General features: G+C 37.6%; 5 protein-coding genes across 8 annotated transcripts; 3 read left to right on the top strand and 2 right to left on the bottom strand.

The window, feature by feature from the left end:
• Window positions 1-52,393: 52,393 nt before the first annotated feature.
• umodl1 (uromodulin-like 1) lies at window positions 52,394-77,375 on the bottom strand. The gene is made up of 19 exons (XM_084400015.1): window positions 75,402-77,375; window positions 72,550-72,816; window positions 69,755-69,997; window positions 69,405-69,590; window positions 69,208-69,311; window positions 68,867-69,050; window positions 67,248-67,388; window positions 66,903-66,974; window positions 66,658-66,783; window positions 65,819-66,082; window positions 65,510-65,622; window positions 64,304-64,517; window positions 64,023-64,160; window positions 62,566-63,023; window positions 59,485-59,618; window positions 58,779-59,018; window positions 56,149-56,308; window positions 55,717-55,801; window positions 52,394-55,600 (listed from the first exon to the last, which is right to left on the bottom strand). The coding sequence occupies exons 2-19, from the start codon at window positions 72,623-72,625 to the stop codon at window positions 55,413-55,415; spliced, it is 3,126 nt and encodes a 1,041-aa protein (XP_084256141.1). The 5' UTR covers window positions 72,626-72,816; window positions 75,402-77,375; the 3' UTR covers window positions 52,394-55,412.
• Window positions 74,833-83,200, top strand: zbtb21 (zinc finger and BTB domain containing 21). Its single transcript, XM_084400612.1, has 2 exons — window positions 74,833-74,949; window positions 77,557-83,200. The coding sequence occupies exon 2, from the start codon at window positions 77,562-77,564 to the stop codon at window positions 80,637-80,639; it is 3,078 nt and encodes a 1,025-aa protein (XP_084256738.1). The 5' UTR covers window positions 74,833-74,949; window positions 77,557-77,561; the 3' UTR covers window positions 80,640-83,200.
• Window positions 83,201-83,338: 138 nt separating this feature from the next.
• On the bottom strand, window positions 83,339-85,257 carry atg101 (autophagy related 101). Of its 3 annotated transcripts, none has more exons than XM_084400616.1 (3): window positions 85,172-85,257; window positions 84,663-84,933; window positions 83,339-83,949 (listed from the first exon to the last, which is right to left on the bottom strand). In XM_084400616.1, the coding sequence occupies exons 2-3, from the start codon at window positions 84,912-84,914 to the stop codon at window positions 83,545-83,547; spliced, it is 657 nt and encodes a 218-aa protein (XP_084256742.1). In that variant the 5' UTR covers window positions 84,915-84,933; window positions 85,172-85,257; the 3' UTR covers window positions 83,339-83,544. The 3 variants fall into 3 exon arrangements, with proteins under 3 accessions (XP_084256742.1, XP_084256744.1, XP_084256743.1); XM_084400618.1 differs by having other exon boundaries at window positions 84,663-84,920; window positions 85,172-85,252; XM_084400617.1 differs by lacking the exon at window positions 85,172-85,257 and having other exon boundaries at window positions 84,663-85,158.
• A 4-nt stretch (window positions 85,258-85,261) lies between these two features.
• On the top strand, window positions 85,262-89,634 carry rad51c (RAD51 paralog C). 2 transcript variants are annotated; one of them, XM_084400615.1, is made up of 10 exons: window positions 85,262-85,533; window positions 86,147-86,297; window positions 86,400-86,643; window positions 86,761-86,918; window positions 87,101-87,234; window positions 87,328-87,459; window positions 88,478-88,544; window positions 88,629-88,689; window positions 89,270-89,330; window positions 89,445-89,634. In XM_084400615.1, exons 2-10 carry the CDS (start codon window positions 86,180-86,182, stop codon window positions 89,535-89,537), a joined length of 1,068 nt encoding a protein of 355 aa, XP_084256741.1. In that variant the 5' UTR covers window positions 85,262-85,533; window positions 86,147-86,179; the 3' UTR covers window positions 89,538-89,634. The 2 variants fall into 2 exon arrangements, with proteins under 2 accessions (XP_084256741.1, XP_084256740.1); XM_084400614.1 differs by lacking the exon at window positions 85,262-85,533 and adding an exon at window positions 85,925-86,004.
• A 3,443-nt stretch (window positions 89,635-93,077) lies between these two features.
• Window positions 93,078-141,079, top strand: ppm1e (protein phosphatase, Mg2+/Mn2+ dependent, 1E). Its single transcript, XM_084400613.1, has 7 exons — window positions 93,078-93,376; window positions 127,133-127,254; window positions 130,839-131,038; window positions 133,188-133,376; window positions 133,468-133,611; window positions 134,598-134,691; window positions 135,748-141,079. Exons 1-7 carry the CDS (start codon window positions 93,195-93,197, stop codon window positions 136,689-136,691), a joined length of 1,875 nt encoding a protein of 624 aa, XP_084256739.1. The 5' UTR covers window positions 93,078-93,194; the 3' UTR covers window positions 136,692-141,079.
• Window positions 141,080-144,179: the final 3,100 nt, after the last annotated feature.

The raw sequence follows: 144,179 nt of genomic DNA, 5'->3' as shown, positions 1-144,179 counted from the left end.
GGGGAACGGAATCCGACGGCAAAAAAACAGCTGTCGGAATCCGTTCCCCCACTCCCATTATGAGAGGTGTTGATGTAATGACTTAAAAAATGCTGATTCTATTTTGTGTGTGGATGGAGCTTAACTTGCATCAGTTTAAAGAACATATTTTTTGCCTTTTATTATGATAGGAAAGTATAGTATCAAGAAAGTTCGACGACCCGGGACTTGAACTCGGGTCGCCCCAAAGCTAAAAAAAAATATTGTTAGGGGACTGACCACTAGGCCATAGAGGCTTGAACAATGCTACAATTTAATAAATATTAGAACCTTATTGTGTAAGAAACATAGGGGGAACGGAATCCGACGGCAAAAAAACAGCTGTCGGAATCCGTTCCCCCACTCCCATTATGAGAGGTGTTGATGTAATGGCTTAAAAAATGCTGATTCTATTTTGTGTGTGGATGGAGCTTAACTTGCATCAGTTTAAAGAATATATTTTTTGCCTTTTATTATGATAGGAAAGTATAGTATCAAGAAAGTTCGACGACCCTGGACTTGAACTCGGGTTGCCCCAAAGTTAAAAAAAAATATTGTCAGGGGAGTGACCACTAGGCTATTGAGGCTAGAAAACTGCTACAATTTAATAAATATTAGAACCTTATTGTGTAAGAAACATAGGGGGAACGGAATCCGACGGCAAAAAAACAGCTGTCGGAATCCGTTCCCCCACTCCCATTATGAGAGGTGTTGATGTAATGACTTAAAAAATGCTGATTCTATTTTGTGTATGGATGGAGCTTAACTTGCATCAGTTTAAAGAATATATTTTTTGCCTTTTATTATGATAGGAAAGTATAGTATCAAGAAAGTTCGACGACCCTGGACTTGAACTCTGGTCGCCCCAAAGCTAAAAAAAAATATTGTCTGGGGACTGACCACTAGGCTATTGAGGCTAGAACAATGCTACAATTTAATAAATATTAGAACCTTATTGTGTAAGAAACATAGGGGGAACGGAATCCGACGGAAAAAAAACAGCTGTCGGAATCCGTTCCCCCACTCCCATTATGAGAGGTGTTGATGTAATGGCTTAAAAAAATGCTGATTCTATTTTGTGTGTGGATGGAGCTTAACTTGCAACAGTTTAAAGAATATATTTTTTTCCTTATATTATGATAGGAAAGTATAGTATCAAGAAAGTACGACGACCCTGGACTTGAACTCGGGTTGCCCCAAATCTAAAAAAAAATATTGTCTGGGGACTGACCACTAGGCTATTGAGGCTAGAACAATGCTACAATTTAATAAATATTAGAACCTTATTGTGTAAGAAACATAGGGGGAACGGAATCCGACGGCAAAAAAACAGCTGTCGGAATCCGTTCCCCCACTCCCATTATGAGAGGTGTTGATGTAATGGCTTAAAAAATGCTGATTCTATTTTGTGTGTGGATGGAGCTTAACTTGCAACAGTTTAAAGAATATATTTTTTGCCTTTTATTATGATAGGAAAGTATAGTATCAAGAAAGTTCGATGACCCGGGACTTGAACTCGGGTCGCCCCAAAGCTAAAAAAAATATTGTTAGGGGACTGACCACTAGGCTATTGAGGCTAGCAAAAAGCTGCAATTTAATAAATATTAGAACCTTATTGTGTAAGAAACATAGGGGGAACGGAATCCGACGGCAAAAAAACAGCTGTCGGAATCCGTTCCCCCACTCCCATTATGAGAGGTGTTGATGTAATGGCTTAAAAAATGCTGATTCTATTTTGTGTGTGGATGGAGCTTAACTTGCATCAGTTTAAAGAATATATTTTTTGCCTTTTATTATGATAGGAAAGTATAGTATCAAGAAAGTTCGACGACCCGGGACTTGAACTCGGGTCGCCCCAAAGCTAAAAAAAAATATTGTTAGGGGACTGACCACTAGGCTATTGAAGCTAGCAAAATGTTGCAATTTAATAAATATTAGAACCTTATTGTGTAAGAAACATAGGGGGAACGGAATCCGACGGCAAAAAAACAGCTGTCGGAATCCGTTCCCCCACTCCCATTATGAGAGGGGTTGATGTAATGACTTAAAAAATGCTGATTCTATTTTGTGTGTGGATGGAGCTTAACTTGCAACAGTTTAAAGAATATATTTTTTGCCTTTTATTATGATAGGAAAGTATAGTATCAAGAAAGTTCGATGACCCGGGACTTGAACTCGGGTCGCCCCAAAGCTAAAAAAAAATATTGTTAGGGGACTGACTACTAGGCTATTGAGGCTAGAAAAAAGCTAAAATTTAATAAATATTAGAACCTTATTGTGTAAGAAACATAGGGGGAACGGAATCCGACGGCAAAAAAACAGCTGTCGGAATCCGTTCCCCCACTCCCATTATGAGAGGTGTTGATGTAATGACTTAAAAAATGCTGATTCTATTTTGTGTGTGGATGGAGCTTAACTTGCAACAGTTTAAAGAATATATTTTTTGCCTTTTATTATGATAGGAAAGTATAGTATCAAGAAAGTTCGATGACCCGGGACTTGAACTCGGGTCGCCCCAAAGCTAAAAAAAAATATTGTTAGGGGACTGACCACTAGGCTATTGAGGCTAGAAAAAAGCTACAATTTAATAAATATTAGAACCTTATTGTGTAAGAAACATAGGGGGAACGGAATCCGACGGCAAAAAAACAGCTGTCGGAATCCGTTCCCCCACTCCCATTATGAGAGGTGTTGATGTAATGACTTAAAAAATGCTGATTCTATTTTGTGTGTGGATGGAGCTTAACTTGCATCAGTTTAAAGAATATATTTTTTGCCTTTTATTATGATAGGAAAGTATAGTATCAAGAAAGTTCGACGACCCGGGACTTGAACTCGGGTCGCCCCAAAGCTAAAAAAAAATATTGTTAGGGGACTGACCACTAGGCTATTGAGGCTAGCAAAATGCTGTAATTTAATAAATATTAGAACCTTATTGTGTAAGAAACATAGGGGGAACGGAATCCGACGGCAAAAAAACAGCTGTCGGAATCCGTTCCCCCACTCCCATTATGAGAGGTGTTGATGTAATGACTTAAAAAATGCTGATTCTATTTTGTGTGTGGATGGAGCTTAACTTGCAACAGTTTAAAGAATATATTTTTTGCCTTTTATTATGATAGGAAAGTATAGTATCAAGAAAGTTCGATGACCCGGGACTTGAACTCGGGTCGCCCCAAAGCTAAAAAAAAATATTGTTAGGGGACTGACCACTAGGCTATTGAGGCTAGAAAAAAGCTACAATTTAATAAATATTAGAACCTTATTGTGTAAGAAACATAGGGGGAACGGAATCCGACGGCAAAAAAACAGCTGTCGGAATCCGTTCCCCCACTCCCATTATGAGAGGTGTTGATGTAATGACTTAAAAAATGCTGATTCTATTTTGTGTGTGGATGGAGCTTAACTTGCATCAGTTTAAAGAATATATTTTTTGCCTTTTATTATGATAGGAAAGTATAGTATCAAGAAAGTTCGACGACCCGGGACTTGAACTCGGGTCGCCCCAAAGCTAAAAAAAAATATTGTTAGGGGACTGACCACTAGGCTATTGAGGCTAGCAAAATGCTGTAATTTAATAAATATTAGAACCTTATTGTGTAAGAAACATAGGGGGAACGGAATCCGACGGCAAAAAAACAGCTGTCGGAATCCGTTCCCCCACTCCCATTATGAGAGGTGTTGATGTAATGACTTAAAAAAAGCTGATTCTATTTTTGTGAGTGTATGGAGCTTAAACAGCATCAATTTGATAAATATAAGAACCTCAGTGTGTCAGAAATATGGGGGGAACAGAATCCGACGGCAAAAAGAAAAACAGTTGTCAGAATCCGTTCCCCCACTCCCATTATGAGAGGTGTTGATGTAATGACTTAAAAAATGCTGATTCTATTTTGTGTGTGGATGGAGCTTAACTTGCATCAGTTTAAAGAATATATTTTTTGCCTTTTATTATGATAGGAAAGTATAGTATCAAGAAAGTTCGACGACCCTGGACTTGAACTCGGGTTGCCCCAAAGCTAAAAAAAAATATTGTTAGGGGACTGACCACTAGGCTATTGAGGCTAGCAAAATGCTGTAATTTAATAAATATTAGAACCTTATTGTGTAAGAAACATAGGGGGAACGGAATCCGACGGCAAAAAAACAGCTGTCGGAATCCGTTCCCCCACTCCCATTATGAGAGGTGTTGATGTAATGACTTAAAAAAAGCTGATTCTATTTTTGTGAGTGTATGGAGCTTAAACAGCATCAATTTGATAAATATAAGAACCTCAGTGTGTCAGAAATATGGGGGGAACAGAATCCGACAGCAAAAAGAAAAACAGTTGTCAGAATCCGTTCCCCCACTCCCATTATGAGAGGTGTTGATGTAATGACTTAAAAAATGCTGATTCTATTTTGTGTGTGGATGGAGCTTAACTTGCAACAGTTTAAAGAATATATTTTTTGCCTTTTATTATGATAGGAAAGTATAGTATCAAGAAAGTTCGATGACCCGGGACTTGAACTCGGGTCGCCCCAAAGCTAAAAAAAATATTGTTAGGGGACTGACCACTAGGCTATTGAGGCTAGCAAAAAGCTACAATTTAATAAATATTAGAACCTTATTGTGTAAGAAACATAGGGGGAACGGAATCCGACGGCAAAAAAACAGCTGTCGGAATCCGTTCCCCCACTCCCATTATGAGAGGTGTTGATGTAATGACTTAAAAAATGCTGATTCTATTTTGTGTGTGGATGGAGCTTAACTTGCATCAGTTTAAAGAATATATTTTTTGCCTTTTATTATGATAGGAAAGTATAGTATCAAGAAAGTTCGACGACCCTGGACTTGAACTCGGGTTGCCCCAAAGCTAAAAAAAAATATTGTCTGGGGACTGACCACTAGGCTATTGAGGCTAGAACAATGCTACAATTTAATAAATATTAGAACCTTATTGTGTAAGAAACATAGGGGGAACGGAATCCGACGGCAAAAAAACAGCTGTCGGAATCCGTTCCCCCACTCCCATTATGAGAGGTGTTGATGTAATGACTTAAAAAATGCTGATTCTATTTTGTGTGTGGATGGAGCTTAACTTGCATCAGTTTAAAGAATATATTTTTTGCCTTTTATTATGATAGGAAAGTATAGTATCAAGAAAGTTCGACGACCCGGGACTTGAACTCGGGTCGCCCCAAAGCTAAAAAAAAACATTGTTAGGGGACTGACCACTAGGCTATTGAGGCTAGAACAATGCTACAATTTAATAAATATTAGAACCTTATTGTGTAAGAAACATAGGGGGAACGGAATCCGACGGCAAAAAAACAGCTGTCGGAATCCGTTCCCCCACTCCCATTATGAGAGGTGTTGATGTAATGGCTTAAAAAATGCTGATTCTATTTTGTGTGTGGATGGAGCTTAACTTGCAACAGTTTAAAGAATATATTTTTTGCCTTATATTATGATAGGAAAGTATAGTATCAAGAAAGTTCGACGACCCTGGACTTGAACTCGGGTTGCCCCAAATCTAAAAAAAAATATTGTCAGGGGACTGACCACTAGGCTATTGAGGCTAGAACAATGCTACAATTTAATAAATATTAGAACCTTATTGTGTAAGAAACATAGGGGGAACGGAATCCGACGGCAAAAAAACAGCTGTCGGAATCCGTTCCCCCACTCCCATTATGAGAGGTGTTGATGTAATGGCTTAAAAAATGCTGATTCTATTTTGTGTGTGGATGGAGCTTAACTTGCAACAGTTTAAAGAATATATTTTTTGCCTTTTATTATGATAGGAAAGTATAGTATCAAGAAAGTTCGATGACCCGGGACTTGAACTCGGGTCGCCCCAAAGCTAAAAAAAATATTGTTAGGGGACTGACCACTAGGCTATTGAGGCTAGCAAAAAGCTACAATTTAATAAATATTAGAACCTTATTGTGTAAGAAACATAGGGGGAACGGAATCCGACGGCAAAAAAACAGCTGTCGGAATCCGTTCCCCCACTCCCATTATGAGAGGTGTTGATGTAATGACTTAAAAAATGCTGATTCTATTTTGTGTGTGGATGGAGCTTAACTTGCATCAGTTTAAAGAATATATTTTTTGCCTTTTATTATGATAGGAAAGTATAGTATCAAGAAAGTTCGACGACCCGGGACTTGAACTCGGGTCGCCCCAAAGCTAAAAAAAAATATTGTTAGGGGACTGACCACTAGGCTATTGAGGCTAGAACAATGCTACAATTTAATAAATATTAGAACCTTATTGTGTAAGAAACATAGGGGGAACGGAATCCGACGGCAAAAAAACAGCTGTCGGAATCCGTTCCCCCACTCCCATTATGAGAGGTGTTGATGTAATGGCTTAAAAAATGCTGATTCTATTTTGTGTGTGGATGGAGCTTAACTTGCAACAGTTTAAAGAATATATTTTTTGCCTTTTATTATGATAGGAAAGTATAGTATCAAGAAAGTTCGATGACCCGGGACTTGAACTCGGGTCGCCCCAAAGCTAAAAAAAAATATTGTTAGGGGACTGACCACTAGGCTATTGAGGATAGAAAAATGCTACAATTTAATAAAAATTAGAACCTTATTGTGTAAGAAACATAGGGGGAACGGAATCCGACGGCAAAAAAACAGCTGTCGGAATCCGTTCCCCCACTCCCATTATGAGAGGTGTTAATGTAATGGCTTAAAAAATGCTGATTCTATTTTGTGTGTGGATGGAGCTTAACTTGCAACAGTTTAAAGAATATATTTTTTGCCTTTTATTATGATAGGAAAGTATAGTATCAAGAAAGTTCGATGACCCGGGACTTGAACTCGGGTCGCCCCAAAGCTAAAAAAAAATATTGTTAGGGGACTGACCACTAGGCTATTGAGGCTAGCAAAAAGCTACAATTTAATAAATATTAGAACCTTATTGTGTGAGAAACATAGGGGGAACGGAATCCGACAGCAAAAAAACAGCTGTCGGAATCCGTTCCCCCACTCCCATTACGAGAGGTGTTGATGTAATGACTTAAAAATGCTGATTCTATTTTGTGTGTGGATGGAGCTTAACTTGCATCAGTTTAAAGAATATATTTTTTGCCTTTTATTATGATAGGAAAGTATAGTATCAAGAAAGTTCGACGACCCGGGACTTGAACTCGGGTCGCCCCAAAGCTAAAAAAAAATATTGTTAGGGGACTGACCACTAGGCTATTGAGGATAGAAAAATGCTACAATTTAATAAATATTAGAACCTTATTGTGTAAGAAACATAGGGGGAACGGAATCCGACGGCAAAAAAACAGCTGTCGGAATCCGTTCCCCCACTCCCATTATGAGAGGTGTTGATGTAATGACTTAAAAAATGCTGATTCTATTTTGTTTGTGGATGGAGCTTAACTTGCATCAGTTTAAAGAATATATTTTTTGCCTTTTATTATGATAGGAAAGTATAGTATCAAGAAAGTTCGACGACCCGGGACTTGAACTCGGGTCGCCCCAAAGCTAAAAAAAAATATTGTTAGGGGACTGACCACTAGGTATTGAGGCTAGAACAATGCTACAATTTAATAAATATTAGAACCTTATTGTGTAAGAAACATAGGGGGAACGGAATCCGACGGCAAAAAAACAGCTGTCGGAATCCGTTCCCCCACTCCCATTATGAGAGGTGTTGATGTAATGGCTTAAAAAATGCTGATTCTATTTTGTGTGTGGATGGAGCTTAACTTGCAACAGTTTAAAGAATATATTTTTTTCCTTATATTATGATAGGAAAGTATAGTATCAAGAAAGTTCGATGACCCAGGACTTGAACTCGGGTCGCCCCAAAGCTAAAAAATAATACTGTCAGGGGACTGACCACTAGGCTATTGAGGCTAGAACAATGCTACAATTTAATAAATATTAGAACCTTATTGTGTAAGAAACATAGGGGGAACGGAATCCGACGGCAAAAAAACAGCTGTCGGAATCCGTTCCCCCACTCCCATTATGAGAGGTGTTGATGGAATGGCTTAAAAAATGCTGATTCTATTTTGTGTGTGGATGGAGCTTAACTTGCAACAGTTTAAAGAATATATTTTTTGCCTTTTATTATGATAGGAAAGTATAGTATCAAGAAAGTTCGATGACCCGGGACTTGAACTCGGGTCGCCCCAAAGCTAAAAAAAATATTGTTAGGGGACTGACCACTAGGCTATTGAGGCTAGCAAAAAGCTACAATTTAATAAATATTAGAACCTTATTGTGTAAGAAACATAGGGGGAACGGAATCCGACGGCAAAAAAACAGCTGTCGGAATCCGTTCCCCCACTCCCATTATGAGAGGTGTTAATGTAATGGCTTAAAAAATGCTGATTCTATTTTGTGTGTGGATGGAGCTTAACTTGCAACAGTTTAAAGAATATATTTTTTGCCTTTTATTATGATAGGAAAGTATAGTATCAAGAAAGTTCGATGACCCGGGACTTGAACTCGGGTCGCCCCAAAGCTAAAAAAAAATATTGTTAGGGGACTGACCACTAGGCTATTGAGGCTAGCAAAAAGCTACAAATTAATAAATATTAGAACCTTATTGTGTGAGAAACATAGGGGGAACGGAATCCGACAGCAAAAAAACAGCTGTCGGAATCCGTTCCCCCACTCCCATTACGAGAGGTGTTGATGTAATGACTTAAAAATGCTGATTCTATTTTGTGTGTGGATGGAGCTTAACTTGCATCAGTTTAAAGAATATATTTTTTGCCTTTTATTATGATAGGAAAGTATAGTATCAAGAAAGTTCGACGACCCGGGACTTGAACTCGGGTCGCCCCAAAGCTAAAAAAAAATATTGTTAGGGGACTGACCACTAGGCTATTGAGGCTAGAAAAATGCTACAATTTAATAAATATTAGAACCTTATTGTGTAAGAAACATAGGGGGAACGGAATCCGACGGCAAAAAAACAGCTGTCGGAATCCGTTCCCCCACTCCCATTATGAGAGGTGTTGATGTAATGACTTAAAAAATGCTGATTCTATTTTGTTTGTGGATGGAGCTTAACTTGCATCAGTTTAAAGAATATATTTTTTGCCTTTTATTATGATAGGAAAGTATAGTATCAAGAAAGTTCGACGACCCGGGACTTGAACTCGGGTCGCCCCAAAGCTAAAAAAAAATATTGTTAGGGGACTGACCACTAGGTATTGAGGCTAGAACAATGCTACAATTTAATAAATATTAGAACCTTATTGTGTAAGAAACATAGGGGGAACGGAATCCGACGGCAAAAAAACAGCTGTCGGAATCCGTTCCCCCACTCCCATTATGAGAGGTGTTGATGTAATGGCTTAAAAAATGCTGATTCTATTTTGTGTGTGGATGGAGCTTAACTTGCAACAGTTTAAAGAATATATTTTTTTCCTTATATTATGATAGGAAAGTATAGTATCAAGAAAGTTCGATGACCCAGGACTTGAACTCGGGTCGCCCCAAAGCTAAAAAATAATACTGTCAGGGGACTGACCACTAGGCTATTGAGGCTAGAACAATGCTACAATTTAATAAATATTAGAACCTTATTGTGTAAGAAACATAGGGGGAACGGAATCCGACGGCAAAAAAACAGCTGTCGGAATCCGTTCCCCCACTCCCATTATGAGAGGTGTTGATGGAATGGCTTAAAAAATGCTGATTCTATTTTGTGTGTGGATGGAGCTTAACTTGCAACAGTTTAAAGAATATATTTTTTGCCTTTTATTATGATAGGAAAGTATAGTATCAAGAAAGTTCGATGACCCGGGACTTGAACTCGGGTCGCCCCAAAGCTAAAAAAAATATTGTTAGGGGACTGACCACTAGGCTATTGAGGCTAGCGAAAAGCTACAATTTAATAAATATTAGAACCTTATTGTGTAAGAAACATAGGGGGAACGGAATCCGACGGCAAAAAAACAGCTGTCGGAATCCGTTCCCCCACTCCCATTATGAGAGGTGTTGATGGAATGGCTTAAAAAATGCTGATTCTATTTTGTGTGTGGATGGAGCTTAACTTGCAACAGTTTAAAGAATATATTTTTTGCCTTTTATTATGATAGGAAAGTATAGTATCAAGAAAGTTCGATGACCCGGGACTTGAACTATTGAGGCTAGCAAAATGCTACAATTTAATAAATATTAGAACCTTATTGTGTAAGAAACATAGGGGGAACGGAATCCGACGGCAAAAAAACAGCTGTCGGAATCCGTTCCCCCACTCCCATTATGAGAGGTGTTGATGTAATGACTTAAAAAATGCTGATTCTATTTTGTGTATGGATGGAGCTTAACTTGCATCAGTTTAAAGAATATATTTTTTGCCTTTTATTATGATAGGAAAGTATAGTATCAAGAAAGTTCGACGACCCTGGACTTGAACTCGGGTTGCCCCAAAGCTAAAAAAAAATATTGTCTGGGGACTGACCACTAGGCTATTGAGGCTAGAACAATGCTACAATTTAATAAATATTAGAACCTTATTGTGTAAGAAACATAGGGGGAACGGAATCCGACGGCAAAAAAACAGCTGTCGGAATCCGTTCCCCCACTCCCATTATGAGAGGTGTTGATGTAATGGCTTAAAAAATGCTGATTCTATTTTGTGTGTGGATGGAGCTTAACTTGCAACAGTTTAAATAATATATTTTTTGCCTTATATTATGATAGGAAAGTATAGTATCAAGAAAGTTCGATGACCCGGGACTTGAACTATTGAGGCTAGAAAAATGCTACAATTTAATAAATATTAGAACCTTATTGTGTAAGAAACATAGGGGGAACGGAATCCGACGGCAAAAAAACAGCTGTCGGAATCCGTTCCCCCACTCCCATTATGAGAGGTGTTGATGTAATGACTTAAAAAATGCTGATTCTATTTTGTGTGTGGATGGAGCTTAACTTGCATCAGTTTAAAGAATATATTTTTTGCCTTTTATTATGATAGGAAAGTATAGTATCAAGAAAGTTCGACGACCCTGGACTTGAACTCGGGTTGCCCCAAAGCTAAAAAAAAAATATTGTCAGGGGAGTGACCACTAGGCTGTTGAGGCTAGAAAATTGCTATAATTTAATAAATATTAGAACCTTATTGTGTAAGAAACATAGGGGGAACGGAATCCGACGGCAAAAAAACAGCTGTCGAAATCCGTTCCCCCACTCCCATTATGAGAGGTGTTGATGTAATGGCTTAAAAAACGCTGATTGTATTTTGTGTGTGGATGGAGCTTAACTTGCATCAGTTTAAAGAATATATTTTTTGCCTTTTATTATGATAGGAAAGTATAGTATCAAGAAAGTTCGATGACCCGGGACTTGAACTCGGGTCGCCCCACAGCTAAAAAAAATAATATTGTCACGGGAGTGACCACTAGGCTATTGAGGCTAGAAAACTGCTACAATTTAATAAATATTAGAACCTTATTGTGTAAGAAACATAGGGGGAACGGAATCTGACGGCAAAAAAACAGCTGTCGAAATCCGTTCCCCCACTCCCATTATGAGAGGTCTTGATGTAATGGCTTAAAAAATGCTGATTCAATTTTGTGTGTGGATGGAGCTTAACTTGCAACAGTTTAAATAATATATTTTTTGCCTTTTATTATGATAGGAAAGTATAGTATCAAGAAAGTTCGATGACCCGGGACTTGAACTCGGGTTGCCCCAAAGCTAAAAAAAAATATTGTCAGGGGACTGACCACTAGGCTATTGAGGCTAGAAAACTGCTACAATTTAATAAATATTAGAACCTTATTGTGTAAGAAACATAGGGGGAACGGAATCTGACGGCAAAAAAACAGCTGTCGAAATCCGTTCCCCCACTCCCATTATGAGAGGTCTTGATGTAATGGCTTAAAAATTGCTGATTCAATTTTGTGTGTGGATGGAGCTTAACTTGCAACAGTTTAAATAATATATTTTTTGCCTTTTATTATGATAGGAAAGTATAGTATCAAGAAAGTTCGATGACCCGGGACTTGAATTCGGGTTGCCCCAAAGCTAAAAAAAAATATTGTCAGGGGACTGACCACTAGGCTAGTGAGGATAGAAAAATGCTATAATTTAATAAATATTAGAACCTTATTGTGTAAGAAACATAAGGGGAACGGAATCCGACGGCAAAAAAACATCTGTCGGAATCCGTTCCCCCACTCCCATTATGAGAGGTGTTGATGTAATTACTTAAAAAATGCTGATTCTATTTTGTGTGTGGATGGAGCTTAACTTGCATCAGTTTAAAGAATATATTTTTTGCCTTTTATTATGATAAGAAAGTATAGTATCAAGAAAGTTCGACGACCCTGGACTTGAACTATTGAGGCTAGAAAAATGCTACAATTTAATAAATATTAGAACCTTATTGTGTAAGAAACATAGGGGGAACGGAATCCGACGGCAAAAAAACAGCTGTCGGAATCCGTTCCCCCACTCCCATTATGAGAGGTGTTGATGTAATGGCTTAAAAAATGCTGATTCAATTTTGTGTGTGGATGGAGCTTAACTTGCAACAGTTTAAAGAATATATTTTTTGCCTTTTATTATGATAGGAAAGTATAGTATCAAGAAAGTTCGATGACCCAGGACTTGAACTCGGGTTGCCCCAAAGCTAAAAAAAAATATTGTCAGGGGACTGACCACTAGGCTAGTGAGGATAGAAAAATGCTACAATTTAATAAATATTAGAACCTTATTGTGTAAGAAACATAGGGGGAACGGAATCCGACGGCAAAAAAACAGCTGTCGGAATCCGTTCCCCCACTCCCATTATGAGAGGTGTTGATGTAATGGCTTAAAAAATGCTGATTCTATTTTGTGTGTGGATGGAGCTTAACTTGCAACAGTTTAAATAATATATTTTTTGCCTTATATTATGATAGGAAAGTATAGTATCAAGAAAGTTCGATGACCCGGGACTTGAACTATTGAGGCTAGAAAAATGCTACAATTTAATAAATATTAGAACCTTATTGTGTAAGAAACATAGGGGGAACGGAATCCGACGGCAAAAAAACAGCTGTCGGAATCCGTTCCCCCACTCCCATTATGAGAGGTGTTGATGTAATGACTTAAAAAATGCTGATTCTATTTTGTTTGTGGATGGAGCTTAACTTGCATCAGTTTAAAGAATATATTTTTTGCCTTTTATTATGATAGGAAAGTATAGTATCAAGAAAGTTCGACGACCCGGGACTTGAACTCGGGTCGCCCCAAAGCTAAAAAAAAATATTGTTAGGGGACTGACCACTAGGCTATTGAGGCTAGAACAATGCTACAATTTAATAAATATTAGAACCTTATTGTGTAAGAAACATAGGGGGAACGGAATCCGACGGCAAAAAAACAGCTGTCGGAATCCGTTCCCCCACTCCCATTATGAGAGGTGTTGATGTAATGACTTAAAAAATGCTGATTCTATTTTGTGTGTGGATGGAGCTTAACTTGCATCAGTTTAAAGAATATATTTTTTGCCTTTTATTATGATAGGAAAGTATAGTATCAAGAAAGTTCGACGACCCTGGACTTGAACTCGGGTTGCCCCAAAGCTAAAAAAAAATATTGTCTGGGGACTGACCACTAGGCTATTAAGGCTAGAACAATGCTACAATTTAATAAATTTTAGAACCTTATTGTGTAAGAAACATAGGGGGAACGGAATCCGACGGCAAAAAAACAGCTGTCGGAATCCGTTCCCCCACTCCCATTATGAGAGGTGTTGATGTAATGGCTTAAAAAATGCTGATTCTATTTTGTGTGTGGATGGAGCTTAACTTGCAACAGTTTAAAGAATATATTTTTTTCCTTATATTATGATAGGAAAGTAAAGTATCAAGAAAGTTCGATGACCCGGGACTTGAACTCGGGTCGCCCCAAAGCTAAAAAATAATACTGTCAGGGGACTGACCACTAGGCTATTGAGGCTAGAACAATGCTACAATTTAATAAATATTAGAACCTTATTGTGTAAGAAACATAGGGGGAACGGAATCCGACGACAAAAAAACAGCTGTCGGAATCCGTTCCCCCACTCCCATTATGAGAGGTGTTGATGTAATGACTTAAAAAATGCTGATTCTATTTTGTGTGTGGATGGAGCTTAACTTGCATCAGTTTAAAGAATATATTTTTTGCCTTTTATTATGATAGGAAAGTATAGTATCAAGAAAGTTCGACGACCCTGGACTTGAACTCGGGTTGCCCCAAAGCTAAAAAAAAAATATTATCAGGGGAGTGACCACTAGGCTATTGAGGCTAGAAAATTGCTATAATTTAATAAATATTAGAACCTTATTGTGTAAGAAACATAGGGGGAACGGAATCCGACGGCAAAAAAACAGCTGTCGGAATCCGTTCCCCCACTCCCATTATGAGAGGTGTTGATGTAATGACTTAAAAAATGCTGATTCTATTTTGTGTGTGGATGGAGCTTAACTTGCAACAGTTTAAAGAATATATTTTTTGCCTTTTATTATGATAGGAAAGTATAGTATCAAGAAAGTTCGACGACCCTGGACTTGAACTCGGGTTGCCCCAAAGTTAAAATAATTATTGTCAGGGTACTGACAACTAGGCTATTGAGACTAGTAACTTCCTTCAATTTGATAAATATTAGAACCTTATTGTGTAAGAAACATAGGGGGAACGGAATCCGACGGCAAAAAAACAGCTGTCGGAATCCGTTCCCCCACTCCCATTATGAGAGGTGTTGATGTAATGACTTAAAAAATGCTGATTCTATTTTGTGTGTGGATGGAGTTTAACTTGCATCTTTTTAAAGAATATATGTTTTGCCTTTTATTATGATAGGAAAGTATAGTATCAAGAAAGTTCGATGACCCGGGACTTGAACTATGAGGCTAGAAAAATGCTACAATTTAATAAATATTAGAACCTTATTGTGTAAGAAACATAGGGGGAACGGAATCCGACGACAAAAAAACAGCTGTCGGAATCCGTTCCCCCACTCCCATTATGAGAGGTGTTGATGTAATGACTTAAAAAATGCTGATTCTATTTTGTGTGTGGATGGAGCTTAACTTGCATCAGTTTAAAGAATATATTTTTTGCCTTTTATTATGATAGGAAAGTATAGTATCAAGAAAGTTCGACGACCCTGGACTTGAACTCGGGTTGCCCCAAAGCTAAAAAAAAAATATTATCAGGGGAGTGACCACTAGGCTATTGAGGCTAGAAAATTGCTATAATTTAATAAATATTAGAACCTTATTGTGTAAGAAACATAGGGGGAACGGAATCCGACGGCAAAAAAACAGCTGTCGAAATCCGTTCCCCCACTCCCATTATGAGAGGTGTTGATGTAATGGCTTAAAAAACGCTGATTGTATTTTGTGTGTGGATGGAGCTTAACTTGCAACAGTTTAAAGAATATATTTTTTGCCTTTTATTATGATAGGAAAGTATAGTATCAAGAAAGTTCGATGACCCGGGACTTGAACTCGGGTCGCCCCAAAGCTAAAAAAAAATATTGTCAGGGGACTGACCACTAGGCTATTGAGGCAAGGTAAAATGTTACAATTTAATAAATATTAGAACCTTATTGTGTAAGAAACATAGGGGGAACGGAATCCGACGGCAAAAAAACAGCTGTCGGAATCCGTTCCCCCACTCCCATTATGAGAGGTGTTGATGTAATGGCTTAAAAAATGCTGATTCTATTTTGTGTGTGGATGGAGCTTAACTTGCAACAGTTTAAATAATATATTTTTTGCCTTATATTATGATAGGAAAGTATAGTATCAAAAAAGTTCGATGACCCGGGACTTGAACTATTGAGGCTAGAAAAATGCTACAATTTAATAAATATTAGAACCTTATTGTGTAAGAAACATAGGGGGAACGGAATCCGACGGCAAAAAAACAGCTGTCGGAATCCGTTCCCCCACTCCCATTATGAGAGGTGTTAATGTAATGACTTAAAAAATGCTGATTCTATTTTGTGTGTGGATGGAGCTTAACTTGCATCAGTTTAAAGAATATATTTTTTGCCTTTTATTATGATAGGAAAGTATAGTATCAAGAAAGTTCGACGACCCTGGCCTTGAACTCGGGTTGCCCCAAAGCTAAAAAAAAAATATTGTCAGGGGAGTGACCACTAGGCTATTGAGGCTAGAAAATTGCTATAATTTAATAAATATTAGAACCTTATTGTGTAAGAAACATAGGGGGAACGGAATCCGACGGCAAAAAAACAGCTGTCGGAATCCGTTCCCCCACTCCCATTATGAGAGGTGTTGATGTAATGGCTTAAAAAATGCTGATTCTATTTTGTGTGTGGATGGAGCTTAACTTGCAACAGTTTAAAGAATATATTTTTTGCCTTATATTATGATAGGAAAGTATAGTATCAAGAAAGTTCGACGACCCGGGACTTGAACTCGGGTTGCCCCAAATCTAAAAAAAAATATTGTCAGGGGACTGACCACTAGGCTATTGAGGCTAGAACAATGCTACAATTTAATAAATATTAGAACCTTATTGTGTAAGAAACATAGGGGGAACGGAATCCGACGGCAAAAAAACAGCTGTCGGAATCCGTTCCCCCACTCCCATTATGAGAGGTGTTGATGTAATGACTTAAACAATGCTGATTCTATTTTGTGTGTGGATGGAGCTTAACTTGCATCAGTTTAAAGAATATATATTTTTTGCCTTTTATTATGATAGGAAAGTATAGTATCAAGAAAGTTCGACGACCCTGGACTTGAACTCGGGTTGCCCCAAAGTTAAAAAAAAATATTGTCAATGGACTGACCACTAGGCTATTGAGGGTAGAAAAATGTTACAATTTAATAAATATTAGAACCTTATTGTGTAAGAAACATAGGGGGAACGGAATCCGACGGCAAAAAAACAGCTGTCGGAATCCGTTCCCCCACTCCCATTATGAGAGGTGTTGATGTAATGACTTAAAAAATGCTGATTCTATTTTGTGTGTGGATGGAGCTTAACTTGCATCAGTTTAAAGAACATATTTTTTGCCTTTTATTATGATAGGAAAGTATAGTATCAAGAAAGTTCGATGACCCGGGACTTGAACTATTGAGGCTAGAAAAATGCTACAATTTAATAAATATTAGAACCTTATTGTGTAAGAAACATAGGGGGAACGGAATCCGACGACAAAAAAACAGCTGTCGGAATCCGTTCCCCCACTCCCATTATGAGAGGTGTTGATGTAATGACTTAAAAAATGCTGATTCTATTTTGTGTGTGGATGGAGCTTAACTTGCAACTGTTTAAAGAATATATTTTTTGCCTTTTATTATGATAGGAAAGTATAGTATCAAGAAAGTTCGACGACCCTGGACTTGAACTCAGGTTGCCCCAAAGTTAAAATAATTATTGTCAGGGTACTGACAACTAGGCTATTGAGACTAGTAACTTCCTTCAATTTGATAAATATTAGAACCTTATTGTTTAAGAAACATAGGGGGAACGGAATCCGACGGCAAAAAAACAGCTGTCGGAATCCGTTCCCCCACTCCCATTATGAGAGGTGTTGATGTAATGACTTAAAATATGCTGATTCTATTTTGTGTGTGGATGGAGTTTAACTTGCATCAGTTTAAAGAATATATGTTTTGCCTTTTATTATGATAGGAAAGTATAGTATCAAGAAAGTTCGATGACCCGGGACTTGAACTCGGGTTGCCCCAAAGTTAAAAAAAAATATTGTCAGGGGACTGACCACTAGGCTATTGAGGGTAGATAAATGTTAAAATTTAATAAATATTAGAACCTTATTGTGTAAGAAACATAGGGGGAACGGAATCCGACGGCAAAAAAACAGCTGTCGGAATCCGTTCCCCCACTCCCATTATGAGAGGTGTTGATGTAATGACTTAAAAAATGCTGATTCTATTTTGTGTGTGGATGGAGCTTAACTTGCATCAGTTTAAAGAATATATTTTTTGCCTTTTATTATGATAGGAAAGTATAGTATCAAGAAAGTTCGACGACCCTGGACTTGAACTCGGGTTGCCCCAAAGCTAAAAAAAAAATATTGTCAGGGGAGTGACCACTAGGCTATTGAGGCTAGAAAATTGCTATAATTTAATAAATATTAGAACCTTATTGTGTAAGAAACATAGGGGGAACGGAATCCGACGGCAAAAAAACAGCTGTCGAAATCCGTTCCCCCACTCCCATTATGAGAGGTGTTGATGTAATGGCTTAAAAAACGCTGATTGTATTTTGTGTGTGGATGGAGCTTAACTTGCAACAGTTTAAAGAATATATTTTTTGCCTTTTATTATGATAGGAAAGTATAGTATCAAGAAAGTTCGATGACCCGGGACTTGAACTCGGGTCGCCCCAAAGCTAAAAAAAAATATTGTCAGGGGACTGACCACTAGGCTATTGAGGCAAGGTAAAATGCTACAATTTAATAAATATTAGAACCTTATTGTGTAAGAAACATAGGGGGAACGGAATCCGACGGCAAAAAAACAGCTGTCGAAATCCGTTCCCCCACTCCCATTATGAGAGGTGTTGATGTAATGGCTTAAAAAATGCTGATTCTATTTTGTGTGTGGATGGAGCTTAACTTGCAACAGTTTAAAGAATATATTTTTTGCCTTTTATTATGATAGGAAAGTATAGTATCAAGAAAGTTCGATGACCCGGGACTTGAACTCGGGTCGCCCCAAAGCTAAAAAAAAATATTGTCAGGGGACTGACCACTAGGCTATTGAGGCAAGGTAAAATGCTACAATTTAATAAATATCAGAACCTTATTGTGTAAGAAACATAGGGGGAACGGAATCCGACGGCAAAAAAACAGCTGTCGGAATCCGTTCCCCCACTCCCATTATGAGAGGTGTTGATGTAATGACTTAAACAATGCTGATTCTATTTTGTGTGTGGATGGAGCTTAACTTGCATCAGTTTAAAGAATATATTTTTTGCCTTTTATTATGATAGGAAAGTATAGTATCAAGAAAGTTCGACGACCCTGGACTTGAACTCGGGTTGCCCCAAAGTTAAAAAAAAATATTATCAGGGGACTGACCACTAGGCTATTGAGGGTAGAAAAATGTTACAATTTAATAAATATTAGAACCTTATTGTGTAAGAAACATAGGGGGAACGGAATCCGACGGCAAAAAAACAGCTGTCGGAATCCGTTCCCCCACTCCCATTATGAGAGGTGTTGATGTAATGACTTAAAAAATGCTGATTCTATTTTGTGTGTGGATGGAGCTTAACTTGCATCAGTTTAAAGAACATATTTTTTGCCTTTTATTATGATAGGAAAGTATAGTATCAAGAAAGTTCGATGACCCGGGACTTGAACTCGGGTTGCCCCAAAGCTAAAAAAAAATATTGTCAGGGGACTGACCACTAGGCTAGTGAGGATAGAAAAATGCTACAATTTAATAAATATTAGAACCTTATTGTGTAAGAAACATAAGGGGAACGGAATCCGACGGCAAAAAAACATCTGTCGGAATCCGTTCCCCCACTCCCATTATGAGAGGTGTTGATGTAATTACTTAAAAAATGCTGATTCTATTTTGTGTGTGGATGGAGCTTAACTTGCATCAGTTTAAAGAATATATTTTTTGTCTTTTATTATGATAAGAAAGTATAGTATCAAGAAAGTTCGACGACCCTGGACTTGAACTATTGAGGCTAGAAAAATGCTACAATTTAATAAATATTAGAACCTTATTGTGTAAGAAACATAGGGGGAACGGAATCCGACGGCAAAAAAACAGCTGTCGGAATCCGTTCCCCCACTCCCATTATGAGAGGTGTTGATGTAATGGCTTAAAAAATGCCTATTCAATTTTGTGTGTGGATGGAGCTTAACTTGCAACAGTTTAAAGAATATATTTTTTGCCTTTTATTATGATAGGAAAGTATAGTATCAAGAAAGTTCGATGACCCGGGACTTGAACTCGGGTCGCCCCAAAGCTAAAAAATAATATTGTCAGGGGACTGACCACTAGGCTATTGAGGCTAGAAAAAAAGCTACAATTTAATAAATATTAGAACCTTATTGTGTAAGAAACATAGGGGGAACGGAATCCGACGGCAAAAAAACAGCTGTCGGAATCCGTTCCCCCACTCCCATTATGAGAGGTGTTGATGTAATGACTTAAAAAATGCTGATTCTATTTTGTGTGTGGATGGAGCTTAACTTGCAACTGTTTAAAGAATATATTTTTTGCCTTTTATTATGATAGGAAAGTATAGTATCAAGAAAGTTCGACGACCCTGGACTTGAACTCGGGTTGCCCCAAAGTTAAAATAATTATTGTCAGGGTACTGACAACTAGGCTATTAAGACTAGTAACTTCCTTCAATTTGATAAATATTAGAACCTTATTGTGTAAGAAACATAGGGGGAACGGAATCCGACGGCAAAAAAACAGCTGTCGGAATCCGTTCCCCCACTCCCATTATGAGAGGTGTTGATGTAATGGCTTAAAAAATGCTGATTCTATTTTGTGTGTGGATGGAGCTTAACTTGCAACAGTTTAAATAATATATTTTTTGCCTTATATTATGATAGGAAAGTATAGTATCAAGAAAGTTCGATGACCCGGGACTTGAACTATTGAGGCTAGAAAAATGCTACAATTTAATAAATATTAGAACCTTATTGTGTAAGAAACATAGGGGGAACGGAATCCGACGGCAAAAAAACAGCTGTCGGAATCCGTTCCCCCACTCCCATTATGAGAGGTGTTGATGTAATGACTTAAAAAATGCTGATTCTATTTTGTGTGTGGATGGAGCTTAACTTGCAACAGTTTAAAGAATATATTTTTTGCCTTTTATTATGATAGGAAAGTATAGTATCAAGAAAGTTCGACGACCCTGGACTTGAACTCGGGTTGCCCCAAAGTTAAAATAATTATTGTCAGGGTACTGACAACTACGCTATTGAAACTAGTAACTTCCTTCAATTTGATAAATATTAGAACCTTATTGTGTAAGAAACATAGGGGGAACGGAATCCGACGGCAAAAAAACAGCTGTCGGAATCCGTTCCCCCACTCCCATTATGAGAGGTGTTGATGTAATGACTTAAAAAATGCTGATTCTATTTTGTGTGTGGATGGAGCTTAACTTGCAACTGTTTAAAGAATATATTTTTTGCCTTTTATTATGATAGGAAAGTATAGTATCAAGAAAGTTCGACGACCCTGGACTTGAACTCGGGTTGCCCCAAAGTTAAAATAATTATTGTCAGGGTACTGACAACTAGGCTATTAAGACTAGTAACTTCCTTCAATTTGATAAATATTAGAACCTTATTGTGTAAGAAACATAGGGGGAACGGAATCCGACGGCAAAAAAACAGCTGTCGGAATCCGTTCCCCCACTCCCATTATGAGAGGTGTTGATGTAATGACTTAAAAAATGCTGATTCTATTTTGTGTGTGGATGGAGTTTAACTTGCATCAGTTTAAAGAATATATTTTTTGCCTTTTATTATGATAGGAAAGTATAGTATCAAGAAAGTTTGATGACCCTGGACTTGAACTCGGGTTGCCCCAAAGTTAAAAAAAAATATTGTCAGGGGACTGACGACTAGGCTATTGAGGGTAGATAAATGTTAAAATTTAATAAATATTAGAACCTTATTGTGTAAGAAACATAGGGGGAACGGAATCCGACGGCAAAAAAACAGCTGTCGGAATCCGTTCCCCCACTCCCATTATGAGAGGTGTTGATGTAATGACTTAAAAAATGCTGATTCTATTTTGTCTGTGGATGGAGCTTAACTTGCATCAGTTTAAAGAATATATTTTTTGCCTTTTATTATGATAGGAAAGTATAGTATCAAGAAAGTTCGACGACCCTGGACTTGAACTCGGGTTGCCCAAAGCTAAAAAAAAATTGTCAGGGTACTGACAACTAGGCTATTGAGACTAGCAACTTCCTTCAATTTGATAAATATTAGAACCTTATTGTGTAAGAAACATAGGGGGAACGGAATCCGACGGCAAATAGTTCAGCTGTCGAAATCCGTTCCCCCACTCCCATTATGAGAGGTGTTGATGTAATGGCTTAAAAAATGCTGATTCTATTTTGTGTGTGGATGGAGCTTAACTTGCAACAGTTTAAATAATATATTTTTTGCCTTATATTATGATAGGAAAGTATAGTATCAAGAAAGTTCGATGACCCGGGACTTGAACTATTGAGGCTAGAAAAATGCTACAATTTAATAAATATTAGAACCTTATTGTGTAAGAAACATAGGGGGAACGGAATCCGACGGCAAAAAAACAGCTGTCGGAATCCGTTCCCCCACTCCCATTATGAGAGGTGTTGATGTAATGACTTAAAAAATGCTGATTCTATTTTGTGTGTGGATGGAGCTTAACTTGCATCAGTTTAAAGAATATATTTTTTGCCTTTTATTATGATAGGAAAGTATAGTATCAAGAAAGTTCGACGACCCGGGACTTGAACTCGGGTCGCCCCAAAGCTAAAAAAAAACATTGTTAGGGGACTGACCACTAGGCTATTGAGGCTAGAACAATGCTACAATTTAATAAATATTAGAACCTTATTGTGTAAGAAACATAGGGGGAACGGAATCCGACGGCAAAAAAACAGCTGTCGGAATCCGTTCCCCCACTCCCATTATGAGAGGTGTTGATGTAATGGCTTAAAAAATGCTGATTCTATTTTGTGTGTGGATGGAGCTTAACTTGCAACAGTTTAAAGAATATATTTTTTGCCTTATATTATGATAGGAAAGTATAGTATCAAGAAAGTTCGACGACCCTGGACTTGAACTCGGGTTGCCCCAAATCTAAAAAAAAATATTGTCAGGGGACTGACCACTAGGCTATTGAGGCTAGAACAATGCTACAATTTAATAAATATTAGAACCTTATTGTGTAAGAAACATAGGGGGAACGGAATCCGACGGCAAAAAAACAGCTGTCGGAATCCGTTCCCCCACTCCCATTATGAGAGGTGTTGATGTAATGGCTTAAAAAATGCTGATTCTATTTTGTGTGTGGATGGAGCTTAACTTGCAACAGTTTAAAGAATATATTTTTTGCCTTTTATTATGATAGGAAAGTATAGTATCAAGAAAGTTCGATGACCCGGGACTTGAACTCGGGTCGCCCCAAAGCTAAAAAAAATATTGTTAGGGGACTGACCACTAGGCTATTGAGGCTAGCAAAAAGCTACAATTTAATAAATATTAGAACCTTATTGTGTAAGAAACATAGGGGGAACGGAATCCGACGGCAAAAAAACAGCTGTCGGAATCCGTTCCCCCACTCCCATTATGAGAGGTGTTGATGTAATGACTTAAAAAATGCTGATTCTATTTTGTGTGTGGATGGAGCTTAACTTGCATCAGTTTAAAGAATATATTTTTTGCCTTTTATTATGATAGGAAAGTATAGTATCAAGAAAGTTCGACGACCCGGGACTTGAACTCGGGTCGCCCCAAAGCTAAAAAAAAATATTGTTAGGGGACTGACCACTAGGCTATTGAGGCTAGAACAATGCTACAATTTAATAAATATTAGAACCTTATTGTGTAAGAAACATAGGGGGAACGGAATCCGACGGCAAAAAAACAGCTGTCGGAATCCGTTCCCCCACTCCCATTATGAGAGGTGTTGATGTAATGGCTTAAAAAATGCTGATTCTATTTTGTGTGTGGATGGAGCTTAACTTGCAACAGTTTAAAGAATATATTTTTTGCCTTTTATTATGATAGGAAAGTATAGTATCAAGAAAGTTCGATGACCCGGGACTTGAACTCGGGTCGCCCCAAAGCTAAAAAAAAATATTGTTAGGGGACTGACCACTAGGCTATTGAGGATAGAAAAATGCTACAATTTAATAAAAATTAGAACCTTATTGTGTAAGAAACATAGGGGGAACGGAATCCGACGGCAAAAAAACAGCTGTCGGAATCCGTTCCCCCACTCCCATTATGAGAGGTGTTAATGTAATGGCTTAAAAAATGCTGATTCTATTTTGTGTGTGGATGGAGCTTAACTTGCAACAGTTTAAAGAATATATTTTTTGCCTTTTATTATGATAGGAAAGTATAGTATCAAGAAAGTTCGATGACCCGGGACTTGAACTCGGGTCGCCCCAAAGCTAAAAAAAAATATTGTTAGGGGACTGACCACTAGGCTATTGAGGCTAGCAAAAAGCTACAATTTAATAAATATTAGAACCTTATTGTGTGAGAAACATAGGGGGAACGGAATCCGACAGCAAAAAAACAGCTGTCGGAATCCGTTCCCCCACTCCCATTACGAGAGGTGTTGATGTAATGACTTAAAAATGCTGATTCTATTTTGTGTGTGGATGGAGCTTAACTTGCATCAGTTTAAAGAATATATTTTTTGCCTTTTATTATGATAGGAAAGTATAGTATCAAGAAAGTTCGACGACCCGGGACTTGAACTCGGGTCGCCCCAAAGCTAAAAAAAAATATTGTTAGGGGACTGACCACTAGGCTATTGAGGATAGAAAAATGCTACAATTTAATAAATATTAGAACCTTATTGTGTAAGAAACATAGGGGGAACGGAATCCGACGGCAAAAAAACAGCTGTCGGAATCCGTTCCCCCACTCCCATTATGAGAGGTGTTGATGTAATGACTTAAAAAATGCTGATTCTATTTTGTTTGTGGATGGAGCTTAACTTGCATCAGTTTAAAGAATATATTTTTTGCCTTTTATTATGATAGGAAAGTATAGTATCAAGAAAGTTCGACGACCCGGGACTTGAACTCGGGTCGCCCCAAAGCTAAAAAAAAATATTGTTAGGGGACTGACCACTAGGTATTGAGGCTAGAACAATGCTACAATTTAATAAATATTAGAACCTTATTGTGTAAGAAACATAGGGGGAACGGAATCCGACGGCAAAAAAACAGCTGTCGGAATCCGTTCCCCCACTCCCATTATGAGAGGTGTTGATGTAATGGCTTAAAAAATGCTGATTCTATTTTGTGTGTGGATGGAGCTTAACTTGCAACAGTTTAAAGAATATATTTTTTTCCTTATATTATGATAGGAAAGTATAGTATCAAGAAAGTTCGATGACCCAGGACTTGAACTCGGGTCGCCCCAAAGCTAAAAAATAATACTGTCAGGGGACTGACCACTAGGCTATTGAGGCTAGAACAATGCTACAATTTAATAAATATTAGAACCTTATTGTGTAAGAAACATAGGGGGAACGGAATCCGACGGCAAAAAAACAGCTGTCGGAATCCGTTCCCCCACTCCCATTATGAGAGGTGTTGATGGAATGGCTTAAAAAATGCTGATTCTATTTTGTGTGTGGATGGAGCTTAACTTGCAACAGTTTAAAGAATATATTTTTTGCCTTTTATTATGATAGGAAAGTATAGTATCAAGAAAGTTCGATGACCCGGGACTTGAACTATTGAGGCTAGCAAAATGCTACAATTTAATAAATATTAGAACCTTATTGTGTAAGAAACATAGGGGGAACGGAATCCGACGGCAAAAAAACAGCTGTCGGAATCCGTTCCCCCACTCCCATTATGAGAGGTGTTGATGTAATGACTTAAAAAATGCTGATTCTATTTTGTGTATGGATGGAGCTTAACTTGCATCAGTTTAAAGAATATATTTTTTGCCTTTTATTATGATAGGAAAGTATAGTATCAAGAAAGTTCGACGACCCTGGACTTGAACTCGGGTTGCCCCAAAGCTAAAAAAAAATATTGTCTGGGGACTGACCACTAGGCTATTGAGGCTAGAACAATGCTACAATTTAATAAATATTAGAACCTTATTGTGTAAGAAACATAGGGGGAACGGAATCCGACGGCAAAAAAACAGCTGTCGGAATCCGTTCCCCCACTCCCATTATGAGAGGTGTTGATGTAATGGCTTAAAAAATGCTGATTCTATTTTGTGTGTGGATGGAGCTTAACTTGCAACAGTTTAAATAATATATTTTTTGCCTTATATTATGATAGGAAAGTATAGTATCAAGAAAGTTCGATGACCCGGGACTTGAACTATTGAGGCTAGAAAAATGCTACAATTTAATAAATATTAGAACCTTATTGTGTAAGAAACATAGGGGGAACGGAATCCGACGGCAAAAAAACAGCTGTCGGAATCCGTTCCCCCACTCCCATTATGAGAGGTGTTGATGTAATGACTTAAAAAATGCTGATTCTATTTTGTGTGTGGATGGAGCTTAACTTGCATCAGTTTAAAGAATATATTTTTTGCCTTTTATTATGATAGGAAAGTATAGTATCAAGAAAGTTCGACGACCCTGGACTTGAACTCGGGTTGCCCCAAAGCTAAAAAAAAAATATTGTCAGGGGAGTGACCACTAGGCTGTTGAGGCTAGAAAATTGCTATAATTTAATAAATATTAGAACCTTATTGTGTAAGAAACATAGGGGGAACGGAATCCGACGGCAAAAAAACAGCTGTCGAAATCCGTTCCCCCACTCCCATTATGAGAGGTGTTGATGTAATGGCTTAAAAAACGCTGATTGTATTTTGTGTGTGGATGGAGCTTAACTTGCATCAGTTTAAAGAATATATTTTTTGCCTTTTATTATGATAGGAAAGTATAGTATCAAGAAAGTTCGATGACCCGGGACTTGAACTCGGGTCGCCCCACAGCTAAAAAAAATAATATTGTCACGGGAGTGACCACTAGGCTATTGAGGCTAGAAAACTGCTACAATTTAATAAATATTAGAACCTTATTGTGTAAGAAACATAGGGGGAACGGAATCTGACGGCAAAAAAACAGCTGTCGAAATCCGTTCCCCCACTCCCATTATGAGAGGTCTTGATGTAATGGCTTAAAAAATGCTGATTCAATTTTGTGTGTGGATGGAGCTTAACTTGCAACAGTTTAAATAATATATTTTTTGCCTTTTATTATGATAGGAAAGTATAGTATCAAGAAAGTTCGATGACCCGGGACTTGAACTCGGGTTGCCCCAAAGCTAAAAAAAAATATTGTCAGGGGACTGACCACTAGGCTATTGAGGCTAGAAAACTGCTACAATTTAATAAATATTAGAACCTTATTGTGTAAGAAACATAGGGGGAACGGAATCTGACGGCAAAAAAACAGCTGTCGAAATCCGTTCCCCCACTCCCATTATGAGAGGTCTTGATGTAATGGCTTAAAAATTGCTGATTCAATTTTGTGTGTGGATGGAGCTTAACTTGCAACAGTTTAAATAATATATTTTTTGCCTTTTATTATGATAGGAAAGTATAGTATCAAGAAAGTTCGATGACCCGGGACTTGAATTCGGGTTGCCCCAAAGCTAAAAAAAAATATTGTCAGGGGACTGACCACTAGGCTAGTGAGGATAGAAAAATGCTATAATTTAATAAATATTAGAACCTTATTGTGTAAGAAACATAAGGGGAACGGAATCCGACGGCAAAAAAACATCTGTCGGAATCCGTTCCCCCACTCCCATTATGAGAGGTGTTGATGTAATTACTTAAAAAATGCTGATTCTATTTTGTGTGTGGATGGAGCTTAACTTGCATCAGTTTAAAGAATATATTTTTTGCCTTTTATTATGATAAGAAAGTATAGTATCAAGAAAGTTCGACGACCCTGGACTTGAACTATTGAGGCTAGAAAAATGCTACAATTTAATAAATATTAGAACCTTATTGTGTAAGAAACATAGGGGGAACGGAATCCGACGGCAAAAAAACAGCTGTCGGAATCCGTTCCCCCACTCCCATTATGAGAGGTGTTGATGTAATGGCTTAAAAAATGCTGATTCAATTTTGTGTGTGGATGGAGCTTAACTTGCAACAGTTTAAAGAATATATTTTTTGCCTTTTATTATGATAGGAAAGTATAGTATCAAGAAAGTTCGATGACCCAGGACTTGAACTCGGGTTGCCCCAAAGCTAAAAAAAAATATTGTCAGGGGACTGACCACTAGGCTAGTGAGGATAGAAAAATGCTACAATTTAATAAATATTAGAACCTTATTGTGTAAGAAACATAGGGGGAACGGAATCCGACGGCAAAAAAACAGCTGTCGGAATCCGTTCCCCCACTCCCATTATGAGAGGTGTTGATGTAATGGCTTAAAAAATGCTGATTCTATTTTGTGTGTGGATGGAGCTTAACTTGCAACAGTTTAAATAATATATTTTTTGCCTTATATTATGATAGGAAAGTATAGTATCAAGAAAGTTCGATGACCCGGGACTTGAACTATTGAGGCTAGAAAAATGCTACAATTTAATAAATATTAGAACCTTATTGTGTAAGAAACATAGGGGGAACGGAATCCGACGGCAAAAAAACAGCTGTCGGAATCCGTTCCCCCACTCCCATTATGAGAGGTGTTGATGTAATGACTTAAAAAATGCTGATTCTATTTTGTTTGTGGATGGAGCTTAACTTGCATCAGTTTAAAGAATATATTTTTTGCCTTTTATTATGATAGGAAAGTATAGTATCAAGAAAGTTCGACGACCCGGGACTTGAACTCGGGTCGCCCCAAAGCTAAAAAAAAATATTGTTAGGGGACTGACCACTAGGCTATTGAGGCTAGAACAATGCTACAATTTAATAAATATTAGAACCTTATTGTGTAAGAAACATAGGGGGAACGGAATCCGACGGCAAAAAAACAGCTGTCGGAATCCGTTCCCCCACTCCCATTATGAGAGGTGTTGATGTAATGACTTAAAAAATGCTGATTCTATTTTGTGTGTGGATGGAGCTTAACTTGCATCAGTTTAAAGAATATATTTTTTGCCTTTTATTATGATAGGAAAGTATAGTATCAAGAAAGTTCGACGACCCTGGACTTGAACTCGGGTTGCCCCAAAGCTAAAAAAAAATATTGTCTGGGGACTGACCACTAGGCTATTAAGGCTAGAACAATGCTACAATTTAATAAATTTTAGAACCTTATTGTGTAAGAAACATAGGGGGAACGGAATCCGACGGCAAAAAAACAGCTGTCGGAATCCGTTCCCCCACTCCCATTATGAGAGGTGTTGATGTAATGGCTTAAAAAATGCTGATTCTATTTTGTGTGTGGATGGAGCTTAACTTGCAACAGTTTAAAGAATATATTTTTTTCCTTATATTATGATAGGAAAGTAAAGTATCAAGAAAGTTCGATGACCCGGGACTTGAACTCGGGTCGCCCCAAAGCTAAAAAATAATACTGTCAGGGGACTGACCACTAGGCTATTGAGGCTAGAACAATGCTACAATTTAATAAATATTAGAACCTTATTGTGTAAGAAACATAGGGGGAACGGAATCCGACGACAAAAAAACAGCTGTCGGAATCCGTTCCCCCACTCCCATTATGAAAGGTGTTGATGTAATGACTTAAAAAATGCTGATTCTATTTTGTGTGTGGATGGAGCTTAACTTGCATCAGTTTAAAGAATATATTTTTTGCCTTTTATTATGATAGGAAAGTATAGTATCAAGAAAGTTCGACGACCCTGGACTTGAACTCGGGTTGCCCCAAAGCTAAAAAAAAAATATTATCAGGGGAGTGACCACTAGGCTATTGAGGCTAGAAAATTGCTATAATTTAATAAATATTAGAACCTTATTGTGTAAGAAACATAGGGGGAACGGAATCCGACGGCAAAAAAACAGCTGTCGGAATCCGTTCCCCCACTCCCATTATGAGAGGTGTTGATGTAATGACTTAAAAAATGCTGATTCTATTTTGTGTGTGGATGGAGCTTAACTTGCAACAGTTTAAAGAATATATTTTTTGCCTTTTATTATGATAGGAAAGTATAGTATCAAGAAAGTTCGACGACCCTGGACTTGAACTCGGGTTGCCCCAAAGTTAAAATAATTATTGTCAGGGTACTGACAACTAGGCTATTGAGACTAGTAACTTCCTTCAATTTGATAAATATTAGAACCTTATTGTGTAAGAAACATAGGGGGAACGGAATCCGACGGCAAAAAAACAGCTGTCGGAATCCGTTCCCCCACTCCCATTATGAGAGGTGTTGATGTAATGACTTAAAAAATGCTGATTCTATTTTGTGTGTGGATGGAGTTTAACTTGCATCTTTTTAAAGAATATATGTTTTGCCTTTTATTATGATAGGAAAGTATAGTATCAAGAAAGTTCGATGACCCGGGACTTGAACTATGAGGCTAGAAAAATGCTACAATTTAATAAATATTAGAACCTTATTGTGTAAGAAACATAGGGGGAACGGAATCCGACGACAAAAAAACAGCTGTCGGAATCCGTTCCCCCACTCCCATTATGAGAGGTGTTGATGTAATGACTTAAAAAATGCTGATTCTATTTTGTGTGTGGATGGAGCTTAACTTGCATCAGTTTAAAGAATATATTTTTTGCCTTTTATTATGATAGGAAAGTATAGTATCAAGAAAGTTCGACGACCCTGGCCTTGAACTCGGGTTGCCCCAAAGCTAAAAAAAAAATATTGTCAGGGGAGTGACCACTAGGCTATTGAGGCTAGAAAATTGCTATAATTTAATAAATATTAGAACCTTATTGTGTAAGAAACATAGGGGGAACGGAATCCGACGGCAAAAAAACAGCTGTCGGAATCCGTTCCCCCACTCCCATTATGAGAGGTGTTGATGTAATGGCTTAAAAAATGCTGATTCTATTTTGTGTGTGGATGGAGCTTAACTTGCAACAGTTTAAAGAATATATTTTTTGCCTTATATTATGATAGGAAAGTATAGTATCAAGAAAGTTCGACGACCCGGGACTTGAACTCGGGTTGCCCCAAATCTAAAAAAAAATATTGTCAGGGGACTGACCACTAGGCTATTGAGGCTAGAACAATGCTACAATTTAATAAATATTAGAACCTTATTGTGTAAGAAACATAGGGGGAACGGAATCCGACGGCAAAAAAACAGCTGTCGGAATCCGTTCCCCCACTCCCATTATGAGAGGTGTTGATGTAATGACTTAAAAATGCTGATTCTATTTTGTGTGTGGATGGAGCTTAACTTGCATCAGTTTAAAGAACATATTTTTTGCCTTTTATTATGATAGGAAAGTATAGTATCAAGAAAGTTCGATGACCCGGGACTTGAACTATTGAGGCTAGAAAAATGCTACAATTTAATAAATATTAGAACCTTATTGTGTAAGAAACATAGGGGGAACGGAATCCGACGACAAAAAAACAGCTGTCGGAATCCGTTCCCCCACTCCCATTATGAGAGGTGTTGATGTAATGACTTAAAAAATGCTGATTCTATTTTGTGTGTGGATGGAGCTTAACTTGCAACTGTTTAAAGAATATATTTTTTGCCTTTTATTATGATAGGAAAGTATAGTATCAAGAAAGTTCGACGACCCTGGACTTGAACTCAGGTTGCCCCAAAGTTAAAATAATTATTGTCAGGGTACTGACAACTAGGCTATTGAGACTAGTAACTTCCTTCAATTTGATAAATATTAGAACCTTATTGTTTAAGAAACATAGGGGGAACGGAATCCGACGGCAAAAAAACAGCTGTCGGAATCCGTTCCCCCACTCCCATTATGAGAGGTGTTGATGTAATGACTTAAAATATGCTGATTCTATTTTGTGTGTGGATGGAGTTTAACTTGCATCAGTTTAAAGAATATATGTTTTGCCTTTTATTATGATAGGAAAGTATAGTATCAAGAAAGTTCGATGACCCTGGACTTGAACTCGGGTTGCCCCAAAGTTAAAAAAAAATATTGTCAGGGGACTGACCACTAGGCTATTGAGGGTAGATAAATGTTAAAATTTAATAAATATTAGAACCTTATTGTGTAAGAAACATAGGGGGAACGGAATCCGACGGCAAAAAAACAGCTGTCGGAATCCGTTCCCCCACTCCCATTATGAGAGGTGTTGATGTAATGACTTAAAAAATGCTGATTCTATTTTGTGTGTGGATGGAGCTTAACTTGCATCAGTTTAAAGAATATATTTTTTGCCTTTTATTATGATAGGAAAGTATAGTATCAAGAAAGTTCGACGACCCTGGACTTGAACTCGGGTTGCCCCAAAGCTAAAAAAAAAATATTGTCAGGGGAGTGACCACTAGGCTATTGAGGCTAGAAAATTGCTATAATTTAATAAATATTAGAACCTTATTGTGTAAGAAACATAGGGGGAACGGAATCCGACGGCAAAAAAACAGCTGTCGAAATCCGTTCCCCCACTCCCATTATGAGAGGTGTTGATGTAATGGCTTAAAAAACGCTGATTGTATTTTGTGTGTGGATGGAGCTTAACTTGCAACAGTTTAAAGAATATATTTTTTGCCTTTTATTATGATAGGAAAGTATAGTATCAAGAAAGTTCGATGACCCGGGACTTGAACTCGGGTCGCCCCAAAGCTAAAAAAAAATATTGTCAGGGGACTGACCACTAGGCTATTGAGGCAAGGTAAAATGCTACAATTTAATAAATATTAGAACCTTATTGTGTAAGAAACATAGGGGGAACGGAATCCGACGGCAAAAAAACAGCTGTCGAAATCCGTTCCCCCACTCCCATTATGAGAGGTGTTGATGTAATGGCTTAAAAAATGCTGATTCTATTTTGTGTGTGGATGGAGCTTAACTTGCAACAGTTTAAAGAATATATTTTTTGCCTTTTATTATGATAGGAAAGTATAGTATCAAGAAAGTTCGATGACCCGGGACTTGAACTCGGGTCGCCCCAAAGCTAAAAAAAAATATTGTCAGGGGACTGACCACTAGGCTATTGAGGCAAGGTAAAATGCTACAATTTAATAAATATCAGAACCTTATTGTGTAAGAAACATAGGGGGAACGGAATCCGACGGCAAAAAAACAGCTGTCGGAATCCGTTCCCCCACTCCCATTATGAGAGGTGTTGATGTAATGACTTAAACAATGCTGATTCTATTTTGTGTGTGGATGGAGCTTAACTTGCATCAGTTTAAAGAATATATTTTTTGCCTTTTATTATGATAGGAAAGTATAGTATCAAGAAAGTTCGACGACCCTGGACTTGAACTCGGGTTGCCCCAAAGTTAAAAAAAAATATTATCAGGGGACTGACCACTAGGCTATTGAGGGTAGAAAAATGTTACAATTTAATAAATATTAGAACCTTATTGTGTAAGAAACATAGGGGGAACGGAATCCGACGGCAAAAAAACAGCTGTCGGAATCCGTTCCCCCACTCCCATTATGAGAGGTGTTGATGTAATGACTTAAAAAATGCTGATTCTATTTTGTGTGTGGATGGAGCTTAACTTGCATCAGTTTAAAGAACATATTTTTTGCCTTTTATTATGATAGGAAAGTATAGTATCAAGAAAGTTCGATGACCCGGGACTTGAACTCGGGTTGCCCCAAAGCTAAAAAAAAATATTGTCAGGGGACTGACCACTAGGCTAGTGAGGATAGAAAAATGCTACAATTTAATAAATATTAGAACCTTATTGTGTAAGAAACATAAGGGGAACGGAATCCGACGGCAAAAAAACATCTGTCGGAATCCGTTCCCCCACTCCCATTATGAGAGGTGTTGATGTAATTACTTAAAAAATGCTGATTCTATTTTGTGTGTGGATGGAGCTTAACTTGCATCAGTTTAAAGAATATATTTTTTGTCTTTTATTATGATAAGAAAGTATAGTATCAAGAAAGTTCGACGACCCTGGACTTGAACTATTGAGGCTAGAAAAATGCTACAATTTAATAAATATTAGAACCTTATTGTGTAAGAAACATAGGGGGAACGGAATCCGACGGCAAAAAAACAGCTGTCGGAATCCGTTCCCCCACTCCCATTATGAGAGGTGTTGATGTAATGGCTTAAAAAATGCCTATTCAATTTTGTGTGTGGATGGAGCTTAACTTGCAACAGTTTAAAGAATATATTTTTTGCCTTTTATTATGATAGGAAAGTATAGTATCAAGAAAGTTCGATGACCCGGGACTTGAACTCGGGTCGCCCCAAAGCTAAAAAATAATATTGTCAGGGGACTGACCACTAGGCTATTGAGGCTAGAAAAAAAGCTACAATTTAATAAATATTAGAACCTTATTGTGTAAGAAACATAGGGGGAACGGAATCCGACGGCAAAAAAACAGCTGTCGGAATCCGTTCCCCCACTCCCATTATGAGAGGTGTTGATGTAATGACTTAAAAAATGCTGATTCTATTTTGTGTGTGGATGGAGCTTAACTTGCAACTGTTTAAAGAATATATTTTTTGCCTTTTATTATGATAGGAAAGTATAGTATCAAGAAAGTTCGACGACCCTGGACTTGAACTCGGGTTGCCCCAAAGTTAAAATAATTATTGTCAGGGTACTGACAACTAGGCTATTAAGACTAGTAACTTCCTTCAATTTGATAAATATTAGAACCTTATTGTGTAAGAAACATAGGGGGAACGGAATCCGACGGCAAAAAAACAGCTGTCGGAATCCGTTCCCCCACTCCCATTATGAGAGGTGTTGATGTAATGGCTTAAAAAATGCTGATTCTATTTTGTGTGTGGATGGAGCTTAACTTGCAACAGTTTAAATAATATATTTTTTGCCTTATATTATGATAGGAAAGTATAGTATCAAGAAAGTTCGATGACCCGGGACTTGAACTATTGAGGCTAGAAAAATGCTACAATTTAATAAATATTAGAACCTTATTGTGTAAGAAACATAGGGGGAACGGAATCCGACGGCAAAAAAACAGCTGTCGGAATCCGTTCCCCCACTCCCATTATGAGAGGTGTTGATGTAATGACTTAAAAAATGCTGATTCTATTTTGTGTGTGGATGGAGCTTAACTTGCAACAGTTTAAAGAATATATTTTTTGCCTTTTATTATGATAGGAAAGTATAGTATCAAGAAAGTTCGACGACCCTGGACTTGAACTCGGGTTGCCCCAAAGTTAAAATAATTATTGTCAGGGTACTGACAACTACGCTATTGAAACTAGTAACTTCCTTCAATTTGATAAATATTAGAACCTTATTGTGTAAGAAACATAGGGGGAACGGAATCCGACGGCAAAAAAACAGCTGTCGGAATCCGTTCCCCCACTCCCATTATGAGAGGTGTTGATGTAATGACTTAAAAAATGCTGATTCTATTTTGTGTGTGGATGGAGCTTAACTTGCAACTGTTTAAAGAATATATTTTTTGCCTTTTATTATGATAGGAAAGTATAGTATCAAGAAAGTTCGACGACCCTGGACTTGAACTCGGGTTGCCCCAAAGTTAAAATAATTATTGTCAGGGTACTGACAACTAGGCTATTAAGACTAGTAACTTCCTTCAATTTGATAAATATTAGAACCTTATTGTGTAAGAAACATAGGGGGAACGGAATCCGACGGCAAAAAAACAGCTGTCGGAATCCGTTCCCCCACTCCCATTATGAGAGGTGTTGATGTAATGACTTAAAAAATGCTGATTCTATTTTGTGTGTGGATGGAGTTTAACTTGCATCAGTTTAAAGAATATATTTTTTGCCTTTTATTATGATAGGAAAGTATAGTATCAAGAAAGTTTGATGACCCTGGACTTGAACTCGGGTTGCCCCAAAGTTAAAAAAAAATATTGTCAGGGGACTGACGACTAGGCTATTGAGGGTAGATAAATGTTAAAATTTAATAAATATTAGAACCTTATTGTGTAAGAAACATAGGGGGAACGGAATCCGACGGCAAAAAAACAGCTGTCGGAATCCGTTCCCCCACTCCCATTATGAGAGGTGTTGATGTAATGACTTAAAAAATGCTGATTCTATTTTGTCTGTGGATGGAGCTTAACTTGCATCAGTTTAAAGAATATATTTTTTGCCTTTTATTATGATAGGAAAGTATAGTATCAAGAAAGTTCGACGACCCTGGACTTGAACTCGGGTTGCCCAAAGCTAAAAAAAAATTGTCAGGGTACTGACAACTAGGCTATTGAGACTAGCAACTTCCTTCAATTTGATAAATATTAGAACCTTATTGTGTAAGAAACATAGGGGGAACGGAATCCGACGGCAAATAGTTCAGCTGTCGAAATCCGTTCCCCCACTCCCATTATGAGAGGTGTTGATGTAATGGCTTAAAAAATGCTGATTCTATTTTGTGTGTGGATGGAGCTTAACTTGCAACAGTTTAAATAATATATTTTTTGCCTTATATTATGATAGGAAAGTATAGTATCAAGAAAGTTCGATGACCCGGGACTTGAACTATTGAGGCTAGAAAAATGCTACAATTTAATAAATATTAGAACCTTATTGTGTAAGAAACATAGGGGGAACGGAATCCGACGGCAAAAAAACAGCTGTCGGAATCCGTTCCCCCACTCCCATTATGAGAGGTGTTGATGTAATGACTTAAAAAATGCTGATTCTATTTTGTGTGTGGATGGAGCTTATCTTGCATCAGTTTAAAGAATATATTTTTTGCCTTTTATTATGATAGGAAAGTATAGTATCAAGAAAGTTCGACGACCCTGGACTTGAACTCAGGTTGCCCCAAAGCTAAAAAAAAAATATTGTCAGGGGAGTGACCACTAGGCTATTGAGGCTAGAAAATTGCTATAATTTAATAAATATTAGAACCTTATTGTGTAAGAAACATAGGGGGAACGGAATCCGACGGCAAAAAAACAGCTGTCGAAATCCGTTCCCCCACTCCCATTATGAGAGGTGTTGATGTAATGGCTTAAAAAACGCTGATTGTATTTTGTGTGTGGATGGAGCTTAACTTGCAACAGTTTAAAGAATATATTTTTTGCCTTTTATTATGATAGGAAAGTATAGTATCAAGAAAGTTCGATGACCCGGGACTTGAACTCGGGTCGCCCCAAAGCTAAAAAAAAATATTGTCAGGGGACTGACCACTAGGCTATTGAGGCAAGGTATAATGCTACAATTTAATAAATATTAGAACCTTATTGTGTAAGAAACATAGGGGGAACGGAATCCGACGGCAAAAAAACAGCTGTCGAAATCCGTTACCCCACTCCCATTATGAGAGGTGTTGATGTAATGGCTTAAAAAATGCTGATTCTATTTTGTGTGTGGATGGAGCTTAACTTGCAACAGTTTAAAGAATATATTTTTTGCCTTTTATTTTAATAGGAAAGTATAGTATCAAGAAAGTTCGATGACCCGGGACTTGAACTCGGGTCGCCCCAAAGCTAAAAAATATTATTGTCAGGGGACTGACCACTAGGCTATTGAGGCTAGAAAAAAAGCTACAATTTAATAAATATTAGAACCTTATTGTGTAAGAAACATAGGGGGAACGGAATCCGACGGCAAAAAAACAGCTGTCGGAATCCGTTCCCCCACTCCCATTATGAGAGGTGTTGATGTAATGGCTTAAAAAATGCTGATTCTATTTTGTGTGTGGATGGAGCTTAACTTTCAACAGTTTAAATAATATATTTTTTGCCTTATATTATGATAGGAAAGTATAGTATCAAGAAAGTTCGATGACCCGGGACTTGAACTATTGAGGCTAGAAAAATGCTACAATTTAATAAATATTAGAACCTTAATGTGTAAGAAACATAGGGGGAACGGAATCCGACGGCAAAAAAACAGCTGTCGGAATCCGTTCCCCCACTCCCATTATGAGAGGTGTTGATGTAATGACTTAAAAAATGCTGATTCTATTTTGTGTGTGGATGGAGTTTAACTTGCATCAGTTTAAAGAATATATGTTTTGCCTTTTATTATGATAGGAAAGTATAGTATCAAGAAAGTTCGATGACCCTGGACTTGAACTCGGGTTGCCCCAAAGTTAAAAAAAAATATTGTCAGGGGACTGACCACTAGGCTATTGAGGGTAGATAAATGTTAAAATTTAATAAATATTAGAACCTTATTGTGTAAGAAACATAGGGGGAACGGAATCCGACGGCAAAAAAACAGCTGTCGGAATCCGTTCCCCCACTCCCATTATGAGAGGTGTTGATGTAATGACTTAAAAAATGCTGATTCTATTTTGTGTGTGGATGGAGCTTAACTTGCATCAGTTTAAAGAATATATTTTTTGCCTTTTATTATGATAGGAAAGTATAGTATCAAGAAAGTTCGACGACCCTGGACTTGAACTCGGGTTGCCCCAAAGCTAAAAAAAAAAAATTGTCAGGGGAGTGACCACTAGGCTATTGAGGCTAGAAAATTGCTATAATTTAATAAATATTAGAACCTTATTGTGTAAGAAACATAGGGGGAACGGAATCCGACGGCAAAAAAACAGCTGTCGAAATCCGTTCCCCCACTCCCATTATGAGAGGTGTTGATGTAATGGCTTAAAAAACGCTGATTGTATTTTGTGTGTGGATGGAGCTTAACTTGCAACAGTTTAAAGAATATATTTTTTGCCTTTTATTATGATAGGAAAGTATAGTATCAAGAAAGTTCGATGACCCGGGACTTGAACTCGGGTCGCCCCAAAGCTAAAAAAAAATATTGTCAGGGGACTGACCACTAGGCTATTGAGGCAAGGTAAAATGCTACAATTTAATAAATATTAGAACCTTATTGTGTAAGAAACATAGGGGGAACGGAATCCGACGGCAAAAAAACAGCTGTCGAAATCCGTTCCCCCACTCCCATTATGAGAGGTGTTGATGTAATGGCTTAAAAAATGCTGATTCTATTTTGTGTGTGGATGGAGCTTAACTTGCAACAGTTTAAAGAATATATTTTTTGCCTTTTATTATGATAGGAAAGTATAGTATCAAGAAAGTTCGATGACCCGGGACTTGAACTCGGGTCGCCCCAAAGCTAAAAAAAAATATTGTCAGGGGACTGACCACTAGGCTATTGAGGCAAGGTAAAATGCTACAATTTAATAAATATTAGAACCTTATTGTGTAAGAAACATAGGGGGAACGGAATCCGACGGCAAAAAAACAGCTGTCGGAATCCGTTCCCCCACTCCCATTATGAGAGGTGTTGATGTAATGACTTAAAAAATGCTGATTCTATTTTGTGTGTGGATGGAGCTTAACTTGCATCAGTTTAAAGAATATATTTTTTGCCTTTTATTATGATAGGAAAGTATAGTATCAAGAAAGTTCGACGACCCTGGACTTGAACTCGGGTTGCCCCAAAGCTAAAAAAAAAATATTGTCAGGGGAGTGACCACTAGGCTATTGAGGCTAGAAAATTGCTATAATTTAATAAATATTAGAACCTTATTGTGTAAGAAACATAGGGGGAACGGAATCCGACGGCAAAAAAACAGCTGTCGGAATCCGTTCCCCCACTCCCATTATGAGAGGTGTTGATGTAATGGCTTAAAAAATGCCTATTCAATTTTGTGTGTGGATGGAGCTTAACTTGCAACAGTTTAAAGAATATATTTTTTGCCTTTTATTATGATAGGAAAGTATAGTATCAAGAAAGTTCGATGACCCGGGACTTGAACTCGGGTCGCCCCAAAGCTAAAAAAAAATATTGTCAGGGGACTGACCACTAGGCTATTGAGGCTAGAAAAAAAGCTGCAATTTAATAAATATTAGAACCTTATTGTGTAAGAAACATAGGGGGAACGGAATCCGACGGCAAAAAAACAGCTGTCGAAATCCGTTCCCCCACTCCCATTATGAGAGGTGTTGATGTAATGACTTAAAAAATGCTGATTCTATTTTGTGTGTGGATGGAGCTTAACTTGCAACTGTTTAAAGAATATATTTTTTGCCTTTTATTATGATAGGAAAGTATAGTATCAAGAAAGTTCGACGACCCTGGACTTGAACTCGGGTTGCCCCAAAGTTAAAATAATTATTGTCAGGGTACTGACAACTAGGCTATTAAGACTAGTAACTTCCTTCAATTTGATAAATATTAGAACCTTATTGTGTAAGAAACATAGGGGGAACGGAATCCGACGGCAAAAAAACAGCTGTCGGAATCCGTTCCCCCACTCCCATTATGAGAGGTGTTGATGTAATGGCTTAAAAAATGCTGATTCTATTTTGTGTGTGGATGGAGCTTAACTTGCAACAGTTTAAATAATATATTTTTTGCCTTATATTATGATAGGAAAGTATAGTATCAAGAAAGTTCGATGACCCGGGACTTGAACTATTGAGGCTAGAAAAATGCTACAATTTAATAAATATTAGAACCTTATTGTGTAAGAAACATAGGGGGAACGGAATCCGACGGCAAAAAAACAGCTGTCGGAATCCGTTCCCCCACTCCCATTATGAGAGGTGTTGATGTAATGACTTAAAAAATGCTGATTCTATTTTGTGTGTGGATGGAGCTTAACTTGCAACAGTTTAAAGAATATATTTTTTGCCTTTTATTATGATAGGAAAGTATAGTATCAAGAAAGTTCGACGACCCTGGACTTGAACTCGGGTTGCCCCAAAGTTAAAATAATTATTGTCAGGGTACTGACAACTACGCTATTGAGACTAGTAACTTCCTTCAATTTGATAAATATTAGAACCTTATTGTGTAAGAAACATAGGGGGAACGGAATCCGACGGCAAAAAAACAGCTGTCGGAATCCGTTCCCCCACTCCCATTATGAGAGGTGTTGATGTAATGACTTAAAAAATGCTGATTCTATTTTGTGTGTGGATGGAGCTTAACTTGCAACTGTTTAAAGAATATATTTTTTGCCTTTTATTATGATAGGAAAGTATAGTATCAAGAAAGTTCGACGACCCTGGACTTGAACTCGGGTTGCCCCAAAGTTAAAATAATTATTGTCAGGGTACTGACAACTAGGCTATTAAGACTAGTAACTTCCTTCAATTTGATAAATATTAGAACCTTATTGTGTAAGAAACATAGGGGGAACGGAATCCGACGGCAAAAAAACAGCTGTCGGAATCCGTTCCCCCACTCCCATTATGAGAGGTGTTGATGTAATGACTTAAAAAATGCTGATTCTATTTTGTGTGTGGATGGAGTTTAACTTGCATCAGTTTAAAGAATATATTTTTTGCCTTTTATTATGATAGGAAAGTATAGTATCAAGAAAGTTTGATGACCCTGGACTTGAACTCGGGTTGCCCCAAAGTTAAAAAAAAATATTGTCAGGGGACTGACGACTAGGCTATTGAGGGTAGATAAATGTTAAAATTTAATAAATATTAGAACCTTATTGTGTAAGAAACATAGGGGGAACGGAATCCGACGGCAAAAAAACAGCTGTCGGAATCCGTTCCCCCACTCCCATTATGAGAGGTGTTGATGTAATGACTTAAAAAATGCTGATTCTATTTTGTCTGTGGATGGAGCTTAACTTGCATCAGTTTAAAGAATATATTTTTTGCCTTTTATTATGATAGGAAAGTATAGTATCAAGAAAGTTCGACGACCCTGGACTTGAACTCGGGTTGCCCCAAAGTTAAAATAATTATTGTCAGGGTACTGACAACTAGGCTATTAAGACTAGTAACTTCCTTCAATTTGATAAATATTAGAACCTTATTGTGTAAGAAACATAGGGGGAACGGAATCCGACGGCAAAAAAACAGCTGTCGGAATCCGTTCCCCCACTCCCATTATGAGAGGTGTTGATGTAATGACTTAAAAAATGCTGATTCTATTTTGTGTGTGGATGGAGTTTAACTTGCATCAGTTTAAAGAATATATTTTTTGCCTTTTATTATGATAGGAAAGTATAGTATCAAGAAAGTTTGATGACCCTGGACTTGAACTCGGGTTGCCCCAAAGTTAAAAAAAAATATTGTCAGGGGACTGACGACTAGGCTATTGAGGGTAGATAAATGTTAAAATTTAATAAATATTAGAACCTTATTGTGTAAGAAACATAGGGGGAACGGAATCCGACGGCAAAAAAACAGCTGTCGGAATCCGTTCCCCCACTCCCATTATGAGAGGTGTTGATGTAATGACTTAAAAAATGCTGATTCTATTTTGTCTGTGGATGGAGCTTAACTTGCATCAGTTTAAAGAATATATTTTTTGCCTTTTATTATGATAGGAAAGTATAGTATCAAGAAAGTTCGACGACCCTGGACTTGAACTCGGGTTGCCCAAAGCTAAAAAAAAATTGTCAGGGTACTGACAACTAGGCTATTGAGACTAGCAACTTCCTTCAATTTGATAAATATTAGAACCTTATTGTGTAAGAAACATAGGGGGAACGGAATCCGACGGCAAATAGTTCAGCTGTCGAAATCCGTTCCCCCACTCCCATTATGAGAGGTGTTGATGTAATGGCTTAAAAAATGCTGATTCTATTTTGTGTGTGGATGGAGCTTAACTTGCAACAGTTTAAATAATATATTTTTTGCCTTATATTATGATAGGAAAGTATAGTATCAAGAAAGTTCGATGACCCGGGACTTGAACTATTGAGGCTAGAAAAATGCTACAATTTAATAAATATTAGAACCTTATTGTGTAAGAAACATAGGGGGAACGGAATCCGACGGCAAAAAAACAGCTGTCGGAATCCGTTCCCCCACTCCCATTATGAGAGGTGTTGATGTAATGACTTAAAAAATGCTGATTCTATTTTGTGTGTGGATGGAGCTTATCTTGCATCAGTTTAAAGAATATATTTTTTGCCTTTTATTATGATAGGAAAGTATAGTATCAAGAAAGTTCGACGACCCTGGACTTGAACTCAGGTTGCCCCAAAGCTAAAAAAAAAATATTGTCAGGGGAGTGACCACTAGGCTATTGAGGCTAGAAAATTGCTATAATTTAATAAATATTAGAACCTTATTGTGTAAGAAACATAGGGGGAACGGAATCCGACGGCAAAAAAACAGCTGTCGAAATCCGTTCCCCCACTCCCATTATGAGAGGTGTTGATGTAATGGCTTAAAAAACGCTGATTGTATTTTGTGTGTGGATGGAGCTTAACTTGCAACAGTTTAAAGAATATATTTTTTGCCTTTTATTATGATAGGAAAGTATAGTATCAAGAAAGTTCGATGACCCGGGACTTGAACTCGGGTCGCCCCAAAGCTAAAAAAAAATATTGTCAGGGGACTGACCACTAGGCTATTGAGGCAAGGTATAATGCTACAATTTAATAAATATTAGAACCTTATTGTGTAAGAAACATAGGGGGAACGGAATCCGACGGCAAAAAAACAGCTGTCGAAATCCGTTCCCCCACTCCCATTATGAGAGGTGTTGATGTAATGGCTTAAAAAACGCTGATTGTATTTTGTGTGTGGATGGAGCTTAACTTGCAACAGTTTAAAGAATATATTTTTTGCCTTTTATTATGATAGGAAAGTATAGTATCAAGAAAGTTCGATGACCCGGGACTTGAACTCGGGTCGCCCCAAAGCTAAAAAAAAATATTGTCAGGGGACTGACCACTAGGCTATTGAGGCAAGGTAAAATGCTACAATTTAATAAATATTAGAACCTTATTGTGTAAGAAACATAGGGGGAACGGAATCCGACGGCAAAAAAACAGCTGTCAAAATCCGTTCCCCCACTCCCATTATGAGAGGTGTTGATGTAATGGCTTAAAAAATGCTGATTCTATTTTGTGTGTGGATGGAGCTTAACTTGCAACAGTTTAAAGAATATATTTTTTGCCTTTTATTATGATAGGAAAGTATAGTATCAAGAAAGTTCGATGACCCGGGACTTGAACTCGGGTCGCCCCAAAGCTAAAAAAAAATATTGTCAGGGGACTGACCACTAGGCTATTGAGGCAAGGTAAAATGCTACAATTTAATAAATATTAGAACCTTATTGTGTAAGAAACATAGGGGGAACGGAATCCGACGGCAAAAAAACAGCTGTCGGAATCCGTTCCCCCACTCCCATTATGAGAGGTGTTGATGTAATGACTTAAAAAATGCTGATTCTATTTTGTGTGTGGATGGAGCTTAACTTGCATCAGTTTAAAGAATATATTTTTTGCCTTTTATTATGATAGGAAAGTATAGTATCAAGAAAGTTCGACGACCCTGGACTTGAACTCGGGTTGCCCCAAAGCTAAAAAAAAAATATTGTCAGGGGAGTGACCACTAGGCTATTGAGGCTAGAAAATTGCTATAATTTAATAAATATTAGAACCTTATTGTGTAAGAAACATAGGGGGAACGGAATCCGACGGCAAAAAAACAGCTGTCGGAATCCGTTCCCCCACTCCCATTATGAGAGGTGTTGATGTAATGGCTTAAAAAATGCCTATTCAATTTTGTGTGTGGATGGAGCTTAACTTGCAACAGTTTAAAGAATATATTTTTTGCCTTTTATTATGATAGGAAAGTATAGTATCAAGAAAGTTCGATGACCCGGGACTTGAACTCGGGTCGCCCCAAAGCTAAAAAAAAATATTGTCAGGGGACTGACCACTAGGCTATTGAGGCTAGAAAAAAAGCTACAATTTAATAAATATTAGAACCTTATTGTGTAAGAAACATAGGGGGAACGGAATCCGACGGCAAAAAAACAGCTGTCGAAATCCGTTCCCCCACTCCCATTATGAGAGGTGTTGATGTAATGACTTAAAAAATGCTGATTCTATTTTGTGTGTGGATGGAGCTTAACTTGCAACTGTTTAAAGAATATATTTTTTGCCTTTTATTATGATAGGAAAGTATAGTATCAAGAAAGTTCGACGACCCTGGACTTGAACTCGGGTTGCCCCAAAGTTAAAATAATTATTGTCAGGGTACTGACAACTAGGCTATTAAGACTAGTAACTTCCTTCAATTTGATAAATATTAGAACCTTATTGTGTAAGAAACATAGGGGGAACGGAATCCGACGGCAAAAAAACAGCTGTCGGAATCCGTTCCCCCACTCCCATTATGAGAGGTGTTGATGTAATGGCTTAAAAAATGCTGATTCTATTTTGTGTGTGGATGGAGCTTAACTTGCAACAGTTTAAATAATATATTTTTTGCCTTATATTATGATAGGAAAGTATAGTATCAAGAAAGTTCGATGACCCGGGACTTGAACTATTGAGGCTAGAAAAATGCTACAATTTAATAAATATTAGAACCTTATTGTGTAAGAAACATAGGGGGAACGGAATCCGACGGCAAAAAAACAGCTGTCGGAATCCGTTCCCCCACTCTCATTATGAGAGGTGTTGATGTAATGACTTAAAAAATGCTGATTCTATTTTGTGTGTGGATGGAGCTTAACTTGCAACAGTTTAAAGAATATATTTTTTGCCTTTTATTATGATAGGAAAGTATAGTATCAAGAAAGTTCGACGACCCTGGACTTGAACTCGGGTTGCCCCAAAGTTAAAATAATTATTGTCAGGGTACTGACAACTACGCTATTGAGACTAGTAACTTCCTTCAATTTGATAAATATTAGAACCTTATTGTGTAAGAAACATAGGGGGAACGGAATCCGACGGCAAAAAAACAGCTGTCGGAATCCGTTCCCCCACTCCCATTATGAGAGGTGTTGATGTAATGACTTAAAAAATGCTGATTCTATTTTGTGTGTGGATGGAGCTTAACTTGCAACTGTTTAAAGAATATATTTTTTGCCTTTTATTATGATAGGAAAGTATAGTATCAAGAAAGTTCGACGACCCTGGACTTGAACTCGGGTTGCCCCAAAGTTAAAATAATTATTGTCAGGGTACTGACAACTAGGCTATTAAGACTAGTAACTTCCTTCAATTTGATAAATATTAGAACCTTATTGTGTAAGAAACATAGGGGGAACGGAATCCGACGGCAAAAAAACAGCTGTCGGAATCCGTTCCCCCACTCCCATTATGAGAGGTGTTGATGTAATGACTTAAAAAATGCTGATTCTATTTTGTGTGTGGATGGAGTTTAACTTGCATCAGTTTAAAGAATATATTTTTTGCCTTTTATTATGATAGGAAAGTATAGTATCAAGAAAGTTCGATGACCCTGGACTTGAACTCGGGTTGCCCCAAAGTTAAAAAAAAATATTGTCAGGGGACTGACGACTAGGCTATTGAGGGTAGATAAATGTTAAAATTTAATAAATATTAGAACCTTATTGTGTAAGAAACATAGGGGGAACGGAATCCGACGGCAAAAAAAACAGCTGTCGGAATCCGTTCCCCCACTCCCATTATGAGAGGTGTTGATGTAATGACTTAAAAAATGCTGATTCTATTTTGTCTGTGGATGGAGCTTAACTTGCATCAGTTTAAAGAATATATTTTTTGCCTTTTATTATGATAGGAAAGTATAGTATCAAGAAAGTTCGACGACCCTGGACTTGAACTCGGGTTGCCCAAAGCTAAAAAAAAATTGTCAGGGTACTGACAACTAGGCTATTGAGACTAGCAACTTCCTTCAATTTGATAAATATTAGAACCTTATTGTGTAAGAAACATAGGGGGAACGGAATCCGACGGCAAATAGTTCAGCTGTCGAAATCCGTTCCCCCACTCCCATTATGAGAGGTGTTGATGTAATGGCTTAAAAAATGCTGATTCTATTTTGTGTGTGGATGGAGCTTAACTTGCAACAGTTTAAATAATATATTTTTTGCCTTATATTATGATAGGAAAGTATAGTATCAAGAAAGTTCGATGACCCGGGACTTGAACTATTGAGGCTAGAAAAATGCTACAATTTAATAAATATTAGAACCTTATTGTGTAAGAAACATAGGGGGAACGGAATCCGACGGCAAAAAAACAGCTGTCGGAATCCGTTCCCCCACTCCCATTATGAGAGGTGTTGATGTAATGACTTAAAAAATGCTGATTCTATTTTGTGTGTGGATGGAGCTTATCTTGCATCAGTTTAAAGAATATATTTTTTGCCTTTTATTATGATAGGAAAGTATAGTATCAAGAAAGTTCGACGACCCTGGACTTGAACTCAGGTTGCCCCAAAGCTAAAAAAAAAATATTGTCAGGGGAGTGACCACTAGGCTATTGAGGCTAGAAAATTGCTATAATTTAATAAATATTAGAACCTTATTGTGTAAGAAACATAGGGGGAACGGAATCCGACGGCAAAAAAACAGCTGTCGAAATCCGTTCCCCCACTCCCATTATGAGAGGTGTTGATGTAATGGCTTAAAAAACGCTGATTGTATTTTGTGTGTGGATGGAGCTTAACTTGCAACAGTTTAAAGAATATATTTTTTGCCTTTTATTATGATAGGAAAGTATAGTATCAAGAAAGTTCGATGACCCGGGACTTGAACTCGGGTCGCCCCAAAGCTAAAAAAAAATATTGTCAGGGGACTGACCACTAGGCTATTGAGGCAAGGTATAATGCTACAATTTAATAAATATTAGAACCTTATTGTGTAAGAAACATAGGGGGAACGGAATCCGACGGCAAAAAAACAGCTGTCGAAATCCGTTACCCCACTCCCATTATGAGAGGTGTTGATGTAATGGCTTAAAAAATGCTGATTCTATTTTGTGTGTGGATGGAGCTTAACTTGCAACAGTTTAAAGAATATATTTTTTGCCTTTTATTTTAATAGGAAAGTATAGTATCAAGAAAGTTCGATGACCCGGGACTTGAACTCGGGTCGCCCCAAAGCTAAAAAATAATATTGTCAGGGGACTGACCACTAGGCTATTGAGGCTAGAAAAAAAGCTACAATTTAATAAATATTAGAACCTTATTGTGTAAGAAACATAGGGGGAACGGAATCCGACGGCAAAAAAACAGCTGTCGGAATCCGTTCCCCCACTCCCATTATGAGAGGTGTTGATGTAATGGCTTAAAAAATGCTGATTCTATTTTGTGTGTGGATGGAGCTTAACTTTCAACAGTTTAAATAATATATTTTTTGCCTTATATTATGATAGGAAAGTATAGTATCAAGAAAGTTCGATGACCCGGGACTTGAACTATTGAGGCTAGAAAAATGCTACAATTTAATAAATATTAGAACCTTAATGTGTAAGAAACATAGGGGGAACGGAATCCGACGGCAAAAAAACAGCTGTCGGAATCCGTTCCCCCACTCCCATTATGAGAGGTGTTGATGTAATGACTTAAAAAATGCTGATTCTATTTTGTGTGTGGATGGAGCTTAACTTGCATCAGTTTAAAGAATATATTTTTTGCCTTTTATTATGATAGGAAAGTATAGTATCAAGAAAGTTCGACGACCCTGGACTTGAACTCGGGTTGCCCCAAAGCTAAAAAAAAAATATTGTCAGGGGAGTGACCACTAGGCTATTGAGGCTAGAAAATTGCTATAATTTAATAAATATTAGAACCTTATTGTGTAAGAAACATAGGGGGAACGGAATCCGACGGCAAAAAAACAGCTGTCGAAATCCGTTCCCCCACTCCCATTATGAGAGGTGTTGATGTAATGGCTTAAAAAACGCTGATTGTATTTTGTGTGTGGATGGAGCTTAACTTGCAACAGTTTAAAGAATATATTTTTTGCCTTTTATTATGATAGGAAAGTATAGTATCAAGAAAGTTCGATGACCCGGGACTTGAACTCGGGTCGCCCCAAAGCTAAAAAAAAATATTGTCAGGGGACTGACCACTAGGCTATTGAGGCAAGGTAAAATGCTACAATTTAATAAATATTAGAACCTTATTGTGTAAGAAACATAGGGGGAACGGAATCCGACGGCAAAAAAACAGCTGTCGAAATCCGTTCCCCCACTCCCATTATGAGAGGTGTTGATGTAATGGCTTAAAAAATGCTGATTCTATTTTGTGTGTGGATGGAGCTTAACTTGCAACAGTTTAAAGAATATATTTTTTGCCTTTTATTATGATAGGAAAGTATAGTATCAAGAAGGTTCGATGACCCGGGACTTGAACTCGGGTCGCCCCAAAGCTAAAAAAAAATATTGTTAGGGGACTGACCACTAGGCTATTGAGGCTAGCGAAATGCTACAATTTAATAAATATTAGAACCTTATTGTGTAAGAAACATAGGGGGAACGGAATCCGACGGCAAAAAAAGAGCTGTCGGAATCCGTTCCCCCACTCCCATTATGAGACGTGTTGATGTAATGACTTAAAAAATGCTGATTAAGCATAATTTAACTTATGCTGATAAGTTAAAAAGAAAGATTAGTTAGTAAGAAAAAGAAAGATCGATTAGTTAGAAAGAAAGAAAGAAAGAAAGATAAGTTAAAAAGAGATTAGAACGAAAGAAAAGTTAGAAAGAAAGAAAGATTAGTTAGAAAGAAAGAAAGAAAGAAAGAAAGAAAGAAAGAAAGAAAGAAAGAAAGAAAGAAAGAAAGAAAGAAAGAAAGAAAAGATTAGGTAGGAAGAAAGAAAGAAAGAAAGAAAGAAAGAAAGAAAGAAAGAAAGAAAGAAAGAAAGAAAGAAAGAAAGAAAGAAAGAAAGAAAGAAAGAAAGAAAGGTGGATTAATTAGTTAAAAAGAAAGAAAGAAAAATAGATTAGTTAGAATGAAAGAAAGAAAGAAAAATAGATTAGTTAGAATGAAAGAAAGAAAGACTGATTAGTTAGAAAGAAAGGTAGATTAGTAAGAGAAAAAGAAAAATTAAATAGAAGGAAAGAAAGATTAGTTAGAAAAAGAAAGAAAGAAAGAAAGAAAGAAAGAAAGAAAGAAAGAAAGAAAGAAAGAAAGAAAGAAAGAAAGAAAGAGAAAGAAAGAAAGAAAGAAAGAAAGAAAGAAAGAAAGAAAGAAAGAAAGAAAGAAAGAAAAAGATTAGGTAGAAAGAAAGAAAGAAAGAAAGAAAGAAAGAAAGAAAGAAAGAAAGAAAGATAGATAGATAGATAGATAGATAGATAGATAGATAGATAGATAGATAGATAGATAGATAGATAGATAGATAGATAGATAGATAGATAGATAGATAGATAGATAGATAGATAGATAGATAGATAGATAGATAGATAGATATAGAATGGTAGTTTAATTGAGTCTAGGGCTTCAGAGAATTTAGATTTGAGATTTTGGTTTGTGCACTAATGGGCTACCGTAGTCTTGGCTCAATTTGAGCAGTCTGCAATGAAAGTCTATGGGATTTTTATGATTTTTAATATTAATTTTTAAGAAAACCGTAAGTCAAACCAGTCTGAAAAGATACAGCACAACAAGTCAGAACAGTATGAAGGTCTGACCCGAGTTTGGAGTATGTAGCTTGAACGGTCTAGGAGGAGTTAGTGTCCCAAAATTTGCGGTCAGAAAAAGAAGAAGAATAATAATAAGTTTAAATAGGATTTCAGTAAGTTGGCTTTCCCAAGCCAACTTAACAATAATGAAGATTATTAGCTTCATATATAACTTTAAAATATTTAGCATGAAATCACATTTTATGTAGATTTGTAATATTGTTTTATTTATAACTGTATTTAAAAAAATTTAATTGGCCCAAACGAGCTATTAACGAGTACAAATACACAATTATACAGCTCCAGGAGGCACGTTGCCACCGAGATGCCTTACTTTACTTTTAGGCTAGATGTAGGCTATAATACGAATTTGTGAGTTGAAGATGTGTGTGACTTACCTCTCTCCGAAATGCACTTACATTACACTCCTGGGCCCGTATTCATAAAGAATCTTAATGCAAAGAGTAGCTCCTAGTGACAAAATTCTAAGAATATTCTTAGAAATGTGGGCGTTTACTCTTAAAATTAAAGAAAAATTCAGAAAGTAATTCAGAAAGCATCTTAACCCTTAAAAGAGGTCTTAAGGTCAAAATTGTTAGGAGCACGGACGAGGACTTTTAAGAGGCTTAAGAGTTTCTTTAGCAGAGGAGAAAATGGCAGAAAGACGAAGAGGGAGAAGAAATGTGTTGCAGACAATGGATGACAGTGAGTTAATAAGACGCTATAGATTAGATCGTGCAGGGATCATGTTTGTGACTGATCTTTTTAGAGACACGCTAATATCTCCGACACAGCGCAGAAATGCCATAGCGCCTGCAATGAAAGTAATCACTACATTACGATATTTGGCAACTGGGAAAATTCCATGTTTGATACATTAAAACCAACATTCAAACCACCGCTTAAATAGACATGCCAGCAATCAGTGTAACTGGAAAGAGTGGAACAATTTTTATCATTCTAAGCTATCAAATACCTTATAGGAAATTAACAGCATGGAAAATAAAAAAGGATTTATATAGGCCTATAATGTGTGTGTGTGTGAGAGAGAACGGTCAAATAGGAAAAATTACGCATGCAATTTCAAAGTGAAGGCTTAGAATAGACCCTATACTTAAAATCACTTTTTTTTCCTTCTTGGACAACCAACCAATCACAGTCTTCAAAAGATTGTGTCATACATAGCAACGGGGTCAACCCCGCCTCCTCACTAAGATGAAAGTTTTTGTATTTTCCTTACTCAGAGTTGCTCTCAGATCGGTCCCGAATCGCTCTTAAGCTAAGACTCCTACATAAAAGTTTTTAAGATAAATTAAGAGTTTTCTGAGAGGATTCTTAGAATCTTTATGAATACGGGCCCAGGGCCCGTATGTATAAAATTTCTAAGAAATGCTCTTAAGAATAGTCTTAAGCTTTGACTTAAGTGTCAGAAAATACTTAGTAAAGAGTAGGACTTTTCTAAGAGTAGGAGACTTTTATAAAGCAGCTAAAAGCAACTTTCAGTAAAGTATAAGACTGGGCCCGTATTCATAAAGAATCTTAATGCAAAGAGTAGCTTCTAGTGACAAAATTCTAAGAAAATTCTTAGAAATGTGGGCGTTTACTCTTAAAATTAAAGAAAAAATCCTAGTAAAGAAAAAAGTAATTCAGAAAGCATCTTAACCCTTAAAAGAGGTCTTAAGGTCAAAATTGTTGGGAGCATGGACGAGGACTTTTAAGAGGCTTAAGAGTTTCTTTAGCAGAGGAGAAAATGGCAGAAAGATGAAGAGGGAGAAGAAATGTGTTAATAAGTTGTGAGTTAGAAATGTGAGTTAATAAGACGCTATAGATTAGATCGTGCAGGGATCATGTTTGTGACTGATCTTATTAGAGACACGCTAACATCTCCGATACAGCACAGAAATGCCATAGGGCCAGAAATGAAAGTAATCACTACATTATGATATTTGGCAACTGGGAAAATTCCATGTTTGATACATTAAAACCAACATTCAAACCACCACTCAAATAGACATGCCAGCAATCAGTGTAATTGTAAAGAGTGGAACATTTTTTATCATTCTAAGCCAATCAAATACCTTATAGGAAATGAACAGCATGGTAAATAAAAAAAAGGATTTATATACACATATATAATGTGTGTGTGTGTGAGAACGATCAAATAGGAAAAATTATGCATGTAATTTCAAAGTGAAGGCTTAGAATAGACCCTATAATTAAAACCACTTTTTTTTTTCCTTCTTGGACAACCAACCAATCACAGTCTTCAAAAGATTGTGTCATACATAGCAACGGGGTCAACCCCGCCTCCTCACTAAGATGAAAGTTTTTGTCTTTTCCTTACTCAGAGTTGCTCTCAGATCGGTCCCGAATCGCTCTTAAGCTAAGACTCCTACATAAAAGTTTTTAAGATAAATTAAGAGTTTTCTGAGAGGATTCTTAGAATCTTTATGAATACGGGCCCAGGGCCCGTATGTATAAAATTTCTAAGAAATGCTCTTAAGAATAGTCTTAAGCTTTGACTTAAGTGTCAGAAAATACTTAGTAAAGAGTAGGACTTTTCTAAGAGTAGGAGACTTTTATAAAGCAGCTAAAAGCAACTTTCAGTAAAGTATAAGACTGATTCTTAAGTGCTGACTGAAGTGGGACTTAAGTGTTGTTAACTAAGGACTACAATGATGTCAACCCAAAATGGCTGCCCTCAACCACTGAATCAGCCAATAGTGAGCCTGCAAGGATGAGGTCACTGCAGCATGACACCAATCATTTAATCTAATTATAATAAAATAATTTAATTAAGACACTGAAGCTTTAATATTTAAATTTATAAAAAAAAAATGCTTTGCAGTGCATTGTGCAAAATTATCACAAATTAGTATTTATGCTGTAGAAACCCTTCTCTATTGATGCGTGTCTCCTCATTTACAGTTGTAGCAATTATGCAAACATGAGTTCCATCAATGGATCCAACAACTCAGGAAAGCCCGAAATACTCAATAAAGTGGCTTTATTTTACTGCGAGATTTGAAGATCAATTGGAAAGTCAAAGAACTGCCATATAGTATTGGCCAAAAGTGAGGCCAAGGAAAATGGACAGACTCACCCTTTATTCAAATAGTATTAAAAATGTGTTAAAGATTTTGTACGCGTATTGTGTAGTTGTGCTTGGAGTCAATTGTTTATTTGTGACAACACAATGAAACATGTCAAACTGTACAGACATCATTTTTAGCCAAGCCAGGCAAACAAATGAACAAGAGAGGACAATGAAATATTAATAACTGACTATGTTGCAGACAATGTATGATTTTTTTTCTTCTCCTGTGAGCTTTTTAGTTTAAAAATAAAATAAAAATGTAGCTGTAGTTTGCCCTTTTTTTATCAATATTATTGATCTGCCTGGATTGACACCATTGTCTGAGAACTGAACTGAGCTGAACGAAGACATCACTGTTTTCTCAGAGCGGCTGTATAATGAACTAAATAGATAACTAATGATCTTTTACAATGGAAATGAATCATCATTGAACTAACTTAAGCTGCACAATGGCACTATTTTCTTCTAGAGCTGCTGTACAGCCCAAACTAACTTTGTTGCATTATTTTCCTGTTATCACTGTAAAGCTGCTTTGAAACAAAAAGTGACTTGACTTGAAATAATTTTGTCAGATAAATATCTTCACTAAGTTTTATTTTCCTTATATTTTGATGGTTTAAGCAAACTTGTAGGGTCATAAAAAAATATATAAAAAAAACTCCGCACATCACTTTTAGCCACTAATGTGTTTGGTGTGGTCAGTGCCACAATAGTGCTATTAAGACCCTGATTACTGTGTGTGAATGATGAGCGCAAGTCATCACCGGGTGTACTGCTGCTTTTTTCCAGTCAGCAACAATGTAATTATTACTTTCCTTTCATTTAATTGCTATAAAATCAACTCCGTCATCATTTACTGTAACTCCAATACATCATATTTTCATTGAAAAGTGCGTGGCCTCCTCCTCTCTGCTGCCATCTTGTTAATCCTAACTAGGTTAGGAGACCTCTTCAGCTCTCTTAAATAATGTAGGAGCTGAGACCTAGTCTTGACACTTAGGAACCTTTATGAATCACACTTATTCTTAAGTCTAGGAATAAAAGTAAAATGACGTCATTCTTAGAATTTTGACAGACTTGAGACTAAAATTGTACTCTGAGTGGCTTTATACATACGGCCCCAGGTCTCTGGAGAATTCACAAACCCCTTCAGCCAACAATCAATGCAAGGAGGTTTTGTTCTCTCCCACAGGGTCCATGCATTCAATCAAAGTCTCGGATAGGCCTACTCGAATATTTTTTTAGGAAATGTTAGAGGGTTAGTTCATCCTAAAGTAAAAATGAATTAATCGTTTACTCAGCCTGGTGTTATTCTAATTGTGTATGTCCTACTTTCTTTTTCTGACCACAAAATGAGAATTAAAAAATAAAAAGTCCCGCTCGCACTCCATATAATGGCAGTGAATCACGGCCAGGATTAAGGTTTAAAAAACAAACAAAAAAACGCAAAAGTATTAAAAAATGGTCCATACGTTACATATTCCAAGAGTTGTAGGGTTATACGATAGGGTTTAGTAAAAAAAATAAAAAAATAAAAAATAATGTAGGCTACTCATATTACATGCACTCCTTAAACCTTTTTTTTTTTTTTTTTTTTTTTTTTTTTTAAGAAATGAACAGTCTGAAACACTAATTTGATAGAACATTTAATAGACAGGTAAAGTATACATTTATTTAAAATATAACTAATAAAACAAGTCACGTTTTCATCTGCCACTCAATGTAGCTACAGCACATGCAGACAACAGACCAAAGCTATCAAATTGCACCGCTAATACAACAGCGTCCTCTAGTGGCATATTTAAGAGAGTGCCATCACTGACAAAGCTGTGTATTTGGTAGTTTGTTTTAAGTTTTATAGTGCTAAAAAAAAAAGTTAAAAAAAAAGAGAAGTTAAATTAAAGTGACTTGTAAATTAGTACAAAAATATAGTTAAATTAAACTCTTATTTTTAATGTTCTATATGCTAAATTATTAGTAATATCCAATTTTACACTGTAAAAACATATTGTTGATTTAACTTAAAAAAGTAAGTAACCTGATTGCCTTAATTTTGAGTTTATTGAAATAAAAAAATGTGAGTTAATACTATGAAGGAGATTAATCAACATAAATTCAAAATATGTTATCTGAACAAAAATGATCTAAGTTGATTTGACAAAAGAAAAAATTTTGAGAAAAATCATGAAAATATTTTTTTTACAGTGCAGTAATATTAGTAGTAATGTGTAATATTTAGTAATAGTCATATTAGTAATATCCAATAATAACATTAAACCTCAGTTTATGGTTACAGAGCAGTTACGTGCTAAAAACATTATAGCTGAAGTTCTCCTGCTGTGGTTTGAAATTAAAGTTGTAGACCCCGATTTTCCTTTTGTGATACACCAATCCTGCGATGGCAGCCAGGGAAAATAGAAACACACCAACGCCAAGTAGAACAAATCCAATAGTCTGCAGAGAATCTGATGTATCAGTTTGGGGAGATGCTTTAAGAAGAAGAAAAAAAAGATTTAGTAGTGATTTTGTCAGCTGAAATGTCCTTATATACAAGGAATAAAGACATTATATGAGCATTCATTTTTATTAGTACTCAAGTATTTACCTTTACGTAATCTGTTTAAGGGTCCAACGGAAGCCTCTGTCGATCCAAATAAGCTGGAAGACCTGTATGCCCTCCCCATACATTCCTAATGAATTGCAAAAAGATTATATATTAAACTTTCTCACATTGCCGTTCTCATGCTGTTCTTTTAATTTATGCCAAAAAGTAAAAAATAAACTAAAAAATAAATAATTTGTAAAATAAATTGTAATACAACCACAGCAATTATTAAATTATTTATCTATTTAGCATAAACTATAGTGGTCCCAATATATTTGGACACTTAGAATACAGAAATGTATAGTAGCCTATAAAATAAAATAATAATTGCAGGTGCCACTTAATTCTTGGTTTGTGAGGCCTAAGTGTCCAAATGCTTGGTAAGGCCACTGTATATGAAAGAATTACATGGAATGTAAGCTCTCAACCCACAGGTCTGCAGGTGTTTTCCAGAATTTCAACACAGATCTGGATCTGGCAGTGCAGGTAGATGACGTCCAGATTCACGAGTGAGAAGATCTGCACTGACAGCAAAGACACAGTGCTGTTTCCGTTCTGAAGAACAGTTGTGTATTTGTTTGCCACTGCACATCTGAGGAGTAGTGAGAGATGTGTGAACACTGGCATTACACAGCGTGTTTCTAATAATAGAACAGTTAAATGTTGACAGTTGAGCACCTGTGATTATATACAGACCCTTTCCAAAAAATTTGAATATCATGGAAAAGTTTATTTATTTCCATAATTCCATTCAAAATGTTAAACTTCCATAGATTATAGATTCAGGGCCCACACCTTAAACGATTTCAAGTATTTAGTTGTTTATTTGTACATAATTTGGGCTTCCAGCTCACAAAATTTGAATATTACATGAAATCACACAGTGATACCATGGTCATTGAACCAGGTTTTGGTTATTTTGGCAGTGTGGCCAGGTGCAAATCCTGCTGGAAAATGAAGGAAGCATGAAGTGCTCTGAAAATGTCCTGGTAGACGGCTGCGTTGACTCTGGATTTAATAAAGCACAGTGGACCGAAGTCCTCTTTTCTGATGAGAGCAAATTTTGCATCTCATTTGGAAACCAAGGTCCCAGAGTCTGGAGGAAGAATGGAGAGGCACACAATCCAAGATGCTTGAAGTCCAGTGTGATAGACATTTTCAGAGCACTTCATGCTGACTTCATTTTCCAGCAGGATTTGCACCTGCCCACACTGCCAAAATAACCAAAACCTGGTTCAATGACCATGGTGTCACTGTGTAATTACTGTGTGATTTCATGTAATATTCAAATTTTTTGAAATCCTGTTTTCATGGGTTTTATGAGCTGGAAGCCCAAATTATGTACAAATAAACAACTAAATACTTGAAATCGTTTAAGGTGTGGGCCCTGAATCTATAATCTATGGAAGTTTAACGTTTTGAATGGAATTATGGAAATAAATAAACTTTTCCATGACATTCTAATTTTTTGGAAAGGGTCTGTATATCATGGTAAAACCTAATTTTTAAGATACACTATGAAACTTTTTTGTTCAAAATTAACAAAATTTAAATTATGAGTCAATACATCATCAAGCCTTCTTCCCAAACGCATTTTTCATCATTTCACTATGGAAAGCCGATTATAAGTGTTTATATTTTAGGGTACGTTTACTTACAATGATGTAGCCTACTAAAACCAGTTATTCCTTTCCATTTTTTGTGCACAAAATTAGTGTTTTTGTAGTTGACACGGAGACGATACACGGTATCGTGTAAATGAGTGGCCATAACACATAAAAAGTTTTACTGTACGATTTTTGTTGAAAACGGTGTTGTGTAAACAAACCCCCTTAGACCTAGCGGGATGGTTTTCGTGGGAAATTGCACATACGTCACTCGCCATTGCGTTTCTTGTTATATTAGTAAATAGAAAAGAGAAAAGTTGCTCCGAGTGGCATAGTTTAGTTGTCACAGCGAGAAAGGTTGACATGGCTCTAAAAGACAGATTTACTAAACAGGGCAAATTAGTGTAAGAGCGTAATTTCCAAAAGAAGCGCCGATGGGAGTGGGAAGTTCTGCGCGTGATCTACTGACGACGCACAAATTAAAGAACACAGATGCAGCCAAATCACTTCCATAATGACCAACACAAACTCCCAATTAGGACAGGTTTTTTGGGGGCGGTAAATAATGGCGCAAATACCAGTAAATTGACTAATCACCTTGCATGATTCATTTACTCTTAAAGGGATAGTTCACCCAAAAATGAAAATTCTGACCATGACCAGCGTCTGCCAGTAGTGAGCCTACGTGTGACGTACAACACAGAAGCGCTGCGCTGTTTTACTACGTGAATTCACTCGAGGCCCAGAGAGAAGGAAATTAATAGTGGAATAAAGTCGTTTTTTTTTTTTTTTTTTTTTTAAATAGTAAGCTAAATCGTACGCACGATTTGCTAATTCGTTCCCTCAATTTATAAATCGTGGTAACAAATTAGTACATCGTCCGCACTATTTAGTAAATGCGATGCGGAGTTGACTTTATTCCTCAACAGGTAAATATTTTATTGAACAGATAAATTGCCATATGTAGCTCTCTAACAGAGATCATTCTAAAACATGATGTAGCACTGTGCTGGAATTCATTTTTACTGGATATAGCAACAGTAATGTCTTCAGCTAGTCAGCTTGAAATCCATCTAAACTGTAAGCCTAGGAGTGAATGTTTTATGAGCAGTAGGATAACCATTTTCATAGGTGGAGCCGGAGCTCCAATTCTTGCAGTTTTGTTTTTTTACCGCTAGAGGGCCAAGATCACGACTTGCTTTATGGCACGATGTCACATACATCAACAACAACATATATTATGAAGCAGCCTCTAAGGAAGACACTAGCACGCATTTCAGACGTTAATCATGGCAGAGTCGACGAAGAAAATAAAGAAGGCGCAGTCGGAAGAGTCAAGGAAAATAAAACGACAGCTCTGTGTGAGTGGTATTTACGACAGTAACGTTAAATACAAGTAGGCTACTCACAAAATGTACATTCCCATATTGAAAGACATTATTCAGCTGTACCCACCCATTCAGCAGAAACACATTGCTGGGTGACTCTGATGAGTTGCTGCTTGAAGTGATCCAGCACTTGCTGATGACAACTTTGATTTGAGTGATATTACTGTTGATTGCAACCTCAACAATGACCTCATCATCAGGGTTTAAGGCATAATTGTCAGGTAATGGAGACGTCCCATTCAGCAGACGCACTGTAACCTGGAAGCTACCCAATCCAGCCACTGGGTTATTGATCATTTCAAAATACCTTTAAAAGACAGGGTTTGTTAGTAGCGACAAAATGAGTTTCACTCAGAAATCAAAATTCTTAAAGAAAATTAAGCCTGTTTTGCTTTTGTGACCAAATGCTATTTTTTTTTGCATTTTCATGAATTATATTTTTAATAATATATATTTAATGGTTCTTAAAACAGTCTTCATTTTCTTTTTGAAAATATTCCTTCCTTTTTGGGGGGATTTTGGTGTAAAATGTGACCTGGACACATGAGATTCACCCACTGAAAACAACAAACTAAGAGTTCAATTCCACCCCTAAGTTAGGTCTCAGTTTGGTATCTGAGTTTAGGAAAAATGTATGTTGTTTAATATACGCTGACATAATTAACACCTTAAATTGAGTCTAGATGTACTTGACGTGACAAGAGACGGGGTACTGAGCCTGAAAAGCGAGAAAAACAAGCTCCATAGAGACAGTTGCTATGGAAGCACTGTACCCTGGGGGGTCATATCCCGTGGAGATGAAGATGCTACTGGGGTAAGTGCAGATGATGGGAACTTCTAGATGCACATTAGAAGCCACCGACACATTGTTGTATAGAATCACATTAAATGAATTATGGGTGCTGTTCTGAAAGACAAAAAAAAAAAAACATTGGTTATGTTATCATACTAAATTCTGCATAAACCAGTTTTTATAGTTAACAAAAACATAACATAACACAACTTGTTAATACTTTATTTTGATGGTGCACTTCAAACATTGTGTTGACTATAAGTAACATTGCACCTATACATGTCACCGAGCCGCACGATTCTAGATAAATTGAGAATCAAGATTTTTTTGTTTCAAACACGATTCTGACCGGACAACTAAACATATTTATGTTTAGTTTAATAATTTATGTTAATAATTAAACATAACAACATGTTAATTGCTGCAGTTTATCTTAATGAATGTTGTTGTTGTTGTTTTTTTATCAGATTGATTGAATGAATGATTGAATGAATCACTCATAAATACTTTTGTCATAAATGACAAAAAACACTTTACTTCAGGATTTTCAAAGTCGTCATCTGATTGGTTGAATTCTACAGGAGACGTGTGTGTCACGTTCTTTAATGGTCTGCCTGGAAACAAATGCCGTGACATCAAACCCCCTCGTGGAAGGAGAACGCTGTCGTGTTTACAACTGTGACAATGAAAGCTGTGATAATGGGTGTTTCTCAAACCGAAGGCTGCATCTTACGAAAGCTGCATATATCGGCTGCCACGTCATCAAACGTCGCTGAAGGCCATCTCAATTTGAAGTATCCTTATAAGGCAGCCTTCGCATCACATTCATTCGGCCTGTTTTGAAGGATGCATCTGATGTATCCTTTGTGGCATTAAATCACCCACAATCGTTTGTACACGTTTAAATTCACGAAAATAAACGGACGGAAAATGAGTCGGTAGAGCTTTTCATTTTATTATGAAATGTAGGACAAAAATAATGTTTTTGGACATGAAAGCATAGATGTTATCTTGTTTTGCTGTAAATTACTCACTAACACTAAACTGACAATAATGTAAGCCACTGGGAGACCGCAGACGGCTGTCATTCACTGTATTGCATTAATAGAAAGCTAGTTAATAATATAAAGTTTTGTATTACAAAGTATATTTCCAAAATTAAGTTTTAAAGGGGTGGTTGATTACGATTTCACTTTTCTAACTTTAGTTAGTGTGTAATGTTGCTGTTTGATCAGAAACAACATCTGCAAAGTTACGACGCTCAAAGTTCAAAGCAAAAGGAGATATTTTCCTTTTAAGAAATTGCTTTTTAGGGACTACAAATGACCTGCTGGTAGGGACTACACGACATTCCTCCAGGTTAGTGACATCACTAACCCTAAAATGTACATAAACCCCGCCCCCAGAAGACGATTTATAGATTATCAAGACAGAATATGCAAATCAATGACTAGAAGATAACTACACATAAGCTACATAAATTCATCAACTAACCATTCAGAAATGTTTTCTACATGTTGTAATTTCTTTTTGAGTCTCTCCATTTTGTCTGACTCCGGTATGAACATTAAAGGTAAGTCTGAACTATGGTCTGGTCTTAGTACTTGTCACCACCTACTGGCGCAGTCGTAATTTGAATGGCCATGTTAAAGGTGATTTACTCTATTTTTATCGCTTCCATAGACATCAATGTTTATATCCGAACTATAAACGTTTATACCAGTTCTTCTGTGATAATATGAATATTTGTCTGTTTCATATAGGCTAATAGCTGTTAAAGGGGTGGTATAATGCCCTTTTCACAAGATGTAAAATAAGTCTTTGATGTCCCCAGAGTGTGTATGTGAAGTTTTAGCTCAAAATACCCCACAGATATTTTTATATAGCATGTTGAATTTGTCACTTTTTGAGGGCGAGCAAAAACACAGTTTTGTGTCTGTCCCTTTAAATGTAAATGAGCTGCTAGTCCCAGCACAGAGGGCGGAGCTTCAAGAGCTCATGTCCTTTTACCTCACATAGACATGCACTGAACATGTCAAAAACTTTTAGCCTTTTATGTTCAAACTGAAATCAGACAATGATGGAGAGACTCAAGAAGAAGTGACAACATGTAGACAACATTTCTGAATGGTTATGTTGGTGAATTTATGTAGCTTATGTGTAGTTATCTTCTAGTCATTGATTAGCATATTCTGTCTTGATAATCTATAAATCGTGTTCCGAGGGCGGGGTTTATGTAAATTCTCAGGTTGGTGATGTCACTAACCCGGGAGGAAGCTTGTGTAGTCTCTACCAGCCGTTAGTTGTAGTCCTTAAAAAGCAATTTCTTTAAAATAAAATATTTCCCTTTGCTTTGAACTGAGCATCATAACTTTGCAGATGTTGTTTATGCTCAAACAGCAACATTACACACTAACTAAAGTTAGAAAAGTGAAATCATATTCAACCACCCCTTTAATACCTACATGCCATCTGCTCTTTCTGACTCGCAGATTTGAATGTTCCGCTGTGATTTTGTCAAAGGTATAATATACACGGGAGAATCGGTTTCGTTTAGGAATGAGATCGCGTGGGTGTTTAAATCGAGATTACGATCTTTTAACGATTAATCGTGGAGCTCCACAAATAACTAGTAGACTGTTATGGAAAGGGTTAGCAGCAGAAGTTGACATGCACCTGCCAAAGTAAGAATGTCTGTTGGGGGATCATCAAAATAAAATGTTGGCAGATATTAATCAGACAGTCTACTAAAATGAATACTCTTATAGGCAGAAGAATGTCTGTTAGGGGATGTCAAGTGCATGTCAACTTATTGTATAATAAAACTGGCTTAACTTTATATAATAAAATAACTAAAACTGAAATAAAAAACAAATACAAATAAAAAAAATTAAAATAAAAAACTAAATTACAAAAACTTTAACTAAAATGAAAATGAATATGGAAAAAGAAAAAACAATCCAAGGTATTAATAAATACTACAATATTATCTTGATAATGATACTAAAGTTGCACTGATATAAACTCAATGTATAGAGTTAAATGATACTGGAGGACTTACATGCTCCGGTGTAATACCACACTTATCCCAAGCTGTAGTGACCCACACGTGGGATTCATTTATTTTGTTGAAAACACATTCTGGTTTACCGAGGTACAGGGCAATCTCTGGGATGCTGTAGGCCTTGAAGACTTCTCGCCTTATGAAGACTGACATATACCCTAGGCTGCACTCAACAGCTACATATGAGATCAAACGGACTTGAATGTTTGATGTCATGTGTGCGAGTATTGTTGTAGTAATGTTTGCTGGCATTGTTGTGAGTCTGTTTGTTGTGGAAGTCGAAGACACTGTTGTTTTGGTGATGCTCTGAACATGAGCTGTGCTCACTGTACTGCTCATAGATAGGTTTCCAAATGTAGTTTTTGTAATAGATGTTGTAGTGTCCGTGACAGTGGAATTTGAAGATACTCCAGGATAGTTTGTGGTGGGATTAACAGTTGTGGCATTAGGTGAAGCTATTTCATGAACAGGAAGAAACACAGAAGAGAATAAAATAACAGATACAGTATATCTGAATAAAATAGCTTTTCGATTGAAACTGCTTTTTGAAATAGAAAAAAATGTAGGGAGAACTTGATTGTATCCACTTAGAATTGATTGGATTGTTGCCGCTTGCTAATAGAGTGCTTCAGGGATGACATATTTTGTAGGCCAAAACCCAGAAACAAGTTAGCAATTAGCATTTTAGCATTTCCGGTTCTGTTGTCCTGAAGTCAGTGGTTTTATTGAGTGGGTTAAATGCCTGAAATAAGGTCTGTAATTAACACAGGCTTAAGATATTTTCAAGTTTTGTTTTACAGCATTAAAATAAATCAGTGAAAGATGTTACTTGTCTTGAAAAGGCAATTGCTAATAAGTGGCTTAATGGGACTACAAAGGACACTAAACGTCATCACATCGAACAGGTAAACTCGTCTACTCACTACTACAATTTATAATTGCACTTTTGTAACTATTCTAACTCAATTTCAGAGAAAATGTTTTTTTTAAGTAAAGACAAAGAGTTTTTGAAAGCTTAAGGCTGGTGACGTTGAAGTCATGTGACTGTGGTATAGTTTGTTTAAAGCCTACATTTAGTTTTTTTTTAACTCTATAAATTGTAATGTAATTATGCTTTAAAATTCATAAAAGTTGTTTTCATTTCTAAAGATTATCATGATGAACTTTAATGATAAACCTTTGTTGGTCAAGCAGCTTGTTTTTTGCAATAATTCAAAAGCCAATGGGAAAATCTTATTGGGTTTTTGTCAAGGGATCAACCTGGGTGATGCTAAATTCTGAGTTGGCCTACAAAAATACGTCATCACTGTGGCACTCTATTGCTGCAGTATACCACATCCATACTGTAATTTTTAGTTACAAATATCTGTGTATGATTGACTTCTGTTTGTCTCAATTAAAGGTGTGTGACATTCTAATGAAATCTCTCAACAGTAGCATTATACAGCATGTACCTGCACAGCTGCGTCCTAGTCTACTGGGGCTAAAATCTGTGTATCCAGACCAACAGGCACAGGTGTATGAGCCATTCGTGTTTTCACAGGAAGCCCATGGAGAGCAGTCCGCCACAGCTGCCACACACTCATTTAAATCTATAAATAACAAGAGACCAATCACATCTCAAGTCAACATGTCACATCATTAACAAGTGTGGAAACAGTTCCAACATCAAACTTCATTTAATGTTTAGTAATAACTTCTTTAATTCTTTAACACATGAAAGAATAACCCATACCTTCTGTGTATATACTGTCTACTGTGTAGTTAGAGCTTTTCTGTAGAGACGCAATAAAATCTCTGGACATGCTAGACATGGTCAGGTTGCTGCTGGGTTGAAAAATGATGGAAAAGTTCACGATTACACTGCCAGCTGAGAGGGATGTGATCTGGATGATGACCTGCCTAGAGTTGACTAGTTCACGGGTCTCTGGAGGCAAGTACAAAAGAATCTGCAGACACATTTGAAAGAGTATCAACACATTTTTGAAAATGATCGTGGTTATTATGAATCATATAGCTTAAAACAAAAGATTTTTGTCAAAAAGATTTTTGCATTATCTGATGAAAATGTGAGTGCTTGCCCATGCAAAACACTAGGGTGTTGCGGGGTGGTTGCCAGGGTGTTGCTATGTAGTTGCTAAGGTGTTGCTAAGTTTGCTGACTGAGCCCACCACCAAGTCTCAATGATTTCAAAGTCACATTTAGGTCCAAGTGGTGCTCACTGCAGAGCCAAATGGCATTCAGTGCAGCCTTTCTGGACATAATGGGTGGGGCTTGACGTAGTCTAGCTCCACCTCTGTGGACCTAATGGGTGGAGTTATGTTTAGCTATAGGGTTATGGTAGGGTTAGGGTGTGGTTAGACCAACCGTTCCATTAAGTCCAGCGAGGGGGAACTGGACATCAAGCTCCACCCGCTGTGAATCAATGAAGTTGACTACAGTATACTCCACAATGAATCTCGTATTTACATTGTGTCTACACATTTTTCGATATAATTAGAGCAAAAATTAGCATATTTCTTCTGTGCCTCTGGACATTGATTTTATGTGCTAGTCTGTGATTGGTTACAGTGCTCATTGCTGAAAAAAATTGTAAATAGAAACCTTTGAGGCAAAGGTGAATCAACACTTTTCACAAAAAGAGGCAGCAGTAATCATAATCACGATTATTTGTAGACCTAAGGACGGTCCTTGCACACCAAATTTTTGCACGTTAAAAAATAAATACGACCTCACGTTGTGTCAATCACGTTTACACACTGCCTCCGAAACTTTCGTCCGTCATAAAAAATAATTTTTTAGAGGTGTTTTGACAATTCAGAGCCACCAAATGATGGTATTCATGGAATGATGATTGAGGAGTGTATTTTATGTCAAGCTTAAAGTATTATGTTGATACATTTTTAATCATGTGTTTAGATAAATATGGAATCCATCAAACCTCATCTATGACACTTCTACATAACTCCTTATATGCATCACTGTTTGGGTCACTCAAGGCCTTGGTATAGTTCATGTTTGTAAAACGGGCCGTAGCTAGAAGTGACTGTCCATCTAAAGAAAACACAGTATTTAGTTACCTCAATGTGAGCACATTTTATCATGCTGATACCGTAATATACAGCATAAACTTCAGGAATCTATAATCCGTAGTATTATTATAGTCTGAATTTGTAATAAAGAAAGTCTAAAATGATACATAAATTACACATTAAGCGCTTAATACTAATTAACCCAATGCTATACTTGCCTGTTCTCACTTTGATCTCCTTGGAGTTTCCCTGGTTACCACAGACAAATGGAGTGACACGTACAGTATAAAGAACCGCAGGATTCAGGCTATTGAACATCCAGTTAAAGTTCCCCACATGCGATATGTTTTCCAGCACAGTGGTCCCTTGTAGCAGAACCAGGTGGAAAGTGACCCCAGTTTGGTTGTTGGTGGTCCATGCCACATGAAAGGTTGATGCATTTACGTCATAAGAGAACAGACTGGTGATCTCAGGTATGTAGTCTTAACAAAGAAAAAGAAGTTAGTAGTTGGATAGATATATGGCTATACAAGTCAAAACAGGCTACACACGCAGTGTATGAAAATGAGGGGGGTTCAAAGACATTCGTTTTAACAAAAGCTTCCATTAATAACTGATTCAGACCAATTCTAAACACAGATTTACCATGACTTAAAATTTGATAAACATTATACCAATTTAGATCTAGACAGATTTAGAGACGACCTCTTTAAGGAGATTCCTTAGATTCTCTTATTAAACCTGCACAAAAGTCTTTCTTTACTTACATGGTTTTAAATTGTTAATTATTATGTATCATCTCATGATGATATAATCAACAACACAAATGAATATAAAACCTGCAAATAAAACAATGCAACCATGTTAATTATTCACACCCCAGTGTATGCTGGAAACAGGGCAAATGGGACTAAACCACAAAGCCATTTGTTTTCTGTCGGTCTGTTTTTTCAGCATCATTTACTTGATCCAAGAATCACGTATACTGTGCAACTTAAAATTTATTAACAAAATGTCCTCTGCCTGTATGTGAACTTGGCATTTTTGCATTACACACCGCATGTAGAAGGTGGTTGGCTGATGGAAGGATTGTTTGAACGTGAAGAGGGATCAGCAGTGGATGTCCAGATTGGTCCAGAGGGGATGGGACTCATTTGTTCTCCATTAGTGATTGTTTTATTACCTTAAAAAAGAAGGGAAAGCAGCACAAACTAGATTCAAAGTGATTCCTGATGAAAATGTGCATCATAACTGATCATTTTTGACAGAGTTGGAGATAAGCAGAACTTATTCCAAGTGTACCTGGCGGGGGGTGAGTAATCGAGGATGGAGTAGTGCTGTTCATGAAAGGTTGCATAGTGACACTGGGGGCTGCTTTAGAAACAAATCAAAACAAAAAAACACTTAACTGGATTTTTGGTCCTTTAAGAATTATGGGGCTTCATAAACAAAACAAAATGGTGTGTGCACCTTTAAAAAACAGGTGTGTGACCAAAAACATCCAAGAAGGCCTTCAGAAAAGCAAAAGAAGGAAACGGCTAGAGCTCTCAAACTCTATTTTAACATTAGACAAATAAAAACGTTTCAACCCTTTTAGTCTTCGTCGGGTAGCTTCATGTGGTTGATTGAATGATTGTCCTTTCTTACCCATGCAATTTGTTCCTGGCTGTAAAGGATTGAGGTCATGATACCCATGATGACAGGCACATGAGTAAGATCCTTGTGAATTCATGCAGTGTGCCTGTGGAGAACAACTGTTCAATTCCGGAACTGCACATTCATCCACATCTGTGTAGGAAATGATAATGTATCCATGAGTGTGTTTGTAAGATGTGGATTCATCAAGATAATGGACAAGCTGTAATTATTACATAAAAGTTAATATAGATCAGTGGTTCCCAAAACCTACAGCCATTATGTTAAGACTGTGTCTTAAAGTCCCCCTGTGGTGAAAATAAGTCAACACCATTGCTGAGGATTTTCTCCTTAAAACTGCAGTGAACCAAAGACAGTTTCAATTGCTGTTTGAAATCGCTGGTGTTTCTGACGTCACAAACTACCTTGTAACCAATCATGTCAACGCGTGATCGCCAAAGAGTGGATCTCTGAGCTGGTGTGAGTGGGGGCGGGGCTAATTTGCATATTCATAGAACACGTAGACTAAAAGAGGCAAGGGTGTAGTGTTTTACATTCAAGCTATTTTAAGGCATGACAACTTTTTTCAAGGAAAAACTATTAATATGTCATTTTGGTGATCAAAGGTGAGTTTTAAGCATAGACATTAAAAGAAATGGACACAGTGACCCCATAGACTTCAACGGAGAAAAGTGAAGCAAATTAGAAGCACTCACTTCCTGATGGCTGAGCGTACTGCGCAGACTCAAACTGAGTTTGATGACGTAGATGTGGCGTGAGCAACCTGTCTGACAGTTGTAATCTTCTAGTAGCTGTGCCAAGAGAAATCTGAATCATTCCCTTTCGAATCTTGCAGAGACGGAGAGCGTGAGTAGGAGCTGTCCATGAGCTAGGAGCAGGAGCAACTTTATGACTCTCTATGGGCTTCTCCCTTGACTTTATCAGACTTTATGCCTCTACGTCCCCCCGATTGACTGCGAGCTTCTCCTCCTGTCTATACGGTCATTTCCAGAGAGTCGCGTGGTTATGACGCAATCGTTAGCCTACTTTTACAAAAACTGCTTCTACGGGGCCATAACGTAAGATACAAGGTAATGGAGCCTTTTATACATTGTCGTGTTTCTTTAGAAATAAACAATGGATAAATTGAGTCTTTAAACGCCTCAGATGTAAAGTTATTCGCTGTCAAAGCCAAAATGAATGGGAGTCAGTGGAATGCTAACAGCAGGTGATGGCTTGTTAGCCAATGGCGGCCCCCGGGGATGGTACGCTTTCCGGATGCTGGATTACCACCCTGGTTTTAAGGGAACAAATGATTGACTACAGGGGGACTTTAAGAACTAGTATGACCAACTAGCAGTTAGTTAGAGGTAATCAATCTTACTTTGGGTGTCAAATTAGGCCAATCTAGGTATGTAACTGACTTAAAAAAGTTATGAACAGCCATAAAGACATAATGGCTATGTTTATTGGATTGTACATTAGACATCAAGTGGCGACTCAACACAATACAAATGTATTCAAAAATATCAAACATTGAAATATGTTACTATTCACATTAAAAGCACATTTTGTCATTCTTGACTAAATTAATCATATGAAATGCCAATCGCGCTGCCTACTTGTCATACCTTGGACCACCACACTAGTCACCTCCTCAATGTTTCCCAACCGATCCAGTCTTGTAGAGATATCTTCTTGAAATAAGACATTAGTAGAACAAACCAGCAGTGATGAAGAGGTTGTGAAGCTCCCTGCTGACCATGACCGGACATGATGCACAGAAATTTCAGCAGTTCCCAGAGCGCCGGTTACCTACGGAATGAACCAGCAGTTACATCTCTGCAGATCAACATAGCCACTAGACAAAGCCTATGGCTATTTCAAAATGTAGTGTTTGCTCCAAGTACGCTGCCTAGGTAGGGAGCTCAACTACATAATGTAATTGAATGATAGACCGATGATTACAAACCACGGAGTGCAGTAGTCTGGTGTGGTTGAAGAGTCCTTTGTCCATAGTTATTAGCTGAAAGCTTGTCTTAACTGTTATTGTCACATTGAAGCAGGTTCTGTTGGCTTGAGGACAAATGGATATTTTAAACTTATTGAATGTTATTTAACAATGTGCCTATAAGAATTCTGGAATGCAGTGTATGGGATTGTGTATACCTGGTGGTACTGGGTCTGAGCACTGATAGATGTTGGAGATGTTTTCTGTCTGACAGCATTTTTGCCACTGAGGACAATCTATGTCCCACTTGCACATGGAGTTTGAATTATTCCACAGAGACCTTGTCACACTTGTTGAGGGACACAGTCCTGGCTTAGATGTGAATTCTGCACTTCTGTTCAAGGCTGAGATAATGACAATATCAATAAAAAAATACTTTTACGGTAAAAAAAAAAGGCTACAATAATGTCACTTTAAATGCTGATTAAGACAATCCGCAGCATTGCTTCTCTTTCCTGTTTTGCAATTTTACAATCTATTTCAAATGAATTTTTTTGAAAATACTCACACAAGGCACAGTAACTCCCAACTTGTTCGTAGCCATGACAGCATTTCATGACCTGTTTGGACATGTTATATACCCGTGTTTCGTATTCTGTCTTATAAACCACGACGTCACACATTGCCCATGGCAGCCACCCACCACACGGTCTCCTCTGGGTGTACGAGGTTGGATAGGAGATCACATTGGTCACCGAAACATGCTCAGTCACGTTACACAGATGATAACCTGACAGAGTCCGGTCATATCCTGAAAAATGAAAGAAATTCTAAATTGTCTGGAATAGACTACAATCTTATAGCCAGTCGTCATTGTCACGTGATCCTTCGGAAAATCACTCTAATATGCTGATGTGCTGCTCAACAAACATTTTATTTTTATTAATAATGTTGAAAACATTGTGTTGTGCTTTTGGATAGTTTTGTGGAAACCATAATACATTTTTTCAGGATTCTTTGATGAATAAAAAAAGTTAAAAAGAACTGAATTTATTTGAAATTGTAATAATATTTCACAATTGTAGTAATACTTGTTTGCTACATATATAAAAAGATATAACATTTAAAAGAGATTCACATTTATAGACAACATCCCACCATAAAAGAAAAATCAATGAGATTAAATGTAGTGGAAATGGAGAGTTTATATAAATGGAGAATTTTCCAGCTGATTCTTCACTGATTTTTTTATTATTATTATCTTTTTTGGAGAAAGAAATCTCCTTAAGAAGTTCAGAGGTGAAACTATTGCTACCAAAGATACCAAAGTATGAAATCAAATGTCAGAGATTTCACTATGAACTTTCTCATCAAAACTTTTACTTGTATCCACATTCATTTTAGATACTTTCCCTGTATGTCTCATTTCTATTTCTGGTAACACTTTAAAATACGGATCCTTCGTTAATGAATAACTACACAGGAACAAATGAGTAACACAATGTTAACAATCTAGTAACTACAGTTAACTAACAAGTAACTCTGATTAACGAATTAGTAAGTAATAGCACACAGATTTAAGTGGTAGTTCACTATTAACTAATCAATAACTACTATTTCTTAATACTTCCCAGAGAACTACTGAATTTTTTACAGATTTAAGTGGTAGTTCACTAATAACTAATCAATAACTACAATTTTTTAATACTTCCCAGAGAAATAATGAAAAAAATTCACAATTCATGCAAAACTTAATAACTAATGCAGGAAAAATTACTAGCACTAGATTAACATTACTGCTAGATACTGTACACTATAATTATCAATATGTAATAGCTTAGCAGACTTATGATTTGGGAAAGCTGTCAATAATTAGCCTATGCACTGCTGTCTTTTAGAGAACTATTCATAAACTAAATAATTTTTAAGAATTGTTTTTATAAATGCACTTGTCTGGAACACTTACCCTGTGGCCGATTTTCCGGCATTCCTCTGGACTGGCTTTGAATAACTAGACTCATCATGGTGAGTACTGGAACATACTGAGTCATCAGCCATCCAAATACCAGTTATTTTATTATTTAACCTACCTCTCAAAATTGTTTTTATGTATGTCTCTTTGTTCATATGTATATATATATATATATATATATATATATATATATATATATATATGTGTGTGTATATATATCCTGTGAATGATTAGATGATTCTACCCTTTCGGGTTGGCTCTTCATTAGTAACTACAGCATGGAATCATGATAACTAGTAATGACTCAAGTGTTAATGCATACTTTTATAGGACTTACAAATTATTTGGATCCGTATTCTAAAGTGAAGATCATGTTAACTAACTAGTAATGACTCAAGTGTTACTACATACCTCTATAGGAACTACTAATTATTTGGATCCGTATTCTAAAGTGAAGATCATGTTAACTAACTAGTAATGACTCAAGTGTTACTATATACCCCTATTTGGATCCGTATTCTAAAGTGAAGATCATGTTAACTAACTAGTAATGACTCAAGTGTTACTACATACCCCTATTTGGATCCGTATTCTAAAGTGAAGATCATGTTAACTAACTAGTAATGACTCAAGTGTCTCAAATGACTCAAGCTATAATAAAATAACTGGTATTTGGATGGCTGATGACTCAGTATGTTCCAGTACTCACCATGATGAGTCTAGTTATTCAAAGCCAGTCCAGAGGAATGCCGGAAAATCAGCCACAGGGTAAGTGTTCCAGACAAGTGCATTTATAAAAACAATTCTTAAAAATTATTTAGTTTATGAATAGTTCTCTAAAAGACAGCAGTGCATAGGCTAATTATTGACAGCTTTCCCAAATCATAAGTCTGCTAAGCTATTACATATTGATAATTAGTGTACAGTATCTAGCAGTAATGTTAATCTAGTGCTAGTAATTTGTCCTGCATTAGTTATTAATTAGTTTTGCATGAATTGTGAATTTTTTTCATTATTTCTCTGGGAAGTATTGAAAAATAGTAGTTATTGATTAGTTATTAGTGAACTAACACTTAAATCTGTAAAAAAATTCAGTAGTTCTCTGTGAAGTATTAAAAAATAGTAGTTATTGATTAGTTAATAGTGAACTACCACTTAAATCTGTGTGCTATTACTTACTAATTCGTTAATCAGAGTTACTTGTTAGTTAACTGTAGTTACTAGATTGTTAATATTGTGTTACTCATTTGTTCCTGTGTAGTTATTCATTAACGAAGGATCCGTATTTTAAAGTGTTACCCTATTTCTATTGGAAATTTTAGGAAAACATCTGACACAGTTTTGATACTGAAATGAAACATATTTGGATAACATAAGCAGATTTTTCCTACCTTCAAATAAAGTATTATGCCCCATTCCAAGGCCAAGGAGAGATGTGATTAACCAGGTAGCAACGACCCAATGCATTTTGAATCTTGATTTGTCAAATTCTTGCTTCTCGTTTTTAAAAACCAGTCATTGTGAACAGAACAGGTTACTCTATGAGCGCCACGTACACTGTTGGAAGCAAACCCTTCTTCTTGCCCCTCTCCCACTGCTCTCCACAGACGCCCATTAGTTCCCTTGAGTCTGTTCTAATTGCTCTGCACAGGTGACTCCTGTAACAACAGTGGAAAATCAATGGCATTTTTAAAAGCATTTCACTTTTACCTACTGTATGGTGTAATATGTGATATTGACAATTTACCTTTAAGCCATGGTGGGCTGGTAGTGGGAGTTAAAATTTTGAAAGGGTTTTGAAAGCGTAAAATTCTGCTTATTATAAAAAAGAATGACTAAATGTGGTTTGATTTTGGTCTTATCAGACATTTTAGTCATGGCAATAGGCTTTATTTGAGTTAATGGTGAGAAAATTCCCTAATGATGCTCTTCGTGTTTTTCAAAGTGTCACCATGGTGATTTTACACACTTTTGCAAACCTCTAAGCTCACGCTTGTTGAACTGCAAAAGGTTTTTTGCTTCATGATATTTTCTTCCTGGTGAAAATTGTGCTGTGACTGAACCAGCTTAGTTAGAATTAGCAGTGCACATAATACTTAGCCTATGAGAACATACTACAAGTCATAAATACACAGACGCACACATACGGACACCAGATTATCAGCAGCCAGCCTGGCATTTGGATAAATCTAGCAGCTAATAAATGTGGTGTGAAAAATTGCCTAATTAAAGAATGTTAGTGTTATGCGCTCACTGAGTGACTAATGTGTTCTCATGCAGAGAGCAAGAGAGCGCAATGTACCGTGTGCTTGAGAAACTACTGAGAGGATCATAATTCAACACGTTATTTGTCAAATAATAGACTGAGGAAAATAAATTGAGCTTAAATATATATAAAATTACAGTACAAAATATGTGGTGTTTCTGTATTGCAGTTTCTTTTAAACAGTGAGCTGTTCCTGCTGTGTTGAGTCAGAAATTATATGGTGTCCAAACTACACACTGATTTCAAATCCTGATTTCAGTGAAAGTGGCACATGGAGGCCAAGTATGGTAACCCATACTCTAAATGTGTCCTCTGCATTTAACCCATTCAAGTGCACACACATGAGGAGCAGTGAGAAGTGAACACACACAATGCAAACCGTGGACACACAGACCTGGAGCAGTGGGCAGCCATTTTTGCTAACTCTAACCCTAACCCTGCATCACAATTCTAAATATCTTTGATAGTTTCAGGTTTTCCGTAACGATGGGAACCCTGGAAATAGAGCATGTCATCTTCCTACACAAACATCAAAAATCACTATGTGTGATGGTGTTGACCTTTCCTCATGCAGTTTCACTTTCATATTATGAGTTAACTTGCTTGTGGGCAAACACAATTTAACTCTCCCCAAGGAAGATATAATGAGTACAACGTCCGTGATTCTTTGACAGACTTTATTATTCATGTCATTTTAATTAGTTGCACAGGGAAAAGAACCCAGATCTTCTAGAATAATGTGCAATTTGTTATTCACTCTGATAAGCATGCAACATATACAGAATATTGTAGTACAAAATTACATCATGTCTATAAGCAACTTTAAGTATAATAAAAAAGTCTTTAAGAGCAATGCAGTTTGTTTAGTTAGATGCTGCAAATTAAAATGGTAAAACATAATTCTTCGTGCTGTAACTGTTATTTTGATAACTTAATATGATTAATATTATATTTTAATACTATTTTTTGGTAATTTCTATTAATCAGATGGAAATTATTTTCCAATTCAATACAATTAAAGCTCTCACTTTTAAATAAAATGCACACAACACATTGTGCAAAAATAATTTTTAATTTTTAATACAAACACTTTCATGTTTTCGCAAACCTATTATTAAACAGTGAATTAAGTAACAAATACACGTTGTTTCAAATCACTTCCAGGGGAATGACAACACGTTTCTTTGGAAGTGCTGATTTCTATATGTATACCTTAATGACAAAATGCTTCCTGTTTCTTTAATAAGCGTATGCATGCGAACCATAGGATGCGAACTCAACTCAACTGTTTATCAGTCCGTCATCCTCCGCTCATTTCCTCCATGAACGCCCACAGGCCACAGCTTATGCAGCAGCCAATCAGAGAGCAGCACACGTGACGAGCGTTCTTAGCGATGACCTCATCCCTAGAGTGGGATGACGTCAAATACAAGATGGATGGAATCACGACTGCTTCATGCTCAACGCAACTCTGAAACAAAGTCCAGTGTCGGAGCTCCGCGGCATTCAAAGCCACCAAACTAGGGTGAGTTGAAATGCTGAACAACTTTATTTCACCGTCTAACTGAAGTAGTTGGATGTTGTTTTGGTAAAATTTGTCTTTCCTGACGTAACGCTGAGGAGATTGTCTCGCTCTCTCTCTTTCCTGACATAAGCGGCTGCTCCAGCCTGTTGTGCAGGATGCGACGTCTGCGCAGTCGGTCTCCGAAGAGGGTGTGTGTGTGTGTGTGTGTGTGTGTGTGTGTGTGTGTGTGTGTGTTTCGCGCGCGCAGACGCGTGTTATAATCGTTTCATTTCCTATCTTGTGAATAGTAGAGTAAAGAAACGCAACCAGTTGCCTGTATGTATTCTGTGACGTGTTGGGTAATTATGGTCACAGTTTGGCCACGGCTAATCTACAAATGATTTATTTTAAATGGAACTCGCGATTAAGAGGGAGGATTATCTAGCGAAATAATTTAATGTAAAAATACTCACGCCGCGTTTTCATGAGCGAATAGTCTAGGCAGCGTAAAACCAACTGTAACGTTAGACATGATGTAATCAGCGGTCCTTGTGCGCATGCGTAGACACTGGGCAGGCCCGGTTACTGCATTTTCTGACTTTTATTTGCTTGTTATCTTTTATGATAACATGTAATTTAACAGATTAAACATTTTCAATTAAAAGTTCTTGTTTATCTCATGCAAATTAGATCATTATGCTTTTTTCTCGCTGTTTGTGTTTGCAGACATAATTTTTTCTTTTACGCAATAACAGTCTTTTATTTCCAATCAGGCAAAATGTTGCACAGTGTATATGTTGCTCCAATTTTTATTTATTTATTATTATTATTTTTATTTTTATTTATTTTTTACAATGGCCAAAAGTGGTGTCCGGCCTAGGAAATTTGACAACTTCCCCCTTTATTCAAATATTACTAAAATTTGTTATAGATTTTGTAAACACATTGCATAGTTGTGCTTGGAGTCAATTGTTTTATTTGTGACAATGCAATGAAACACACCAAATTATGCAGACATAATTTTTGGCCCGGCTGTCAAACAAAGAAATTATGAGCACATGAAAAAACAAGAGAAGAACCAATGAAATATTAATAACTGATTATGTTGTAGTAGTCAATGTATGTTTTTTTTTTTTTTTCTCTATGCATTCTTTTTTTAGCATATTAAAATAAACTAGAACCTGTAGCTGTAGGCTAGTTTGCATTTTTTATTTGTTTTGCCAAATGTTCTTCCCTCATATATATATATATATATATTTATATATATTTATATATTTTTTTTATAAAAAATATTTTCCTCTTTTGTTGTTGTTGTTGTTGTTGTTGTTTGTTTTTTTGTTTTTTTTTTTGCAAATGTGTAGGGACATTAAAAATAAATATCCCCTCCTGGCATCATTTTTGGCCACTACTAATGGGCTAAACTAAAATATTAGTGGTATTTTAATTGTCTTAACCATTTTAATCACAAATCACTGGTCAGGAAATTAGCAAGAATTGCAGAAACACTGTAGATAAAGTAACTTAGCATGGAATAGCCTTCCCCAACTTGCAGACAGCTTTTTACAGGAAGAAGAGTCAATGTTAATAGCTTTAAACAGTTCATGAGTAGTTGAAAAACTTCTCCCAGTTTGTTTGAGTTTAATGTGAGATCAGTCTATATATTCACTATAGGGTTCAAATCTGGACTCCGATCAGGCCAAAACATGAGCCCGATGGACTTGTTCTCAAGCCACTTCTTGGTTGTCTTTGTGCAGGAGCACTCTTGTTGAGAAATAACATCTGATCGTTCCTCTTTAGATAACAACTTTTAATTTCTGGGAAGCAAGCCATTCTGCAATATTCTCCTGTATTCCAAAGCATTAAATTACTTTTCACAGTGAAGTAGCTCAACAATCCCAGCAGCTAAAAAGGCTCTGCACACAATGACAGCTCTTCCTCCATGCTTCACTGTGGTAGAGATGCATTTATTATTATATTTCTCAGCAGATTTTTGAAGGCACCACTCTGGAGCATCACCATGCAACTTGTGTTTCATTGTGATTCATCACTCCACACAACTGCTGAACCACAGTCTCTGAATCAAACTTCCCATATTCTGCCAAAAACTTCATTTTCTGAGACCGCAGTGGCTTTTTTAAGTAGTGCATTAAAATAGTAGTGCACTTGAATTTAGCTAATTTCCTGAACAATAATTTGTGGTTAAGACAATTAAAAGCTTAATGTTTCACCATTTTGGGCTTGGCCCTTTGTTTTCTTTTCTTTTTTTTTTGCCCAGGAGTGTATACTGTAATGCAGTGGTTCTCAACCTCAACTCCAAGGTGCTTAATTATTCAAGACAATATTGGAAGGCTAAATATTAAGAATATTAATGAGACCTTATTGTAAAGTCTTTACCAGCGTGAACATTAATGAACAATGGACAAACAGTGTATTTATAAATGAACATGAACATAAATAAATGACAAAAAAAATCGCTGTTCATTTGTAGTTTATGATACCTTGTGCATTAAGTAATGTTAATGAATGAAAGTATTACCAAGATTATTTTGATGTAACTTATTTTAAGTCACTGTTGTAACGAATTTGCAATGTCACTAAATTTGTCTTTTCTTTTATTCTCCTTCAAAGCCAAAATGGAGAGCCTGGGGCACTACTGTAACCCTGCCCATGGTATTTCACTGCTGGGTGCCCTCAATGAGCAGCGGTTGATGGGTCAGCTCTGTGATGTTGTGTTGTTAGTGGGTGATCAACAGTACCAGGCCCATAAAAGCATCCTTGCAGCCTGCAGTGAGTATTTCCAGTCTCTGTTTTCCAGAAGGGACTCGGAGAACCGCTCCATTGTTCAACTTGACTTCTGTGAGCCTGATGCTTTTGAGATTGTGCTAAACTACATCTACTCATCATCTCTGTTTGTGGAGAAATGCAGTCTGGCAGCAATACAGGAGCTGGGCTATAGCCTCGGCATTCCATTTCTAACCAACATCATGTCTATAAGACCTCAGGCGTCATACTGTGTGTCGAGAAAACAAATGTTGCTCTCTGAGGAGGAGGATGGTGCTTTTCAAAAGAGAAGTGTTATTGTACATCAAAGTCAGGGTGAGCAGCCTAACATGGAAATGTTTCCAAGGAAAAGTTTGAGTCTTCAGGGAAAACCGTTTAAACAGGTCACAGAGCAACCCTCGCTCACACACAATTTCAGTGATCAGAGCCAATCCTCAGGACACATCAGACCAAATGAAAAAGAATCAAACAGTACCTCCAACAGCAGAAATTTAAACAAAAACACAGTTGAGGGTGACTGCAGATCTATCATCTCCTCTCCAACATCCATACTGAGACATCGAACTGAATACCGATCGCCATCTACGAGGCCGCAACTAACATCCTCAGTGTCATTCAGTGAGTCTGTACAGCATGCTAGCCTACAATCAGATCAAACTGACACCACCTTCAATGGCAGAATGGATGCATCGCATGATTCCAGACCAGTGGGTGAGCAACATGGCCCACGCAACCAAACTGTTGACCGAAGTGGGCCACTTATTAAAAGTCTGCTACGCAGATCATTGTCTATGGATAGTCCAGTTCCCGTTTTTTCTCCAGCTCTGGAGCTAAAGGACTCACAAAGTCGAGAACAGTCTGTGGTCAAGTTAATGGCCACAACAGCTAGGTCACCATCCCCTGAAAATGAGGACCAGGTGTCAAAAGATATGCCACTTCTTCTCAGGTCGAGACAACGAAATGCGTATGAGATGGACGGCACTCAAACAACTCAACTCAGAATCAAAGCAGAGCCCAGCAGTCCCCTTGCCGACCCTTCTGAAATTGTTCGCATTACTGTTGGAGACAACCTGCCGGTAAATTTCAAAGACTTTCAGGCAAACTATGATGAAGGTCCCAGGGGGTATTTTACTCCCTCGATGAAGAGGAAGAGTAAGTTGGATGGTAGTTATATGCCCTTTAAGAGATCCAGGCCTGTTAATGAGCATCATCTGTTGCATCAGGAAAGCACGTTTGATGAGGTACCTTACAATTCCAACATGGACACTAGTAACGAGGAACCTGGAGAACTTCGGCCAAACAAAATGTTTAAGTGCTGGAACTGCCTGAAGGTTTTCAGGTCCAATGCGGGTCTGTATCGCCACGTAAACATGTACCACAACCCAGAGAAGCCGTATGCTTGCGACATCTGCCATAAGCGCTTTCACACAAACTTCAAGGTCTGGACTCACTGCCAAACCCAGCATGGTGTGGTGCAAAATCCTGCACCCTCCTCCAGTTCCTATTCGGTCCTGGATGAGAAGTTTCAGAGAAAGCTAATCGATATAGTCCGAGAGCGGGAGATAAAGAAGGCCTTGATTATGAAGCTCAGGAGAACCAAGCAAGGCCTGCAGTCACAACCCTTTGGCAGGAAAAGCAGGCGATCAAGGTCATACGGATGCCCCTACTGTGGCAAAATGTTTTTTTTCCAGTCACACTTAAAGCTCCACATGAAGGGACACTCCGCTGAGCCGGCTAACCTTGACACGGATGCTGAGAGAGACCTTCAATACAAGCAGCAGCAGTTGGCACATCTTAAAGAAAGCCAAGATAAGGACGTATTTTCTTGCCGGCTCTGCAATGAGAAGCTGCCCTCTTTGCCTGAATTAGAAGACCATGAGAGAGCTTGCAGGTATGCTACAGTCTGCCCATACTGTGGACTTCGATTCTCCAACACAGTCGTCAAGAAAGACCATGAAGCTCACTGCAAGTACAAAAAGCTGACCTGCCTTGAATGTATGCGCACGTTTAAGTCCTCTTTCAGCATTTGGCGTCATCAGGTGGAAGTTCACAATCACAACATGATGAGTGTAAAGGAGCAGTTGACTCTCGGCCTCCAGGAGAGCAATCACGACGAATCATCCAATGTGTTCGGAGTTCCTCCCTCTTCTCAGGAGTTGATGCGTGACCCCAGAGAGGAAGCAGTGTACAGCGACTCATCTGTTCCACCCATCTATGATTCTGAAGACTCATCGTCTTATGTCCCAGAGGACTTGAGCGCTCACGGTCAAGGGGAGCTGCAGGTCAAAGAGGAACCTCAAGAAGAAGCAGTATCAGCCAAGGATAACGTGAGCACCGGATCCGAGGAACCGGGCGTTTGGCCTTGTGAAAAGTGTGGAAAGCTTTTCAGCACCCACAAAGACCTGGAACGACATCAGGAACTGCTTTGCCATATCAAACCCTTCATCTGCCACATATGTCATAAAGCGTTCAGGACCAACTTCCGTCTCTGGAGCCACTACCAATCCCATATGTCCACACCTGAAGAGCCAGGGATGAGAGAGATTGACAGGCTTCCGTCTTCTCCATCTCCTTCTCCACCTCTTACGATTTCCATCCCAGAGCCTCCAACTTCTCAAAAACCTCCACTCACAGCGACCTGTTCTGGGGTGGACACCTCAGAGGAGGAACCCAGAGGCTCCATGTCACCGTCGACCAAACTCAAGAAGCCAGAGCAGGACAAGACTAGTGACGATGAGCCTGGGGAACATTCAAATGCCAAGTCCAACAGCACAGACAAAACTATCACCCCGCAGGAATCCGACACGCTTTTTTACCATGCACCAACCCTCTCTGCACTCACCTTTAAACGGCAGTACATGTGCAAATTCTGTCACCGGACATTCAAGACGGCTTTCAGTCTGTGGAGTCACGAGCAGAGCCATACGTAAGAGTGATAAACGCAGTTGCACATTTGTAGCCCTTAACCATTGGAATCAACAAGCTTGGACAGTTTCTCTTTTAAACATGATTTACTTTGGGACACACTTGCAGCCAAAACCCAGGGATTTATTAACAGCATTTAATCATACTTAATATATCTTATTTCTATAAACAGTATTCAGAATGCATCTTGGGTTGCATGCCAAGAGTTTCTTAAAACAAATTTTTTTTCTAAAGCAGTTCCCTGTATTATGTTTTATTTGAGGTTTATTGTTCAGTGATCAAAAAAGACTGTTAAATGAGACGGACTTCTTTCACCTTAAGAACTCTTCTAAATTACTTTCTTTGAATTATTGCAAACAAATGTGTGATGACTTTTGTTGGGTTATTACACAGAAGATGTACACCTCTCTTGTTTTAGTGGCCTTTATGCTGTTATTTAGCACTTTCAAGCAATTCCAAATAAACATTGTTCTCTATTAAAAGCACAGGCTGGTGTAGACATGGCTCTTTAGTTAGAAAAGATCCGTCACATCCAAAACAAAAAATGTATTCCCCCTTTTCTATCCTAAAACGATGGCTTTAAGTTTATTTTTGCCCCATTTAGATTTTTTCTGTTACATACACAATTCAGCCCTGCCACTGTTGTTAGAGCTATTAAAGGGATAGTTCACCCAAAAATGATATGCTGGTATTCAAACAGTTGACAGTAGCCATTGACTTCTATAGTAGGAAGTCAGTGGCTACGTCAACTGTCTGGTTACCAACATTTTTAAAATATATTCTTTTGTGTTCCACAGAAGAAAGAAACTCATACAGGTTTGGAGTAAATTGTCAAATTTTTCATTTTTGTGTGAACTATGCTTTTAATATTGAATTGTTGCTTTGATAATTTAAGCACCATATAAAAAGCAAATCTTAAGCAGACTAAAATGTATGTATGAGGTGAGGAAAACATGTTTATAATTTAATTTCAACATTGCTACTTAAGTTGTATTTTTCATTTTAAGAGTATTTTTGTTCATGTGTTTTGCCAGTTCTGTAGGCTTTCATGGTATTTTTGTTTAGAGGTTGTGCATAATATTCAGTGATTGTATTGAACAAATAGAAGGCTTTATGTGTACAATTAGCAGGTTTGGAGTGACGTTCTTTAAGATGTTTAGTGTGTGCCTGCAATGTGGATCTTCTAATACTTTTGTTGTACAGGACATGCAGTATATGTGGGAATTACTTCTCATAAATGTGTAGAGATGAAGTTTAAGTAGATATTCACACTGTATCAGTACTGTATCAGTACATTGTGAGCTCTGCCATAGTGTAAGCTCAACTTACCAGAACTCAGTACTCAGTGATTAATGAAGTCTTGATGCAATGATGTTGAATGGTTGGACATTCCTAATGTTCAGTGGCCCCTTTTCTGTGACAGTATGACCCAGAGAAGATCTTTATTCTAAAATATTAAAGCACAAAAGCCGTAATCTTATATTTAGCAAGTATTTTAAATATTAGGAAGTCTTCTTCCCTTACATTAGGGGATGTTTGGCTTAGCAAGCTTGTGGCCTTTAAGCACAAAATCTAAATATGTTGCTTGCTCTCTGCATTTTCCCTCAGCTACTGTCATTTACTCTATATTTTGATGGATAAAACAGTAATACATTCCTTTTGATCTTATCCCCCAAAAAAAGGTATTGATTAATGAATAAGTCGGCTAGTTCTCAGGATAGAAATAGGCTACCTGATTTAGTTTGCATTTACTTTTGTCCCCAGTATTACTTGACACTTAACATCAGCTTTTTGTTTAGGGTTAAAAGTTAAACCATATTATTAGCAGGCCGATGATAAAACGAGCATTTCACTCAGTAATTGATCAATTTCTTAATGTGGTTCATTGAAAGATTGTATGACATTAAATGAATAGTGATGACAGAACAGAACGTTTAATCCTCAAACACATTTTTATGGTCTTTGTTTGTACATGAACATTATCCCCCGGTTTCACAGACAAGGCTTAAGCTAGCTGTTTAAACTGAAGCAACATGCACTGACATATCTTAAAATATGTCAGTGCAATTGTTTTGTCTCAAGTGTTTTGCTACTTAAATGCCCTGATTGAAATGGGACCTAATCCTGGCTTAATCTAAGCCCTGTTTGTGAAACCGAGCCATTCTCTTTTTTGGTATTCCTGTGGTATCACTGCAATAACTAATATTTGTAAGCACTTGAATTGTTCTAATGTGGCTTTAAAAACTGTATCAGTTTTTGTGTTAAAGCATTTTCTACTGTTTTCTGTGCTTGCTTTATAAAATAAATATCAATACTGTGTAACTTGTGTTTATTTCATCTACCGTAATTATGGACATTGTGTCAGTTTAAAATTTTACAGAAAGTCTTGTAATTGATAATATACAAAATAATATTTAAATGTGGGAAGAATTAATGGTAAAGACGTTTTTCATCAAATTTGCAGCAATATGTTGTTGTTTTTTCCTTAAAAAATAAAAAATATGAACAGGCTTTAAAAGACCATCTGAACTGAAGTGAATTCATGGAAAAAAACACCTACTTGTGATGATTATAAAACAGTTTGCAATTGTTCTCACACATTGCATTTTCCAAGAACACTAACACACATGTTTTTCTTAAATTTGTGTTTATCAGGGTAACAAAAAACACACACAAACAAATTCAAAAGAACAACAATATGATATAATTTATAATAAGTAGATTTATTAAAAACAAAAACAACAAAAAAATAGCTGAACTAGATGCTTGTTTGATAGTGGATATCATTATCCTGGAAAAGTGTAGTGAATTTATTTTAAATCCCGCTTTTGTGATTTTTTTTATTTTTTTTACAAGATCATCATAAATGTCCAACGACCATTAGGCTCCAGCAGCTTCACGGTCACATTTTTACAACGCCAGCGTGTCTTTGATCAGCCTCCTCATGGTAGTGCTCACTGACGTGCCCAGAGAATCTGTGATCTGGAACGTGATCTTGTACAGATACGGCTGGACGTCTTTCAAACTCGTGTCGAACACATTGTCCACCTCTGACTGTGTGGGCATCTTGGGAAGATACTCGTGACGGTTAATCACCTCCACGATGTTGATGACTTTCTCGCCGAGCTTCTCGCCGACTTTCTCTCTGCAGATCTGACGCTCCTGTTCGTTGGCCAGGTTCACCACGTTCACCTTGATGCTCCAGACCTCCCAAGGGATGCATTCATCAGAAAAGGGCCAGCGTGACTTCTTCTTCTGGTAGAACTCCACAGAGATCTGACCCATGCCATCACTTCCGGAGTTGCCAAGAGCATCCTGGGTAGAAAAAACGGTTGTGGTTATAACAAGTGCAATTTCGCAACAGTAAGATTGTTGCTAATTTTGGGATAGGAATTTGTATGAATAATTGTGTTATTATTTAACCTATTATTATGCTTTATTTGTATTTAGCTTTTAGTGGGTGAGAAAAATAACATTTCAATTACATGTTTTGTTTTTGCCAATAACGGAAAGTTATGTACATACAGCATTTTTTACACATCCCTTTGCAAAAAAAGTGTGAGGGTGGTACCATGATAAAGTAGGATAATACCATAGTACTCAAACTTACTGAATAATGCATGTCCAAACATGGTTTACCATATTACAATTTTCAAATAAAGTATAACATCCAATAACGATAGTAAAAATCACGAATAGTTCGCCAAAAATGAAAATTCTGTCATCATTTACTCACCCTCGAGTGAATTTCTTTCTCCTGCTGAACACACACAAAAATTATTCTTAAGAATGTTGATAACCAAACAGTTGATAAGCCCCACTGACTTCCTTAGCATTTTTTTTTTGCACACTATGGAAGTCAAAGGGGCCCATCAACTGTTTTGTTACCCATATTCTTCCAAATATCTTCTATTGTGTTCAGCAGAAGAAAGACATTCATACAGACTTGGAACAACTTGAGGGTGAGTAAATGATGACAGGATTTTTGGGTGAACTATCCCTTTAAGTGTAACTGTGATCAAAAATACCTTAAATTCTGCTACCGCTTTCCTGATGACCCTGTCCAGCTCATCAGAAGACACTCGCACGAATGTGAAGTCGATGAAGTCGCAGTCCACGTCTTGAGTTCCCACTGTGCCGATGGAGTACGTGCCCTCTTTCTTATAGTGGAATTTCCCTGTGCTGCGGTGCAGGAGGATCGTGTGCAGGAGGGCTAGCATGGCCTCATCCACCTGCCTGCCCTCCACTGACACCTCCAGGACCTCTGATCGACAGTTCATGCTGCTCTATAATACGGTTCTAGAGTTATTAAAACAAAAGGGCTTTCATTCGATCTGTTGATCTGAGCTCAAATGTGTCAAATACAAATAGACACGGAGCTGTACCCCTTCAGCTGTTCTGCTTCTAAAAAGCGCCACTTTAAACTGAGTGACACAGCCTAAGATTCGAAGTTATAATAAAATATGGACATAACAATATAATTATGAAAATCAAATGTAATTTAAGACTCAAAAGGGCGTTCACAGAACATATTTACCTGTAGTACGAAATGTCGATGCGCATTATTTTTCTTGCGACGTGGTACTCTTGTTTTGTAAACATACGTCAAATACGTACAGGGCGGGATAAGGGACATTTTAGTTTTAGCGTTTCACGAACGTTTCTAGATGAGGTTCAGTAGGAAGAACTGGACTGACGTTATCGTGCTAGCAAGATTTAATGGCAAAAAACTGTTTTCTTTAGTTAATTTCTAAATCAGTGTAGATGTTGTGTTTGCTAATTGTCAACAATCGTTTTTTACGACAAAACAAATGCTCAGTCAATATATAGTGAACAACGTTTAATAAAGTGGTTAAATGGTGCAAACAATAAAGAAAATGTCCAAATAAAAGGTGGCAGGTAAAACGAAAATTACTACTACTAATAAATATCGATTATTGTTTTAATAATGTTATTACATTCTACAGCCGTACTGTTCCGAGGCATGCTAAAATATATAAAATAAAAAATAAACCAAATGTTTAAGCCAAACCATTTAATTGTATGCATGTAGAACCTTTCCAATACAAAAAAAAGTATAATATATATGCTTTTTCTTGGACCTTCCACTCAGTTGTAAAATTATATTTAGTCAATCCAAATATTTCCATACAATGAAAAAATAAATGCAAATCCTTCTCATTACTACGGAAATTACCATACTGTCTATGGAAATTACATGAGTAATCTATATTCAGCATTTCAACGTACTCAAATGTGTTAATGGCGTCTTGGGACTTTTATTTTGAAGAGCATTTTCCCATTCAGTGTCGTCTCTTGTTTTGGAGGGAGTATCAAAAGGAAGAAAAATATAAAGAAACATAAGCCCTCGTATGTTTATATTTATTTTCATTTGGCGAAAATATTCTATAGATAATAAATCCTGCAGAGTAGATTTTACGCGGTTAAAACTAAAAGCTTGCGTATTTGAGGCTATCATCTGTTCTAAACTGTCATAATATCGACTTTTCAGGCTGGTTTTTATCAGTCAACGCTAGTGTTGAAAATGCACAGGACTGTGCCCAGCCTCCCCCTGGCGCCGTCAGTGAAGGTAAAACTCATCAATGCGGGTTTCCAAGTGGCCTCAGACTTGATTGACATGCGTCCTCTTCAGCTCTGCAAAGGTATTTATATAACTAAACCCAACTTTTGAAAATAGCCTCACACTAGTTACAGATTACTAGAGAAGTACATTTTCGTTAAATCCATGCTTGTTTCGTTGACAGAGGCAGGGATATCACAAGAGGAGGCAGTGGAGGTGTTGCAGATGTTGAGGGACGATGCCCAGCCTCACCAGCAGAGGGCGGCAACAGAGAGCTTAACAGCCCTGGATCTTCTGCACCAAGAGCAAAGTCTGGGGAGCATTGTAACATTCTGCTCAGGCCTGGATAATGCCCTTGGAGGGGGTGTGCCTGTGGGAAAGACCACAGAGATCTGTGGAGCCCCTGGTGTCGGAAAGACTCAGCTATGGTATGGGAGGAAACAGATTTCAAAATGTGTTAGTTCATCTTAAAATTGGTAATAAGCGACACATATTTGTGTTGATACTATAGTTTCAAAAGTGGTCTGTTTTTCCCCATTTGAAAGCATGCAGCTGGCTGTGGATGTGCAGATTCCTGTGTGTTTCGGAGGCCTGGGAGGAAAGGCACTGTATGTAGACACAGAAGGCAGTTTCATGGTGCAGAGGGTTGCTGATATGGCAAAGGCAGCCGTGCAGCACTGCACCCTCCTAGCAGAGGATACAGGTCTGATTTGAGTAGCTGGGGTTAGTTGGGATGTCTAAATGTGTACGTATATTCAGAAAAAATGCTTAATTAACTCTACAGGCCCAATACTGATCAGCTTTATCTGCAGATTATTGAGAATTTTCATTAATTAATGAGACACAAAATGTATAATTGTCATCTGTCTTTGCTTTTCCTCTTAGAACAGAAACAAGCTTTAGAGGAACTTACTGTCGAGAAGATCTTGTCCGACCTCTTCTTGGTCCGTTGCCATGACTATGTAGAGCTGTTAGCTGAGGTTTACCTCCTACCTGACTTCCTGTCTGAGCATCCTGAGGTAAAATATGAATAATCTAGACCACTGATATCTCTTTCAGCACAGTGATATTACTCCTATTTAGATGCTCATAAATGACATGTTCAATCATAGGTGCGGTTAATAGTGATTGACAGCATTGCCTTCCCATTCCGCCATGACTTTGAGGATCTTTCTCAGAGGACCCGCCTCCTGAACGGCCTTGCCCAACAGCTCATCCAACTAGCAACACAACACAGTTTAGCGGTACGCAGCAGCTCATACCACTGAAACAAAGAATAACAAATAGTAGACAAATCTAGGATTTAATTAATAATTTTTTGCAGAATACTCATATTTGATTCAATTTAAATAAATAAAATGTTATTTTAAAAAAAGTATTTTATAAGTATATTTATATAAATACAGAAAAAACAGTAATATTGTGAAATATTATTAGCCTACAATTTAAAATTGTGGTTTTCTATTTTAATATACTTAAAATATAATTTATTTCTGTGACGCAAAGCTGAATTTTCAGCATCATTACTCCAGTTATCAATGTCACATGACTCTTCAGAAATCATTATAATATGCCAATTGTATACTCAGTTATTATCAATGTTGGAAACAGTTGTGCTGCTTAATATTTGTTTGTAACCTGTGATACTTTTTTCAGGGTTCATTGATGAATAAAAAGTAAAAAAGAACAGCATTTATTCAAAATAGAAATCTTTTCTAACAATATAAATCTTTACTAGGACTTTTTTTTTTATTTAACACATCCTTGCTAATAATAATAATAATAATAATAGTGCTAATTAAAAAAAAAGAAGAAGAAGAAAATTACTGATTGAACCCAGTATGAGTAATGGCGGATGAAAATTCAGCTTTGCATCACAGAAATAAGTTATTTTTTAAAGTATTTTAAAATAGAAAACCACTATTTTAAATTGTTACAATATTTGACAATACTACTGTTTTTTTTTTTTTTTTTTATCAAATAAATGCAGGCTTGATGAACATCAAAAACATTAAAAATAGTAATGTTTCCAAACTTTTGACGGGTACTCTATATATATATATATATATATATACATACACACATACATACATACACACACACACACACACACACACACACACACAGGAGATTAGCCAGGAGAAGTTGTGGGGAATATTAAATGGCAAGAATAGCTTTTAATATTTTGATTTTATATATATATATATGTACATATCAAATTTAATAAAACATTTTTTTAATTCAGTTACCATGTGTTTTTAGGTTGTTTTGACCAATCAGATGACCACAAGAGTTTCAAATGGCCAATCCAACCTGGTTCCTGCATTAGGTAAGACATAACAGATATGAGGGCGTTCATGCATTGTTTTGCTTTGCATAGTCACCGTCCTAACAATTACAATTCACACATTAGGTGAGAGTTGGGGTCATGCCGCGACACAGAGGCTCATCCTGCACTGGGAGGGACTGAGGAGGTAAACAGACTTTTTTAATTAGCTAATTGTGTGGGACGGTGTTTATTGTGGGCTTTTTTCTTCTGGATTTAGCCTGGTCTTTCAGTCCACTCAACCTGACACAGCAAAATATTGCTGTAGAATAAAAAACAACAACAAAAAAACAGCCAACATCTGTGGTGTTCTCAGCCAAATGTGTCTTCTAGAGAGAGAGAGAGAGAGAGTGCGAGAGTATGTTGCATAAACTCTTTACCCTTCACCTCCGTGGGTGATGGAATGAATCACTTTGAACAAGTAGCTTGCTTTGCCTTTTGTAGCCAGACCTTATTCATAATGCCTCCTGCATTCCTGCCAGTCTATTACTTTATAACTGCAGGAAGCTAAGAGGCACAGAGAGCATCTCCATCTTGCTCTCTCGTCTCTCTATAAAGTTGAAGGTCTTTCTTCTGGCTGTAAAGTTCAGCTTCCCTGCATTTGAATTGCCGCAGACCCTCTTGGTTTTTAAACTGAGCAGACAAGGTCAGAGTGGAAGAGAATGTGCATTGTGCAATGATATAACAAGTAATTTTATGTTTTTTTCACATGTCCACTTTGTGCTTAGGCTTGCCTCCCTGTACAAATCCCCAAGTCAAATGGAGGCCACAATTCAGTATCAGATTACAGTAAGTTTAATAGTAACAGAAACATTAGTGACGGGGGGAATATATTATATACTTATATATACTCTTTATATCGAAAATGTATGACATAGTTTTTCCTTATATGATCTCACACAGGTCCAGGGTTTCAGGGATGCCCCAGATGAACCCAGACATGCATCTCCTTCAGAAAACTACAGCAAACGCCCTCGAATGGAGGATCTGTCTTGAGGATGTGTCAGGAATGTACAGATATTTATATATTATATGAAAACTCAAATAATAACAATTAGTTCTTGGATTATTAATATAATAAAGTATAGAATATCGATTGTTGGGCCTTAGTTATTGGTGTTATTGTGGTATTAGTGGATGACCGATATACATTTCCCACCAGACAATCAGACCGTGTTACAATTCAGGAGTAAATAATGACAATGCAAAGCTATTCCAAAGTGACCAAAACTTTCCAACTTAAATTGGATGACGGAACTGGTTATAGGCTATAGATTTATCAAAATATTAAAAGCTATTTGTAGCAAGGTTAGATGTTGTGGGAAGAAGGACGTTCAACACACAATTTAATAATAAAATACGAAACGAAAGTACAAAACAAAATTAAAAGACACATATAATAAAACAAACACAACACAAGTCCAGGTCTGTCCTCTATTGATCTTCACTGTCGTCGCTCTCCTCCGCGAGAGACGCGAGACCGGTGCGTCGCACAGGTGTCCACGCTCATTATCAATCACGCCACCGACCTCGCACCGTCCTCTCTCGCCCATCTGCCTCGTCCTGCACGCCACACTATTCTTGCCATTTAATATTCCCCACCACTTTTCCTGGCTAATCTCCTGTATATAATATATGCAAAATTGTTTTTCTGCAGCTTCAAGTGCCATCCATTAGTCAAAGTAATTGACAATCACCAGTCATTAATCATGTCACTTAAATTGCATGGGCCAAAACTTTGTGCCATAATATGCTAAATTAGTAACAGTGTATTGAATAATTTGGCTCTCATGAACCCATTGAGAAGGTGTTGTGTATATTGTGTTGTACAGGTCGCATCAGGATGACTTTTTGTCTTGCTTGTTGCATGAGTGACAATATGAAGATAAAGAGTTTACCGCTCACATTCAACTAATAATTTAGCTGCAGATTGTTCCTGTTCAATATCAGTATATCATCCAGGTTCAGTTTATTCCCAGCGTCTACGTGTGAGGTTCATCACTTTAATTGAATTATACACTGGAAAGCCAGCATTACATCAGCACAAAGATAAAATATGAGCACTTCACCTCATATTTCCTTGGCTGGCAATGGATAGTTTAGACATCTGGCAGAAGAATTGATTTTGTGGACAGAAGAGGACATTGTGTTCTTGATGTTTTTAACCTCCATGTTAGACACATGGTTAGATCATGAATGAAGAACTGCCTGTGACTGCTAGACTAATAGGATTAGATCATTTGTCAGGGCTGGTTTAAGATGATTGACTTGTGTCCTAACAGACACTAGACCTCAGGCTTTCTCAGGTGAGGAAGGCACACTGGGTATTATTCCTACACTGCTGTGTAACTGTCATCCAGGGTCACTGCATCAGACATCCCTTTACCTTAAGACTTATAATATCACAGGTTACCATCTGACTATGAAAACAATTTCAGATTGCTCTATACCGCCAAGGATACACTTTGTCATCCTTTACAAACATGCACCATGGTAACAGTTTCAAAATAGTGAGTTACAGTCATTAAAATATATTAAAGTGTTCCGTCATTTTCATTACCTAGCAATAAATGTGGTAACTGTGATATTTTTCCAGAAACTATGATTAGATAGCTGTTGTCAGTTGAACTAACAATGCAAGTAATAAACTTATAAGAAGCTAATAGTATCTGGCAACCCACAGTTGAAATAACAATGTTTATTCTGAATATGGGATATTCCAATAATCCGTTTAAGACGCTTTCAGGATTTTCTGTCATTTTAATTTCTCGTAGTTGTTTATAATATTTTGAGTGAAAATATTTACACTAATACATTTTTGAAAGGGTTAATTTTGCGTTTAATATGATCTGGCAACCCCCGGTTGAACTAACACCGCATGCTTTAAAACCACAGTAAATATAGATTATTTTTCAAACCATGTAAAAAGCTTTTAGATTCCCCCCTCCCCCCCTATTAAATGGTTAATAATACTATCAGGCAACCTGCAGCTGAACTAACAATGCCTGGGAGCAGAACAGTTAATTCCCAGCGATGATGTGAAATCTACAACAGTTGTTATTTTTAGCTTAAGCTCTGATGTCCTATATACCCGCACAGCGAGCATCACTTATCGAGTTTTCCCACTCATAAACATTCTCTCTAAGAGGTCTGTCGAAGTAAGCCTCGGCCGTTTCGATTAAACGATTAAATTATTGTTTCGCACGGCGTCTGAATCAGTCTCAGCCTAATCAGGTTTTAATAATAGCCTAATGTACATCAAATGTATGAGGGCTAGCAAACAGCCCTCATGTTGACGGTTTTAAATGTATTTATATTGAGGCCATTAAGAATATGAATATAGTGCTATTAATCGGATACTTATTTAAACTTTGGCAGGAAATAGGTTATAATCCGTCTAAATTGTGTTTATTTTCGAGATAACGTTGAAGGAGTGGCAAATGAGGACAATGCAGACAAAACCAAAATCAATCAGCATGAACCATAGGCTGATTACGTCACAAGCTTTTGTGCTCGACCGACGTCATACGTTCAAGCAGCTACGAAACTGATGTGACTAAAAAAGGTTGGCTTAGTGCACGCATCACGGACTTGCGTCTGCTGGAAAGTTATTTATAACAAAATTGATATTGTTTTATATATAGTATGGCAGGTGCAAACCCGTGGCACTCCTGAAGTGCGTTATGTCTGTTTTTATGTGTTTTTCTCCTCAATGCGCATTTCCTCTTTTAGTAGGCCTACAGAACACAGCACGTGTAAAAAAAGAAAGAAAAAAGTTGTACTGTAGAATAGGCTATCTATTATTTGCATTATTAATGTTCTATTTAATTAGGCCTACGTTTTTAAAAATCCCAAATGTATTAAAAACAACTAATTTACATTAGGTATAAGGTATAAAAACTTGGTTTAACGCATTCCAATGCAAAATAAAGAAATCACATATGTTTGTATGGCCTTTTAACCCGTTTAATGTCTACATTTTCCCAGTTACGTGGGAAGTGTATGTTTTGTTTGTTAATCTCTGGTCATATTTGTAACTGGTGGAAAACAGGCTCTGGTGTTTCCACTGGTCAAAAATGCGACATGTTCATATCATGTCATGATTTACATAAGAGCAATCTAAATATTATACCCTATTAATAATAGACCTTTAAAATATTATATGTACCAAAATATGCAACAAATATTATAAGTGTATCTGCTATTATAAGTGTATTTGGTGCATATAATATTTTAAAGTGCATATAAGCGTATCTCTTTCACATGCTTCCTTTTATGGCACTTTGACAGCTTTCAGAAGGGCCAACTGAAAGGGTCACGTGACTATTTAAGCCACGTAAATGAAACATTCCATGTAAAATGCTTAAACAAATTAGACCCTTTGATGTAAAAGTACATTTTCATCACAAATATGGAATTAAATGGGTTAATGAAAAAGTTAATTTTCCTGAATCCCCCCCCTCCCCCTCCATCAAACCCCGCCCCTTGTGACGTCACGTCGGTCTGTTGTGCGACTCCCCTCTCTCTTCACGCGCGCGGCGCGGGCCCTCCCCAACTCGCGCGACTAGAGAGTCGCTCCAGCCTATGATTCAAAGTAGTGCAGACTTCTTTCCCGGCTCCAGCTGTCTCTGGTCTCTCCAGGAATGAGAAGCAATGGCCGGTTCTGCCAACGAGGAGAAAACCTTCAAGAGGTTCTTGGAGCTCTTCTTGCGTGAGATGAAGCCACCTCTCCAAGAGGACGGACCTCTACCTATGCGCCCCTTGTCGGACCTCATCTCGGAGGAAGAGGTGGAAGGGGAATGCCTCGACCTGTGTCTCCAGCACCTGTGTAAATAGTTAAGTACCGATGCGCCGTCGCGCTTCATTTGTTTCACTTACTATGCATATGTTGTTATATTAGCCTATAAAATGCGCTTATAACATCAGAGAGCGTAAGAATAAAAATATGTGGACGACAACAATTTTTTTTGTCCCCTGTTCAAGTAAGAGAATTGCCTAGAAGTAACCTGCACAGTTATTTGTGTGTGTGTGGATGAGAAGCGCAGGAATATTAATCACTCTTAATAACTCAAGCACAGTGTTGGATATTATTACTGTAGGGAACTTCACAGTTTCACACTGTTCCAGATCTGAATGTTTCGTACATTTCGACACGGGTAAAGTTTTAGTCTGGCCACTTTCGAAGACTATAGCTTTTCCCAAATAGTCCATGTGTTACTATGATATGTCTACAGGTGCGTCAAAAATTTGAATAGTAATAATTATCGTTATATTGTCAGATTTAAATATTTAATAATAGCCTATACTAATTGATATTATAACAATGATAGCAATTACAGATTAAGGAAAAATATGACAACTGTGAAAGTCATCCTGATGGGAAAATACTTATTTTTCTGGTGTGTTTCGTTCACAGTGCAATGCAAGCAGATATTTGTAGTCCATTTTTCTAATTAGGCTACACCCTCCGTTCTCCAGTGACCCCCTTTACTCATGTCTTTAATCCTCTGACGTGGTACGAGCACCTGTATTTCTCCATATTTTGAGTTGACGTTACCATTTTCTTTTCGATCAGTTGTTAACGACATGTTTTCATCTGAGATGATCGCATGCTTATCAGTTTGTAATCTGAGTAAGCATACAGCATCCCGCATCCGTGTCGCCAGTATCAAGCGCTGGACGGGGTTCGTCGGTCGACGAGATAACTTAGCATGACTGGTTTTGACCCCATGCATGTTTCATGCAACACGGTTACCTTTTTTCTTTCAAGATTTCGGCGGTTGTGTGTGCCATCGCCATATGCCGAGACACACCTGTCTACATCTTCATGTACATTCAAACGTGAACAGCTTAGTGTAAATGAAGTGTAGCGAGCATTGTAATATCGCGGTGTTTTGAATTCTGGGCGAGATCTGTGGGAAGGGGTTACGTTTGATAAACTACGTCATTGGCTTGCTATAAATAGCCCATTCAAACCCAGCAGAACCTTTATGAGCATGAAATAGACCTACTCATACACATCTAATGGATCTGGTGATAAACGGGTGCGCAAATGCCCATATAGTTGCACATTTCCTGAGTCAGGTACTTTCAACTGTGCTACATTGATTTATTTTTAGTTTCATATATCTGCATCCATTTTGTGGCTATAATGGAGTATATTTTACATAGTAGCCTATATAGGTCCTTTTTTGGCTTGTGAGTAGCCTACTATATGATTTCAGGGCCATAAATTACCATTAACTGATTATAATTAGAACATTTTGAATATTATTTGACATTGATTCTATGAATATTCTAAGAAATATTAGACATTGATTATAAGATTAATATTCTGAATATTATTTGAAAATGATTATAAGAATATTCTGAGAATTACAAGAAATTGATTATGATTTGAATAGTCTAAATGTTGTTAGACATTGATTATAATGTGAGTATCCTGAATTTTAATGGACATTGGTTATAATCTGAATATTAGAGATCGATTAAAATCTTTATATTATTATGAACTGATTATTATGTAAATAATATGAATATCACTCGACAATGATAATAAGAATATTCTTAATATTATTAGACACCACTTTTAATCTGTGTGTTATTAGACATGGATTATAATGTGACTATTCAGATTAGTGGTCAATCAATGTGAAATTTTCTTTGACTGATTCATAAAATCTGACCTTTGGACACTTGAATCTTGAATATTTTGTTTCATCCTTGAATGCATTTGCTCAAATCATATTTTACCCAACCTCTACACATCTACAGACCTTTTCATTTTGATCTAAACTGCGTGCAACAAAGAGGTTATTGGTTTTTGTGTTTGAATTTCATTTTAATGTCAGCAGCAGGTTGCCATGACCTGCTGTGGAGAATCCCTTTTGCTCTCGCACAAACAAACACACAAATACAGTCTTTTTGGGGAATCACAGAGCTGTTTCCACATTCAGATTTTTTGCAGTGCTCAATGCACCGATGTCTGTTTGGATACTCAGATGTTAATGTTTATTTTAGGTTACTGACCCTGACTAATATCTGATCCTCAGGAGAGAGTTATATGGTCAGTTTGCCTGAGGTTGATGGGTGTTTACCGTTTTTCTGACAGGGAGCTAAGTTGAATGACCTTAACCTGACATAGACTGATTAAACCATTTGCCACTGGAATGCATAATTATTTTGTATAGTCAGAGCGCTGTATATGCATTTATTTCAAATCTAAACATGAATTTAGATCCCTAAATAATGCATCCTCTTCCATGTAGCTACATCAGTTTATCCTTGCTCTAAACGAAGGCTTGCTCGCTCGCCTCGCATACTTCAGGACTGAAGCTTCTGCTTCCTGTGTGGTGATTCAGCTGAACGTATGATTATTTTGTCGCTGGGTTGAAGATCTAATAATAGTCCTAAGAGAAAAGTGGAGATCCCCTTTGTTCTGTTCCCTCTAGAGTGCGGGTACAGGGTGGCTGTGTGTGTATGTGTAGAAAGGAGAAGAAGAAGAGAAGCAAAAAAAAAATGGGAGGGGGAGGTTGGTGACGGCACAGTGAATAAGCTTCGTTACAAATCCAGAGCTCCAATGATGGTGGCAACCCACCAGTGGCGTGACATGTCTGACTGGGGAAGAATGCAGGGTATCATTTAATAAGAGCCAATCAATAGAGAAACAGTGACTCAGCAGACCTCTACACATAAAGATTTCATTGCGGCATCTTTTATATTAATATAACGTACTCCGCTGGTGGGGTCCTCAATGCATGATTTATGGTAATGACAGAAATGGTTTAGCTTGTGCTTTTACTTTTACTTTTCTTTTTACTTTTCTTTTCTTAGTGACATGAATTTTTTCCAAAATATTATAGAGTTTGATTGGCTGCACATACAAACAATTAATTTGAGAATATTAAAATACTGTATTTAAAAAAAAAATTGCACAATTGTTTTGCCTATTTAAATGTATAATTATATGGTTAGTTGCATTTTATTATTACATTTTGGATAGTTTTTCCCTTCGTTTTGCGACAATCCTTGTGACCCACCCTCAAATATGAATGGTGAAATTCATGATGCTATAGTATTGTAAGTATAATAAAGCGTTTTTATTCCGCAGTATGTCAGTGATCTCTCTCTAAATTCAAAATCAAGTCGAACAGGAATACCCATTCTATTTTAGTTGACAGTAAACTTTCGATGATGTTATCCAGCACAGTCTGGTTTAGTTGTTGTTCTCTGATAAATGGGGATGTGTGGCGAATGTGTGGCTAAAAATGGAGGTTGGGAGGGAGGTTGTTTCCTCCTCCTGTGGTGAGCAGGCCCTCCAAGCCCATAGGGAGTCCTGATAGACACTAATGGATAGAGGAACGCTTTCCTAAAGCTCATTAAACCCCCGTCTCTCGCAGCTGTAAACCACACACATACAGAGGTACACAAAACTCACACATACACGCGTGCCCACGCACAAAAGACGTGCAACACATCAACACGCCCAGAGCCCAAGGGAGCGCCTATGGTAATGAAAAAAAAGCCACACTACACAACACAACTGTCATTATAGAATCAATGATGGAGGAAATATCTGTTGCAGAGGGAAGGATTTGCATGTTGTAGCATCATATGCGGCGTTCACTCATCTGTGATGGCAGGAGTTTCCCTTTATGTCGAGTGAAGATCAGGTTTAGGGTTCTTTTGTGATGATTTATTGTCAAATATTTAGAATAAGAGGTTTAAAATTCAAAAATGTAATCACGTTGTATTTTTTTTAAGGATATACACACAAATGTGACCATAAACCACATTATAATATGGGATAATCTAGTTTCTATAATTGAAAAACATTACAAATGTTTTGCACATTTGTGTTCAGTACTCATTTTTGGGTGAACTGTCCCTTTAAACTGCTGTCCTCTCATGGATTCTTCATTATCAGTGTTTGATCAGCATCACAGATGACCCGTCCTCTGATGTCTGATCATGACAACATTGATCCGATAATTAAGCAAAACAAATAGATGTGTCAGCAGCGCATTGTTTCCATTAGAGCAGACAATGTATCTGTGGCCAGGTGTTGTCTAGATGAAAGGATGCTATTTTTCATCTGGGTCAGTGTGGCCACGGGCACCCTTGGCTTGGCATTAGAGTATGGTTTCTCTTCAGGCACACATTGACAGCAGCTGTGCTTCAGATGATCAGCGTAGCCCGTTCACCCAACCCCCTACCACTCCGATCACAAACAGACTTTCTTTTGTAGAGCTATAATCAGATTTAGATTTATTTCAGGCTCAAAACCAGTCTCTTGTGTGCTGTCTAAAAAAAATATTTGGAATTTTTTTTTGTAAATTTGTTACAAATAAAGTAATACAATTCTGTAAATTATTTATTTAGATTTATTTTTAATTTTTTTTTTATTTATGTATTATTAGAACTGTCAATCCATTTACAATTTTAATCAAACTGCTTACAGTACAAGATATGCTGGGATGCACAATATATTGGTTATCAAGAACTATTTATATATAGCCTAGTATATAAAATGTATATAAAACATCGTTTTTAAAAAAAAAAAATATTTATCTGTATCAACTGATATTTAATTGTTTATGCTCATTTCCCCTATTTTTACATTGATATAAAACATTTTTTGCCATCTAACACATTTTTTGCCATCTAACACTCACTTAAAGTTAAAGGTATAGTGGAGGATCTTTCCGAATTTTAGATAAGACCCGCCCTCTCCACTTTTTGAATAAGTTTGATTGATTCACCAGAATGATTGACAATTAGGAGGACCAATAGTATAGGTGATCCACCCGGAAGTAAAAAATCCTCCATTACACCTTTAATATTTAAAATGCTAATAATCTGCTAACATTGTAAATGAAGCCTTAAATTGTTGTGATGCCTAAATTCAGTTGTTGCATTTAAATTATTGATTTAATTTAATTTAATTTAATTTAATAAATTAAATTTATTTAGACAAAATAGAATTGAGTTGTAATATTGGGCACTGATAATTCAGCCATAGCTTGAAAATAATTACTTGCTTATTGGTATCAGCCAGAATTTTAATATAGGTGCATCACTAATTAGTATTTTGTGGGGAAAAGCCCCCAAATAAATTAATACTTGTGATATTTTTTTCAAAAACCTCTATCAGGTTTAAAGTAGTTCAAAAACAAAATGGTTGCACACTTTTTGATCAGTGTAATGCAATAATGCAAGTTAAATGCATTCGGCAAGCAACATAGAGTACCTTACTTGTCCTTTGCATGCTCTGAAGTACTCAGAATACCATCAGATCCTTGCAATGCAACATTTTAAACCCCTGCTGCTCTCCTATTGCCTGTAATTGAATTTCATTTTCTGAGTAATAGCTTGCAGCTGAAACCACAAAACACAGTGAAGAATATTTGATCAATAAATCAATCCAGCTCATTGCCTCCCCTAGGCTTCTAGGACTGTGTTCATCTCCACTGTGATCAGACCTGACACTTAAGAGAAGCGAGTGTGGCTCCCCTCAGCTTGTTTTCATTTCAGCTGACGGCAGAATGAACTAGCCTTCGCTTCGACAGTCTATATGGACAAATTTAGAACTGCACTGGGACAAACAAGGATGACAGCAGTGGCCAAGAAGAGAGAGAGAGAGAGGGAGAGAGCTGCTCCTCAAGGATTCACAAGTCATTACTTATAAACCACCATTGGCATCCATAGCCGTTATTTGCACTTCCGTGAATGATGTTTTCTGGGCCAGATATTAATTAGGACTCGGCTTAAGGTCTTCTCTCTTTTTCGGTTTTTCCTAAATGTGCCTCTTGGGAGGTCAGGAGAGGATAAGAGAGAGCCTAAGACCAGATTGTCTTGTCTTTTTGTCACTGTTCAGAGATCAGGGTGCTTCATCTCAAAGGGGACAGTGTGTACGGATGTGCCAGAGAGCGCAAGAACATGTCCTGTATGAATGGAATTGAAGTATTCGATTAATTCATTTGCATATCATGTAATTAATTTTGTTTAAATTGTTTTGTGTGCATACAATTGTAAGCTTAAGGCCTTTTGAGAGCAAAATATACCATGGACTTTAGCATGAAATGGTGTTTACGCTACATTTTACTTCTGTATTTTTGTGTCGTGAAATATCCAGCGAAGGTTTGACAAATAAGAGGGTTTCGTCACAAATTTTGTCAGCTGAAAAGGAAAGATATTTCAGATGTGGGGTAACATATGACATATTTTTATATATATATATATATATATATATTAGAGCTGTAGCGGTGCGTCGATGACGTCGACGCGTCGACGTCAAAATTACGTCGACGTCATATTTTTTGCGTCGACGCTTCTTTTTTTTTTTTTTTGCACCATTCCCGGAGGTACAGCTCGCCACACACACACCGCCCGCCGTGTTATTCTGCCATGTTTTCTCCCTTTCTTTCCAAACCGCGACAAACGCCAGTCTCCTTTCTCTGCAGAATGCCATAAATCCGCTCAACCAATCACAGCGCACCATTCCACGCATTGTAAACAGTAACGGTGGCGCTCTGACACCCGGCATCCTAGTTTTCCTTATCTACTTTGCACTTTTTGATCAACAAACAAACAAAAAAAGTAATACATTTGACGGCATTGATGAACCTGTGGTGGATTCTGCCGTAGGGAAGAAACGTAAGCCATCGAAATCTAATCATTTACGTGAGGAGATTAAGAAGGTGAGGCACGCAGGAGGAAGAGAAATGCCGACTGTTGCTTGTTCTCACACGACAGCGTCAAACTTCTGTCGAATGCTGACACGTTAACCCCAGAGGATCTTTTAAAAAACTTTCAATTCTTGTACTCAAAGTCAACGAAAACCGAGCAGGACCTAAGCCATTTTACAGCTGACCGCCGTCAAAAAAGAAGGTCGACGTCGTTCAGAAGGTATTTCTTAGCGATGGCTGATTTAGTCCAGATTAGACCGAGTTCAGAGGCTGTCATATGTGGATCAACTTACTTTGTTGTGTATTTTCAACAGTTTCAATGTGAAAAATAACTTTTATATTGATTCAATGGATTAATTGCATAAAAAAAGGATTTATCACATTTATACTATATTATTCAGAAGTAAACATTGTAGCTGACAGTGTGTTTATGTCAGAATGTTTATTTTTAAACCACAACCTTCTAAGTGCTTCTTTTACCGATATATTTAACATATCTTTTGCATTTCTCATCCAAACAACATCAAACTTGGCACTGCACTTACTCGTGCCCAGACAGCTGTCGAGTTTGAAATCCATCGGAGTAACGGTTCGAAAGAGATATGCGAATAACAGACAGGATAAATAATTCCAATTAGTCGTTAGATTAGTCGACTAATCGATAAAATAATCGCCCGACTAATCGTTTAATTAATAATCGTTTACCCCAGCCCTAATATATATACACACATATATTTTTATCTGGAATAATGCGCACAGATGAAACATATTTGTGTAGGCCAAACCCAAGAAACGAGTTAGCATTTTAGCACTCCCTGTTCCATCGTACTGCGGTCAATGTTTTTTTTTGTGGGATTTTGGCTAAAAGCCTGAAATAAGGTCTGTGTTGACAGGTTAAAACAAGCTCAAGATATTTTCACATTTTATTCTACAACATAAAACACACCAGTAATACCCCACTCATGATTTTTTGAAAAATGCGGTTGCTAACAAGTTGCTGCAGACGTTGTCGGGAACATTAAACGCCATCACACCGAACAGTTAACTCTTCTGCGCATATGTTGTGTTTTTAATCTTGTTCTTACAAACTATTAGCCTGGGTTTCCCCATACTGCCTTGCTCGCAGCGCGATTCTATTCACGCTGCTATGGCAGTCTGGACACCATGGGACAATTTTTCCCCTGAAAAAGGGAACCAATCACAGAACGGGGAGGGAGCAGCAAGATGATGACGACACCGAAGCAGTTTGTTTATATCAGACTCGACGTTACCTTCTACCCTCATGTTTATCTTGCACAAACGGTAATATTCGCTAAACGCCATCGTGTACAAATAAATCTTTGACCCATCGTCTTTTTCCTCGTCGAATTTCTCTCACTCTACATACGTCATCTGGTATAATTGAAGCGATTGGCTATGAGCTACATACAGGCGCATTTGATAGACATTCATAGCGCCCAATAAACGGCTCTGGGCATTCGTAAACCACGCCTCAAATACGAGAAAATGCGCACGTAGTTCCCAGACCAAGTCTCAATGAGACTTGGTCTGACGTTAGCCAGGCTAACAAACTATGCTAACTTTCATGTTATATATATATATATATATATATATATATATATATATATATATATATATATATATATATATTTATGTATAAAATATAAAAATATATATTTTTTATTTTATTATATTTTTAATAAAGACTAAGTCTGCATCCGAAGACTTGTGCAGCTGACTTGTTGCCTCGCTGCCCTATCAGGCAATGACTTTGCAGGCAGCGTCAGCGAACAAAGTTACCTCACAAAACTGATTTCGGACAGACATCTGAGGCAATGTAACAGTTTTCACCAAAGATCGTTAAAACCAAGCAAATATTTAATTACTACTATAGTAATTTCTCGATAGAACATCAAAAGACATTGTATTTAGGCTTCAAAATTCATAAAAGTTGTGTTCATTTGTGAAAATGATCTATGGACAAAATGTGTATGTATCATCAACTTTTGTTGATCACAGAGCTTATCTTTTGCGACAATCAAAAGTCTATGAAAAAATCCTATTTGAGGAAACCAGTGTGATTCTAACTTCCGGGTTGGCCTACAAAATACATCATCACTGCAGCGCTCTATAAAGTCAGGCATATGTTTGAAGAAAGGTAATAAGATCCATTTTGGTTTCATATTATTGACTTAAAAGTGCATGTCATTTCAGATCTGCCACTGAAATGTCTTTCCGCATCGGGGTCAGTGTAATGCGCTATAATACTTGTGTTTTCTTGGATTTTCTCGTCAACAAGCTTTCATTCTTCCATCACAAACAAAAAAAGCACCTGCGCCATGTTACGTAAACCTTGGACCACAAAAACACAGGCATTCAAAGTGTTGTGCAACATTCTCATCACCGTAGAGCTGCCAGCAGTGTCTCCCTCACAGGTCCTCCAAGGTTGTATATTCCTGCCTGTATTTCATTTGTTTAAAAGAGGTCCATCACCTCCTCTCTAACTGCTGGCTGGCTAATTGAATGGAAATATGATTGATTCCCCGCTTCTCTGCAGTTGCAGAGCAATTAAGCTGAGTGGGTTGGACGGGGGCTGGTTTTCATTCTGTTTGGTGCTGGCGCGCTCAGGTGCACCGTGCAGTTCGCTGTACTTTCAAAAGGCAAAGTTCACCCTTTAAGAAGTGTGTTTGAAATGCCAAAGCTTTGAAACCCTTAATCAGGAATGGCATTTGGAAAAATCACTGTGTTGTTGTTATGTTCTTTCCAATAATTTTGCATTTTAAGTTGTTATATACTGTAGTACATTTAGAGATGTGCAATGGTCAACTAGCTCTCTGACAACTGACTAGCTGTTTGGTGGCGTATTGATCTTTCCTGTCACTTACATATGGTTTGATTAGTGTGCTGATATTAACAGAAAACTCTCAGAAATGTCTAAAGATGGATGATATATATCAGCAACTTGTATACATATTATCTTATTTATTAATTTTAAATGTCTTGCTGCTATTGACCAATATAGAATATTTAATTGGTTCTGCCATTTTGCCATCATATAGCACTAAAGGTACGCTATGTAACTTTTGGCCCTCTTGCGGTTAAAAAACATGTATTTTGTAGATGAACATTGTTTTGGTTGTGCTTCAGCTCTGCGTGACTGCAGATGAATGTAGTTATCCTACTTCTCATAAAACATTCACAGTTTGAAAGGATCTATTTATAGACATGGTACTTCCAACACACTGCTACAAGAACCATATTGAAATGACTCTCCATAATAGATGTTTTACAATGACCTCTGTTAGAAAGCTTCAAATAGCAATTTATCTGTTCAATAAAATACTTTGCTCACCTGTTGAGTCTTAAAAATGCCATCTCCACCTCGCTTTTACAACATTTCAAATTAGGGTTGTGCCGATAGACGATATCATCGGCTGACCGGCATCACGATGGAGAGCCACCGTCGTGATGCCACGCCCCCCACCCTGTCAGACCAACCCAGTCTCACGACAGTTCGTGAAATGGTCACGTAATTTAACCCTTAAACAGGCAAGAGTAGAAAATGATAAGCAACAAATAATTTCATGTCATTTTTTATATCATCTGGACTTAAGTAAATCATATCCAAAAGAATTTTTGAAAAATGTTATGGATTTTGGATTTTATGAGTTGTGACTCTCAGATCACATTGTCTGATAGGGTATAAAAAAAGGACCAAATCTATAACTGTAACTGCCATTGCATGTTTAAAACAATTATATCCTATACTTCAACTCATATAATGTTGACATATCATTGGAAAGCTTACAAACTCAAGATTCAGCCTGTGAAAACCGTTTTGGAATCGGACCTTGCGTTACCATAAAAATGGTTAAAAAAATAGGTAAAATGGTAAAAAATGTTGGATTTAGGTCAGGCTGACTAATTGATCACAGATAACTTGAAGCAAATCATGTGACCAGCATACTCAAGACAGACAGGCTGTATCAGTTTAACCTGTAAATTTTATAATTTGTAAAAAAAAAAAAAATACCTCAGAATACAAAGATTGTTACAAAATTGAATACAAAGTTAATCCCTTTTTTATACCCAAAAGTGGCAATGTGACTCAGGTGTAACATATATTTCAAACCGTGCTAAATAACAACATTTTTATAAATTTTCTTTTTCAACACCTTAAGACAATGTTCATAATTAATGTTAGCAGTGCTATTATTATTTTTTCAAAAGAAAAGTAAGTTTAATATATATTTACTTATCTCAAAATCTGACTGTCCTGCACCACTGGCAGCCATGTTGGATTTAGGTCAGGCTGACTAATTAATCACAACATTTTTTAAACAAATCATGTGACCAGCATACTCAAGACAGACCAGGCTGTGATAAATGATAAAAGGATTTGATGAAAAAAATCATTCTTACGCCCCAAAAAAGACGACAAAAACTATGTTACACCCAGATCACATTGCCAGTTTTAGGTTTAATCTATTGATTTGTGTACACAGACACGTTTATCTGTTTTGTTTTCGTGATGGTCAGCAAGATTCCGCGAGTAGTATGAAAGGTCGAAAATCCGGTTGGTTGGGGTGGTGGATGGGTCAAACAACACAGGACTTTCACCCAGGAGACCGGGGATCGTGTCCCACATGTCAAGTTTCCTAAACCCAACCGTCCCGTTCTTTTTTTTTTCCTAAACCCAACCGTCCCGTCGTTCTATTACTAAACCACTTTCCCTTTAAGAGCATGTTTTGGCATTAGCTGCTGTGCACATGTGACTATAGCAGATCTTTGTGTGTTTGTGTATAAAATCTTTCATTCTATACACTTATATTCTGATGCCTAAATTCACTCAAAATATTGTAGGTTTTGCTCTGCTTTAATATGTTTATTACAAGTAGTATACATTTATAATATCAGTCATTTATTGATTATAAAATATAATATTACTGTATTCCTGATATAATATTATATATACATATACTATTTAGGGATATATATAGGATATATATACATGTTAGGGATGGACGATATATCAGCACAATTAAAAAAAGAAAAAGTTTTAGTTTGTCCATTTATCTTTAATCTTCCATTCTGTACATTATACTGTTGTAATGCCTACATTCTTCTACAAACTATTTAAGTTTTTAGTTTTTTTGCACCTCGTCATGAGTGTCAATTGTTTTTAAGACGGCTTTCAAAAACGTGCCTCGAGACCCCTGAATTCTGTTTAATTTTGTTGCCCTCTGTCTAGTTGTTTTTACTTATACATATATATCAAGTCAACCCAATTTAACATGGATTCCTTAAGCCTGACTAGTCATCTAGTCATTCAGGGAACCCATTGACATATCTTTTCCTTCGTTTCTCATGCCCAAAGCCAGATTTTGATCTTTACCCTTCAGTTGGTTCCTCTCGCCTCTCTCTCTCTCTCTTCCACTTTTTCATTCTTCCTGTCTATATTGTGCTGACCAGTCCAATGAGCAGGGCTCTCCTGGGATGGAAAACTACTTGCTGTGGTAATCCCTTAATCATCAGGCTGTGCTGGGATTACTAAGGGCTGCCCCAGCACTGCAGCTCTTGCCCTTCCACCAGTGCTGATGGACCAGTGCAGTGGCCTTCTCGACACCACTCTTAGCACAGGGTCCCCTCAGGTTCTGCAATAAAGGGCTTCGTTTATGCAGCCTGTCAGAAGAGACACTGTTCATTTAACACTCTGAGATCTACAGGGTCTGGATTTCCCATTGCAATATCATTGAGGTCAGAAGTGGTAGAGTCATGCACACAACATCGTCCAGATTAGCGCTAGTCATTAACAGGTGCTTCTCTATAGAACGAGCCACTCAAGGCTGTGCGTTACAGTGATTTTACAACGGATGATGTTAGAGACTGTGCAGAGGATTAAACTCAGGACAAATTACAGAATATGATATAATTTATATTTAATTCATTTGATAATTAGAAAATGTAGCAACACACAATTTTTTTTTTTAATCAAACTAACAGAATTAGCTAGATTTATTTTCAGTACGATTTATTTTCTGCATTTTGTCCCTCTGATTTCTTTTATTTCTTTTTGTTTTCTCAAATAGAGAGCCCGGAGGCTTCTTTTGAGAGCTTTTAGTATTATTTCAGTGTTATTTTAGTATTATTATATATAGTATTTAATAATATTTTGAATTAGATTTTATTTTTTTGTATTCAATTTTCATTTGAATTTTCGTTTGGTTTAGTAATTTAGTAATTGAGGTTTCATTTTGTTGAGTTTTCTTTTTACTTTTAGTTTTAATAGTTTCTGAAGTAAAAATAAAATTCAATTTTTTTTTATTTTTTTTTAGTTAGTTGCCAAGGTAACATTTGTCGTTTTCATTTAAGTTTTTTAAGTTTAAGTTTTTAAGTTCTAATCTTTTCTTTTTAATAGTTTTAGTTCTAGTTTAGTTAAATAACAATACTTTAAGTTATCTTATGTTCCTTATAATGAAATAATTATGTATTATGAAAATTCTGTGACTTTGCAGATATTTAAAGGTAGGGTAGGTAATCCTTTTTCTAAAAAAAAAACATTTCAAATTTGTTTAAACTGTCTTTATATACCAATACATAATTAAAATGTAAGTACTCTGAAAAAGAAAATATAAAAATCGAGTGACTGTAGATCTTTTAATCTGCAATAAACACAGCTCATTATTTCCATTCACTCCCACCCCCTCCCTTCTGAGCTCCTTCCAAAGCCACGCCCCCAAAACACATGAACGCGCGACGCCAAACGCTCAGGCTGGAACAAGACGCATTTATTACTTGAGACGAGTGGAGAGGAAGGAGCGCAGTACATACAGTGACATCATGTCAGAATCACATGTAATAAAATACCTAACTTTATCACTATGAATATAAACAAATAAGGTTTCTTTTAGTACTCACTATCAAGCTAGCATATCGATAATGGTAAAGTTTCATTCGGTAACGAGCTATATTTATAAGGCAAAGCTAAAAACAGGTTGCATTGATACACGTTTTTCCATTACCATCAGTTACACTGTGATGAAGGTGAATTTCGTGTAAGATTCATAACATATACGGTGTTTTGCATGTAAGAGTTTCCATGATGAAAACATTGTTGACTCTAATGAAGACTAACGTACACTCCGAGTCCGGAGACAAGTACCGCATCGTCGGTTCGAGGACAGGTCCGGGGTTGAGGGCGAAGCAGAGGAGGTCGTTCAAGAGTGCGGGCAGGGTCCGAGGAAGTAGTTTTTGCCTTGTTTGCCTTCGCTGACTGCATATGCAGGTGCTTTGAGCTGAATATTTCCGGGAACGGTGACATGTGATGAGTGCACGCAGGGCAGCGCGCGCAGTGGGGCTCGGCCACGAGACATGAAGGCATCTGATTGGTTCTTTACATTCGCACCGAATGGCAGTGATTGGTCAGAGTTTTTACTGTCCTGCAGCTGCTACAGAGGTCTGATTTTTTTCATTCCTTTTTCTAAACACATAATGTATTGACTACTATCAGGATGGAAGGACCATTTCACCCAGTATAAAAAAAAGTGTTTCTGAACAGGATTACCTACCCTACCTTTAAAAGTATAATTTGTGGTTTTGCTTAATCTTTAACTTTAGTAAAGAATGTGTTGAGTTTGTATTGTGCTGAGATGCAGTCTTAAAATTGCTTTTTTAAAAGCATCTCTTGTTAAGCAGAATGCCCAAAACTGTTGGCACATTTAATCTCTCTTAATCCTGACACTTGATGTCTCCAATCTGGCTCTGAAAAATGTGTTTCTCTCTTCTTCTCTTTCCCATCCTGCCTTTTTCCTCTTTTGCCTTCCCCTCTCTCCTGTAGTTGCAATTTTCCCTCCAGCTGTTTTACTTCAGGTTTTGTCCAGACCTGCAAACACTTGATGTAACTGAACTTTAAGTTTAGTTTTATGGCAGTATTAATGCAGCATCTTTTTGTTGCAACATGTTCGCATCAAATCTATAAATATTATTTTTATTACGAAGCTAGATCAGTTATTCATTTCTCCAAATGTCAAATAATTCAGTTGTGTTTTCGAACATTTGGTGCAAAATGTTTTTTTTATGCATCTGTGCTTTTTAATTGGATCAGAGGTTTATGTTTTTATTTGTTGGCTAGCATAGTCCCTTACCTCTTTGGTGTGAACCTTGTGGCTGAGGAGATCTAGATGAAATGCACCTGTTGTCCTGCAATGCTCAGTGTAAATGGTGGTGAGTTGCTATAAGTTAAACCTCATTTTGATTCAGTCTGACTCTGAATATGGATCACCGCCCTGAGAAAAGTGTTCTGGTTTCATTTGGCAACCTCAGAAGGTGACCTTGTAGAGGACAGGGAAAGTGGACTAGCTGGAGTGGATGACCCAATACAGTGTGCTGGTGTGTGTGTGTGTATGTGTATACTCTCCCTTGATCATTACTTTCTACCTATAGTCCCTGGGCTGTGGAACTGGGGCTGTGTGGAGGCAGAGTAGTAAAGTGACCTACATTACACTGCTTCCCTGGATCTGGAGCTCTTCAGTTCACAGACACACCATATTCATGTTGACTGTATATATCGCAGTGTTTTATGGTTGACATCATGTTTACAGTGCAATTTGATACATGTACTCCTTAAATGGATAGTTCACCCAAAAATTAAGATTCATTTTCTTCTGTGGAAGAAAATATTTTGAAGAACTAAACAGTTTTGGTTACCATTGACTTCCATTGTATGGACTAAAAGCCTCATATTGAATCCAAGAAATAGCATTACAGTATTGATAATATTGATGTTATTGTTGTTGTCATAAATGCTAGAATACAAGTAGGCCATCCTAATATTTAACTTTTTCCATTTTAGGGCAGACTAGCTAAAAAAATATATATATATATATATATATATATATATATATATATTTGCCATGTGAATTTTAAAAACCCACAATGCACATAAAGCCTTGATTATATACACCACTGTTAAAAAAGTGTTGAAAGTCTCTTATGCTCATCAAGGCTGCATTTATTTGATAAAAAATACAGCCAAATAAAAAAAAACTCTTTTCTATTTTTAAAGGGGTGATTGATTATGATTTCACTTTTCTAACTTTAGTTAGTGTGTAATGTTGCTGTTTGAGCATAAACAACATCTGCAAAGTTACGACGCTCAAAGTTCAAAGCAAAGGGAGATATTTGCTTTTAAATAAATCCTTTTTTTAAGGACTACAACAAACGGCTGGTAAGGACTACACGACATTCCTCCCGGGTTAGTGACATCACTAACCATAAAATTTACATAAACCCCGCCCCGACGATTTATAGATTATCAAGATAAATTCATCAACTAACCATTCAGAAATGTTGTCTACATGTTGTCACTTCTTGAGTCTCTCCATCTTTGTCTGACTCCGGTTTGAACATAAAAGGCTAAAAGTTTTTGAAATTTTCAGTGCATGTCTGTGTGAGGTAATCGAAGCTGCTAAGAACGAGCTGTCTAAGCTCTGCCCTCTGTGCTGGGAGCAGCAGCTCATTTGCATTTAAAGGGACACACACAAAAACAGCCTTTTGCTGACTCTTAAAAAGTGACAATTTTAACATGCTATATAAGAATATCTGTGGGGTATTTTGAGCTAAAACTTCACATACACATTCTGGGGACAGCAGAGATTTATTTTACATCTGGTGAAAAGGGCATTATACCACCCTTTTAAAATGTAAATTATTCCTGTGATGGAAAAACTGAATTTTCAACAGTCTTCAGTGTCACATGATCATTCAGAAATCATTCTAATATACTGATTTTCTGCTCTGAAAATATTTCTTATTCTTATCAATGTTGAAATCGGTTGTGCTGCTTAATATTTTTGCGGAAACCGTTTTTTTTTTTTTTTTTTTTTGGATTCTTTGATGGAACAAAGGAACAGCATTTATTTGAAATGGAATTTGTTTGTAACCTTACTGTCACTTTTACTTTTTTACTTTTCTTTTTTTTTACGTAGTGTACATTTGCACCCCTATATGGTAGTGTTAGCACAGGTGTATTTGCCTATCACACTTCTGCCCTTGAAAAATAGTCATTGTGTGTATTTCACTGCATTTCTATATTATCTTTGGATTTCATATATTATTATTTGGATTCCAAATTAAAGGTTTGATATAAACTGGATTAGATCAAATAACCATGATCCAGGCGTAGTTACCAACAGAAGCTTATGACAGAAAGATAGAGAGATAGGGTCAAGTAGAGTTGACCTAGGACCTGGATCCTGGTTTCAATTTAAGGCCACTTCTTCATCCAGTGTTAGTCCTCTGGATGAAACAGCATCTTCAAAATGCAACCAGAACATTATTCCAGTTGTACCTTTCCCCTGATTCTTGTTGTAACATTGCTGCTGTGGAAGTCATCTATTGCAGTTTTGGGTCATGACATTGACTTGTTCCAGTTAAGTGAATGTCAAGACCCCTGAGTGACATATTTCAGTTTCCAATGGCTGAAGTTAGAGCACATTTGCAGCTTACATGTCCATGGCTCTACTTGTCCAGCAGTCTTTAGAAAGCTAATCCAATCTACAGTCTGGTTATGTAACTCTTATCACATCAGTATGTTGCCATATTGTGTGTATACTGCATGCTATATTCATATTGCTCTAAGATGGTCTTCATATAGTTATTGGTGCATCAGGATGATGTAAGCAAATGCAACAATAAGCAAAATGTTGTAAAAATGTAGAGAAGGTTCAGGTTAAACTCCTCCTTGGTCAGAAAGTTTTGACTCTCCAGGGGCTCAAATCATATTTTGGTGTCCCTGATAGCTCACTGAACATATGCAGCTTGATACATATATTATTACATATTTTTATCCGTAATTTTGAGCAGTTATGTGTCAAACGCCATGGACTGTGATATTGATTTCTGTCCAGGTATGGGTCACTTATGTTTGTTGCATTTTATGGCATTTCATAGCATTTCGGTCATATTTTACATTCTTTTGTCTGTGAAACACAAAAGAAGATATTTTGAAGATTTTTAGGGTTATGGTTAGGTTTTTGTCCATACAATGAAAGTCATTGAGGTCCAGTGTTGTTTTGCATCTTTGTTTTTGTTTCACAGAAGAAAGAACAACTTGATGACAGACATTTTATTTTTGGGTGACCTAGCCAGGTAAACTCTTTGATGGAAGAAATTCAAAAAATAAAAGTTTAACTTCACATCTGGGTCAGGACGTGATAGGATTTTGTGGACATCATGATCCAGTTCTGGCCCATCAAACCCACTTTAGTCGAACAGCTTAGTGTCTGCAGTTTGGCGCACTATGACAGTGGCTCCTGCCACCACTGAGAAAATCTGCATTATTGACGGCACTGGCATCTACATATTTAACACACTGGCCCTGCTATTGACTTTCCAGGCTAACGCTCCGCTTGCACACAATGCAGAGCGCCCCTGCCGCCCCTCGCCACCCCCTCAGACTAGAATGCCCCCCTGCACCGTTTCAAGATTCATTGCACTGGAACAGCAGATTCATTTCAGTCCAGGCTTTTGTATTGCGGTATGTGTGTGTGTGTTTCAGGGTCTCAGCTTGTCACCACGAAGCCTAGCCACAGATCAAGTTCTGAACCAAAATGTTGGACTTTCATCACTGTTGCATGGACAATAAGTCACAGAGAATTATACCAAAAAACCATTTGCATTTGGTTTTACTGCAAGAATATATTTTTATAATTATTCAAATAACTAAAAGTTTGTGGTTGGTATGAATCTTTTTTATGTTTTTGAAATAAGTCTCTTATGCTCGCCAAGGCAGCATTTATTTAATCAAAAATACAGTAAAAACTGTAATATTATGAAATATAATAATATTATATAATGTTTTTACATTTTAATATATTTTAAAATGTAATTTATTCCTGTGATGGCAAAGCAAGATTTTCAGCATCATTATTTCAATCACCAGAAATCATTCTCATATGCTGATTTCTGTGCGTTCACACCGCTGCCGGCAAGAGTGGCAAAGTGGCCGGAAGTCATTCATTTTCAATGAGAGCCGGCGGCGAGCTCCGGGCGAGGGCGGCGCAGCGCGTCTTGGACGGTGAGAGCGGCGAAGAGAGTTGAAGTCAGGTCAACTTTATGGTAATAAGCTATGACGCGGTTCGGCGGCAACCAATCAGAATGTAGAAGTCCTCCGCCTGAGAGGAATCCATAGAACGCAATCCTGTAAACATTGGTCTACTTCGTTCTACGTCAGAGCATCCCCGAATCTTTTTCCGGCGTCGTTGGCAGGGCGGCGAGAGCGAATTTTGCCACTCTCGCCGGCGGCGGTGTGATCGTACTGTTTGGTGCTCAAAATTGTGTAAAAATGTTGAAAAAATTGTCTTTTGAAAACATTCGCGCTGCTTAATACTTTTGTCGAAACCAGGATCATTTTTCAAGTTTCTTTGATGAATGAAAAAGTTTAAAGAACAGCATTTATTTGAAAAATCTGACACTTGATCAATTTAATACGTCCTTGCTGAATAAAAGTATTACTTTTGAAATATGAAATCAGCAGGCCAAGGCTCCAGAATTCTTCACTGACTGTTTTAGTCATAACAACTTTCTTTTGAAAGCTTTCACAACAAAGTTGTTTTCCCCTTTTGCCATGACCTTTGTCCTCCATACCGTTTCTCCAGCCTTTCCAGCTCAGTTCTTGATATCGTCGTGACCTTCACGACCAGGGAAAACACTGAGGCGGAAAACCACGTTAGTGCTATTTTGAATTGCACACCTGCGTTATTCTTTACCCTGCGTGTTGTACATAGTGAGTAAGACGTTTTAGACACTGGGAGAGAGATGAGGTACCGTAACTTTCACAACACTGACAAGGAGAAAGCACACAGTGACAGCGTGGCCCTCTCCGAGTCGCAGGGAGCTATTAGCTGACTGAAGATAGTGTGCTGCGTCGGTCCGCCTCTGCAGTGGCCTTCAGCTGTCAGCGCTGGGAGAGTGGACCGCGTGAGGGCTGAGTCATAATAAGCAATGTGCTGATGAGCAGAGCCGCCCCAAAGATCCACGACTAGCCACAGTGTTCCAGTCAAGTGCCTGGATGTACCCCGCTCTCTCTCTCTCTCTCTCTCTCTCTCTCTCTCCGCTAAAGCTCTGACTCATCAGTGAATAATCTGGACCACCGTGGGGCTTAGATTCTGACTCATCTCTCTAAACCAGGGTTTTGGGGGGGCTTCTTAGAGTGGGATAACTATAGAGGAAAGCCTAGGATTTGGAAGAGGAAATGGAAAGCAGTCTCTTGTCCATGTTGCCTGCAATCGTGACCTTTTTGGGATCTGTGTTTACCACAGGATAGACTTTGCATGTGTTCATTAGCCTTTTGTCCATAGATACATGACTTTGCAGGTTTTTCCCCTAAGATGATCTCGCTGCTCAAAACAACAGATCTGCCAGCTGGTGGATTACATAATCCAGTCTTTGGTCTTAAGGCCACTTATGTCGCTCTCTGACGACGCTTAGCCTGGCTAATTTGACTTGCTTCACAAAAATGAAAGCAAAATATCTTCTAAAAAATGTTGAGGTTTCTTTTGTTGCTTTATATTTGATTTGGTATTTATATCTTATATTACATTTTTGAATAGAAATGTAGTTCACAAGCTCTATGGAGCACTTTTATGATGCGTTTATTGAGTTTTTTAAGCATGGCAGCCCCAGTCTCTCTTCACTTCCACTGTACTGAAAAAAGTGGTCAGGATTTTCATTAAAAAAATAAGCTTTTGTGTTCCATGGAAGGAAGTCATGCAAAAAACATTTGGAATGAAATGAGAGTAAGTGATTCATTTTCAGGTGAACTGTTTCTTTAAACAAGTGGGGCAGTTTGTCAGAGTGTTCCTATCAGAGTAAAGCCAATTTGTCAATCTTCTCTGTTTACAAGGACAGGTATCAGTGCCAGAAACCCTGTCTGTGCAGGGCAATATTATGCATGCTGAGCACACACACACACACACACACACACACACACACACACACTAACACAGACTCTTCCTGTGGCGTCAGCAGCAATCGTTGCAGTTTCGACCAGTCAGCTCCCCTCTTCTCCACCTGGGAAGAAGGAATACATCAGCGACAAGAATAATGCGCTCTTCTGTGTGTGTGTGTGTGTGTGTGTGTGTACTTGCAAGGGAGAGGGAAGAAATAATAGGATAAATGGTTAACTCAGGATATCCCCACTCAAAACAAACATCAAAACACTCGAAATCACATCATGCACCATGGCGTAAGGCACCAACTCGATCAACTGTTCTGTTCTGAAAGAAATGTAGTTAATTTAGAAGCAGGCTGCGGTATGGCTTAATTCAGTGAACCAAGTCCACAACCTTATCATTGATTTACCTGAAATTCAGGGTGAGGTCAAAATGCCCTGTATACTAAAGAGGAACTGCCTGTTCCAAGTTGATCAATTTCATTTTGCAAAGTGCCATTGAGCAAACTGCAAAGTCAACTCTGAACTGAGCAACTACCACACAGTGCCTCTCAATAATTGTCTCCAGTGTGTATTTAGTAAGTCCTGAGGGTAGACTCTCAAGAAAATAATTGCATATTTGATTTGGGCTAAAATATAACATGCACGTTAATTGAACCTTATAATATGGGTTTACGGCACTTAAGATATATGCATTACGCTTGAAGTGCACATCTGATTTCATATCGGTGACAAATAAATTTGTTGTACATATTTATATTATGAAAAAAATATGCTTAGGTTCTCTCTCTCTCTCTCTCTCTCTCTCTCTCTCTTTCCTATATAACAATAGATTTATTTAATTTTATAATTGTTTATATATATATATATATATTTATATATATATTTATATATATATATATATATATATATATATATATATATATATATATATATATTATACACATTATGCATTTATCCAAAATTAAATTAGATTTATAAAGATTTATTAATAAAATTAGTAAAGATTTGAAACATATTTTGTAATATATTTAGCCATTTTAAGGTTTAAATGGAATATATTTCCTTAAACGGCCCAGTTAAATTTGAAATATATATTTTTTAAATATATATTTTTGTCTGATATGGGAACTGACTATGGTTTGAAACACAGCTAAAATATAGCTTAACATGGCTGTGCAAATGTATTTTTACTAGTTTTAATCACCTCTGCATTCCAGAGATCTGAACACACCCAAACAATGACATTATCTGGAACAAGAGCAGTCTTGTAGACAATGTTTGTGTAGATCTTTGTGTAATACTTTCTAGGTTGATACCCTCAAAGGTTGTTTTACCTGATCAGCCCAGCCCAGTGGCTCAAAAAATGGTGTGATTTTGTGGTGGAAATATCTGTTTGTCCAACCAATGGCAGACAGGGTAAGCGTTCGAGGCTAGTGGAGCGGAACTTTAAGTACATAAGTACTAACAGGGCATGATGATTATTTTGCCCCGATCATGGCAGTGTCTGTGCTTTCATTTGTGGACTGGAGACTCTAATTTGATCGCCTTATAGATCAGTGACGATGAACCCAGGGCATTGCTGAGCGTCTCGCTTCCAAAGTCATGGCCTTGTGCGCACTCGTGATGTCTCTTTGCGTAACTCTTAATCAGCAGAGGCGTGTTGGGTAATAATCTCCATGCCGCTGATTAATTCCTTCTCGGGGACTTCCGAAATTAACAATCGCGCCGGAAGCGCCGGCTGCTTCCCGAGACATCCCGGACTGTCTTTGTCTGTCTGTAGCCAAATACAGCTGGAAAATAGTGCAAATGGTAATCTCTGGATTATGGTGTTAATCCCGGGTTGGAAGACAATAGTGCGAGCGGTTTTGTTTGTGTCCTGAAATGAGGCTGGCTGGCTGTCCTGCAGGTTCTACAGCATCTTTTTTTTTCAGTGTAAGGGAGCAATGCCAAATCATGCGATAGCAAGCATTAGATTTCCTGATTTTTAGGTCTTTAAGTCTAAGATAGCACATAATTCTTTTGGGAATTCAAACCAAAGATATCAATCCTTTCTAGTAAGATTTATTCATGAAGCTGCCCTGGTATCTGGATTTAAGGTTAATTAACTGGCAGATTAATAACAAAGATGTTTATGTTCTTTCAAGTGTCAAAGAAAATTCACATGGTTTACCTCAAGAACTGAGCATCGCCATCGCCATGGAGACAACCTTGGCCCAAGCAACATGATTGGCTTGGGCAGAACAAGAAGTAACCAAGTGTGTTCCATTGCACAGACGCCGCTCTCAGTGCCGTATAAGTGCACTTAAAGGTGTAGAGTCTCTCCAAGCGCCCTGGTTTCTCTTGAAAAATTGCTCTTGTCAACCTCTCAAGTTATTCTAACCAAATATTACAGGTGAAGTACGAAGAAGCTCATCAGGGGGGGCTCTCAATAATAAGAAACACAGTGAATCCAGGCTTTTGTCCAGCTATTTATGCCTCTATGCTTATACATTGTTCATGTTTTTTTTGACTGGCAGCCATTTTCTGTGAGTTTTAATCCCTTTTAAGATCAAACTATTGTAAATATGGCATAAAACAATAAATTATGCCATTGTAGTTGACGTATAGCTTCCATTACACAATATTAGTTTTAGTTGACATCTTTAACATCTGTGTGGTATGGAAACACCACTGTGAGGGACCGCAAATGTCTGCAGAGAATTGTGAAGACTGCTGAGAAGATCATCAGGACTTCTCTGCAGGCCATCTACCATCTACCAGAGTGCACAGGACAGCTGCCTCCATCATTAATGACCCTACCCACCCCCAGCATGGACTGTTCACTCTTCTACCCTCGGGACAGAGGTATAGCAGTGTGAAATGCAGGACTTTTAGATTTAGGAACTCGTTCTACCCCTCAACTATCAGACTCTTAAACAGGTAGCCAGTGGACACAGATTAGTCTCATCTATCTCATAGAATAGTTGGACTAATTGTTGCATCAATTGCACATCTGTTAATGTTATTGCTGCTATTATCATGGAGCTGCACTCAAATTGCACTTTAATGTATTATTGTTTTGCACATAGTCAATATTGCACATTTGCATACATAGATGTACTATATTTTAATATTTTATACAGTCTAATGCTTATTCCTACAGCATTTTTATTTTGTTTGTGTGTGTGTGTTTGTTTTTACATACTTTGCACTTGTCTTGGCATTCACTGTGGACAGCAAAGAATTTCATTGTACAGGGAAACTTGTTTTCCTCACTGTGCATTTAACAATAAATGCTTTGACCTTTGACCTTGACCTAACTCTCTCTAATTAAAACAAAAGTAGCCTAAAATAGTTTATGAAGGATGGGTGGAATCATTTTTCGATGAATATGGAAAACTGGATGCTGTGGAATATAAATTAGAGTTATTAGAGGGGAGAGAAAAAAGTTTTGGTCCGAAGGTAGGACTGTGCGCGGTGTCACTACAGCCTAAATTACCGTCCTCTTTGGCTCAACTAGGTCATCTGCTCTCAAATAGACTTGCACACTTCATTTCGTATAGCCCACATCGCTCACCTTATTTATCCTTCAGATTTTCAAGCATCTCATCAAGAGACCTAATTTGTCTGCTACGTACCGAAACTTGAACCTTTGACTTATGATTAACATCAACAGGAATTTTGAATGGAGAGAGAGACAAATTTGTTTTGGTTTTTCCATTTCTGTCACCTGATGGAGTTTAGGTTCCTTTCCACTGTCGCCTCTGGCTTGCTTAGTTGGGGACGGTTAATATTCGGCAATTTGACTTGAACTGAATGACATCACTGTTTTTAGCTGAATTGAACTCAATTTTAATATTGATGATCTTTACACAGTTATTGAACGAAACTGGTTCGACTAATTTCAGCTGAACAATGACACTTTTGTCTTTTTAAAGCTGCTTTAAAGCATAATTGAATCATTATTTTCCTCTATATCCTTCTAAAGCTGCTTTAAAACATTATTTTGTATAAAGCGCTATATAAATAAAGATGACTTGACTTTAAATGAATTAATATGTCAAGTTATATATATAATATATATATATATATACACATATTTATATTAAATTACATTTTTATAATTATGTACAAAATTGTATTATTATAATTATTTAAATATATTTTCATATTTTTCTATTTATATATTACTATAAATAATATGTTTTAATTTATGTATGAAATCATTGAACATTGCTTTTCCATACACTATAATCTGTAATTAATGAAATACAAGGAATTTGAAAAAAATTCATAAATATTGATATTTAAAATATTGAATGGTCATCTATTATTTACAAATCAACCAAATATCACTTCTAGGAAAGGTGTATTGCCAAGTGAAAGTTCAAACCCTGCTTTCCATAATCCAAAAAGAGATTTGTTTGGCAAATGCATTGTGGGGAAAAACAAATATTCCAGAGGGAGCTTATGACTCAAAAAGTGTCCGGTAATATCCGACCTCACTGGTTGCGTTAAACAGAACTACGTGATTGAGAGCTGTGTGTTAAACAGTGGCTCTATTACATGATGACACTTTGTCAAATATGTGTTTATTCAGGCCCCATTAACATCCTGGGTAGATACGCACATTCAAAGATCTTTAATAACCACAGTACGCCCTCTGCCTAGTAGCACCTAGCAACAGATTGGACTCGGTATATGGTGTTATAACTCGAATTGGCTAACCAGTTTATGTTTTGTATTGGCTTGCTTATGGTTTTTAGGGTGTGATGATACTGACCACAGTATCATTTCAACTGCATAATGGCAATGTGCAATCAACATGATGATTGTGGACATGCATTCAGTACTGAGCAATGACCTTAACAGACCTGTAATAAAACTACTGGAGAGGATGGAATTAGGTTAGCTAGAGGATGCATATATTTCACAGTTATTTGTTGTTTATGTTTTATGGTTTTATGATTAGGATGCCATTAAGATTATGCAACTTTATTTAGGCCGCTTTTAGAATTCCTAGAAGATCCCCATTAGGAAATCAATGCTATTTTTGTATCAAGCATTATCAATCAGTGCTGTGTAAAAATGATCTGTGAGGTCATTTCATATTTTCTTTGAAACTTTATGTTTCTACATTTCTGTTGCCCCATATTTCTAATTCATCAGCCTGTTGATTTTTTTTCAATGATTGCGATTTTCATTCTGTTTTTATTTTTCACATGCTTGCAGGATGTCCAGGCATAATTTTTGATTCTCCCGGGGGTGTTCAATGCCCTCGCTAGGTGTCAAGGTGGGGGAGAGGTGTGTGTCGTATTATGTCAGAGCCTGGAGCCTCTGCTGGCAACCGTCCAGCCCGGGTTTCAGGCCACTGTGTTCTTGCCCCTTTGGAGATTCGGACATAGAGCCGCCTTGCCAGGGAGAGATGATGCCCAGATGGCATGGCGATAACGTCTGTGAAGAGTTTGGAGGGCTGATGGCCTAGATTCCAACACAAGTGCACTCGAATCTGTTCAGTCCTGTGGTCCAATTAACACTGGAGATCAAGAACACTAGGGCAACATTTCTCTATAGACAATAATTGTCAAATTATAGGGGTGTGCTTAAATTCATAACTAACTAAGAATTAGAGTCAAGAATTAGACTTTTTTTTCACCGGTTTTGATAAAAAAAAGGGCATGAATGTTTAATCAAATTATACAGTTTGTTGAGAAGTGTGCTTTTACTATTTTCAAAAGGTAATTTTGTTTTACACTTCACTGGACGATTAAATTGATAAAAAAAAAAAACTAAAACTGGGCCAGTAAGCCATAGGTATACGTAGATGCCACATTCAACCGCTAATTTAAATTCCAGAACAAATGGATAACCTTTCACAGGTGAAAATGTGTCTATGGAACTTGTAATATTTTTACTTTTACTATGGTTTACTGTTTTTCGCATACTATATAGTTGGAAAGTATTCGATTTTGGATGCAGCGTATGTGTGTGTATATATATATGCAGTAAGCAACCAATTTGCAACCAAACCATGCATCCTAGCCACCACAGCAACATTCTAAAACCGATTCAGAACACCTTTAAAAGAACATAGCAACACCCTAACAACATTCTAGCATCATGCTGGTGGTTCCTTCAAAGAACAATGACATTCTGAAGACCTTGGTTCACAGTTCACACCAAGGACGATAACTATATTAAGTTTTAATAATCGTTCTAATTCTATGAGAATTGGGAACACCAGTAACTATAACTCTAATCACACAGAGCAACGATATTATTGGAATCACTTTCAGAATGATTAAAGTGGCAGAAGACAACTGCAGTGCGCTTATACTGTGCGTCAGTGTGGGCACTAACACTGTTTTCTCTGTAGTTATATTGACAGTTATCGTTCTTGGTATGAACGGGCAGTGAAAAGATCTAGCTTTCCTTTAGTCATTTATTTTTCTGTAAATAATGGCGTGGACATAATTTTATTCATTTTAATGTATTTGTGTACACCACTCTGAACAAAGCCTCCAGAAATTATGATAGGCGAAACAGTCCGTGACATTTAGAACTAAATGCTGCTTGTCTGTGCCTTGAAATTGCCGTATAAAGATTAAATAATGAGGATGCTCTCCGAGGCCCAGTTGCGCTGTGTACCCCACCTTTATCTGTTACCTGAGATAACACGACTTCCTGTGACATCAAAAAGCAGCCTATTCTGATAAAGCCCTATTTCTCTCTTTATCTTTAGGTCTCATTCTGTCTCTTTCTGTTTAGCTCTTACTCAGTTTGTCGGTAAAGGTATGCAAAGCTTTTCAACCTGTGCGACGTCAGCAGGCAGGTCAAAGGAAGAGAGTATGAAAAGTGTGGGTTAGCGCAATGTGTGGGTGTGATGACGCCATCTCTCTCTTTTCTCTCCCTCCCTTTCCGAAAGCGTGACTCTGAGGCGCTATACTGAGCAGAAGAGGAATGATGGGAAAAGTGGGGTTTTCATGAAGGTCCTTGACCCAGAACAAGCACTAGTCTTTATTTAGGCATGCTGTTATTGGTCGCGAGTGAGTGTGTGTGTGTGTGTGTGTGTGTGTGTGTGTGTGTGTGTGTGTGTGTGTGTGTGTGTGAGGACAGTGGGTGTAATAGAGAGATTGAGAGAGTGATGGACAGGAAGAGGATTTAGTTTGGTGTTAATCCTGAATGCTTCTATTAATAACCCTTGAGTCATATATGTGAGCGAGCACCCACACACACACACACACACACTCCAACTTATCAACAAGCACCCACAAATTTCATTTAATTTTCACCCACCAGCTCTTCTGATGAACTGGGGAAAGTCCACTTACATGCTGTATTACACAATTAAACATGGTATGTTGCACACATTGTACTCATTAAAGGAAAGTGAAAAATGTTGTCATTATTTACTTTCCCTCATGTCGTTTCAAACCCATCTGACTTAACTTTCTTCAGTGGAACATAAAAGATGATTTTTCTAAAGAATATCCTGTCTCCTAAATAAATATAATGAAAGTGGTTGGGGGACTAGGACTATCAGACTCTAACATAACAAAAAAAGAAGCAAAACACCATAAATATAGTCCATATTTATCATCTCTTCTGAAGTCATACGATAGCTTTGTAAGAAACAGACCAAAAATGTTAGCCATTATTTGCTGCAAATCCTTTTGTGTTCCACAGAAGTCATACGAGTTGTGAACAACATGAGGGTAAGTGAATTATGAAAGAATTTGCTTCTTTTTTTGCGAACTATCCCATTAATAATCATTTTAGGCATGTTTATCATAGTTTAATCTTGATGATAAATGATACTTCATTATGGCTGCACGTCACAAACATGGATCACAACAGAACAGCCACTTATAGCTAAACTGAAATGGCATCTCAGAGGAGAAGCTGTGTGTGACACTAGTGATGTTGAGTGTTTGGGAGATCTTACACAGTCAAGGACGTTGAAAGTTAATGTAGGAGTAGAAACCCCCTTGAGAGCCTTGTGTGTGTGTGACATGATTTTGCTGTAGGTGGGTTAGAACGTGAATGCCAAGCCACACTGAAACAATGACAGGCTCTTCCAGATACACGTAACTATTTCCATATTTAGTCCAAATGTATTGGAAAATAAAATTGTAGTTCATCTAGTCTTAAAGTCTATTATTAAACAGAATTGCTATAATGACTGTTTTCACATTAGTTTCCCTCTGTATGCCATTGGTTGAACAGACAGATAGCCCCGCCCCAAATGCACTGCATTGGGTGAGCCAGCGTTACTGTTGTAGATTTTTGAAAATGATTTTTCTAACTTAATTTTACAAGAAAATACTATTTTGGTCTTTCTACAACATTTCTTGATTAATTCAATGTCACTAACACTTTGCAATTATTTGTGAAATTTACTAGCAATTTCTGAGAGAAAAGTGTTTCAAAGTAGATCCTACAACAATTTTTTTTCAGTGTACTCGCTTAAAGGTTAAGTTATATTTACTGAAAATGTTTTTATCTTATATTTTTATTATGTATTATGTATTTAATATAAGCAATAAGGCACTTGAGAGCTTGGAAGAAAGCCCTTTAAAATATAACACAGCCTCTTGTACCTTGCTTAATTATTGTATTATGAGATGAAACTAATTTTGAATGTGTGTGTGGGTCTTTAATTACGTCCCTAGTTATAATTACTGCATTCATATGCAATTCAAGTCCATCAACAGCGTGTATTCGTGTGCGTGTGTGCGCAAAGCGTCATTTCTCTCCTGATATGAAGTGTGACTATATAGTGTTAGCCACACTGAGCCTTCATTCCTCTGAATGACGTCAAAGCAAGGCTCCCCGACACACATTTCTGTTTCTCTCACTCTCCTTCTCTTTTTTTACCCTCCTGTTGTATAGTTGCATTTATCTTCCGTAACCAGGCTAATCTGTTAAACACAACCAAAATGAGAGCAGAGACAATTCTATTTATGCTTCATTTCCGTTCACAGTCTCTCTGGCAACACATAACCATGCTGTGAGATCTTAGTCTACTACAGAGACGGCACTTTGTGTGATGCTTTGATGTCTGGGGAAAAAGAAAGCAGCGTGTGTATATATATATATTTTTTTTTTTTGCAACTTGGTTGAGAGGACAAAAAAAGACTCTTCTCTAATCCTCATTCCTTAGCATTCCTCAGACTCCTCTGTGCTGCTTAAGAAGCGGGCGCCTCCCATTGGCTTTACCTTAGCTGTGCCCGAGAGGCTCAGCCAATCAGAGCTCCCCACCTCAGCACCCCCTCCCACTCAGGTAGTGACGGCTGCGTGCGTGTGAGAAGGAGAGAAAGAGCAAGAGCATTTCTATGAATGGAAATGCGGAGGAGGATCCCAGAATGTGATGGCAATTGGCATGTCATTTCTCTCTCTTTCTGTCGTCGTCCCCTCCTCAGGCCATCAGTTCCTCCCACATCTCACTGTCACTTTTCTTTCCCATCTTTTCATATTTCTGTCATGGCGGACACTAAAGCACACTGCCGTCCCTGTGACACGCATGATTTCAAAGACTTCCAGTGTCTTTTAGGATCTGATTCACACACCATGTTAGTTAGGTATCGTGGATGGGTGGATAGGTGGATGGATAAGTGGATAAATAGATGCATAGATAAATGGATAAACTGATGAACAGATAGATAGGTGTCCAAAAAACAGATAGAGAGAGAGAGAGAGAGAGAGTAATAAACAGATTGATTAACATATAGATGAACAGATAAATGGATAGAAATCGATAAACAAATATAGAAAGGTGGATAGATCAATGAACAGATAGATAGATAGATAGATAGATAGATAGATAGATAGATAGATAGATAGATAGATAGATAGATAGATAGATAGATAGATAGATAGATAGATCGATCTGCGGATGGATGGATGGATGGACACAGACATATAGAAAGATACATAGAGAGATAGATCCAAACTAGATAGACAGATAGCTAGATTGACAGATCTGCGGATGGATGGATGGACACAGACAGATAGAAAGATGGATAGATAATACATGGATAGATAGATCCAAAAAAGATGAACAGTGTAATTAGGATAATTATGTGGGTAAATTGATTCTGATTAAAATCTCTTTCATCACTTCTTCATACTGAGAGAGCCAACTATATCATGTTGTCTGGAAGGATCTGTTAGCTGTTAGTTTTTAGCCTCCTTCTCATCTCTCTGCTGGATCCTTTCATTTGGAGCAGACCGTCATTGAGTCGTCCTTGAGAACGCTCCACTTTCCGCCCTCCTGTCTGCGGGGCTGGTATTCCAGCCTCTTGTGCTGACTGTGTTTGTGTGTGTGTGTGTGTGTGTGTGTGTGTGTGTGTGAAGCAGTTAGAGATTGCTCTGATTTCTAATATCTAACGTGTGTTCTGACCTGAGGGCAGATGGCGGCTTTTTTCCTCACTACAACATCACTCACCACAGCATCCCGTCGTCATGGCGCAACCCACGTTGTGCTGTCAGGGTTGTCATGGTTACGCAGGCGCATCAGCTGCCATTGCTGTACAGCCTCATGTTTCTGTGGCCACCAGAGCGGAGGCAATTTAATGCATTATTAACATGTTCATAATGCCTCATTTTTGGTTACATTTTCTTAATACTTACTCGTGGTAGCACCTTGTCAGAGAACTGTAACTGATACAAGACTTTAGTTGTGGGTTGCTCATACTTTATATTCTACAATTAATGGGTGTAACCAAGAATATGTAAGTTTTATAATGGTATAGATGACATACAACATGTATAAGATGTATTATATGGCATTATAGTTGAAAATTTTATAATACAGTACATATACAGGATTCATAGACAGTGTTACCAGAAACTTAGAAATTTTTTTTTTTATTTAGAATTAAATCCATTGTTTTAATTGTTTTAATTCATTATGGACCATCGTTCATAAATTGAGCGCGTCATAATAAATGTTTTGAGGATTAGGCCATCACATTATTGGATGGCTGTGTTATCCTCTCTCATCAGGCCACAGCTGAAGCTATTAATTCAACAGAATGTTGGCAAACGCTGCTGAAGCCCCTCACTGACTGAGTGGACGGGAATGGCACATTGACACTGTCCAACACACATATTTAGAAGATTTCTGTGGTATATTTATTCACTGAGATTAATGTGTTCCTCTAGTCAGATAATTGTTCCTTTCCACAGTTAGAAACTGCACTTATTTGTCCGTGTGTTTTTTATTTATTTTTTTATTATTATTATTATTGAATGGTCGGAAAAGCAATAATTAAATAGTCTTCTTTTTGGGGGGATTTGCTTTATAATATACTGTGTACTTTATATATGCAGATACCTTTCAAAAGTGTGGGGTCAGTTAGATTTTTTAATAGCCTACTTTTATTCAGCAAGGAAGCATTACATTTGATCAATAGTTATGCTACTGTAATGTTACAAAATATTTGTATTGTGTTGTTCTTCTTTTGCACTTTCTATTAATCAAAGAATCCTGAAAATAAATGGTTTCCACAAAAAAATAAGCAGAAATGTTTTCAGCATTGATAATAATAATAATAAATGTTCCTTGAGGCCTAAATTAGTATGTTAGAAGGAGCATGTAACACTGAAGACTGCAGTAATGGCTGCTGAAAAATTCATATTTCCATTACAGGAATAAATTACATTGTAAAATATATTAAAATAGAAAACAGTTATTTTAAATTGTAATACTATTTCACAATATTTATGTAATGTGTGGGTGTAATAAAGCACACAAAGAAGAAGTGGAGAAACAAAAACAGTCTTTAATAAATCCAAAACAGAACACCCAGGCCTTGCCCACTAATATGTTTTCATTTTAAAACGCATCTTTTTCTCTCCATTTTGGCCTTTCGTCCACATTGAGGTGCAGTTTTTTGTCCTGCAAAGCTTTTTTTTTGTGTTAAGTTAATTTCCTGCGACTGACAAAGAACTGGACAAAAAACATAATACATGGCGAGTGTAATTAAGGATAAACCGGAACAGGTGTGGGAACTAATTAACAACCAGGGGAACTAACTAGAGAACTAAGGCAGGCAAAAGAGGAACAAAAAACTGTGAAACAGAACCAAAATTGAAAACGTTACAATTGCTGTTTTACTGTGTTTTTGATCAAATAAATGCCACCTTGGTGAGCATTCACAGTCAAAACCGGTTCCATAAAGGTCTTAAAATGTGCATTTCAACTCTGAATTAGATTATATTCTTGTAATCTACCCCCCAAAAAATGTCAGCAAGTCAGTGTGTCATATAAAATATAGGATTTCTTGTCCTTATCTTGAAAATCATTGTCAGTCATTTAATGTGGGAGATCCCTGCTCTGTTTGGATGAGAATTCCACGATCATCTCTTATGAAATCCTCTTATGGGGATGACGGGGCTTGTCTTTAAGTGTCGGCTCTTGATTTCATAATGTGCAGTTGTATTTATTTTCAGTGATCCAGCAGGGTCCCGGCTCTCAGCACTGCGGAGAGCTAAAGTGGATTTGGGTCAGGCTAGTTTTAGAGTGCCTCTCCTCACTCTCTCAATCCATCAGAGCGACAAGCCCTAAAAGGATATTCACATCAGTAGTTAAAAAGCCAGGCTTTAACACTTACAGTTCAGCTTTTTACCCTTGTTCCCCAGCATAAGCTTTTTTAAAGGAATAGTTGACCCATACTGAAAGAAAGTCTGTTTGCAAAGAGGTTTTTTTTTTGGTGCACACTGATCATAAGAACCTATTCAGATGGATTCTTTGGCCATTTTCTCTGTTTTGACCTGTGCATATTGCTTTTGCCTCCTACTCATCATCTCACGGTTAAACGAGCTCTCGCTCTGGTGCTGAGAAAAGAAAAAATGAAGGGGAAATTGAATCAAATCCTGACAGCGCTCCTTTGCATAATGTTTCCGTGATCTACTCAGCAGATGTTTTAAAAGCGCTCTCTCTTTCTCTCCTCATCTCTCTTTCACAGTAACTGCCCTTTCTCCTTGGCTGCAGCTCTGGCCCGTGGTACAGCAGACAGTATTCTGCAAAGCGATCTCTCTGTGTACCATCGCATCAAGAATGCGGAGGACGGAACAGACAGGCTGCCTCGTGAGTGACCCATAAAAACTGCATCACATAAACGTAAACTGAAAAGACTCGATTAATGAATGGATAACTTGGACTGAGACTAGTCTAGCGTTGATTCATTGTAGTTTTTGACACTCGCCGTGACCCATCTGAAGTCATGCAGCATCAATAAAGCCAGAGAATCTGTATTGAAGTCTTGCTATCGAGTAGAGAAGAGATCACATAATATTTGATCCGAATGTAGGCCATTCTGCACAATTTTGAGCCTCCTATTCAAGTGCAAATTTAGGTCACTTACTAACTTAACGCTGGCCTGAATTGCTTTCTTATCTTTCTATATTCGAATTGAAATGGCAAAGGAATTTGAGATGGAAAAGGCTGCTAATGTGCCACAGTTTTAGCTGTTGTTGAAAGGAGAGCTCCGAAAATCGATTCATATTTGAATGTCAATCACCTCTTTTTGTTATGAAATCATGTCCGTTCTGATTAATGTCCCCCTTCACTTCGCTCTCACCGTCAAGACTCTTTCTGTAGCAATAACTGTAAACTGAAAGTGTGTTAAAACAGATAATGCCTGGCATTCAAATGTTAGGGATGCACAATATTTCAGTACCATATTTGTTATAAGCCTATATTTAAGATTTTTTACATGAATACGTATCGGTCGATATCGCATTTAATTGTACATGCCAAGTTGCTTTATTTTGACCTTTTATTTCTAAAAACACTAATAATTTCGTAAAAAAATTTTTAACGTAATCTTTAGCAAATATCAAAATGAATATGAATTTTTCTTACTGTACATTATAATGTTGTGATGGCTATATTCACCTCTAGCATTTAAAACAACTGATTTTAGTTTTTAGTGTTATATTTTTCATTTATTTAGACAATATAAGCTCCTGTAGAATTTTACCAGCAACCATAACATGAAAATAATTATCATTATAATATATAGTATATATAAATTAATTAATTAAATAGATATTAAAATTCTATACTTTATTGTCTAAATAAAATAACAATAACTATTTGTAATTTTGTGTATTTTAACATTCTCGTGCTGCCATATGTAGTTATTGATTTTTAATGTACTTCGACAAAATATTATGTTATTTTATTTATGTATTTTAACGTTTTCGTGCTGCCACAGTGAATTATGGGAAGTTCGGTCTGGCTGCACAACCAAACAGATTACAATTCAGTTTTGTACTGCTAGTGACTCAGAAATGACAAATTTCATCTTTAATTATGACCGACAGCTATTTGTTTCTGTCATAATTCTTTAATAGACATGCTCCAACTCGGAAAGAAAATTCAGAGTTTTCCCACTGCTAATTACATTGCGGTGGCGTTCATGTACACTGATCTCATAAATACAATCATTCCGACAAGTCACGAAGGCTGAAATAATTCCCTGTGGTTCACATCCAACTATTGCCGTCATGAGTTAGCGCAGACATTCACTTAGCACACTAATCCCAGACACTTTCCTGATTGGACGGTAGATTTATAAGGCCAGATGGACCGCAATCTGCGTTGAGTTTAAGCACTGTTCAAAAATACGTCAGAGCTCGAGAACTCCACTCGAGCCGAGTCTGGGTTTCCTCAGCCGGGACAGTTCATCAAGGGTTTCACGGGAGGTGTGGTGCTTTAAACAGGCCTACGTGACGTGACCCATGCCAGCAGCAGAGAGTATGTTCAGTGGAAGTCGTAGAAGTGGAATCGACTGACATCAGTACACTGGGCGGCAGACAGACGTCTGCTCAGGGCGAAGGCAGTACATACTGTTCACCCGCGCAGCCCTGAGATGGCAGATTCAATTTAGACTCTGTGCCCACGGAGACAAGACGTAGAGAGAGAGACAGAGAGAGAGAGAGCGCATCTAAAAGGATAAGGGAAGAGGAAAGAGCATGTAATGTCTACTTTACAACCATCAAACAATCTAAAAGGCCTCTTCGTCCACACAATGATAAAATACATCTGTCAAAAGCAGCACTGTGGTGGACTGATGGACAAAAAGGGAAGAGGAAATACTGCCATTGAAAAATATGCCACAAATTGAGTCATAAAAAACAGACACTCCATTAGGCAAATCTGGGACTTTGCCATAAGTTTTGCTATGCAAACTCTTCCAGCAAAATTTTATGAGATTGAGAAACAAATAATTTGATTGCCAGTGATACTTTTAAAGGTTTTGCACCTACAAAATAAAAAGCTGTCTTAATTTACTCGCCCTCATGTTTTTCCAAACCTGTATGACTTTCTTTCTTTCTTCAAAACCATAACAAATGTTTTAAAGAATGTCCATGCTGCACTTTTTTCATACAATGAATGCAAATAGTGACCAGAAGACCCAAAGCGCCATAAAAGTTGTTCATAGTTCTTGCTATTTTCCACATCTTTTGAAGTCATACAACAGCTTTATGTAACACTGTTAAATGTAATCTTTAGCTTATCTTAAAATAAATATCCATTTTCATACGGTACATTACAATTTTGTGTTGCCTAAATACACTTGTCGCATATAAAACAGTTGAATAACAGTTTTAAACAGCATATAAAATAATTTCAGTTTCAATTTATTTAGACAATCAAGAATTTGAATATCGACCATAACATGAAAATAATTATCATTATAGTAAATTGTATATACGTTCAAATAAATTAAATACATATTAAAGTTCTATAGTATTTTGTCTAAATACATTTTATTTATGCAAATAGTGACCAGAAGACTAACAGAAGACTAAAAAGTTTTAAAAAGCATCATAAAAGTAATTATCATATGGTATATTCCAAGTCTTTTACAGTCATACAATACAATACAACTTGATGTAACAAGCAGACTAATATTTAAGCCTGTAACTTTTTAATCTTATTTACACTGCTGATCTTGTTCTTATCTTGAAAATCATTGTCAGTCATTTAATGGGGAGATCCCTGCTCTGTTTGGACTCTGATTTGGTGCATTGTTATGAGAAACATGCGTCTCGACCTTTTAAGATGTGGGTTTGTAAAAACATGAGGATGAGTAAATGATGCCAGATTTTTCATTTTTGAGTGAACTATCCCTATAGGCTATAGGCACTTTTCAATACTCAAGCTATTTAAAACAACAAAACAAACCTGTTAGTTCTGCATCAAATGCTTCATGTTACCGTCTGAAAAGCTTTGAGAACGGGAGAGCGTGTGTTTCAAACATATTGATATCGAACTTCACAGAACTAAGGAACGTCAGCTTTAGTCCATAGAGACCAGAGCTGGAACAATCCCATCATCATTAACCAGTCACCTCCTCTCTCTCTCTCTCTCTCTTTCTCAGTTGGCAGATGGCCTCTTTTGCCCACTGTCCTCAATTCCGCTTCCACTGTGCATTTAATCAGCAGCTCATGCACTCTTCCTTTCCAATACAATATTACAGTCAAATCTGTTTGGCTTGTGAGCAAAAAACAGCACTGTCTGTTTGCGTATGGTGCATGTATGTGTTGTTGTTTTTTTACAGTGTTGTGACATATGAAACAATGGTTGATTAGTCATCATGAATCAAAGCAGAGTGTTTGTGTTAGCATGTGTAACATGTAACATGTTATTTGCCTTGGCAGAGATCGATTCGGTAAAGCTGGCACGGCTGATCTTTAATAAGCTGTGCGAGACGTGCTGTCATTGGCTAAAAGAGTTCCCGTTTCGCCGCCGCCACATGCCGTACTACGAGACCTCCATCCACGCTATTAAAAACATGCGCCGAAAGATGGAAGACAAACATGTTGTCATTCCTGACTTCAACTCACTCTTCAATCTACAGGTATGACCTTGATCGGGAGTTTGAATGATCTTTTATTACACTACCGTTGTCAGTAAGTATCAAGTTTCAGGATTACTAATATTAAACTAGCACAGCTGTTTTCAACATTGATAATAATAATAAATGTTTCTTGAGCAGCAAATCAGCATATCAGAATGATTTGTGAAGGATCATCTGATGCTGAAGACATCACAGGAATAAATGATGAATTTTTTTATTTTATTATAATTATACTTAACAACCACATTACAGTTTTACAGTTTTTTTTTTTTAGCAAATAAATGCAGCGCTGGTGAGCAAAAAAGACTTCTTACATTTCTGTTCTGTCACAGAGACAAATATAATTTCATATATACTTATTCCAGGAATGTCTGTCAGATAGGGACATTTTATTTCGTGGTATGACAAATACATTTTTACAACACATTTAATGGTTATAGCTAAATTTCAGGCAAAGGAAAATTCTTCTCTAAAGTTTATTTTTATGTCCTTTTTGATGGAGAGAAGATAATTTAATATCAGCAGGAAATGTTGAAAGACAGATTGAAATCTGCAAATGTGTCTGAGGATCTACGCGAGCTGCTAAGCCACAGCATCTAACCTGAATGCTAAGGCTGTCAACAGCTCATGATTGTTTTTCATCAAAAACTCATGTTAAAGCCTCTTCTGAGCCTTCCGTGCCTTAACAAATAGCTCTCACAAATGTGAGTCTAGGTTCTGTAGATGCTAAAGCTCCGATACACTTAGCATCACTTTTCAACATAATAGAGTTGTGCGGAATGTAACATCCCAGCAGAAACAACATTATGTAATTTCTTTTCGGATTGCCAGTGTAATTTCCAGTCGAGCGAGAATGTGCTTCGTCACTGGAAAGCAATTTCCCAAAAAAAGCAGGCAGATTTGCCGTCTCACATCTAGATCTACTCGCTTCTTCGGATGAGATGTGTGGGCTATTCTTCCTCCAATAAGAGTAAACACTGTTGCATAGCCGTCCACTGTAGCATGAAATAAACCCTCCCTAAAGAATATCCCATCCTGATGGCAGCACATTTCATCAATACGCTCTTCCCTGTCCTCATAGTCTCTGGGGCGGTTCTTCACATCTGCCATTTGCACATAAATGGTGGGCTTTTACTGGTATTATTGGTGAACACCAGCATCCCTTTGCCTTAGGCAGAAACACATCAGAGACCAGTCTAGGCCATAAGTGGACATCATTCAGAGCAAGAGATGTAAACATAGTTGTTGTTATATCAGTGCTGTTCGTCAAAACTAGAATACAAACGAATGTATTCCTAATGCTAATATTTCAGTCCTGAATACATTAAATAATTGAGACTCAGGATCAAAACCTGGGATGATTATGCATTTAATTTTCAATAAACTACACTGAAAAAGTTGCAATTTTATGATTTTGAATTGTACTGTATGTTTTGTTCCCTAGTCGGTGAGGAAACTCATTTTCAGGCAGACAGCTGTTGTTTTACAGAACATTGCAATGCAAGATGCGGAAATTTGTATTCATTGAATAATCAAAGAAAATCAGTTCAATTCAAAATAGTTGTTCAATGCATCCACATGTCATGCTTTGTTGATTAAAATCGGAGCTTTTCAATTGGCCTCGAGCCACTTGTGTTCATCGTCGACACAGTGTCAGTAATGGCAGCTCAAGGAGTCTTTCATTATGAAATCCTTATTTATACCAATGAGAGCTTATCCTGTTTGACCAGCCCAGCTACGGAACTAAGCCATTTAATGATTCGTAAGCTGCTGATAATGAAAACCAATCGACAAGAGGAAACACCAACATTTGATTTGCATATATTTCTCATGTGTAATATTTAATTTAGCCACGTTCGCTGCAGTTGATTAAGCGACCAGCTTCTGATCTGTTGGATGCCAGAGGCTGGCACGTTTTTGTTTTGTTTTGCATTGAGAGACGTTTATAGAGATTTATTTCAATTAAGAATGGATTATGGGAATTTTTATGTGGTAGTAAGCTATTAACAACAGAAACATTTATTTCAGTTCAGCGAGTGACTGTAACAAAATTGGAATCATGATCAAATCTTAAATAAATTATATGTAGTTTAATTATTGTCGCAGGCGTTTTATGAGGTAAAGCTAACAAAAAAAATCATGTGTTTAGGATCAGGAAGAGCAGGCGTTTTTCGCCGTGTTTGACGGTCACGGCGGGGTGGACGCTGCCATCTACGCTGCCAATCACCTGCACGTAAATCTGGTCAGACAGGAAATGTTCAGTCAGGATCCGATAGAGGCCCTGTGTCACTCCTTCAGACTGACAGATCAGCGATTCATGCAGAAGGCGTCACGTGAGGTGAGTTCCTTCCCTATAAACACAGTCAAGATGCTCCTATCAGCCCTTTGTGCACTGACAACATCTGTGTGCATCCATATGTCTGGAACAGAACCTGCGCTGTGGCACCACAGGGGTCGTGACCTTTCTGAGGGGTCACACGCTGTACGTGGCCTGGCTAGGCGACTCACAGGTCATGATGGTGAAAAGAGGTCAACCGGTGGAGCTGATGAAACCACACAAACCAGACAGAGAGGTGAGGTGTATTATTGAATATTATTTTTTAATTTAATTTCATATTTAATTGATATACAGTACACTACAGTTCAAACGTTTGTGGTCAGTAAGAGGTTAATACCTTTTTTTATTCAGCAAGGATGCATTAAACTGATCAGTATGTTTCGAAGTGACAGTAAAGACATTTATAATGCTGCAAAAGATTTTTATTTGTAAAAAAAACTTTCTATCCATTAAATAATCCTGAAAAAATGTATCATCAACATTGATAATAAGCACCAAATCAGCAAATTAGAATGATTTCTGAAGGATCATGTGACACTGAACACCCTGAAAATTCAGCTTTGCCATCACAGGAAAAACTTACATTGAGATATATGTTAAAACAGAAAAAAGTTATTTTAAATTGTAATACTATTTCACAATATTACTATATTTTTGATCAAATAAATTCAGCCTTGGAGAGCTTAAGAGATTTCTTTCAAAGAAAGAAAATGTAATTTAAAATAGAGACCAATATAGAATTGGCAAAAATTGGTCCTAGATCAGTCCTAGATCAGATCTTTTGCAAATGACCTTTATTTTTACCCCAGAAGTCCAGGGGCCTGATGTATAAACCTTGCGTACGCACAAAAAAACGTATTGAAAAATTGTTTACATATTTTTCACATATTTTCAGCAAGTTTTTTTTAAATATAAATCCCGATTTGTGTGTGGAAAATTGCAAAATTGTGTGCAACATTTATACATGAGGCCCAGCTCTTTATGAAGGATGTCCTTCACAGCCCATTCAATCGACAAAAGTCACAACACACTCCCAAGAGTGTCGAGCCGAGTCTTTGGAGCTTTAGCTATATAATGAAATTGTATGTAAGTCACAGTCTGACATTTCAGCCAATTTTAGTTTTAGTAACTGACACTGAACTGAAAATTATACTAGCTGTTATAGTTAATGACTCCTCATGACTGTATTGTTTGTTTGTTTGTTTGTTTATGTGTGTGTAGGATGAGAAAAAGAGGATTGAGGCTCTGGGTGGGTGTGTGATCTGGTTCGGCACATGGAGGGTGAACGGCAGCCTGTCCGTGTCAAGAGCCATAGGTATGCGACCTTTGAGATTACAATACACATTTTAACATGCAGAATTGACAGCCCTGTTTGCGCTCTGTAAAATGCTATGAACAACTGCACAAATCACTTGAATAGCACTTTTCACTATACATACAGTACTGTTCTAAACCAGCTTTACAGTATAGTATCTCACAAATCCCAGTAATCAAGCTAAAGCCATCAGCGGAGGGGTAAAAACTCCCTAAGACGGTTTTTGAAGGACTTTCCTTTTGGGCTCCTAGAAGATATTCACTTATTTAGACAGGATCTTTTGTAAGTTAAAGTGAACTAAAGGTCAGTGTGCGTGTATTTTTAGAAGAGGATGTTCAGGCCACTGCAGAAAACCCTTTATCACCACACTACAGATTTCAGTATGAAGGAAACAGCATTTTAGAAAGGAAACCCTGGCACAGACTCGATTTAATCAATGTAGCCAGATTGTGCAGCTTCCACTTGGTGTAAATCAGTAGCTGAGTCTGTGGACTATTGAAGATATAATATTTGTTATTGTTAAATCTTAATCAGCTATACTGATTCTAAACTTGCGTAATCAGACCAACTGTGTTGTTGGAGTTGAAAAATGTACCAACCACAAATTTATTTGAATTACCTGACTTCTTCATTACCTCAATAAATTATTGATAAAGTATCAGTGTCCTTTATAGTATGTACATTAGCTAGTGTAAGATTACGGCTTTCAGGCTAATGAACATTGCCGTAATAACAAAGACTGACCTCCAGCAAAATCCTTAGGCAGTGTTCCCACGGCTTCGTGCACAGGAACCATTGCACTCCTAAATGCTGATAGCTAATCTGTCAGATAATCCCATCAGTTTAGCATTTAATTCCCTTAAAGCTCTTGATTCATAAATAGGACAAGTGAGGCTAATTCTGCCATAGCCTAGGCAACTGGTTGTTTGCAATTACAAAAGTCCAGAACATGTCCGAGTCATATTTCACTCCAAGATCAAAAGAAATGTGAGAATTTTTTGCATTGGGGCATTATTTTCATGACAATTTAGTATTTTTTTGTATGTCTATATGCAGGTGATTCAGAACACAAGCCCTATATCTGTGGTGATGCAGACTGCGCCACCTTCAACCTGGACGGCAGCGAGGACTACTTGATCCTGGCCTGCGACGGCTTCTACGACACCGTGAACCCAGACGAAGCCGTGCGAGTGGTCAGCGACCACTTGCAGGAGAACAGCGGGGACACCTCCATGGTGGCCCACAAGCTAGTGGCCTCGGCCCGAGACGCGGGGTCCAGCGACAACATCTCGGTTATTGTGGTGTTCCTCAGAGATCCCCGTTTGCCCCCACCCTCAGATGAACCGGAGGAGCAACGGGAAGAGGATCCGGTGGAGGATGCGGGAGAGGAGGAGGAGGAAGAGGAAGTGGAGCCCTTGCAGAGTGAGCTGGTGTGTCAAGACGGAGGGGCGGAGAACGGAGGAAAGAACCGGGGCGGCTGGCCACTCCAACAGTGCTCGGCGCCCGCTGACCTGGCCTACGAAGACCGCATGGATTCGTTTACGGACAGAACAAGTCTGAGCATCACGGGGCCAGACATGCGTGCAGAGACTGGCTGCTTCAGGCTCCCAGCTTCATCCGGCCTGCCCCCAATGAGAACCGTCACGCCAGACGTCATACACCCCTACGGCGGGGTCGGCGCGGCCTGGCGTCCCTACCAAGAGGATGGCCCCAGTGGGTACAGGCAAAAGCCCCAGCCTAAATCCACAGTGCCCTCCTACACGCAGACCACCTCAGATGGACAATTGCTGGAGGTGGCTGCGCTCTTCCCTCAGGAGGGCCGGAGGAAGAGGCGGCTGGAGGTCATGCCGCTGAGGAGGGAATCGAAGAGCTTGATTCGGAGGGCCAGAGAAAGCCACGGTCCTCTGAGCTGCTTCCCTAGCGTGCCCTATCCTCTCCGCTCCCCAGAGAGGAAGCCTGGGATAGCCTTTCCCCATGTAACCCACAGCAAAAGGTTCTAATCGACAACTTCCTTGCCCCATCATGCCGCCCTCTGTCCCTGAAGATGAAACATACTCATGCAGTGGGCGCACGCATACATACATGTACGCTCCGTTCCAAAACCTTGTGAGCACTCTTCATAGGCAGCATTTTAAGGTACCATTCAGATGGAAAAGATATATCATTTTGGACAAATTCTAAGCGATAGTGACAAATTTTATGCTATTGAGAGAAAAGGTGCGGTCACTTTTACCATTGCTTAGAGAAATTTAATGAGCGAGATCCAATCATTTCAATAGAAATAGAATTTGTGCGAAAAAGTTCACCATGCAGATTTCGCTCATGTTTAAGTTGGTCATGCGAATTCGCTGTGGTGACCAAAGGAAATCTGCTTAGATTGAAAGTGACGTCTGTGTGAGCAGGCAGCATTTTAAGGCACCCTTCAGATGGAAAAGATACCTCGTTTCGGACAAATTCTAAGGCAGCATTGCATGTATACTTGTGCAGAAGGCAAACATGACAAACTTGGCAGACGAACGAGAGGAATTAAACTATTGATTAAAACAGTTAAATATAATTAAAACCAGTGCTACAGTATTTACTTATCAGAGAATAGTTGCGGTCACATTTACGAAATCCAGTAATTCCAATAGGAATTTGCGCATTGCGAGTTTCATGTGAGAGCAGAAATGTTCACTATGCAGATTTCGCTTTTGTTAAAGAATTTGCCACGTTGACCAAAAGAAATCTGCTTGGTTTGAAAGTGACGTCTGTGTGAGCTGTGCTTCATTTGTCTCATGTACTATGTGACCGTACCTTATCATGTTGTTATCATAGTAACATGCTGACAGCAAACCCTACCGAAATTCCTTTGTGCTCATTGCTATTTGTGTTACTGCCTATGTAGATGGTCCAAATTTCACGGACTGCTGTCTATGTAAGGAGCAGGCAGCGAGGCAGCTCACTGGGTTCTGGAACAGAAACACACACTCAAACATATGAGATACTACATTGCATTAACGCTTCCACGTTTATCTTATATGAGCCAGCCTATCAGAATCCTTCATTACTCTCTGCCAGCTTCCTCCTCGTCCTCATAACCCTCTCTCTGATCCAGTTTGATTTGTGTGTGTGGAAAGAGTGTTAACACTGTCCTAACACTATCCTCTATTAACACACACACATAACGTAAACCCAGTGTAGAAGCAAGCAGGTGACTGCGGTCAACAGGAGTACAGATCTTAAATCTGGTTTCTGAGGCAAGAGAAATGATACAGCTCTTGGTTATTAAAGCCATTTTAATGTCCAGACACTACACCTTCTGATGAACTTATTCAGAATAACCTCATAGACCTTTTATTTTTTATTTTTTATCCAAAGCGTACACTGTATGAACGGGTTACTTGATGATGGCGTGAGGATGTCATTGAAAAGCGAGTGGCATCATATTCATTTGTGTATGTTTTTAGCACACATAATGTATGTGCTGTTTATGGCCCCTTGTTTTACCTTGTTCGTTTTGTAAGACGTGAAAACCATAAATGGCACTTTCCACAAATAGGGTACAATAAACAGGGTTTATTGCTATAGGAAATAACAAAATCACAAAATTATAGTAACAGAGTTGCAAAAAAGCAAACCTCATATAAAATAAATGCAAAACAAACCAGCTCATATACTATTTAGTTTGACCTCCTGAGGTTGACAGTCATTATTTTCTAAAGGTCAAGCACCACTTTCACTGACCATTTGTTGAAAGAACAAAAATGATTTTAATTTTAAGAGGCTTATTTTGTATTCTATTTGTGGAACGTTCTGGCCTGTTTTTGGGCGGCTGCCACGTCAAAGCATTTGAACATTCAACATATCTCCAACCACCCTTTGATGATGCTAACTAGAAATAACATCCAATCATCGCCTTGGAGTGAACATATCAGATCAAATTTAGATGCAGTAAATATTCTATACGTATTCAGTTTCAAAACCAAAGAATATGATCATCAGGAGGCACACTACCATCCCTAGACAGCGCTACACCTACAACCACCTACAAAGAGCTTGTTGTTAAATCCTACGGAGGAACAGTAGTCAAAGACTCAGTTACCAGTCAAAACAAATATGTTCAGCCAAATATTTGATTTCTTTATATTGGCAAACTGGATTACGATCTGTTTGATTGTCAATCTAAGCTTGTATAGGATGTGTAAGTGTAGCCCAGAAGGCTTGATTGACATCAGAACAAAGCCGACAGGAGATGCTCATAGTTTGAAGTGCCCCTCAGGTGTTGAGGACATGGATAATAGAGTTTCAGCAGCACAATGTGTGCCTTTATTATCTCCAACACTGGCCTGTTTTTGACACGCTGTGAAGTTGATGTAGAGTCAATATGACCGCTCTACTACTTTGTTTATTCTAAACTCTACCAGTTTCTTTATTCAGAAATGGATGCTTAAGATTAGGACTGTCTTTTTTTTTACCATCTTTACCATACTTTTATTTTTTTAAATCAGAATTAGTTGAAAATTGAAATGGTAGAAGTACATATACTGTAAGAGTACACTGACTCATTACTCAGTTTAGAAATATCAATTATTATCGGTCTCTCATGGCGCCATTTAGAAGCAACATGCTTTGGAAATTCTTGGCCTGAAAGGGAGAATTCACCCAAAAATGACAATTCCGTCACCCTCAAAATGAAGATATTTTGAAGACTGTTGGTAACAGTTTTAGTCATAAGGGTTTGGGACAACATGAGGGCAAGTAAATGATGACAGAATTTCATTTTCGGGTGAACATTAAGCTGATCGTGCTTTACCGATTACCAAGTGGACAGAACTATGAAGCGACTGTCACAGTTACAAAAGTATAACCCACAATACATTGTTAGTTTGAGACAGGTGTGATCAATCACCAAATGGTCTGTGCAATATTATATTCAGTCTTCAAACTCATTTAGAAAACTTAACAGAAGAATTGCACTGATCAGTTTCCATTTATTTATTTTAGTTTGCAGAGGGTTGTGGGCGGGGCTTAACATCCATCATTCACTCGGCCTTTGTGTTGTCATTCAAGCTCCCCTCATCATCCACTTCCAGCCATGAATTGAGCCCAACTCCTCACCCAACACACCATTGTTCTCCAGTCAAAAAAGGGGGCTTGAATGGGAAGTTGAACAGTCATTGTGCATTTTAACTGGTCCAGAATGTACATCCAGATGTCGAATGTAAGAGGAACCCTCCTTAGAGCTTGAAACACGAACAAGGAGGAGGAACATCAATGAAACATTTACCCCCATTAAAAGACTGTCCCGAATGTCTGTACACACTCTACCGCCCATTATGAGATTCGTCACCTGGTTTTATACCCTTGTGGAAGTTTCTGAGCACGTGACGTCACCGGCTGCCCTGCCACCTCCATCATGAATCGTAAATCGTAGATCTGCACTAGAAGCCGAAAAACGTTTCCTCAAGGCCTTCGGTGCGGGATTGATGACTGGAAATTGATGAGTGCAGTTCACGGGACATAGACCTCACGACAAAGCTCCGCTCCACATGATATAGCCTATGCGGATTATAGATTCATAGAGCCTTCCCTTTTCTCCCTCACCATCATGTACAATCTCCCTCACGATCATCACCTCGTACGGGGCACAAATTATATATCAGAAGTGTAGTAACTTACATATATTGTATACATGTACGTACGTATGTGTGTTTTGAGTGCGTGGGTGCGCGTATCAGTTGAGATGTGTATGTGATGTCTGTCTGCTAAATGTGCTATTTTAATCACCACTGATAACTCAGATGGATACAGAAATCTGTAACGCTTTTCAGTAGGCCTAACCCCTGGCCCCGCCCCCTTCTCACTGAAGTACGTACTTGAAAACTACTTGGAAGTGCGGAAAGTCTAACAGATGCAGCACTGGGCGTCTGTAATACAGTCACAGGCAGGCTCTCGCTTAATCACCGGGTGGTAATGAGTCAAAGGACCAAAGTTTTCGGACGGTTAATTTCAGTGAAGAACATCTCACTTCGTCTTCACATACTGTTGAGCCGTGGCCCCCATGGACTGACTGTTAGACGCAGCGTTTCCCCTTAGCGATAGTTTCTGCGTCAAGGGCGCGCGCTCTATCTTTCATGACGGTTAGCCCTCTCCTTACTTGCTGTCACTGCTTTTTGTCCATGTACTGTTCAGTACTGCTCTTTTTCTGCTAGCAATAATGAACCTACGCAAGCCATGAGTGAAGAGAGCTCTTCAAAGGGCTTGTCTTCTCTAAAGCAAAGATGAGGAAGGGTTTCCAGACAACTTAGAGTTGGGGGGGGGGGGGAGTATCTTAAAAAAGAAAACCTATGTTAATGGTCATCACTGTATTCTATTAAACCTGTGTTGATGAGAAACCACTACTGTACTCCAAAGAGTTTTTGTTTTTTTGATGGGATGCGTAACAGTTTTAATGGTCTGTGCCTGAAAGCAGTTTCATCTTCAAGATATTTTACTGATCACTTTGGTCATAGTATTAGCTATTTATAGAGGGAAGGTGACCTGGAAGTCAGTCAGATTTAGATCATGGATTGAACACACTGATGATGTGATTCATGATTTAAATAGCTTCAAAGTTCAGATTTAACAACAACAAAAAGTGTTTTGTGTGAAATCCCGGTTTGCTTCAATCATACAGATAGGTAGGCTATGTTTTGTAGATCCTCCATACAAATATTGGAAAGCATGCAACTGAACAAACAAACAAAACTGCTACAAAAAATTAAGGGTAGGCTTCTTGTAGCCTACTAAAAACAGGAACGTTTTTTCTTTGCATTTGTTTCGTACAGCCATTCACACGGATCTGCAAAAACTACTAAAAATGCTGTATTCTGCTGACAGGCCAGTAGTTGGCGATGTCACTTTGTAAAGAAACACTACGTGCCTATTCACCTTATTTTTAACGGAATTACGGACGCAGCCAGTTGACGGTATTTTGTGCGAGACTTCCGGTAAGGCACTTCCGGTCACTGGCGAGCGTTGTTCGTAACAACAAACTCATCGTTATGGCTTCGAGGAAGACCGGGGTTGTTTGTGCAGTTAGAGGTTGTCATAATAACTGGCACAAAAGAAAGATTTACTTGGAGCAGGAGTGTTTTAATCATCGAATTATTGACATTTTAATAATCAGGCGCCCTATACGACCGGCGACACACTGGCTGCGTGGCGTTTCTGTTGCGTGGTGTTTTCTATGTCTTTGCACACCAGAAACGTCTCTGACGAGGCGTTGCTGCTGCTACTGCTAGGTGACATGATAAGCCTCATTGGTGATATATTCGACATATGGAGAGAGAGTTGTGGAAGGCACTTAATGTTAAACATAAATATATAGCAGCAAAGACAACGTCGGCAGTATTGACGGCAAAATAGGCTACAGAATATTTCGTTCTGTATTGACAGGTGCAATATTTGAAAATCGATAATATATATATTTTTTTACATTTAGCCTATATCTGCATTTATGTCAAAACCTAAATTCAAACATCAAAATGTCATTAATATGTATTCATATCAAAATGACATACAAACATATTTTCCTATTCTATTTTGCCTGGAAACGCTTCCAAAACGCTTGCGTGTCGCGTGAAAAATAGGCATCGATTCTATTTCTAGCATGCACGCATTTTCCCTGAGACGCGCGTGTCACGCAGGCAGTGTGCAAGCTCTAAATAACCGGTTAACATGGGAGCCGAAATAACGGACACGCCACGCAGCCCATTTGAAGAAACGACCGTATGTTTGTTCTTTTCATTTCGTGAACACAAGACCTACAGAAGACCACCCGATACCAGAAAAGTGGCTGGGCTATGAAGTCTGCATAAAAACTCCAAGGAGAAACAAAATCATTATAGTAACCCCTGTATAAAATCTAGTCATCATGGCATGATCATCATGGCATTTATTTTGTATGATTTATAATTATTTATAGCCATCTATGATCTACTTATTGCTATCATGTGCTTTGGTTGCATTCTGATGACATTATTAATACATTTGAACATGTCAAAATAGCCTACCTCCATAGATATATTAACTTAGTCCAGCGTTGGCTCGACCGTGTTTAGGGCGGTGCTGAAGGCGCCGGCGAAGTTTTGGCAATCTGCCAGCTAGATGCATGAGTGTTTTCAACCAGGTCCAGTACCCGACCTGGGTGAGGCGGGGCTTTAGTTCTTTGTTGTATTCATCTGCTAAGGCATGTGTAACATTTTTCTGTCAACTCTGCATAATCCTTCGCAATCGATATCGTTAGTTAGCCCAGAGAAGCGAGGAAACGGAAGTGCCGCACAAAAACCGGAAACTGGACCCATATTTACTTCCGCGTTCGAAAATAAGGTGAATAGATTGAACACGTATGCGTATGACATCACAGTTTTTCCTAAATTAGCATTTTTGTAGTTTGCACGAAGACGATAATGGCTTCATTTTCAAAAATGTGCACTTTGAAACCTGTTTTTCAAAAGTTTGCATTTTCAGGCTCTCAAAATGCTGTTTTAGTGAAAAACGGTGTTGTGTCAATGGGTCCTAAATCTTATCAGCATTTGCAACAGTCGTGAAAACTTTGTGTGACAATATGCCTATTGTGACAATATGCCTATTGACCTATTGTAAATTATCTTGTGAGGTGGCGTACTTAAATATACCTTAAAGGGATACTCCACTTTTTTTGGAAATAGGCTCATTTTACAACTCCCCCAGAGTTAAACAGTTGAGTTTTACCGTTTTTGAATCCATTCAGCCGATCTCTGGGTCTGGCGGTACCACTTTTAGCATAGCTTAGCATACATCATTGAAGTGGACAAGACCATTAGCATTTCTCTCAAAAAAAATGACCAAAGAGTTTAGATACTTTTCCTATTTAAAACTTGACTCTTCTGTAGTTACATCGTGCACTAAGACCGACGGAAAATGTAAAGTTGCGATTTTCTAGGCTGATATGAACTATACTCTCACTCCTGAGGCTTACATGAGTATGACATATTCACTAACTAGTTTCAGATTTCCCAAACCCGTACACTTTATGCCGATAAAGTCTCTATCAGCCCATAAGATTTACAGTAGTTTTAACCGTCTCGGACATGCAGTCTGACGGTAGGCTACACATTAACAGTAGCCTTACTATTTCTATTAATTTCTATTAATTTACACACACAAGACCTGGTTGTGACCCCTGAAGGTTTTCTGAGCCAGGACAAGTAATTATAGTCTCCGTTCTCCACCTGTCGGGCCTTGGCAATAACACAGGAAAATTTAATTGAACAAGCTGCCTTTTAATCAAGCTTTACTTGCACTTCCTGTGGCGATAGGCGCGTGAGCCCGTGTCACACATGCAACATTGTCACCTGGTTGTAGAGTAGCCTACGTTAAGTTACTTGACTATTTTAAATGACATAATTTAATAGTAATGAAATAGTTTTTATAATTATGTGTAGGCCTATAGACTATACATAATACACAAATACATAACACCA

The sequence above is a fragment of the Rutilus rutilus genome, assembly GCF_951802725.1.
Source record: "Rutilus rutilus genome assembly, chromosome: 25".
Taxonomy (NCBI): Eukaryota; Metazoa; Chordata; class Actinopteri; order Cypriniformes; family Leuciscidae; genus Rutilus; species Rutilus rutilus.
This window is presented reverse-complemented; position numbering and strand designations above follow the sequence as displayed.

Excerpts from the sequence above, each read along its gene's own strand:
- umodl1 (XM_084400015.1), bottom strand. The coding sequence starts at position 72,625 with ATGCATTGGGTCGTTGCTACCTGGTTAATCACATCTCTCCTTGGCCTT. Across the intron at positions 69,312-69,404 it reads CTCAGACCCAGTACCACCAG|CCAACAGAACCTGCTTCAAT; the intron begins GTATACACAATC and ends TTTGTCCTCAAG. Across the intron at positions 67,389-68,866 it reads GACTAGTGTGGTGGTCCAAG|ATGTGGATGAATGTGCAGTT; the intron begins GTATGACAAGTA and ends TTTCCTACACAG.
- ppm1e (XM_084400613.1), top strand. The coding sequence starts at position 93,195 with ATGGCCGGTTCTGCCAACGAGGAGAAAACCTTCAAGAGGTTCTTGGAG. Across the intron at positions 133,377-133,467 it reads TGCAGAAGGCGTCACGTGAG|AACCTGCGCTGTGGCACCAC; the intron begins GTGAGTTCCTTC and ends TGTCTGGAACAG. Across the intron at positions 134,692-135,747 it reads GTCCGTGTCAAGAGCCATAG|GTGATTCAGAACACAAGCCC; the intron begins GTATGCGACCTT and ends GTCTATATGCAG.
- zbtb21 (XM_084400612.1), top strand. The coding sequence starts at position 77,562 with ATGGAGAGCCTGGGGCACTACTGTAACCCTGCCCATGGTATTTCACTG.
- rad51c (XM_084400615.1), top strand. The coding sequence starts at position 86,180 with ATGCACAGGACTGTGCCCAGCCTCCCCCTGGCGCCGTCAGTGAAGGTA. Across the intron at positions 88,545-88,628 it reads CAACCTGGTTCCTGCATTAG|GTGAGAGTTGGGGTCATGCC; the intron begins GTAAGACATAAC and ends TTCACACATTAG. Across the intron at positions 88,690-89,269 it reads CACTGGGAGGGACTGAGGAG|GCTTGCCTCCCTGTACAAAT; the intron begins GTAAACAGACTT and ends CTTTGTGCTTAG.
- atg101 (XM_084400616.1), bottom strand. The coding sequence starts at position 84,914 with ATGAACTGTCGATCAGAGGTCCTGGAGGTGTCAGTGGAGGGCAGGCAG. Across the intron at positions 83,950-84,662 it reads AAGCGGTAGCAGAATTTAAG|GATGCTCTTGGCAACTCCGG; the intron begins GTATTTTTGATC and ends TTTTCTACCCAG.